Raw genomic sequence first — 111,266 nt, 5'->3', positions numbered from 1 at the left:
CAGTGTATAAACCTCAGTAAGATAAAGCAGTTGCAGACTTTATGTTGGATGGAAGGTTTTTTATTCTGGAAGGAATCTAACATTGTGCAAGTTGACTTTTGCTTGCACAATGGGGCTTCACCTTCCTCTCCCTCCCAAAAAATGCACCCCCAAAATCTGTTTAAAGGGGTCCCTCAAGCCTCTGGAGATTTTAAGGGCATGTGTGTGTAGGTGGGTGCCCTGTGTTTTATTAACTGAATTCCATTCTGTACATGCACAGAGTGCCTTGTTCCAAGTACGCTTATACAACTCTGTCCTTAGCAAGCTGCAGAAAAGGGATGTCTCTTCCCCAATGCTTCCTGTCAGGAGTTCTGTTAGGGACCATGAGCCCTTGGTCTTTTGTCCTGAGCCCCAGATCTCCTATTCCTTTACCTCTTTTTTATTATTTTAAAAAAATTCATGGGAGACCATTCCCTCCCGTATCACTTCACTAAGCCACAAAGGTTTAAAAATCTTTAGGCGTATGAACACACTTAAATAAGACCTTAAGACATTTAAGCCATAAACTGAAAAAACACTCATGGTTTGGCCTTTCAGTAAACTCCTTAATTGTGATTATGGGACTTTTGACAGCTAGAATGCTATTGCTCTGCTAGACCCATACTTGGATAGAAAATTTCATAACCCTTCACCACATACCAGTTTCCAGCTCTATGATGAACCCTTCTTCTGCAGAGGAACATTGGACATCTTCTTGTGTGTAAACAAAAATGTGATCAAAATGTGCACCCTTGCTCCCCAGATTAGAGCCCTTCATGCAAAGGGATGTGAAAATCTTTTGATTTTGGTTCCTCTCAGAATTGATTTACCATTAGCTGTAAACCACAGGACAGATCTTGGCTACAGCCCATGGCTATCCTGGAGAGAGCTAAACCACAAAACCAGGTATGAATGACAGGCTAAACCAAACTATGGCTTAGATTAGCTCAACAGCAGAACAACTAGGGAGGGGGGGAAGTGGCTGCAACTTCCTCTCCAGGAGCCTACATGTTGATGCTAAGCAATGGATTTGGCTTAGCGTGATGTGCAAACCAGGCCACAACTCTGAAAAGAATCCTTAATCTGATGTCCCAGTCCTTGATATGTTTCACAACAACCACAGAAGAACAGCTAAAACAGAAGACTGCTCTGGAATAAGCCTCTGCAGCACAGACAGAAGCACACGTGCTACTTCATTGTTGTGCTAGCAAGTTGTTTGGGAATTAACCACAAATTGAGAATAGCTGGGCTGCTAGAATATTCATAAGAACACTGAACAGCTTTTATGCAAGATGGGCCATATGGTAGGCTTCTGCACCTTCTACAGATATAAACACACACTTCCAACCTCATAAGCAAGCACGTGTTGTCGGTCGCTTTCCAGCAAAAGAACCTCAGAGAACTGCACAAATCTGTCCCTGCACTGTGTCATTTGGTAGCTTGTAGGTGGGAGTCAACTAAGGGTAGACCCACTCAGGGTAGACCCACTGAATTTAATGAGTATGACTAAGGTCCATTCATTTCATTGTGTCTGCTCTGAATGGAACTTAGTTGACTACCACCCTTGCCATTGTGCTATCTTCTAGATGTCGGAGGAGTCTCATACCCATTAGAGGATGTTGGAGATGTTCATCCAGCAACATCTGGGAGACACAATGGTGGTGACCCTTGATGGATGGTGTAAAAAGAAAAACCACACACCTCCAAGTAGTGTTTATTTTAGCCCTAAGTTGTCCACGGAGCTCAGAACTGGGAAGCAAAGATTTCTCCTTCCCTCATAGGGAGACTTTGTTTTTGTTTATTTGGCAAGGGTGAGGTGCTGGCCAAGTGCTTGCAAAGCCTTACATAACACAATAGTATGTGAGCTAATGCCACAAAGGTGAACTTTGCCACTTCAGGCATGTTTCCAGCGCACTGATTGTCACAGAGAGCCTTGAGCATCTGATGAGTGCAAGAAGCACATGCCCAATGGAACACAACAGCATGCAAATTTAATTTATTTTATCCACTGTATGCATATTATAATATTTATTTATTGCATCCATATACCACCTTTTTTCTCCAAGTTCAAGGTGGTGTACATGGTTCTCTCCCTCCTCAATTTATCTGCACAACAACCCTGTGTGGTAGGTTAGGCTGAGAGGCAGTGACTAGCCCGAGGTCACCCAGTGAACTTCATGACTGAAAAGGGATTTGAACCCTGGTCTCCCAAGTCCTAGTCCAACCACTATGCCACACTGCAGGGAGACTGCTTATAAGCAATAATTATATAATTCAATGGTATGAAGTGAGTCAGGGTAAGCAGAGAGGACAGGCTGATCCCATATTTGCAGTTTAGCCTAACATTGCTATCCTTTGTTCACTGGAGCATCCAGACTACTCCATTGCCAATGAATTGCATTCCACAGCTTCTCCTCCCATGATTCAACCAATAGATCTGTCATTATTTATTTCAAAGAACCTCAAGAGCTTTTTATTTGTGCTGGCATTTGGTAGTTGTGTTGATCCAAAATGCAGGGCATTAGCAGCTATGTCTAACTTCTCTCTATGCCTGCAGAGAAGATATATTTTGCTTGCTTCTTAATGCCCTGAGCCATTGACATCTAGAAACTTAAAAATAAATAAATACATACATTATACATTTTCTTGTCTGTTCAGATGTAACAAGGAAGTGGCATGTGGAACACCACCAAAATCCTGTGTCTAAAAAAAAAAAAAAGGACTGAGAAGCCAATAAGAAGCAACTTAATTACACTAGAAGTGATAAAGATTTTCCTAACTTACAACATTGTTTGAAACGTGCATTTAAAACAGGACCTATCTTCTCCTTTAGGGTATTTCAATGATTGCTCCTTTCAGATTTGCCACATTAACTTTTCAGCATCATATAAGCCTGATAGGGTACATCTTTGTTTCTTTATTTCTTTTCTATTAGTCGGAATCATTTATCACCCTGATAAAAACTTGTAACGGCTGTTTCTCTCCTGCTTTTCTTTGCGTTATAAAAGCCCTAGGGCTAATTAAGGCACTGATCCTGAAACAAAGCTCTTTAAACTTTATTGCCAGGAACAGTCAGATTGAATTGGCAGTATAGTGAAGTGTGCATATACCTATTTACAAGGTCAGGTTGCTACCAAAACTTTTTATTCTTTGTTATATAATAATGCATTAATCTGAAGGGGGAAAGTATACCCCCAAGAGATAGATACAAAAAAACCCCTGCTCTTATTGCCCACCTCCATCCATCCCACCTCTCGCTGGGACTACCAGCTGCCATAGCACTGATATCTTATGAATCTGATATCCTTTCGCCTTAAGGTGGAAGGCAAAGAATGGATTGTGATGGGCAGCTATCATCATTTCCATTGGGGACGGGCTGTGGCTCAGTGGTAGAGCATCTGTTTTGCATGCAGAAGGTGCCAGGTTCAATCCCTGGCATCTCCAGGTAGGCTTGGGAGAGAATCCTGCCTGAAACCCTATAGAGCCATTCAGTGTAGACAATACTAAGCTAGATAGGCCAATGGTCTCACTTGGTATAAGGCAGCTTCCTATGTTCCTGTGATTCACTGCCTTTGCTCCCCCCAGCCATGCAGGGCTCCCTTCTTACTCGGGAAGCAGCAGTGAGGAATGTGTGGGGCTGATTCCCAGACACCCAAGGGAAATGACAGCGGATATTCCCCCACAATGACACTATCTCAGGCAGCACAATCAACTCTCTGTCTTTAATTCTAAGTTAAAGGGCCAGGGGGTCTGAAGGCTGAAGATTAACCCAGAGAGCTGAGCCTACAACCTGTCATAGCCTCTCTCTCATGCACGAGCTGCCTCAGTACAGTGGTACCTTGGGTTACAAACACCTCAGGTTACAAACACTTCGGGTTACAGACTCTGCTAACCCGGAAGTAGTACCTCGGGTTAAGAACTTTACCTCAGGATGAGAACAGAAATCACGTGCTGGCGGAGCGGCAGCAGCGGGTGGCCCCATAAGCTAAAGTGGTACCTCAGGTTAAGAATAGTTTCAGGTTAAGAACGGACCTCCGGAACGAATTAAGTTTGTAAACAGAGGTGCCACTGTATTGTGTAGTTTCTTCTCAGGCTTTCATCTAGGAGCAATGGGGAAACCCCCAAGGGAGTGGAATGACCAGTGTCATGGAAGGCAAGGCACAGGAAAGTGCTGCTCTGGGATGCTTTTCAGTGGAGACGTGATGGTGTCAGCTGCTGAAACAGTGGGGTGATGATTGATCAGCCCTCCTTGATCTGGCAGATGAGGGAGGTGAAAATGAAGCTGAGAGCAGGAGTGGGGAATCTTTGGTCCTTCAGATGTTGCTAAACTACAATTCCCATCCATCCCAGCAAGCCTGGGCAATGGCCCAGGATAATGGGCATTGTAGTTTAGCAAAATCTGGAGGCCAAAGCTTCCACACCCTGAGCACAGAGGAAACTGGAGAATGAGTAAGAAAAGCAAGCAGAGGCTGCATATGTCTTTTCTTTTAAGGCGTTCCTACTTTACGCTGTTTAAACGATAACACTTGCATTTGTTTTGTTTGCATTTGGTTGTTTGCATTTCTAATTAAAAAACTGAACTTGCATTTCATCTGGCTGAATATTTTTTGTTAAATCTCAGTATGTTTTGCAAGTTGAACCTATGCAGTCAATTCAAAGGTGAATTTATTTTGCTTGCTTGCTTCCAAGAAACTATATGCATAACATTGCAGTCATGATGATCTTAATAAGTTGGGCATTATGCCACATGCTGCTGCTGTTGATGATATAATAATGGAGCAACACAGACGTCTGCATTTTTGGATTCTCTTTGGGGGTATGACTGTGGGAGCTGTCACGATGAGTCCTGCACTTCAACATTTACCGTTACACCACTGGGAGTGACAAATTGCAGGCTGAGCTAAAGCTACTTGGAGAAAAGCTTTGTGCATTTAAGTGAGTCCCAGTGCGGCTGCTGGTGTAGTTGCAGTGTCAGGCAAAAAAGTCATTAGATCTGCAACCCTATGCCTACTTACCAGGGGGGAAGTGATCCACATTGAACTAAACCAGGCTTACTTCTGATGCTTGCAATGTATAGACTTGCAATGCTGGAGAGCATAGTGATTCATTTGGTTTAAGAAAGCACATGTGGGAATTCAGTAACCATTTTAATTGTGCATATAGGATTAATTTTAGGGTACAGGATGGATGGATGGCTTCTTTGAATCCTGTATAGTTGCTTGCATTTTATTGGAAATGTATTTAAAAATTGGAATGTAATAAACTTGAAACAAATTCTGCCAAAGTGCATGTACTTTAGATAACTCATTATTTTTATTGAGGCAGAATTCCAAACAGTAGACAGTTGGCTTGTGAAACAGGGCAGTTTTGCATTCAGTGTTGGGGGCTCATTTTCTCCCTGGTGGTGCTCTCTGCCATGCACAGAAGTGCCTAAGGGAAAGAAAATATCCAGTTCTATTTTTAGCCACACACCTTGGAATACCTTGCCAACAAAAAGCAGCCCAGTAGCATTTTCAAATCGTAGCCTCAGTTAAGCTAGAAAATAACAGGTCTCTTTCATTTTGCCGCCTGGCTTTTCTTCTGAATTAGAGCCAAAAGAGGTTTAACACAGAAATCCTTAGCATGATTACTCAGAATTACTAAGCCCCTCCGAGTTGTATGGCTGCTGATCCAACTGTCCATCCAGCTTTATTAAAATGTTACTTATTAAAGGCTATTAATTACACATTATTTATATGATTCATTTTGCAGGTCTGGGAATCACTCTCACATCTGCCTACAGATTGTATCTGTGTACAACTCTCTCACACCCTTGTGAATTCACTTTTGAGAAAGGCTCATGGCAAGTTCTTAAATCCACATCTGCTGTTTGATGGCTGCAAGATCAAGTAGCAAATATGCAGTGTAACATGGCTGGCGTAGTCCCATGGTACTATACTGGAGACCGAGAAGAAAAATGTACTAGAAGAAAGGGAAATCCGCTAGTGGCAGAGGCACAATTTTTTGCGCATCAGTCTTCTGAACTCTGCTACTCTGAGCTGATGATTTTCTTATTTTCCAGCCTCACCTATCAATGATCAACAGGGACACCACCATGTTCCTCCTGTAGCCAGTTCTGAAACTCTGTAGTAATTACTCTGGGAGGATGCACCTTCTGCTTCCCATCATGGCAAGGGGATAGAGCAACATGGCCCCAAGCTACAGGCTATGGGAGGAACAACTGCTGTAATGCTTGCTTTCTTCTACTCTCCCTACTCGTTTTTAACATAGGTGCAACACCTCCGAAATGGTAGGTGCTTTGTGATGACAATACGAATAAATGCGTCAGGAGGTTTGTCCATAACTATGAGAAAGCTTGCTGGGGACAGAGTTTGAACTTTTTCTTTTCACAGCGAGTTAAACCATCTCCCAGTTGGGGAACAGGGCCTCTCCACCGCTTGAGGAATGACAGGCAGTGTCTTTTCCATTTAGATTGTTGTTGTTGTTTAGTCGTTTAGTCGTGTCCAACTCTTCGTGACCCCATGGACCAGAGCACACCAGGCACTCCCGTCTTCCACTGCCCCCCGCAGTTTGGTCAAACTCATGCTGGTAGCTTCGAGAACACTGTCCAACCACCTCGTCCTCTGTTGTCCTCTTCTCCTTGTGTCCTCCATCTTTCCCAACATCAGGGTCTTTTCCAGGGAGTCTTCTCTTCTCATGAGGTGGCCAAAGTATTGGAGCCTCAGCTTCAGGATCTGTCCTTCCAGTAAGCACTCAGGGCTCATTTCGTTCAGAATGGACAGGTTTGGTCTTCTTGCAGTCCATGGGACTCTCAAGGGTCTCCTCCAGCACCATAATTCAAAAGCAATTTAGGTAGACTGCAGTAATCCATATGTTCTCTTGAGGCACGGTGCAATCTAGATCTCCATTGACTTCACGTCACTCGGGGACGCAGCACTGCCCGGCTGGGATCGCCCCCGCTCTATTTAATCACCTAAGTGTACAGTATAAAGAGAATAATGCCTAAAAGCACGTGACCCTGGATTATCCCCAGGTCACCACGACGCCCCCGACGTCTCGCCCCACTGACCCACTAAATGCCGCCGCCGCTCTCGTCTGCCAGGCTGAGGACCTGGCAATCCCTTCGGTGTGCGTGTGTGTGCGTGTACCTGCCTCGCTCTCGTCAGACGAGCTCTCTTTGCCCACCGCCCTCCCACAGCAACAGCAGCACGTCTCTGGAAAGCACCGGGCATTGTGAACGTTGACCCGAGTGAAAGTTGAGGAGAGGGTCAGCGCTCCTCCTCCTCCGCGCACGTCTGAACGCGGCGACTCGCGTTATCGAAGGCGACACGGTGCAGCGTGAGGGGGCAGGTGAGTGGAGAGGGAGAGGAAAGCAGGCAGGACACCAGCGAGAAAGAGAGAGAGAGCAGGGGCCGGCTAAGCTGCGGGCCGGGGAATCACACAGAATCCTCTCGGGGGGGGGGGCAGAAAGGTGCCTGCAGCCTCGGCTGGAATGCCTCCTCCCTCGCCATTTGGCCGCCGCCAGCAGCGCCTGTGGTGTTGAGCCTCGCCGAGCTGGGCTCATGCGCATTGCCGGCGATGCTCGCGCGCTGCCCTCTCCGGCGCCACTTCTGCTCCTCCTCTCGCTGCTGCTGTTTCTCTCTCTCTCTCTCTCTCCTCCTCGCCTGTGTGAGGGACTCCCTGAACTAGAAGCTGCTCGCTCTGGGGCTGCCTCTTTCTCCCTCAGCCCTGCGCCTCCCTCGCCACCGGGAAGCCTTTTTTGTGTTTGTTCTTTGCGACGTATTGCTTCCCCCTCCCTCCCTCCCTTGCGCTTTCCCACGCGCACCACCTCCCTGTCTGCGCTCCCCATTCTTCTCTTCTCTTCTAAGCCAAGCTGAGGAGAAGGAAAGTGGGGCGCTGTGGGCTCGACGCTGCTGCCAGGACCGGCTCGTTTGGACTCGGCGCCTCAGCCGGCTGCCTTTCGGAGCGTGGGGTCCTCACTCAGCCTTAGAGCTGCAGTGCGCGAAGCCGCCGGCGGGGGCGCGGCACCTGGAAGGATCAGAAAAAGCTCCCCAGCTCCAAAGAGAGGGAAGACTCTGCCGCCACTGCCCGGGGGACCTGCCTCTCTGGTAAGTGGAGAAAAAAAGGGTCGCAGCCTTGACTGTGTGATGCGGGAGAAACTGCAACGCTGAACTCTTCGTGAAAAGCCGAAAGTGTAGGGGAGAGAGGAGGTGGTGCTGGTGCCTAGCGGCGGATAGCCAGCAGTGTGGACAATGCACTCTGCAGATGCTCAGAGGCACTGCTTTTTTCCCTTACGATGGTTTGGCAGACGTGACTCTGTCGGTGAATATAGGGACCCAGGAATGGATCTCTGCTGAAATTAAAGCCCTAAAACAGGTGGAAGGGGAGATAATGTCAACTTTCAAGGGTGGGCTGAGCTCCTAAATGGAGGGTGGGAGGGATAAAGAGCAGTACTCTGAGAGGCAGGAGGAGAGCACAAATAGCCTGGGAATAACAGACTGATAAAAGATCCACAGTGCACTTCATTCCTAAGGAATCTCACGGATTTGCCATTTCTGCTGCGTGATAATGTTTCTAAACCAGTGTTTAGGGGACCTGCAGCTTTTAGGCTGTGATTCAAAGAGCAGGTGCAGCCTTATCCTAGTTATACTTTTTGAGAAGCATCTCCCACGATATTAAGCGGCATTTGCGGTCCCAAGTCAGCCTGCCTCGGACTGCAGCAGCATTACTTGGACTGAAGAAAGTTCCATGGAAATAACTGCGACAGCTTGCAAGTTAGAAGTGTTTTAGGATTGTGGTGCTGGGTAATCAACATCAGCTAGCGTTTGTGGTAGCAGCAGGCTGTGTGTGACTATGTGTAGCGGTTTTATGTTCCATCTCAGCTCGGTTTTATGTTCCATCTCAGCTCGCTGGGTGGTCTAGGGCAAATCTCAGTTTAAATTAAAGTGAAGGAAGGGATAAATGAGATAAGAATTGTAAACATACTTGTGGCTGAGAGGCACTTTGGAATGTGGAATAATAATATTGCAGTGAGCAGGGCAGCTGTAGTCAAGGGGAGAGAAGCAGGCTGCAAAGCTATTTTCATTTACCAGGAATTCAACTCAGGGAGGCTTACTTTTGAGTAGGCATGGACAGGATTCCACTGGATGAGAGGCATGCATGGCACAATATCTACAGAAACTAGCTGACCAACCTCAGATCGCTTGGTCTCATAGTCTCTGTTTTTGTTTAGGTGCCAAAAATTAGCATCAAAATTCTAAAATCAGATTGCATCCTTTAAGCTTTCCAAGTTTGCATTCTTACTTGGAAGTAGCAACATGAGAGGTCTAGCAGTAGTGGTTATGCATTGGGGTGTCAGCTGTTTGATAGCAGTTTTTGTCTGTGATCTCATGCAATGCAATCAGCTTCAATGGAACTATCTCTGAGTAGTTTGTCAGTTGCGATACAAGCAGCTGGGGTCTGTAGTGACATTTAAACTGGGAAGTTGGGATGGGGCGGAGACTTCATTAGTAAGGACAAAAATCCATACTGAAGCAAGAAAAGGAGCATGTGATGAGAATAAGTGGGTGTACATAGCCAGCCTGTGCAATTTACTCTAGCACTGTGGGATTATTCACTTCCAGATTATCTGATCATAGATCATGTGGCACCTAATGGATTGCTGCCAAGTCTGAATAACCAGTTGCAAAGGAGCTCTCCTTGTTCTGGTGTTTTCTATACCAGTCTCTTCCATTTTACATTTTTGTTAACTAATCCCAAGTGTGCTCAGGATTTTGGGGTGGTGGAGAAATTTGATTCAGTTTGCATTCAAAGGCAAATTTGCCCAATTTCTAAAACAATATGCAAACTGAAACACAACAATCCTTCCAAATTTGTGTCATTTGTGTTGTGGGCTGGCTGAGTTCGAATGATGCGGAATGGGGTGCAGAGTTTGCTGAGGACCCAGGGGAAGGCTCCAGCAGGGACCAGAGATCTGCTGGAATTGGAGCAACTTGATAGTGAGGATTTTTTTTGGGGGGGGGGGAGAGTCCCTTCAACTTGGTCTCTCACCTTACCTGACTCCATGATGAGAGCCATGAACCCCACCTCCTTCTCCTTCTCCATCCCCATCTTCCTCTTCACAGCCTTCAGCATTTTGGTGCCTGTTGTGCCACCTGCCCTGGTGCTGTCAGATGCTCACCCATTTCTCAGGGGGCAGAGACACCAAGAGGTACCAGAGAAGGAGAGAACAGATGGTTCCACCTACTAGGCATAGTGAGAAATTGTAGTAAGACTTGCTGCACTAAGTTGAGCCTGCCCCATTTCTCTATATGGGATATCAAGGGTGTGTTTCAGTGCTGGATCAACATCTGAAACTCTGGGAGTTAGATATTTGTTGTTGAAATCAATTATGTGTGTTGCCTGAAGTGCCGTAAGCTAGTGATTTGCATATGTACTGCAGCAGTCTGAACATTACACAGAATCCTCCTTTGAGCCTTCATTCTTCAGCAAGGACAATTTGTACTTCTTTAAATTTTGCAGTGCATCTCTCCAGCCATATACACAAAAATGTGTATACTACAGTGTGCAAATAAATGCACAGCATTGTGAATTTGAGGGGTGGGGATAGGCTGTATGTCTGTCCAGTTTCTGGATCCAGCAGGGGTTCAAATTGCCAAGTAAGCTTATTGGTAATGGCCCAAGTATGGGTCATTAAGGTAACAAAGGAAGTGGCTCTGTGCCAAAGGACAAATGGGGGGACTCTAGTCCCTCAAACGTCTGTTAGTTAGAATGAAAGAACTGTGTTGTGTTTGTGAACTAGAAGCTGCAGGCTGGGCAGCTGAGAGACAGAGGCATGCCATGCCTGGTTTCTGCTTGAATCCAAGGTTGTGACTATGGGAGAAGTCTCTGCTGTCCCTCATTCTGAGGTAACCAAACCCTAGGTAAGTGCCTGGAACCTCTGGAATCTCACACCACTTGGAGATTGGGGCAGCATGCAACAATATATTAATGGGGGAAAAAATTAATGCATTATGTTAGGGAAAAATGTATATACAAATATATATAGTAAAAAAAAGTTGCAAAAATGCAGAGAAATTTTCATTAAAAGTTTTTTTTTTAAAAGCTAATGAGGAAATCTGGAGAACTGGACCTAAAGACTGGAAAAACGAGAATCTGAGAGAAACAGAAATTGACCTGTTTTGTCCCTCCCTAACTAGGATTTCCATTTCCTACTCAGTCCAAATTAGTGTGCACACTTGGAATTTGACACAGATTAAAACATCGCATCGTGGCTTGCACTTCTAACCATGGTTGTGTGTGTTGTATGCACTGAGCCAGTGAGTTGACGGAAAGATACATTTGCCATGTATTGACCATCATCTGTTTGTATCTAACCAGCACATACAGTTGCTGCTAGGAAGCATTTCCACTTTCCCTCTCAGCTGCATTCCCTCACATGTTTCTTTCCAAGGTTAAGTTCCATGAGGCGCAGGGGATTGCCACTGGAAGAATGTTGCTCCTCTCTGTGTGCACATGAGTAGAGCCACTTCCCCTTCTGATGTGGAGGCATATGTGTGCATGTGGAGGCCTCCATGGTAAATAATCCACTGTTATTTGAGGGGCAAACTCTTAGCAACTCATGCAACGGAAAAGCTTTTCAGCTGCACAGCACTAATAGACCTAATTATCTATACACACAGCCAGTGATTTATAAGTGGTTGAACTGTAATGCTTTGAATAGTAGAGCTCTTTGACCTTTCATTCTGATCTGTCACCCAGGGATCTGGCTATAAGCACAGTAATATATCATCAGTGATGCTGAATACTTGAACTGATTAAATATGTAACACCGAGCAACTGCACAACAAAAGCAGGAAAACACTTGTTTCTTGTTATATATATATTTAATTTAAAAAATACATTTTGTAGTTAATGCCATAGCATCATTTTGATCTGCTTGGGGTTTCTCTCTGTGTTTTTTTTTCATCTTGTGGAATATTATTTGCTATTTCCACTTGATAATGGTGAAAGTCTTATGAGTACACCTTAATAACCTTGTATCACATTGGGATTCTGCCAATGCAAAGTGTTGTCAGGATAACAGCCCTGGGACCAAGCAAACATAGTGGTGAAGTAGTGGTATAATACTATCACGAAACTGTACCTCTAAGGATGCACAACGGTTCCTTTCATGTGTACCTGCTGCAGCCTAGTCTTTTGCAGCGACTTATGTGGTCAAGCAATTCAAAACATCACGCTCAAAATACTGGTTTCATAGCATTGCAAGCAACTGTTCTTAGGATCAAGACAGTGTTCCCCTTTACTGTACAGTGGTACCTCTGGTTACGAACTTAATTCGTTCCAGAGGTCCGTTCTCAACTCGAAACTGTTCTTAACCTGAGGCGCGCTTTTGCTAATGGGGCCTCCCACTGTGCCTCTGGCACGCAATCCCAGGGCACAGTTCGCAACCAGGAGCATCTACTTCTGGGTTAGCAGAGCTCGTAAGCATTCGCAAGGAGGACAGTTCGTAACCAGAGGTATTACTGTACTCAGCCGTAGACATGCTGCATTTTTGTTGTTGCCATAGTGTTCTAGCAATAGCTTTTAAAGCTTCTCTTGCCTAGGCAAGGATATATTTTGGAGAATGTCCAATGTCTTTAACAACTCTCCATTTTATTTATTTAATTAGTGTTTGTCATTACGATTAATATGTGTATTAAAAGCGGTCCCAGAAGATTTTTATTCTAGCGGTCTATAACCATACATACTTAGTTCTAGTCAGTAATAAAATAGAACTAAAAATGGAGGAAAGAAAACATTTTCCATGTGAAGCCATTATTCCTATGGTTTACAAGTCCATGCAGTTCAGGAAAACACAATATTAAACTGATAAAAGTCTTGGTTACTTTCAGCTCTGTAAGCAGAATTGGCTACACCTGAAGTTCTAGAATATAAACACCTGAATCCTAAATGTTCCCTTCAGAGCATTGCTGTGCAACCAGCTGTCAATAGATCTTGCAAAGAATGTGAGCCAAAGTAAGTCACAAGAACTGCTTGCATGACTAAAAAGCTAGAAAGATCTTTTTAATCCAAAAAAATGCACATAAATGGTTTTCTCTAATTCCTTTTGTAAAAAAAAAATCATATAATGAAAAATTAATCTGCAGCCTAGTTCTTAATGCATCTCAAAACCCAGTGCTCTGCATAAATCTAATTGCAAGGCGTTTTAATGACAATGTGGGGGCAGGGACAGGGTTAGTTCCTGCATCAGTTTCCCAAGGACTCCATTAAGTAATCTAAGCTCCACATTTAACCAGCCATTAAAATGATTTTAATTTGGTAGACGGCACCATCTGGAGTCTGCCTTTTAAGGGGAAAACAATTCATAATGTAAGGAGAAAATATTAAGAGAGTTGTGATTTTGTTTTGCTCCAACAAGAGGCTTCCACTGAAATCTCTTTATTGGCTGTGGGTGCTGTTTGTTCCCAGGAAATCACACCATTCACACATCAGAATGTTAAGAAAACCTGGACACTAGAACAATTGGAAAATTGCAAGGGGAAATCGTATTCCTTGATTTTTTCTGTTAGAAGTGGCAGGCAACAGTTTCTTTAGGCCACATTTAAAAGAAGCCAGTGCATCATTTTGCTCATTTCAGGGGAAGTTGGTTCAAAATAGGTGAATTTAGGACCACAGCTGATGATCAGTAGTCATGTTTCCTTCAAGTCCGCATAGCTATCATTGCAGACATTTTTTCTGAGTGTCCTTTTTACTTGGCAATATGTTTATGATATTTGGTGTATGCTTTATTTTCATCAATAATAAAATAAAAGTTTGGAGAAAAGAGAGGAAAATATTTTCCATGTGAAGTCACAGAAATCCTTTTGTTTGTTTGTTTATAAGTCCATGCACTTCAGGACAACATGATAATAAACTGAGATAACTCTTGGTCACTTGTATCCCCGTAAGCTTACATTAACTGAAAGTCATTGCCACAAGTGTTTCTTTTTAAATACATTGTTTAGAATTGAAATTCCTTCACTGACATATAGGAGCGCAGCCTGTAGAAAATGTGTTTGGTCTGTTGAGTAGCTTTTGGATGATAAATTAGTAAAATAAGTGCACACAATGCAAATTCTCAGTCAAGTTTTGTTTCCTGAGGATCTGAAAAAAGGCACAAATAAAAAGAGACTGCTGGATCAGGCCAATGACCTATCTAGTCCAGAATCCTGTTCTCATAGCAGCCAACCAGATGCCTGTGGGAAACTTGCATTTTAAGCATAAGCAAATGTTACTGTCACGGTCCAGAGGTTTCTCAGTATGGCTTCCTATACTTATCACCCTCAGAAGTCTGTGAATATGCAACAGGGCTAGAGAATATTTTTCACTCAGCAACCCAGAGCTTCATCTCCCATCAACTCTGCAGGCCTGCTTTGATGGGTAGGCAGGGGTACACACTGGTCAATCATCTGATATTATGATCGACACCTGTCAAAGCTAGTTGTGGGTGCTTGGGAAGTATTGCGCAAGAGGCTTTGCTAGCCCTGTGCTTGGCACTTGGGAAGTGCTTTGAAGATAAAATCATTCATCTCTCTGCAGACCTTGATGTTTTGAGTGCAAATCCCACTTATAGGTGATGCAGACTGGTGGCAAGCTGGGCCAGAATGTTTCTGACCGTATGCCCTCTGGACCATAGCTGTCAACTGTTCCCTTTTTTAAAGGGAAATTCCCTTATTCCGAATAGGATTCCTCACAAGGAAAAGGAAAAGTTGACAGCTATGTTCTGGACCCTTGCCCTTCTGGGCTGATTAAAGCTATCAGAGGTGGGGTTGGTGATTGACCAGACTGGTGGCCACTTGAGTAACTTCAGGTGAAAATCCATGAAGGCTAGAGGTTCAGGGTAAATATGGGTGTAATTATTGCTTTATTGTAAGAGCTTCCCTCCCTCTCGCCAACCGTGCAGAAGATGCTGCTTTAAAAGTTGCCCGGGATTTATATTGTTGTAACAGAATGATGCAGGAAAGCACATTGTTTGCCTTTCAGGCTATGTGTATATACTGGAAGAAAATCTGTTTGTTTTATTTTAAGCTTTCTCCACTTCTTCATTCTGTGTATTGCAGGGCCTGTGTGTTCTTCAGGAGTCTCAAGTCTCAGACCTTACTTGTAGTCAGCTCCACTGATTAATTGGAATGCAAATTTTAATCTGTGATTAAAACTTCAGTCAATTAATTAAACTGACTGAAGTTTGGAGGCCTGGTGATCTGTACTACAAGGCAGTTCGTGCAAACTCCTTGTTCCAAGTATAGATATTTTACAAACCACTCTTTCTATTCTTAACTCTAGGAATTGGTGCCTCAGATCAGGAGTGAATGGGGGTTACAAACTGATACTTAATCCAGACAAGATGGAGGTCCATACAAGAATGCTGTCGATCTAGGTGAGGTAGTACATCTCCAAAAAAGCAGAAGAATACTCATTGATTCATCATGTTCCCCGAATGCTTAGATAGCTGTCATGGTTAGGAGTGCATTTTATCAACTTTAGCTGATATGCCAGCTGCAGCCTTTGGAGAAGGCAGACTTTGCTTGAGCAAAGCATCCATGCTTTAATTATATCAATGCTTGATTACTATAATGCACTCTATGTGGGTCTGCTTTCGAAGATGGCATGGAAGCTTCTGTTGGTCCCAAAGATAGCTGTTATACTTTTGTCTGGTGCTTGCAGGTCAGAGAATATAACTCCAATTTTATATCCAGTCATACATCAGCTCCACTATTTGCTTCCAGGCCCAGTTCAAAATGCTGATTTAAAGCCCTAAACAGTTTAGGAGGGCGTTACTTTTGAGACCTCTTTCTCCTATATAAATGTGAAGGACGAGCCCTTTATTTCTGGCAGCGGTGTGACACTGGAATGGTCTCCCAAATTAAATTTGCCAGGTTGCCTCTTTATGTGTCTTTCACCAGAAAGTAGCACACTTTTAATGAACTTTTACTCTTACTAGTTTTTTCTTACCCTTACTGCTGGAAGGGTGTGTGTGTGTGTGTGTGTGTGTGTGTGTGTTTTAGTTGTATTATGTTCTTTGTTTTTAGAAGCTGGCTGCTGTACTTGCATTTTTATTGATTTTGCTGTATGCCAATCTGGGCATCTTTTTGATAGATGGGTGAGATATAACAAATTAATTTTATTTACTTCTTAATTTATTTTAAAAAATTAGAAGAATTTCATGCATAAAGGTTTTGCAAAAAAAAACACCCCACACATCATAAAACTCTTTTACCATTACTGCAACAATTCTCGATGCCAAATTTGTTTTATTATAAAATAACTAGCAGCAGATGATTCTATCTTCTGATCAACTATCCTGAGTATTAACTAAGGAAGCTTCTTACGAAAGCTTGTTAAAAGTCTGTATGTGTCAGTAATTCCAATTATGCACACATTAGCCAGTTTAGAAATGGAGAAAGCACTTACAGCTCTATTCAGAATGTGAGCTTCTAAATTATGTATGGTCTATTATTTTTTCCCCCAAGGAAAAAGTCAGGTTGCCTTGGGTGCTTTGCCTTGCCAGATAAGGGCTAGAAAAGACTTGGATCCCGATAACTTTGTGATACAGATAAGAATTTTTAGTGTCGGTGGCATTGTCAAATCCTATATAGGCTTTCCTGACAGCCTGAGATTGTATATAAAATGACACTTGTGCATGGTGATCCTTCAGCCTTTCATGTTTCTCTTTTGTGTAGATAAGCTTTCAAATCTCCATCCTCAGTGTCAGTCAATGATAGCTTTAAATATAATCTGACTTCCTGGAATAAAGATACAAACATGATTTAAAAACCCATTTGTTTGTGACAAAGGGAATACAGATATTTGTAACAAAATGCATAGACTGCAGCCTGCCATCCATTTAGTTTAAGTGCTTACTTGTAAGCGCCTTGGGTACCATTAATTTCAGTGGGACTATTTGGGCATAAATGCTTGTAGATGATGATGATGGCACTATAATGGTAATGGGAACATGTCACACTTCACAGTCAGTCAAGGCTTATAGTTGGACCATCGTAGTATGGCAGTGGTTGCAGAACCTTCTTCCCTGACACCTATGATCCCCTAGCAAGTGGATTGTAGTGCATGTGTGTATGTCTGCAAAAGGCTGGAACTGGAGGGGAGGAGGAAACCATGTATGTGTAAAAAAGGGGGTGTGAGTTAATGAGTTTAACCCCAAATGCAGCAGCATTTGAAAAGAACTCTAAGCTGGTAACTGGAATTGCCTCTAAAGTAAAATGTGCATTTAATAGAAATCTTTGGGAACACAGAAGAAAATAGAGACGACACCATAGGCCGTTTTTATGAGATACCCTTTATTTGATCTTGTTACATTTATATGACACCAATTCCATTGGCTCCCAGTTTGTTTCTGGAACCAGTTCTGATTCTCACCTTTTAAAGCTCTAAAAGATTTGCAATTTGGATACCTCCAGAACCACCTCCCGTCACATGAACCTGTACCCTCTTGTTATGGTCCTTGGGGATGGTCTTGCTCCATGTGCCTCCACTGTGTGAAGTGAGGAGAATAGAGACACATTGCCAGGCCCTTTCATTGGTGGTCTGTCCCATGAGGTCTCACAGACTACTTCTCTAAACACATTTAAAGCATCAAAAAAGACATTGTTTAGAAAAGCTTTCTGAATTGAGTTATCTACAGGTTTAATGTCTGTTAACTTGGCTGCTTGTATTTATTACTATACTGCTGTCCTGCTGATTTGTTTTATGGTTTGCTGGTTTTTATTGCTTTAGAATCTTATTGATAGCTGCTGTAATCTAGCATCCCTATAGGATGTAAAGTATGGGGTATATAACCTTTTAAATAAAACTTTTTGCAAAACAACAAAGCATTCCCATTCTTTGATAAAAGAGAAATTTAGTACTTGGACAGATTCTCACATGCTTGCATCCAATATATATTCCACAGTTCATACATTTAGCAAGAAATGCTACTGTACTGAATGTGGATCTGCTTCTTTCTCTTCTGAGCCATATCTACTAGATGATCCATTTAGGGCACGCATAACCCCTGAGTTATAACAGCGGCATTGTTTGCTAGTTTGCTTCTGTGCCCAGTTCAAGGTGCTCATGTTAGTGTTTAAAGCTTTAGATAACCTAGGCCACAAATATCCGAAAGACTGTCTCCTTTATGGACCCTTTAGGAAAGAGGAGGCCTTCTTGATAGTTTCACTGCTCCTAGAAACTTGAGAGCTAACAGCTCAGGACAGAACATTCTTTGTGGCAGCCCCTAAACTATAAACATCTCTCCCCACAGAGAGAGAGAAGATGCATCTAGCATCTTCATCATGTAGTCTTCCTTGTATGCTGAAGGCACACTTCTTTACCTTGACCTTTGATATCAATGATACATAGTTATAATTTGGGACACACTTTATACTTTTGACCATAATCTGTTTTAACTGATTTTAATGCTGTAAAATAATTGTAAGCCACTTTGGCAAGGCATCTGTCTTATTCTTACCAACCTTCCTGAGAACTTCAGTTACAACATCAGCACAGAAGTGGGGGAAATAATTCAACTGAATTGGTGAAATCTTGTGAGGGATCCCAGAAGTGAATTTCCTTAAGAAACCCGCATCCCATACCATTTAGTGCTTTAAAGGCTAAAACCTGCCCAGAACTGAACCCAGAAAACCTATTGAAGCTTGCACAAAACTGGCATAATATGATCTGTCATATGTCATGGTTGCAGACAGCAGTCTGGTGGTTGCTGCAGTCTGACTTGAGTGATAGAGAGTGGTGGAAAAAATGGGAATTGCTCTTCTGGATATTTCATGATGGTATTTATAAAATATTCATGACTTTTGATTTGAGGCATGTTTCCTTCCTTCCCTATCTTGTGGAACTGAAGAGCGTGAGTTACCTTAAATTACCCATATGACTTGTCTCATGAGTCGCTGTGCAAATTCCTGTTTCTCTCCTTTGGTTTGGACCTTGCTGATAAATGTGATTGTTTGCAGAGACTTATTTTTGCAGACGCATATGTTCGAGCTGGGGAAAATAAATGTTATATCTTCTGGAAATGTTCCAGAGCAGGCATTCTGTCACGCTATTGATTATGGCACAGTTTTGTGGCATCTTCAAGAGTAGGACAGTTTTCTGCTTGCAATTGGTTCCAAATCTGGAAAGCCGTCTTATACAGTACCTACTTGGGATAATGAATAAATCCCCTATCATCTACATAAGCCTTCAAGACCAACAGATTTATTGTAACATAAACTTGTGTAGATCAGAGTTCAAGTGGACAAAAGCATGTGTAGAAATACCTATCTGTTGATCTTGGAGATGCTGCAATACTATGTTCTTTTTGTTTGTCTTTGTTTTCCTGTTGCAAGAGACTAATATAACTACCTCTCTGGAATGAACAGCTGTGGTATTTTCACCCTTTTAAACCCATTCTGTCCTTTAAAACTGCCACTAAAATGAACACTTCAGAAATCTTGACTTTAGGGTACACACTGTTCACCCACTATCTGTATTATAAATAATCATGTGAGAGCAAAGCAGCAGATGTTGATTAGAAAAGGCTATTTTCCACTAGCCCTCCTCTTCAAGATGACGATACCTAAGGAAAATTACTGTGATGAAATCCCATGTGTGTGCAGATTGGATTATTCCCTTTCTCTAAATGAAAATTTTAAAGAATGACAGAAATCTGTCCTAGGAATGAAATATCAGGCTGACAATCTAATCTAGGAACAAAATATCTTCATAGCTCCTAGAATAGTCGGAACTTTTGTATTTTCTCCCAAAGTGCTGGAAAGGTTACAGTGATTTTTCATTCTGTTATTTAAATAGGTATCACAGAAACTTTATCTTGCATCCAGCATAGTGTTTTCAAGTGCAGTTTTTGTAAGATTTACATAGTTCTGTAAGTACTCAAGTGAGGGCTGCTTCTCCTGCTCCTCCTCCTCCTCTTCCTCCTCCTCCTCTCTTCTCTCTCTCTCTCCTCATCTGTACTATACAGTGGTACCTCGGGTTACATACGCTTCAGGTTACAGATTCTGCTAACCCAGAAATAGTGCTTTAGGTTAAGAACTTTGCTTCAGGATGAGAACAGAAATCGGGCTCCGGCGGCGCAGCAGCAGCGGGAGGCCCCATTAGCTAAAGTGGTGCTTCAGGTTAAGAACAGTTTCAGGTTAAGTACGGACCTCCGGAACGAATTAAGTACTTAACCTGAGGTACCACTGTACATTTTTCTCTCTGTGTACACATATGTAACTTAAACACTTTCACATTTAAGCATAATTTCCTCCCTCTCTTTAACCCTACCTTTGTTAGGTGAAATCCTAATTATAATTGTCAATGCTAACTTTTTTGGCCTTTCATGGTGATAGTATATTTACAGCAAACATAAGAGCAACACAAGTTTGTGTGACAGAACAACATTCAGTGGCAAAATGGCTGCTCTCAGTGCATGCCCAAAAATTCCACTGTGTCCCGGAATCCTGGAATCCTTATGTGTTCTATGTGATGGTGACAGTGTTTTGATGAGACACATCTTATACTGGTGATAAAATGCAAACATTCCTGGATTCCCGCCCCCCCCCCAACGATTGCTAAGTCAGCTATTTTAATGACTACTTTCTAGGTCTCAGAAAGACAGAAATTATAGAGTAGCTTTGTCTCTGTAAGCGTCTGTTCTAGTGATGCAAGTCAGATAAGCTGCATTGAGAAACATTTATAAAGCTATCGCTGCTCCTTTGTAACAGATAATAATTCAAGCTAGCTTTACCTCAGCACAGCTGAGACAGCTATAGATAGCTTAGGAATGAAATGTTATCAATAATAGATGGTGTATTTTATGTTCCCTGACACATGGTAGTTGGGGTGCTCCATGTATCATTCCTGGATGAAATGTAAATATTCACTTACTGTCCAACTTCATTCCTTTTGCTGTTGCTGCATTCTTTTGCCATATTTGTCCATTTGCTTTTGCTAAGCTTTATGTAGCTGGGGATATAGTTCATTTTATTCTTGTGATGCCTTAAAGAAATTGCCTGTGAGCTAAGCAACTTGATTTTACTAAAGCAACTTTGTTTTGCTACTCTTTCTGGTTGATGATGCATTAATCTGTTACATTGTGGTGTTTTTCTTTCTTTCTTTCCTTTCTTAACATTCTAGCAACTGTTTTTATTATTTCTATACTATGAGAAACTAGAGCAATGGTATATTGCATCCATCCCTGCTGATTACATGGGGTAGCTTATCTGTTAAATCCAAAACTGGTCTAATGGGAATATTGTGTGTTGCCACATTTCATTTTCAGAGAATTTTAATGCGGATTCTGTTTCACAATGCCAAACAGCTTTCCCTCATCCATTAGTTTGAGAAGGTATGGGGGAGGAATGGGGACTCTGTCAGGAGGATTAAAAAATAGTAACAACTACCAGCCTGAGGGTTGCAATATCTCCTAAATGTTGTGTCTTCTTGAGTTCATTCAGTTGATAAATATGAGGGGCATCATTCTTCTATTGTGCTCATTTGTAGTGCAGGTGTCTAAGGATCAGAGTTACATGTAGCTGACCCCCTAGCATATTATTTTAGCAGAAAGTGGCTTTTGTAGCTGTGATTAATAGTGGAGGAAGGGCAAATAAGAACAAACTGGCTGGTGCTGATGGGAAAACATTTGGAAGGCCCTACTTTGGTGAAAGCTGATATATAATGAAGTAATGGCACTTTTAAGGGATGCGGGTGATGTGGTGGTTTAGATCACTGTGCCACTTGGACTTGCTGATCTGAAGGTTGCGGTTCGAGGCCCCGCGACAGGGTGAGCTCCCGTTGTTCGGTCCCAGCTCCTGCCAACCTAGCAGTTCGAAAGCATGCAGTGCAAGTAGATAAATAGGTACCGGTCTGGCGGGAAGGTAAACGGCGTTTCCTGTGCTGCTCTGGCTTCGCCAGAAGTGGCTTAGTCATGCTGGCCACATGACCCAGAAAAACTGTCTGCAGAATCACACAAATGCCTGCTCCCTTGGCCTGTAAAGTAAGATGAGTGCCGCAACCCCAGAGTCATTCACGACTGGACTTAACTGTCAGGGGCCCCTTTACCTAATGGCACTTCTACTGATGTGACAGTCAAAGTTCTAGGGTGTAGTTACCCTGTAGCTGCCCAATGGATGTGGGATACTGTGAAAATATTTAATGATGTATTGTTCTTAATTTTGTCTGTAATCTGGTGTATGGAAAGGAAAGGAAAGGAAGTTATTTCTGACTCCAAGCAAGTTTTCCAAAAGAGAGTGGTGTACTTTCTGAGTTCAAATCATTCATGTATGATTTTGCTTAAAGGGGAGGTTTAAGAAAATCCTGTCATTTTCATGGAGGAATTGTTTTTCTCAAGCCAAAATATTGTAGAGCAAGGACACGTGAGTCCTACTGAAACAACACAAGTGATTTTTCATGTATGTCAGAAACTGCTTGTTAAGTTAAAAATTTGCAGTTATTTTTTTTAGCTCTTTGAAATGTACTGGAATGACTTGTCTCCAATGCCTTGCCTTTTATATTTGCTGGAGGGAAAAGCACAAAATGGCAGTTTAATACGCATCTAAGATATGTGTTTGAACTACATCTAAGCAACAAACAGTAGAAGGGGAATGTTCATGGTGCTCCCATCTGGCTCAGGAGTTTTTATATTAGTTCTGTGTGATCTGTTTTGCAACAGATGGAGAGTCACACTAGGAGGAGTTATGAGACGCCTCTGAATGTAAAAGGCCTGAAATAATTACAGTGAGCTATTGCTCAAACACCTATTCCTTTCAGTATGGCAGGTGATGATGTTGATATGTGTGAAACAGCTGACTTCCCCAGCTCTAATCAAAACACACATGCCAGGTTTTCTTTGCTGTTTAGATGTGATCCACCTTCCCCTGCCCCCAATATGATGATACAAAGGGGCAAAAGCAATCTGTGCTTCCTTAATAAAATAGCATAGCATTTGTGTCACCCCCCCCAATATATGCACTTATGTGGTCTCACTCCATGTGAATAATTGTTACTAAGTATGCTTTTTCAGCTATAAATGGAGAACTGATCTGTATATACATGTTGCATGGTAAGGAAATATAAGGTAATCAGTTGTGGTGTTGACAGTATTGCTCTATTTTATAATGCAATTCCTAGACCATATAAACTAGATGTTGGAGTAAAAGATTGATGCATGTCCTGTTGAGATGCTATTGTTTAGAAGGATTTACTGCTTCTGTACTTAAGTTATTTAAAATAATGGGGGGTGGGGTAGAAGAGATCCTGAAGGAAATGTTGATAGGAAAAGCATCTCAGTGAGTGATTAAAAAACATGGTTCTTTAAACCAGTGGTAATCTCAGAATAAAAGAGAGAATTGTTAAAATACAATATACACATGTAAGATGAGTCTAGCTGAAGAGCTGCTGTGCTTTCAAAGCTCACCGAAAGAGCAGAACCTGTATTTCCAAAGCCTCATCTGTCTCCTAGGATGTGATCAGAATAGATGCCATTAAAGATCTAAACACACACACACAATCTCTTTCCCCCTGTTTATTCTGACACATTGCAGAATTGAAGCAGTACTTGAAAATTTTCCTATTACATAGATCAAGTTGGGGTTATTATTATTATTTATTAGACTTGCTAGTTGCTTGGTCATGCAGAGGTCTCCAAGCAACTTACAATATACTTAAAAACTGAAAAGGAAACACAGATACCTTGTAATATTAACATTGTAATACAGAAAATTCATAAAAGTATACACTGTAAATCAACCTGCCTCCAATGACAGCATTAGGGAGTTTTGGCACCATACTGTCTGCAAAAATAATTGTCTCAGTCCATCAAAAGCTTGACGAGGGAGAGGGGGAGAAATAGGCTTTTACCTGGTGCCAGAAAGATGTCAGTGTACTTCAGTGCAAAAACATTCCACAGATGAGGAGCCACAACTAAAGAGTCCCCCTCCAAGCTTCCCTCAAAGAAGGGACTTGGAGAAGGGCCTTAGACTCACCAAACTCTTTATGGCTCAGAACCCCAATATTTTCTGAACGCCACTCCCAGTATGAACCAACTTCACCCTTAGTTCTTATACTGGGAGTGGTGTTCAGAAGATATTGGGGTTCTGAGCCATAAAGAGTTTTGGTGAGTCAAAGCCAGCACTTAGAATTGGGCTTGAAAGCATACAGGATGCCTTGTTTAGATAGTGTCACCAGAACAGAGTTCTAATGCTGTATCTGAGGTGGGGGAGCCTGTACCCCATGGACTTAGAAGAAACCTGTGAGCTGTAATTGACCACTCTCATTCCTAACACTAAACCATCCTGTGATCCTCAGATGAAGGGCAGGTCCATTTGCCCTTCCCGGATGGGCAGCTTTGTGAGCAAGCCCATAGCTGCTCTTGCGTATTTTAGGCCAGATCTCTCCCAGCTGCCAAATTGACCAATGGTGGCAGGGCCTTATGGGCGTTCCCGTGGGTGCGGGTCAACTGCCCAATGAGCGGCAAGCTGCTGACGGCTCGATTGGTGGATAGGCATTGGGTAAGCTGAGATCTTGAGTGGATGGGAGGTTGTAGCCTTCGTATTCCCCTCCATGGGCAAGGGTATCCTGTTGAAAGGATCCGTGAGGAGTGGCTCCTGTCAGATGCCCAGATAGGGACCAGAGCCATTCCACCTCTCTGACAGGAACCACTTGGAGGATGCCCCAATTTGACATAGGTTGTAGGCCGTTCCCCATCAGTTGGCTTCACCCTTAGAGACACTGCCAGTAGACGGGCTAGAATGAAATATGGCCTATGGCCAAAGCCTACATATCTGTAACCAATAAAGTTGTGGCCTTATTTGATCCCATAAACCCAGCATACTGTGTACTGTCTAGTTATGTAATCCTCAAGGAACGGGATGGTCATGGGACCTTGACATGCAATATTGTATAACGAAAAATATGGGTGCTCTCTGGAAAAGCCCAGAATGCATTAATGTGACAGTATGGGGCTGTCCTGATTCCAATGAAATATTAGAACTTTACAATCAGCTTTAACCTGGGCCAGAGTTGAAAGCAGGACTGATCCCTCACCCCAGATGCTGAGCTAAGTACTAGAACCTCCAGGAGGGTAGTCTATTTGTAGCCCTTTTCACATGGAAGACTGTGCATGTTCCATCTACACTATTTGGAACCATTTCAAGAGGGTTTATTTAAAAATTTGATTTAATTTTGCAGAGTTGTTCATGTTTTATTGCAGTGCATAGCAAATGTCAGTGGAAGAGAAATGTAATTTTAATATGGGACTGAAGATAACACTCCAGTCTGTCTAGAGTACTATATTTCATCAATACAGAAGGTGCATTAATTGCAAATTTTATGAACTTATGCTAATGCAAGCTGGGGAGTTTTTGTTTTCTAAAAATATGGAGGGCACTATAAAATTACATTGATTTCTAAAGGAAGGCTACACTTGCCCTTAAATATTTTCTATTGAAATCACTAGGACTTTAAAGGTGCTTAGCTTTTGGATGATTATAAAAAAAAACCTTGTGGGGAAAAAAAACTTCACTGATGGAGTCTCAGGATGGAATGTGGGGTGATGCAACTTACATTTAAATGAGACTCCATTAAGTGCTGCAGCTCTTCTACATTCCATCTTGATCAGATGCAGACTCATTGGCTCCTGGAGAACTTGAACGCTTACCCACTATTGTGTTATATCTTGGTTGACCTAATAAAGGTATTGCCTTGATTTGGATTTTGGAAAAAAATGACTTGCTGTTTCTCCCCTTCTTCTTTCCCACTCCCACTCCCACTTTCCCCATTTCTACTAATTTACGTGCCAAGGTTTGTAAGAACCTCCCACTCTCTTGCCAGGAAGAAACATTTTTCAATATTATAGATCACTTTCAACATCAGAGCAACTTACAGAGGACTGCTCTGTGATTATTTATATAATTGCTTTTTTACTTTCTCTGGAGGTCAACCTGGGGGTCTGTTATATAGACATTTACAATTTATGGAGGCTCCTATTCTGAGCAATTAAATGCAGCAACAAAATTACATGTGGCTTTTATTGAACTTATCTTATGATTTAATATTCCTTCATGTGCTGTGTTAACTTACACTAAAAAAAGAAAGAAAGAAAACACTACTAAAGCTTAACATCAGCTTTTGAACACCACCACCAAGCCTTTTCACAAACACTTTAATCCTAAATATTTTGGCTGTAGTGCAGTGAAAATAATATATGTGCTTGCAAGCAATTGGACATAACACACACACCATAAATCGGGTCAAAAAGTCTGACCAGTTATAATCAAAAACAGTATGCAGTGCAGTATGGTACTGAGCAAAACGTTTTGGTGGAGTAGCTCTACTGCCATGCAAAGTTGTTCCATAGTTGTCTTGATCTTCACAAGTATTACATGGTGTCCCATTGGAAACAATAGAACACATTTCCACAAAAAAGCTTAAATTGAAAGAATCAAGCAAGTATTAACATGGGTGAGAGGGAATTTCAGACTATAATTTCTTGTACATTTGCTCTGACACTCCTCTCCTTCCAATGTTCTGGACGGTGTCAGGTTAGCCCCCCTTGGTATAAGAGTTAGAGGTGACCAGGGTAAGGATATGTGGATGAGGTCATTTCCTTACTACTCTGTATTCCTCAGTACTTTCACTATTTGTATCACATTTAAACAATTAACGTGTATAGCTAGCAAACATTGGTCCTAGGGGTATCAATATTCTGCATTTGCATTTTAATCATGTTACCCCCCTTCCTCTGGGGAGAAATATAGAAAGGTGTTGACCTCTACATTAGTACATCATTTACCCATGGAGGAGACCACGACCTACGCTTTTCTGTGGGTTTTGATCTGAGGCTCAAGTAAAGCTCTTGGTTTGCTAATTGAAAAAAAATGAAATTAGCGCATGGTTTTGTTATCAGAAACTAAAAAGCATTGTTGATGAAAGGAGCTTTTTTGTCTCCCACAAGGAGCTTAGCAGAAATCGCATTACAACCAAGAAGAAATGAATGCCTCTTATTTTCTGTTGAGATTTTGGGCAGGATTTCAGTGAAATGTGCTGAGTGTAAGAATGGCAAAGATCATTTCGTTTTGTGATATAGATATTGGGTTCTGACTTCAGAGCTGGTTGAGAACAGCCACCTTTATCAAAGTGACACATAGCTGTAGAGAAATTGCCTTGTACTTCACATCTTTCAATAAACGTGAAGGAGGAGTAAATAGCAAGGCCGGAAGGAAGTTGTTATGGGGCACAGCTGCAACAGCATCTGTCTGGAAGTGGTGAAAAGAAGAAATGACCAGATTCTGAAAAGGTGTGTGCATTTATTCAAAATATATGAAATGGCTGAAAATCATTGTTGTTGGTACTTGTGTCTCTTATATACAGTGAGCACAGCATGACAGCCTCCCCTCCACACACGAAAGGTCAATGTGCATTGATTTTATTTTTACAGGTTTTGCCTTTAAGGTGGTTGCTGGGACTTAATAAAGAGGTTCTGAAGTTGGTTGAGAGAAGACAACAGGGATTGTTCTGTGCCTGTCCCTAAGATGTCGGGATGCCACATAGGTGAGGAATGATAGGGCTTTGGAGGCAGGTTGGATTATGGACGTAGGCAGCTACTGTCTTCTCCACTCACATCTTGATTATACATGCCAGGTTAGCTTCCACAGCCTCAGTTAAATAATCAGTAAGAGATATGTTATTCTGCATTAACCTGGAATTCAAAAGCGGCACCCAGAGACTGGTAGGGCAGCCACCAAACCCGAGAGTGGGAGAAACTTTGAAACATGGCATATAGACATTAACCGTCTGAGCCAGGGTCCCTTTCCTGGACTACTTTCTATCAATACTCTATCAACATGAATAGGGGTTCATGACCACACTAATTCAGACCCACCAGCTTCCCCAATTTGATCCCATATACCAGGCCTCCGGCTCTCCAGATGTTTTGGACTACAATTCCCATCATCCCTGACCACTGGTCCTGTTAGCTAGGGATCATGGGAGTTGTAGGCAAAACATCTGGAGGGCTGCATGTTGGGGATGCCTGCCATATACTCAATCAGAGCAGGGCATAACCTACCAAAGCCTGTCTCCAGATATTCCATGCCCCCTTAATAAAACACAAATCCAGGCAAACCTCAAAACATCCAATCCCAGCAAAAATGTTGGAAGGGTGGCCTTTGAGTCAGCTTCCTGAAGTGGCTCCCCTTTGGTGCTGCCACTTTGGAGGCAGTACCTTCTGGACTGGGTCCAGCAGATCAGGATCCACCCCCTGGAAATAGGGTCCAGCCAGTCCCAGTTGTTAATCGGTCTGGGGGCAGGCTCTGGCTAATAACGTCAACATCTAAGTTCTGGACATGATGGAAAAGTTTGTCCCATTGTAATCATTCAGTTTTCTTTGTTTAGAAACAAGTCTCACGTGTTATCATATCAGTTGCCTGATCTTGCCAAGTAGATCTAAGCAATCATTGCCACATCAGCAGAACTGCTTCAGTAATGGAAAAAAATCTCCCCAATCTCTTACGGTCTGTTTGCTTGAGCTGCTGTAGCATGTCAGCTGCTGTTTTCTGCCTGCTTCTTGATAACACCTTTTTTCCAGGGTGTAAGGCTTTACGTTAGAGGCGCTTGTCAGGGAGCTCTATGGCAGTACATATATTTTGGGATGGGAGTACTGTGACATGTTCTAGTTGTAATCATAGGACCGTTTCTGTGCTTTGCGTTTTACCTGTTCTTTGGAAAGATTGCACTTACATTTCTTAGTGATCATGTTATATATCGCTCATTAGCCCCAGCCAGCATTGCTAACGGTCATGGATGATGGGAATTCTAGTCCAATATCTGGAGGGCCTCAGGTTCTCCACTCTTGCTCTAAAGAGTTGCTATGGTGTATGCATTAGGAGAAGGTCTGCCACGTGTTCTCGCAAGCGCATCTCTCCCCCTCCCCCTTACCCATTACCATTGCCATATTCATTTACAAACTTGCTCCAGCTTTAGTTGCACACATGTGTGCTACCTAGTTAAAGCCCATCTCTTTATCCCTCTCTGCTTGTGCTGTTAGAATAGCCGTCGAGATTGGCAACAAGAGATGCATCTGGAAGGCTGTGCCAGGTGCTGCATCATTAAAGCAACACCTGTATATGCACCATGTGGAAGGAAGGGAGAAAGATAATTGGGTAATTCATTTCCTAAGATGATGTTTGCAAGCATAATATAGTGGCATCCAGAGAGCCATCTTGCTGCTGGTGAATAATTTTAGAAACGCTGAAGTACATGTAAGTTTAAATATATATATTTTAAAAATATGAATCTGATACCCTTCACTTTCTGCCATCTCAGGTGGGCTTGTTTCACCTTATTGAAGGGACAGACCTTTCACTGAAAAATTACACCATTTTAGCATTAGCTGGCAGATTTAGTTTTCATCCGAGCCATATGCAGTGACAATCAGCTTATTACATTGATGTTCGCTGAAACAAATCCAAGAGTCAAGAGAATTTACTATCCATTTACTATCACTTACTTTGTGCTAAGTATTAGAAATCTATCCACCAGTTATTCACAGACTACTCTGCAATCAGTGTACCTATTCACTTTGAAAATAATAATTATTCTAGCAGATAGTGCAGCCCCAGCAGCAGGCTTTTAAAGCATCCCTTTTAAAGTGTTGGTTTTTTCCCCTTGTTTTGTCATTAAAATTGGTCTATAAATTTTAGACAGACTTCAGCTGAATGAAAGTCTATCACATGCCAGACACACATTGATTTCCCCCATTAGATCAATGCTTTCCAGGGCACCATATTATTTATTCATAAGACAGAAAAGATGCCTGAGAGGCTTTTACAGAGGTGTAAATCTGTAATCCAGATAACATTGTAGAAGGTTTATTCCAGAACCCCAAGAAATCTGTGCAGGCAAACCTCCCTACCTGCTTCACTCTAAACATACACTCCTTTCTGCAATCATTCATTCATTTGGAGAAAGAACCAGCTATTATTAAAGCTTGAATTGTAACATTTTTAGCTCGTTTTTCTTATTGGTATTCAGGTGAAGCAAGAGTTTTCCATCCTCCTCTCAGTTTCTGAGACAGCTCCTCTTTTATTTCTAATAGGATAATCGTGTTCATGACCCCCTTGAGGGGGGAAATTGTTTTCTGCAAATCAAATTTTTAAACTTTCTCCGTCATCGTTCAGTCAGCCTAAACACATTTTCAGTATGCATGCTTTGTACTTCCCTTGACCGTAAGAATATTTCATTTCACGCTAATGTCTGTGCATATATCCACACTATTAGCACAATGTCTACTGAGTGTACACCATGTAAGCAGAAGTGTTTTTGAGGACTTGGTCATTCTGCAGGATGCATCAATATATGCAGAATATATTGTTAACCATCTTGAGTAGTTTCTTCAGAGTGCTATCATGGTGCCTGTTTTTACAAAATACCCACATATAGGTTTGCATGATTGTTACCCATCCATGTGCAATTAGATATACTAGTATCTGTGCTCTGATTAGTACATGTCTGAGGTCTCCTTTGAATGTTTTTGCAGCGGCATGAGAGTTAGCAGAGTCCAGATACGCTGCTCCAGACATACCTTCACAGTCTCCCCTGATGCTGGTTGATCTGTATAACTAAGCCCTTGATAAAAGTCAGGACCTTAATTTTTCAGTCAACGAAACATGTTTCCGCTCACAAAATGTACTTTCAGCTTGTCATGTGTTATGTGGTAAAAGCAGCAGTTTGGTAGAAAATCTGTGGTAAAATAAAAAATTAGTAATAGCAAAAGGAATTTATTTAGAGATCATTTAATTTATAGCCAGTTACAGCATTAAGTGTATTTGCTTGCTGAGAATTAAGTATAATTCTTATTAACACGTGTATTTTCTGAACTGCTAAGCTGTACTTATCTGCGGCACTCATTTATTCGTTTAATACTCTGTGCTCTACTAATTGATGGAAACTCATGATTTCTGCATCCTTCCTCAAACGTATTCTCACTGATCACCCTGTGACTGCTATAAAGTATACAAATGCAGCTCTTTCAGCAGCAATTTTTCCTTACAAATAGAATCTTTCATGTGGAGAATGTGGAAATCTCTTTCCATTAGCACTTGAAAAATTGCCTTAATCCAAGTTTAGTTCAGACATTTGCCTACTTAAAACTTATATTCTAACCATTATCTCCTCTCTTCCTGATTACAGTAATTTTCTCTGCTCTATCCCCACTTAGAAATTTGAATACTGCTTTCTTGACTGTAGCAAGATAGTGACAGCCTTATTTCCTCTATAGTACTTGGTAACAAGAACACATTTTGCGCTGACATCTCCACTGCCCCCACTGATAGGTACATTTGCAATTGCAAAAGAAGGGGCTGCCTCTATCCTATGAATAAATCAGATTGTTTGGCAGCAGATCCACACATCATAGTTTACCTGTGTTGTCTCTACCCCAGACACACATTAGTTATGTTTATCTTATTATATTACTAATTACTGAGCTGAGCCTGGGTAAGCTGAGAGGATAATGTATAGGACTTGATTTTTGCAACTGGGAACCATTCCGCATCCCCCCTCCCCACAGTATGGTAGGAGGTGCTACTTAGACCCTCCTGCCTTTTCGTCTGCTTCCCAATATGCTTTCTCGGACATGGATGCAAAGATTAGGCATATCTTTTTGCCCTGGGGGTGGGAAATTAGCATTTGACCCTGTATCTCATCTCTACTTTCAAACAGGAATGCTAGAGGTGGGAGTTAGGAACAAGGTGTAAATAGCATTGTTCTCATCTTCCATTTTAACTTATTAGCTTCCCATGGCTACATCTCCCTGAACGCATGATCGCTGGAACTGGGGTGGCATCAACCATGTCCCTCCTTCCTCAAAACTCTTATAAAACGCAGTATGCAAACTGCAGTGGTACCTTGGTTGTCGAACTTAATCCATTCCGTTCAACTTCCGGCATGGTTCGAAAACCAAGCACGGCTTCCAATTATCTTCAGGAGCTTGCTGCACTCAATCGGAAGCTGCGGAAGCTGCTTTGGATGTTTGGCTTCCAAAAAACATTCGCAAACTGGAACACTCACTTCTGGGTTTGCGGCATTCGGGAGCCAAAACGTCTGAGTACCAAGGCGTTCAACAACCAAGGTACGACTGTACATTGAATGGTCACACATTTTATTTGTCTTGCATTGTCACGCAGAAATCTTATATATGGCTTTGGATATACATGGAAAAATGTTAGGCTTCAGGGCAGGATACAGAGAAGAAGAAACAAAACTCGTATTCTAGCATGGTTGATAACGACTTTATCTATATTAGTCTTTTCTATTTCAAGCTTAATTTATTGTAAATACATGCTTGAAGAGTTATTAAAGAATAATTAGTTCATGAAAATGAACCACCGAGATAACAGTGCCCTGGGATTTGAAATTAAACACAGAAAGATGCCTTCATGCATTTCATTAAATAGATCTCTTCCTTTGGACAATACAGAGAAGAGGAGGAGAAGAGGATCATTAAGATATCTTGTGGATGTAAATGTTTCATGTGTGCATGCATAAAATGAGTGAAAACTTGTGTTATGCAGTAGGATTTTAGCGCAGCGTGCTTGTTGCATAGTTACTCCTGACAGAATGCATGGGTGATGACATTAGCATCACATTATTCATTTGAATGAGCAGGGAGCCCCAGCTCTTCAAATTATCCAACATTTCGATAACAATATTAGACTTCAGACTTGAAGATGCCACATCTCCTTAAGTAAGTGGTAACCAGTAGAAAATAGAATTAATATTCTAAAAGATTGGTGCAGAATATTTTCATATATTTGAGGTAGTTGGGGCTTTACAATGCTGGATCAAACATTCCACAAGGGGAGTAATGCAATCCGTGTTGATCTATTTGTACATCCTAGCCCCCTACCGTACTAAATTTGCTCTTAAAACAGCTGAATTTGAGGATCACAAGGCAATTTACAGTATAAAAACACAAATATACATCCCATAACAACAAACAAAAGAACAACCCCCCTGCAACTAAGGATACGTAATGAAGGCATTAGGTGGGCCTCCCTGGGGAAAGCATTCCACAAATGGGGAGCCACAACAAAAAAGGCCTCTTGTCATGTTGCAACCCTCTGGAGCTCTTGTGGACGGGGGGACGGACAAAGAAGGGTATCAGATGATGTTTGCAGAGCTTGGAGTAGTTCATATGGAGAGAGGTGAGTTACCAATGGCAACAACTGCAGTGGATTGGATCCAGACATAGTCATGTTTAGAACAGACTAAGCATGATGAAGTCAGGATCCAAGCCAATGCTGTAAGCTGCCCGTTTGGTTCAAACAGCAGAATGGTGTGTGATACCTTGTTTGTAAATAGTATTAATTGATATAATCAGAGGGGTTCTAAAATTTTTAATCATAGCCTATCCATCACCCTGGATATTTTAAACACTATCTAAACTGTATTACTCTTGTTGACATTTGTTAAAAAATATTATTTAAAAAATGTAAACTGAAGCATAGTAACTCTTCAAGAATTTACTTATTTATGTTTGTCCAGTGTCATTGCACACTTTCACCCCTTATTTAAAACCATATAGGCATGATTACTTTCCACCACTGTTAGCTAGGCTGAAAACGTCTTCCTTATTTCTGTCTAATGGAATTTATCTGCACAGCTTTACATTTGATTGTTCGGAGAGCAGCCTTTGGAAAGTGCTATTCCAATGCTGTCACTACATGCATTTGTGAGTGTAAGTCTTTGATTATGGCTTAGAATTCCTGATGTGCCAACGATATCTGAAAGATATATAAATGACTACATATGTGGATACTACCTGTAGTAGAACAATTGATTGTTTATCTGTTGTAATGTAGTTATTTTCCAAGCGGGACGCGGGTGGCGCTGTGGTTTAAACCACTGTGCCACTTGGACTTGCAATCGGAAGGTCGGCGGTTCGAGGCCCCATGACGGGGTGATCTCCCTTTATTCGGTCCCAGCTCCTGCCAACCTAGCAGTTCGAAAGCACATCAGAGTGCAGGTAGATAAGTAGGTTCTGCTCTGGCGGGAAAGTAAACAGCGTTTCCGTGCACTGCTCTGGCTTCACCGGAAGCGGCTTAGTCGTGCTGGCCACATGACCCAGAAAAACTCTCTGTGGACAAACGCTGGCTCCCTTGGCCTGTAAAGTGAGATGAGCACTGCAACCCCAGAGTCGTTCATGACTGGACTTAACTGTCGGGGTCCCTTTACCTTTACTAGTTATTTCCCACTTCAGCATATGTGGGTAGTATGGTACAGTAACAGTTGTGACTTCATTTTAATTACATTGTTCATCTTATTACTATAAACTGTTCTTTGCAATGCAGTGGAAATGTCCACACATGTACTTTCTTTTCTTTTCTTCTTTTGAAAATGGGAAATTGCAAATACAGTCGTACCTTGGAAGTCGAATGGAATCTGTTCTGGAAGTCTGTTTGACTTCCAAAACATTAGGAAACCAAAGCGTGACTTCTGATTGGCTGCATGAAGCTCCTGCAGCCAATCGGAAGCCCCGTCGGATGTTTGGCTTCCAAAAATAGTTCGCAAACCGGAACACTCACTTCTGGGTTTGCAGCGTTCGGGAGCCAAAACGTTTGAGAACTAAGCTGTTCGAAAACCAAGCTATGACTGTACTGTACAAGTTTTGGCTCTCTTGGAATTCAGTACATTTACAGTCCCACTGAACTACATTCCAAAGGGACATCCTGTAGATTTCACACCTTAAAAAAGAGAGCTTGCTCAGTTTACCTTTTGATTGTAGGCGGGTGCTGGAATGATTCTTTTCCAGCTGACCCTGGCATCAGGAAAAGAAATCTCTGAAAATACAACACAAACCCATGCAAAATAAAGAGAAGGAAATGAAAGCATACCCCCTTCTGTTCCTCCAAATATAATTGGAAGTATATAAGCTAATTAAATTTCCACCTTAATCCTATACATCACCCATAATGTGATGATATATCCATTTCTTAAAGGCATTTTATTTAATTGTTCTATTTTTCATGGCCTATTTCTGTGTCTCTGTGGACTACTGTTAGTATGAATTCTAGTAGGACCTGGAGAATTAGTTACCTTTGTGGCAGCTGGCACAATAGGATTTTTGATCAAATAATGAAATGCAGTTGATGGGTGGTCTCCTGGTTTTAAAGCATTTGTGATTCAATGCAACTCTTCCTTATTTACCTAAGAAAATGCACATAAATCACACAAAGATGAAAATGCTTAATGGAAGTGCAATGAAAATGAAGTGTAAGCCTAGAAAATTGCCATAGAAATAAAGAAAAAGCACTTCAAAATTATTGCATTCATATTCCTAATTTGATACACTTTGCAGAAAATGACCTCTGATTTCTAGATATGTTAATGATTGATTGTTGCAGATGCTGTCTATATTTTTGTACATTGTAGCTGCTGGGTTTTTTTTTTTTTTAAATCATTATTAACTCTCTTCCGTTGTCACTAGCAACTGGAATTCCATTCCTGTTATATAATAATCTCTGTGCCCGCAACTGTACCTTGACAGTGGTGCTAAAACAAGATTAGATTAGAAATTAACTTGAAACACTCCTGCGGTCATAATTGTTTATAATTCTGAAGAATAACATTTCACTGTTTGAAATCCAATTGTGTAAGATGGTAATGATTTTCTGCATATGCAGCATCTTACTGACAGCTTCATTTTTGAAGCTTGGCTGCTTATTTTCTCAATATTTTCTAGTGTGGAAGTGGTGTGAGCAAGTAATTGTTGTGTACTTTGTAAATTCTTATTTTTATCTTTTAAGACACATTCTTATTCCTAACACCATTACAGAATAAGAAAGGAAGGTAGCAAGGATGTTGATTATATTTACCATAAAGCTATTAGATACTTCTGGTATTGACTATCTCTGGTTAGTATGTACCATTATGTCAAAGAGTCTTTCAGTGCCCATTAGTGAAAGCCAAGACAGCAATTCCCATTTTTTTGAAACAGCGGGAAGATTTCAGTGGCATATTCTTCTGACTGTTCCATTAGCTGAAGCATTCCTCTTGCTAAATGGAACAGTCCCACTCCCTTTGCTCCCCCCTGTGTACAGTTTCAAGGTTTCTCCTGACTCTCTGGAGCAGGTTTGGGGGAGGTATGTGGGGAGGAGACGGGAGAAAACCCTGTTGTGCTAATAGGATCCCTTGAGATGGCTTCTGCAAACACCAGGTTAGTTGAATCTGAGTCACTGGGTGGTATTCTACAAAGTTTTATTGAGAGCAGACCCATTGAAATTAATGAACATGATTACGTTAGATCCATTAATTTCAGTGGGTCTATTGTGAGTAAAACATTGTTGGCTACCACCCAATATACTGGATTCAGTTTCTCCTAAGCTTATCCAGGGTTTCTTCTTTAATAAGAAAATCAGTAATGACAGGAAAGGTCCCTTGCTTTATAATGCTCAGCCTCAAATGTGTGTTATTTAGAGATCCACAAATATCAGCTTAGCATACTAGCCACTCTCCTGTCCCATGTCTTCTAATGCGCAGTGACTCTGGGTAGTGGCAATAGTCCAGGGAAGTGGTTGGATGACAAGGGACCCAAAGGTGTGCTAAAGGAAGAAAAAGAGATTACAGAGAAGCTGGAGAAATTCCTTGCATCTGTCTTCACAGCAGATGATATAAGGCAGATCCTAGTGCCTGAACTAACTTTGTCAGGAAAGGAGTCTGGGGAACTGAGACAGATAATGGTGACAATATTTTCACTATTTCTTACCTCAAAAGTGCTGTGTAAGTGAGGGAGAACATGAATATTTCCCCTTGGCATGCTAAAAATTGAAATTGTAGGTGCCTGGTGATCGAATGCAGGGACAGAAAACTTGCGGCCCTCCAGATTTTGCTGGACTCCCAGTTCTCACCAGCTCCATCCAATGTAAATAATGGTCAGGGATGATGGGAGTTGTAGCCCAACAACATCTGGAGGGCCATAAGTTCTACATCCCTGAAGTAGTGTCTGTGCACATGAGGAGGGATTGTGTGGTCTAAAAGCAAAGATGCTGATGTAGAAAACATTCCCTGAAAGGTGGAGGGTTTTGAAAACCACGTTAATGTATTACCACATTGTGGCCTGATTTAAAAACCTTCTTGAGGCATCTAGTGAAGAGTAACAGCTAAGCTAGATGGGCAACGTTTTCTCATTCAGCAGCAACAACAAAAAGTCTGTCAAGGCCTGAGGGCCACCTTCCCATGAGACTGGCTCTCATCTCCCCAATTAAGATATGCTTCAGATGACCTGCTCCAAGTTACATCAGTCAGGGAGGTCAAGACAGCCTCAGAAAGGATCATGGCCTCTCTGGTAATCAGCCCAGAATTGTTAAATGGCTTTATGAAGGATGTTCACTTTTGCGGGTGTCCTTGAGCACTGCCTGAAAGACTTAATTCCATCAGTTCCCAAATGCCTTCTTGGATAAAGTCCTATTGATGCTGCTGGCTTGGGATGTTGTTGTTTTTTGTTATCGAAGTAAGTGTTAGCCTTGTTGCGGTTTTCATTATAGTTGTGAGCTGCTATGAGTGTAAGATGAAGCAGATATAAATGTTTTAAACAAGTAGTCAAGTAAGATAAGCTTGCTTTTTCTCTAATTTTGTAGATTCAAAGTCCACTCTCAACACCCATGTCCACAACATTATAAAGTCATTGTTTAGATAGAGATAGACAGAATGACAGATGATACAATAGATACAGAAACAATTTTATTTATAAGATTTCTTGCCTGCCCTTCCACCATAAGGTCTCAGGATGGGTTACAACAATATACAATTGTAAAAAAGATAAACCCATTACAAGTATCAAACAAGTAAATTGTTCCAAATGAAACAGAACAGTATAAAATTCAGTATTTACTTTTTTACATTTAGTACCCCCATTTGAGTTACCTGTTTTTTATTCCTTTTTATGAATAACTACATTTTTTGGAGACACAGTTGTTGTTCCTTATATAAAATGTGGGGAAGGAATCAGAACAGAGCAGAGCTTCTGCCAGCCTCATCAACATCTCAAAATTCCACCTAGGCAGCCTTCATGCATGCACCCCTTTGTGTGTCTAATGTCTTCTTGCTTCCTCCAATTTCATCTATCCTCCCAGCCTTGGTCTCAACTCCATGGAAGGGTGGTGGAAGTGGAGAAAATGAACCAGAGCCCAGGGCAGCTATGAGTGACATCCTTTGATCTACAAAGGAAACTAAATACACGGGGATACATTCAAACAGGCTGTGCAGAATGGGGTTCTTTTACTCCTTAGAAATAGCAGACTGGATTGTTTCAAAATAACTTAACCTTAAAAATGTAGCAATTTGCCAACAATTTGTGGTTTTAATATAGCTGGTTTAGAAAACAGATTTGTGTGTTTATCCTGAAATTCTCAGCTGTGCTGTACATTTAATGGGGAAGTTTTGCTGTTGTGAACTCTTGTGATCTTTGAGCAAGAATGAAAACAATCAGTTTGTGCCTTATGTGCTTTATCTGTGGGAGCTATGTAATTAAATGTGGTGAGAAGGTTGTAGTATAGGGTATGCACTGACATTCTGCTAACCCTTCAGGAGATACCCAACCACGAGAATGAGTTAATAAAGATATATCTTGGAACTACAAGTTTGTTTTCTGTCTTTGTGCTGTATCTATATACCCAGCATATATTAAGCAGGAAGATTTCAGGGACACTGAATAAATTGCACTATAGGGGAAGAATTTATTTGACAGGGTGATTGATTTAGGCTTGCAAAACTATTTTTAAATTATTAAAAGATATGTTGGCTGCTTCACAACTGGGAGGCCCTCTTGCAGATGTACAAACTTCCAAGCTTGAACATTTTTCTAAAGCTTTCTGTAAAATGTTTCCATTTAGATCAGCTTTTAGCTGCTCTTGTTAAAACCGATATGGTAATTTTACTTTTTGAATGCCCTTTATTTTCTCCCATTGGGGCTCTTGGTTGTTTGTTTTAAACATTGTTATTCATCAGCTATCCAGAAGTTCTCAAGATGAGAGAGGCTAAAAATCTTATCAATTACATCATGAGTGCCAGGAGAAACAGCTGCTGTTATAATTCATAATAATTTCAAAACACACAACTGTTTCTCCAGAGCTCTTCCAATTCCATCAATAAAATCATTTTTCATCATTTCTCTGTAGTACTATTTTATTAGTGTGCATCTTAAATTTCTATAGTCTGTTAAAGAAAGTATATTGATGGCTACAACTTTAAATACTGAAAAGCTTTGAGGTATATTTACTTAAATTCCAGGTTCCCCCCCCCAAAAAAGGTTCACAATGTTGACTCTATTGGTGATACAGTTGCCAGGTCAGAAACTTCTCAGACCTTGATTTCAGGGCTGAAATCTGATACCTAGGGGCAGGCTCCTGAGAGCAAAGCACATTAAGCATTAACCACAGTCACTGAGGGCATGCCATTCAAATAAAAAACAAGGACAACATATGAATGAATATGGTACTGGTTGTAAATTAAGGAGGACACCTTAGGTAAAGGGTTTGTTACTATGCTCATTGTGAACTGCTCTTGTGAACAGCCAGGGTTAATGCTGCAATCACCAGTTAGTACTATATACATTTAATTTCCTTCTGACCTCGTTATCTACACTCCCCTCTCCAACACGTATGCTATTATACAATGTGTTACTCTTTATGGTGCCACAAGGCATCCTTCCTTGTTCAGAACACCCCACATAGCCATCTCTAATAGTGCATAGGAACACATAACATACATCACCACCCATATAGGTCTACCTGTCTGGCATATAAGGCAATTTGGCAGAAGTGGGGAGCAATCTGGCACGAGTGGGGCCACTAGCACAAAACAGATTCACTTTCCCAGCCTTTGTTTTTAACACACACACACACACACACACACACACACACTTTATTCCCAAAGTTCTTTGTTTAAGACACAGGATGTGATGGGATTTCTAGTCCACCAAGGATCCTCTTTTCACACCAAGAACAGGCCTTTTCAAACTTCTGTATTACACTCAAACATAACACTTATGCCCCAAGCTCTGTGTTTAATTCATGGGGCAGGGAGAGCAGAAGCCAAAAAATACTACTGGGCTAGCAGAGGCCCCTGTTGTGAATCAACATAGCTCTTGTCTCCAATTCAGGTTTTAGTTTGGAGAGTTTACTCCATAGCCATCACTCCATAGCCATCACTCCATTCCTTTCCATATCCAGAGTGATTTCTTATGCCCGTTCCTAGGATTACCAGTTGGTTCCCCCACTTTTAGGGGAGAGCAGAGGGGGGACTGCTCTAGAAGTAGAAGGAAATAACACACCTGAAATGGGACTGGGAATGTCTCAATCTAGCATTTATTTTCTTCTGTCTCAGAAGCAGCCCTGCCACACTCCACCCACTTCCCCACTCCACTTCAAATGAAAATAATAAAACGCCTCCTTTAGACTCTCCAGTCTCCATTCCTGTCTCTCAGCACTCCAGTCTCCTTCAATCCATTTTCCTCCTTGTCTCCTCAAGAAGAACAAAAGGCCATCCAGGACTTGCTGCAGGCCATGAAGACAGCAGGACTTGGCTGCTCCTTCACATGTTCTGCTTGTTTCTGCAGCCCTACACCTTGTGCCAGGGGTGCATGCATACTCCTTGGGTTGCCATATTTCTAGAAGTAAAATTCAGGATACGGAAATTGTTGAGCTTTCTTTTTAGGCAATCAGCTTCAAATTCCAGGACATTTTGCCGACTTTCCAAACCCCGTCATAGTCCCATCCTCCTCCTTGAGCCCAGCCCAGTTCTTTTACTTACTCTGTGTTCCCTCCCACCACTCAGTCTTGGAGACAGAGGTTAATGGGGAGAGGAGAAGAGGGCAGATTATGTTGAAAGTCTATACAATAATTTGCAGTGATGGAGGTTAATTGGTAGATAGATGAAGGGAATAGAGAAGGGCAGGCCCTGCCTGAGTGTCTATGCAATAATTTACACCTGGCTCCTGCTGAGCTGAAGCTTGCAAGCTGCATACACAATATTCTTAATAAAAAATAGAAACACGTAAGGGTGCTTTCTCCTACCTGGAGACTCAAGCCCTCCACCTGCCACCTGGAGGGAATAGGCAAACTTGGGAACATGGTGGAAACATGAAAGCAAATTATATGAATAATTCGTATTCTGATTCGAATCCAGTTCCTTTTTGTGCCTATCCATGGGTGTTTAATATGAAAAAGTCAAGGCTCTTTAAAAACATTGCTTGGTTCAGATAAGTCTGCAGGCTTGCATTTTGTAATATTTGCTATCTGCATCTTCTCAGATTTTATAAGGTAATTTCTGTTTGCTTATAAGGGTAATTTGACTTTTATTTCTGTTCAAGTAAGTGTGGTAGATTACATATGCATTTATTCCACTTAATTGTTTTTCATTTGTTTGTTTTAAAGAGGTGCTTTCATTTGGTAGTAGTGACCACCAAGTCCATTAAGGCTAGTTTTATGGTTCCATTATCTAACTCTAGATTGATTGTATAGCATGACTGGTAGCCACAAAACTGCTAGGAATTAAAGGTTGTTGTGCTAGTGCAGATAAACTTCAATAATCAAAATGAGCTCATTAGTGAGCTTTCTTTTTTTCTTTTTTAAAGCAGCTAATAGCAATTCCAACAGAAGTTGTGCATTCTTCCAAATTATTAATCTTGTTAAACCACTCATGATGGCTATTTTTAGATCCTTTAAAGCTCTTGGGGAAAGTGCAATATGGTTTGACATGGAATGTAACATTGCAACAGAGCAATTAAGCAAGCTGAAAGGCAATTAGAAACTGTGGTTTGTGGAAAGTTATTGAAGCCTTAATGAAAAATAAGTATAAAATGCTAATGGTAGGAAAAAATACTCTAATCAGAAATCTGTTTGGACTTCAACTGAAAACGCTAAGATAAGAGATTTTATAGGTGAACTCCATTGATTTTAATGGGACTACTCTGAATAAAAAATGTAATAAGAATATTACTTGTTTGGATATTTGCCCTAAAACATTTTGGAGATTAATTAATAGTAGATGTGCAATGAACATGAATCTTGTCAAAACATGTATTGACAAATACATGGGAAGATTGTCACTGTCAATCCCGCAAATAGCTAGGATAGTAAAGAAATACTGATCTTAATTCTGCAGTTTATGGTTAATACTGTCCATAATCTAGCCCAGGGGTCGGCAAGGTTTACCGGCAATGGGCCGGATCACTCCCACGGAGATCGTCCGTCGGCCAGACTGGCGCAGCGTGATGCCGGAAATTGTATCTGTGCATGTCTGCGGCACCGGAAATCGCTTCTGTGCAAGCCCAGATGCTGAAAATAGCACCTGACTCCCCGCACCGCACTGTGCTGGTTTAGCGCAGCATGTGGGGGACTCACCAAGCAGGCAGCTCAGTTCATGGGCGGCTCATGGGCCCGCATCCAGCCCATGGGCCACACCTTGCCGACCCCTGATCTAGCCCCAGGAGAAGATGGGATCTAAATTATGCAAAAACAACATTCAATGACTGGTTCCTGCGAACTGGTTTATGTGAATTATTCTGGATGCATACCAGATAATGTTCTTAATTTCAAGAATGGTAAAAGAAACAATCCAGCAACCATAATCCATAAATGGCTGAAATGAGATCTTTGCTAAGGTTTATGCCAAGCATAGGAGCCATTTCCTAAGGGTCGAAGTCGCTTCTCCCCGCCCCCTAAAATATTTGAGGGGGCTGGGCCTGTACTGTGTACCCTTAAGTACCGGTAACCCCAGAAAAAAACACTGCTACAAATAGTTGAGGCTGAATTATATCTGTAGATCCTTTTGTGACGGTGAAATTTGGTGGTTTCTGACACCATATTTAGGAATTGCACTGATTGCCGCGTGCTTGAAGGTACAATGTAATTTCAGCAACCAAGTTTAGAGAAACTGTTTGCTCAAGATCTGCTCACATGGGGGCAATACCTGTAATTGCCACACATAAATCCGTACTTTAAAAATAGAACTGAAAAGTCTTGCCCAAGACCAATTTATTAGAATTTCATCACAGCTAAATATCAGTATAACTAGGGATCACTCCTATTTGCTCTTGCACACTTGGGAGGAAAATAAATTAAAGGTTCACAAACAGAAGTACAAAAACAACTTCCTAGAGTGGAAAAGGGTAGCAGAGTAATTGAGGAGAGTGGGTGAGGGGAAGGATAAAATGATGCAGCACAAATACTATATTCTGTTGAGAACTGCCCTCTGGCATAGATGGGAAGGTGAAGAATGCCCTATGAAAAATTAAGATGAAAAGGATTGTGTGGACAGTTGTGTTCATATGAGGCAGGGGAGGGGGGATAATAAACAGCATAAAGCCCCCATCCGGAAGCATCCTAAATTAGTTCACTATCTCCTTCATCAGAATAAGTCCAAATGCAGACCTCAAGGTTTGGAGATCCAGCCTATTTTCCCCCTCCACCCCATCCTGCTTTACAGAACATTTCACTTGATACAGAGGTCTTGATAACTTGAAACACTATTTTGTGACATTTTGGTTGGACCTGAATGTTTTTTGTTCTTAAAGTAATTCAAGAAAGAAGCAGTCTGTGAAAGTGGATTACCTCCATAGAGAACCAAAGGATAATTGTGAAGCTGAAGGCTTTACACATGTATAGCTCATTGAAAGTCCACTCCACAGTCACTGAAATGTAAACACAGGCACCAAAGAGTAATAGATACTTAATCCATAGCAATGTTTGTATTTCTAATGAGGTGTGACATATTTCTTGATACTGGAGGGTGGGAGGCAAATTGTATTTACATGAGGATGTCTTTAATGGACCCATGATGTCTCTTTTTTAGAAAAAGAAAAAAGAAAAGCAGTTTCTGAAGGGAAAGGGAATAACTCTTCTCCTGTAAAACATTGCCACAAGCAGCTTCTCCCCATGGAAGGTTCAAAATTTGCATTTTGAATCCTGTATGGTGGGGGACTGAGGGATATTTTGAGAAGAAAAACACCCAAAATAACCCCCCTCCTCATTGCTTTAAAAATAGTGTTGGGATGTGTTTCTGTGCTTCTGAATATAATACAGTGGTACCTCTAGTTATGAATTTAATTCGTTCTGGAGGTCCGTTCTTAACCTGAAACTGTTCTTAAATAGAGGCGTGCTTTCGCTAATGGGGCCTCTTGCTGACGCTGCACAGCTGTCACACGATTTCCGTTCTCATCCTGGGGCAAAGTTCTCAACTCGAAGTAACTCTTCCAGGTTAGCAGAGTTTGTAACCTGAAGCATTTGTAACTCGAGGTACCACTGTATGCAGTTAATTGTGCTGAATTCTACAGCAATTTGAGCATGTTTTCTGTCCCCTCGTTACTCCCCTACAAGATCAATGTTGCACTAGAAGAGTTAGGTCTAATTTGTTTGTGTTGTCTACAATGCAACATTATTGGGTGATAAGGAGAACTTGCAGAGCCATGAGGAATCAACTTGGTCAGAAATAATACTTTAGCCCAGTGGTTCCCAAGTGATGGTCCGTGGACCCCAGGGGGTCCACATAACCCATCCAGGGGGTCTGTGCCACCACTCACGTAACAAAAACTACCATATATCTATCAAAATTTTCAAAAGTAGGGAGTCCATGGCTTGGCTTTTGAAAAATGGGGGTTTTTGCAGTACTTAGCTAATTGGGAACCACTGCTTTAGCCTTCTGCAAAGGCAGAAGGTAGTTTCACAACCGAAAGATGTGTAACAGAACACATGTTTTAGATAAATGTGTGCATTAAAATGCATATGAAAATAGCATTCAACCGCATTTTGTTAGGAGAAATTGCTTCCTAAGATGTGCATATTAGGCAGGATTGCTTGCAAGCATGTGTGCGCACTATTTTTTTAAAAAATAAACAGATGGAGAAATGTGACGAACTGATTTTAAGACTGGAAGAATGAGAAACTGAGGGGAACCAAAACTGATTTGTCCATCCCTAGCTGTGAGGTAGGTTATGCCAGGAGATAGTGATTGGGTCCAGGGCCATCCAGTGAGTTTTATGGCAGCAAGACTTTGAATACAAGGCTGAAGAGTTATCTACAGAGCAGATTTTGGGGGCAAAGTGGAAGAAGAGAGAATGGGGAAGCTATATTGCACAGCTAAAAGTCATTGCTCTAATGTAACTATTTAGCTGCATACCACCCTAAAGTTTCCACTAGTTCCCACTTAACTATAGAGGGAACTAAGTGAACAGTTTGCCTAACCTTGCACCAATAAAAGTTAGTCCACTGAAATATATTCCTTTACCCATTTTGTAATTCAAAATGCAGCAGCAGCAGCTACACCTAAGCATTTGTTTTGAATTATGTAACTTGCTGTGAACTTCCTTTGCCAAAAATGAGAAGAAAGTCTTAAGAGCTTGCTTAGATATCACTTTTCACTAATTTAGCCACATTTATTCAGAACATCAAAAAGGAAATGTTTTTCAGACATACTAATGTCTGATGGAGAGTGATGCTTATCCTCTTAAATTGAACTCATACTCCTAAAGAAGCAGCTAAATAAAAAGCTCAGTTCTCATTTTTTGGCAACTTTTTAATGGATTGTTAAATAAATGCTTCTTTTTTATTGCAGAAAATAATGGAATTTTTGCCCTTTCACACCAGAAGTTGAAAGAAGCTCTTGGATGGTGACACAGAGGCCATTCTTTATGATTAGGGCATAAGATACTAATACATTTTCTTCTTTTTAATGAGTTTGCGTTTATAACAGTTGCTTCAGGCCACAGTAATTTCAAACTCTTAATGGTCTTCAAAGGAGACTTGAATACTTACTTTCATATCGCTAAAGGCCTGTGTAAGCTGTCCAATATATTGATTTCAAAATAATCTAAGAGAATAAGTTTTGTAAGATAAAAGTCTGTTCTTTCACAACTTCAAGCAACGTCTACATCAATGTTTTATACAGAGACTCTTTAGGAAAACAACACCATATAATCATAGCCAAGGCTGTTTTTTAGAGGTCAGTAGTTTGAGGGGGAAATATAATATGTAACCAGAAGCCATAAAACATATATCTTTTTATAAAAATATTTCAAAATTATTTAGTGTACTTAAACATATCCCACTTAGCCATTGTAGTGACTGTCCACTGATGGAAGGGAATTCTGATGGAATGAAATAGGGAGGGGGACAGTTTTCAGTTATCCTATTCTGTATCTGATCCAGAGGGTTAGGGGACGCCACCCCAAGAGCTGATTCAAATATGGGAGGTGTTGTGCAGAGGGTGCAGAAGAGAGTCATCAAAAGTTGCATTGCTCTGCGTTCTATTGATCTATTCTTTTCCATCAGCAGACAGTCACCACTGGATTATCACTCATTAATTTAGAATGCTGCATGTTCTGACCTCAGCAAACCACTTAGCGTTTTCCTAAGAAGAGAGTCCAGCCCATCGGTAGGCAAACTAGGGCCTGGGGGCTGGATCCGGCCCAATCGCCTTCTAAATCCAGCCCGCGGATAGTCCAGGAATCAGCGTGTTTTTATATAAGTAGAATGTGTGCTTTTATTTAAAATGCATCTCTGGGTTATTTGTGGGGCATAGGAATTCGTTAATTCCCCCCCCAAAAAAAATATATAGTCCGGCCCCCCACAAGGTCTGAGGGACAGTGGACCGGCCCCCTGCTGAAAAAGTTTGCTGACCCCAGCCACACATGATGTGTCCCCTAGAAGCTAGTAAACTAGAGTATATATAATGTGACACGACCTACCCTGCAATCATATAGCTCCTTTAGATTCACACTTTCTCAAGTCCACCATTCTGCCAAAGCAGCCAGGTCATGTAGCACTTGCCACTTCTGAGTTACAGGGACTGAATCTCTGAGACCTCCTTTTGAATTCTGCTGCCTTGACAGGAAAGGCCAGGGAGTCTGCTTTGTAAATAACACCTTGATTGCCTCATCTTTTTGCTCCCAAATGGTGTTAACAAATGCTCTCCTGCTTATGATTTGCCAGTTAACCTGTCAATCAAAGCAACCTGGCTGAAAAGACCATAAATGTCAAGTGTGATTCCTATAGCCCTTGATCCCCAGAACTGATAATCTAACACAGGCCCTCCAGATGTTTTGGCCTACAATTCCCATGCTCCCTAGCTAACAAGACCAGTGGTCAGGGATGATGGGAATTGTAGTCCAAAACATCTGGAGGGCTGAAGGTTGCCTATGCCTGATCTAACAGTTGATCTCCAACAGTCTTGCATTGGTTAGCTAACTCTTTAAAAAGTGCACACACATTAAAGTACCATTCTGCTTTTTTTATGTCTCTTGGTCCTGGAATACTTGGTTTTTCAGATTTAGTTTTAACTCGAAATACTAGGGAATACCTTCAGCAACAGGAAACGGCCTTTGCTGAAACTCTGGAGAGCTGCTGCCAGAGTTTGGGGCAGATAGACCAGTGGTCCAAACCATTATAAAGTGGCTTTTTATCTCTGTAATTAATTTATTTAGACCATATGTTCACTAGCCAATCAATAAAAGTCCTCTGGGCAGTTCACACAGTTCAAACAATTAAAACATTAAAATTCATAATTGGAACATTTACATTAATCAATCCATTTCCTGCCTAAGGACCAGAACAAGGAGCATTGAAACCACAGCATAAATAATGTATTTCAAGGGCAAACATTCTAAAAGGTCTAAGACTTTGCAAAGTCCTCACCAGGTGTGGAAAAGTTCTGGAATGTCTCGCTGGGGAGGGCATTCTACCCTTCTTGTTAATAACCACACACCTGGTGGCAATACCAAGGGGTGGGAATCAAGGAGGGCACAGAAAGAGCAAAATACAGTGGTAGCTCGGGTTACAGACACTTCAGGTTACAGTCGCTTCAGGTTACAGACTCTGCTAACCCAAAAATAGTATCTCAGGTTAAGAACTTTGCTTCAAGATGAGAACAGAAATTGTGCGGCGGTGGCATGGCAGCAGCGGGAGGCCCCATTAGCTAGTGGTACCTCAGGTTAAGAACAGTTTCAGGTTAAGAATGGACCTCCAGAACGAATTAAGTTCTTAACCCGAGGTACCACTGGCGTGCTCTGGTCCATGGGGTCACGAAGAGTCGGACACGACTAAACGACTAAACAACAACAACAACACCACTGTATATTTATAGGTTGGTGAGAAAGAAAAGTAGCCTATGTTAATGGCAAGAGTTCAGAAATAGGAGGGGGCAAGGGGGTGCTTCCCCCCAGCACCCACCTCACCTCTCTAGGCAGAAGAGCCTGGAGAAGGTCCTTCAGTCACGATCTCAAGGTTTGAGCAGGTATATAAAGCCAATAGATAATCTGTGTAAGGCAGCTAGATGATTTCACAGTTCAGAAGCAATTTGGTGGATTCAGCCCCTGAGGCAATAAGGGTTAAGAGAAGCATTGCTTACAGCTCTGTATCAAACTGCATTATGAGGGAGCATAATATTCAACTCGGATAGCTTTGGATATAATTCCTGTTCCTGAAGCCTTTCAGCTCTGTGTTCTTATGAGCTGGCACCAAGGAACGTGGGGGAGGGGGGGAAATCAAAGCATGATTAGGCTGTGTATTTTGCTTAGAAATAACTGGTTTTTTTCCTTTTGTGAATTTACTTCCAGGCCTGTGTGTGCCTATTGCTAAGATCTGAGTCCTAATAATGGCAATATGGCAACTTTTGTTTTAAATGGAGCGGGAAATGCCAGTGACAAGAGGCAAATCCTATAGGCATTGGGTTTTGTGTTTGTTTGTTTGCTCATCAATAACACTGTGTTAAAGAGCAAACTATGACAAATGAAAACAAATACCGGTACATTATTGATACTGTCGTGGAAATGCTTCTTGGGCAACGGCAGTTACCAAAGCAGTATTACGGAAAGCACTAAAATTAAAATCTAATGAAGTCTCAGCTCAAACTTTAAAACACCCTATGACATGCTCTGTTGGGGTGGTAGCCGACTAACTCGTAATCATTGAAATCAATGGGCTTTATGATTGTGTTCAACTGACTGTTACTTAGGTCTGTTAATTTCAGTGAGCGAACCCTCAGAACAGCACACAAAGGAAGGGGGATCATTTCATCTGGCATAGCACAACTTTGAATTCCACCCAAAGGGTCTACTTTGAGTAAAAGTTAGTTGACTTACTATATGTATATTTGTAAGTACTCTTGTGCTGATACTTAAATGCTTTTAGATTTATGCTAGTAAGAGATGGCCCTGTATGGTTATGACAACAGAGGTGTAGCTTTGCTAATGGTTTAGAGAAGCAGTATCAGCATTTTGGCCTTTCCCTAATGGAGGGCAAAACTGTGGCTCAGCTGAATCAGTTTAAAAGCCATTTTTCAAAAACCAGGGGTTTCTGCTAATGCATTCTCTCCCTTTTTTGATAGTTGGCAGAGGGGATTTATGCTGTTTTAATTCAGTGGTGCTTCGAACAGAGGAGATATGATCAGCTGATATGCATGGGTCATATTAACACTTCACTTACTGGGAACGTTGAATGAAAAAACGGGATCAGCTCTTGGAGAGGAAATGCTGGTGAGACGCAGCTGGAATATATATATAAATAAGAGGCTGAAGGGAAGAGGAAGTTGGATACAGAGCTGTAAATGGATGGGGGACCCAAGCAGTGAAGGGTGCTCATTCATGGGAGACGTTTATGAGGTCATAAATTACGTCTTGGGCTATTACTGAGTATGTTTGTTTGATGGTCCTAATATAGTGGTGGTGTTTGGAAGCTCTTGTATTGATTTAGTTTAGCCCATTAAAAAAAAAGGCCTTTTATTTCCTGGCTTCTTCTCCACAGCTTCAGAATTAGTATGGCTTGAAAAGCACACAAAATAACTAGGAAGAGGCATGCATGGGCTCTGGTGCTTCCCATCTGCCACTGCTTTCCCCCCTCTACCCCAATTCTTATTTTGCTCTGCCTGTCCCTTTTACTCTCTCTACATTTTCTCCTCCAACTTCTACCATTTGCCATTGTAAGAGGAGGAGGAGGAGGAAGAATGAGTGTCCTGTACATGAGAGGTCTATTCTTCTCCCCCACAGCCTTGCTTGTAACCAACAGCTTGCAAAGTCAGGTCTCTTGTAATAGTAAGGGTGCCAAAGAAAAACAAGTGGCCTTTTTTAGCTCCTTAGGTTGACCGAGTCTTGCTAAAAAGAAACTTGACAGAACCAGCATGTTGCAGAATTCTATATTTGGAGTTCTATATTTTTAATCACTTAGGTTCTAATCCAATTTACTACCCCTATTTGCATGGAAAATGGGTGGTGGTGGTTTTCTTCTTAAATGTGGTACCTGAAATTGTCCTAACAGTTTAAAGTTGAGGGGGTTGTTTACCATGGCAGCTAGTAGTATTTTTATTTTATTTTATTCAAATGCATGTATTAGTGAAATCAACATACACAAATGCATTATATAAAAAAATACATTAAAAAATTGTCCAGTAGCACCTCAGAGACCAACTAAGTTTGTTCTTGCTATAAGCATGCACACGAAAAGCTTATACCAAGAACAAACTTAGTTGGTCTCTAAGGTGCTACTGGACAATTTTTTAATATGTTTCGACTGTGTCAGACCAACATGGCTACCTACCTGAGTCTAGAACAAATGCATTATATTAGAGGAAATTGCTTTGCAAAAATGACTATATTAAGCAAAATTGCCTACTAAAAAATGTGTCTATTAGGAGAAATTCCCACCAAAATGCTGATGAATAAAATATATTTGCAATGAAGTAAGTAGACGCCAGAGCATTGCATATCATACTGCAAAGGTTCTGAAGATGTCTAGGTTTCTGTTGTTCCTGAAGACTGAAAATTCACTTTAGGTGTAAGTGCAGAATTGAATGCATTCCTTTTCATAGTGCTTGATGTCACAGCAAATCCTTCACCACAAATAATTATGAAACTTGATATATATTTAGGAACATTTCATAATATTCAGTATTTTATATTCATCTGCTTAATTGTTTGACTAGGAAGAAAGGATGAAGATGAAATGACTTTTACAAGGACCCATAGATTCTTTCGAGACTTTCCATTTCAAGAGCCAGAAATATTTTGCATAATTCATCTTATTTCCCTCCCCCCACATTGTTTCTAGTCAATTGCTTTCCCGATATTAATTTACACTCTTTGCATTGAATACATGTAATAGCAGTTTTGCTGCCTGAGTTCCCACAATACCAGCAAATGATCTTATTTCAGGGGTAGCTAAGTTCTTTTCACCATCATCATAGAACTATCATTGATTTATCAGAAGCAGAAGCAGCTGCATGCCCCTTGGGAAAGTTCACAGCTGTCTGCAGCTGCTGCGGTAAATTTCTCTCATAAGAATCCATTGCGAGAAAGGAAATAAACTTCAGGAAATAATGTTAACTCTGTGTTTTGTGCATGGCTGTAGTGATGAAAAGCATTACAGGCAACTGATTAAAATATTGGTCTCCTTCCCTCTCCCTCCCCCCGCCACTGCAATTTTCACTTTATTCATTACAGTAATATATTCCAACAAATGATCAAACTACACCATACATAGAAATGAATACCGTATTAGTATTTATCCCTGCATACGTGATATTTTTCTTCAGTCATAGTTTTAATTAAAGAGCAGAGGCAATTTGTGTTGAGCGTCCAAAATGATAAATAAAATCTCATTGTTTCAGTAAACAATCCAATTGTAAGATTAAGTGTTCCTCATTTGTCCATATTTCATAGCAGGTCCTGTCTCATTGTTCATACTGTTTACATATGTAACAAAGTCGTACCAAGCTGTTGTTTTTTCAAAACTTAGATACATTTGTTTTTATACCTACAGTGGTACCTTGAGTTAAGTACTTAATTCGTTCTGGAGGTCTGTTCTTATCCTGAAACTGTTCTTAACCTGAAGCACCACTTTAGCTAATGCGGCCTCCTGCTGCCGCTGCGCCGCCAAAGCACAATTTCTGTTCGCATCCTGAAGCAAAGTTTTTAACCCGAGGTAATATTTCTGGGTTAGCGGAGTCTGTAACCAGAAGCATATGTAACCTGAAGCGTATGTAACCCGAGGTACCACTCTATAGGTTGTGTGATCCAATGCCTAAGCCAATACCACTCACATGCTGTAATCAATAAAAGTTGTGGCCTTTTCAGCCCATTAACCTAAATACTTGTGTCCTTATTCACCACTACGCGGGTGCGGGTCCTCGACTTACAATAGAGGGAGTTGTGAGACAACAACATCTGGAGAGCCATAGGTTCCGCATCCCTAGTCTAATGCTGAATATTTCATTAATCAGTTCCGAAACAGATGTCAACACCTTTGAAGTTCAAGAGCTAAGGTTTTCTACAGCAAGCATATTTTGAAATTCAGCAGTTTCCAGACATTAATGGAACACAGGCCACTTTCAAAAGGTGGACAGAAAACAGTGTTGCTGTTTCACAAAAAGAACACCAGATTGGTGATTTTTTTTTTAAAAAAAGCTCTTTTTCCTAATTACTTTGCCTAGTGTTGTCACTGGAATGGCAACAAGATGTCAGTCTTTCCTCTTTGTATTTTTATAGGGGAAATCTTAAGATTAATTATCTGTTAATGTGCAGTCATATTGCATGGTTTCCCTTTCTGGTGGATGGGCATAATTTTAGTTTCATGAATATTTAATTTCCAAAGTCCTCCATTATGCTGACATCCAGTGACTTGGCGTATTATTTGACATGCTTTTTAATCAGATTTGGCATGTCAGAAAAGTGTTTTTATTACGATTCCCTTGTGTTTTGAGAGCTTAGCAATTTCATTTAGCTAAATGAAATATTCTGCATAATTCAAACTATATCTAGGGATTTCTTATTACTCGGTCATGACAACATGGTAAAATGATTGGTTTTTGTCATTTTCCTAGCCATATTACTTTAAATGCATGTGAAAGTCGCAAGTATGGGGGGGGGAGGCATGATTGGAAATCTAATTAAGAAATGAAAATAACAGCATGAAAGACCACTAAGCCTGTCAGTTATTTCATCTTCTTAAATGAGGCACAGAATAGTACTCATGAAATGGTATGACAGGCAGTTCAAGATGTCCAACAACTGAAATACTTACTAGAAAGATGCATATTTATTCTACTTTTGATTGCATTTCCCCCCATGTGTAGACATTAACAAGTGGTGTGGGGTGAATACAGCTAGAGGAGCAATAGTCAGTGGTACGTCTAAGGCTCTGTTGAATTGCCACCTTTGGCTTCTATGGGACGGAGGACATAAAATAAATTTAATAAATAATATGCAATTTATTTGTCCCTTTCATAAAAAAGGAAAACAAATGTTTAAAAGCCTATTTTCAATAAGTATGCACTTGGAATTTTTTATTCAGTGGCCTGCTAGGCTCCAGTTTTGAAGCCTTCCTTCAAATGCCTATTCAGAATATGCACAAGCAATAGGATTTCATGCATGCTTTGGGTGGGCAGTGGGTGCCATAGGTGGGACCCCTCAATTTATCTTGGATGAAGTTGTGAGGGGTAATACTGAAATGAGTGTGGAGGACACACAATATTGCTATTAGGTTAATCAGACCTTGCTATCAATGAAACATCAAGTGTATTATAAGATTTACAATATTTTGCTGGCTATCATCACTGTGAGTCAAAACTTAACAATGGCTATCATTCTGTTGAGACTTTCATCAGCTACAAATTGCTTCATGCAAATCACAAGAGGCATGCATATCAAAGCAAGGAATAAAATAAAGGCCTAGGATTGAGGATACAATACTCTAATTTGGTTTCTGGGTTGACACTTTTTCAGTTGAGCTCCATGTATTCTTGTGTCCACATCACAACACCTCTATAGTCAACCAAATTATCAAAGCTATTTCAGGGCACATAGTCGTTTGCATGATCAGGACATGTGTTCAAGAGTCTACAAGCTTAGCTGAGTGTATGTAAAACCATTGAGAGTTTTATTGCTTTCAAGTTTCAGCTCTGCTCAAGAGAAGACAATTGTAATTTGCATGAGACTTCCTCATGCAACCACCTCTGCAGCTGATGTTGCAGGGAAAGGAATCACTGGTATTGGCTTTAGAGCTACAGCAGGGTGGTTGTATGAATCTACTCTATCCACTGAGTTTGCTCTTGGCCTGTTACTATCAATATCTGAAAAAAAATATTTGGGTTGAAAAGACTGAGAGTCAACTTGGGCAAGACTTTTATTGCTACCGGGCCTCCATGAACATTCCAGTACAGTCATACCTCAGAAGTCGAATGCCTTGCGAGTTGAACGCTTTGGCTCCCGAATGCCGCAAACCCAGAAGTGAGTGTTCCGGTTTGCAAACATTCTTTGGAACCCGAATGTCCGACACGGGTTCTGCTTGGCTGCAGGAGCTTCCTGCAGTCAATCGGAAGCCACGCCTTGGTTTCTGAATGTTTTGGAAGTCGAACAGACTTCTGGAACGCATTCCGTTCTGTTTCTGAGGTACGACCGTAATTGTTCCTAAACAGCATACTTCTTTGAGAGGCAGGGTAGCCTCCTGCTAGATACAGGCAAAATCTCCAGTTCTCAGAACTGGGAGCTACTTGTCAGTAGTGTGTCTGTCTTAGGAGAATTCAGCTGCACTTTATTGTTCCTCATCTGGGCCACTTCTGTGTCCATATGGATATATTCAATAATGCTTAGTTGAATTAAAGGTTATTCTGGGTCTGGACTCATGGTAGTTCACTGTACCTACGTGAAGTAGGATTTCATTTTGATAGGTAATCTTTCATTTTTATGTTATTAACTGCAATAAGATGGATCCAAAACAGCTGGTGTTCTGCAGTCTCCAAGACCACGTCAGCTGCTCTGGCACATTAAACCTTGAGCTACATTTGAGAATAAAGTGCTGCACTACCTTGATGCAGTTTGACCTTAAAAAAAGAAAAACTAGCTCTGGTTTGCCTCAAGCAATAAATGTTTTTAAAAACCTCCATAAGATTTATGTATTATTTCCCTTTTGCCATTTATTGGATCGTACAAGTAGTGTTACATGTACTGAATGTACATACAGTGCTGGCCTTGTAGCATTACTTGGTTTTATTCATTTTTAGAATAAATATTGAAGCAGGCTTTTAAAGGAGTAAAAAGACCCACAATCTTCTATCAGTCAGGCAGCACAGGCCATTTCCTCTAGGCCACAGCTCTTCATTTTTATATAGTTAATACGTTGTTATAATGAGTAGGAACATGACAAAATTTCATCATGGACATTGTCAGCCTCAATCTGTTCAAAACTCATTTGGGGAAAATAAAAGGGCCTCCATTTAGCTTGTGAGTGAGTTGCCATTTAATTACATAATTACTGCATTGGGACGCGTCATCTGGGAATTGTATTGACTGTGTCGTTGTGTCAGACTTGTGCAGTTGTGGGGATCCTGCAAAATTAATGTGTATGGCACTCAACTCATCTGTTTCATATTAAGGGTGCATTCAGTTGTCTGAAGTTACACTTGGAAGAACTTTGGCTGATTTCCTGTGACCCTTGCTGGATACAGCCAATTGTCCACCTGATACAACATTCTGTCTATACAAGTGGCTAGCCAAATGCCCCTGGGAAACACTCAAGTAGGGCATGATGGCGAATAGCCATCGTCTATTTATCTGTAGCATCTGGTGACTCTCAATCAGCCTCTGGCAGTCTTTGAAGGAAAATGTAGGAGGATGGTCCAGATATGGTCAAGTAGCCGCCACTGCATGGGTTTAATCAAATACATGTGCTACCAGACAGCATAAAATCAGAATGGGCTATGTACAGAAAGGTTTGGTTCTTAAAAAAACATTCCTTTCATTGGAAGACACACTGGTATCTTTCCAGCAATGTCTGTAAGGATACTTAATTTAATAGTGTACTATATGGCTCTATAGTGAAATGTTATTGATAGCAGAGGAACAGCTTAGCCTATAAACCACAAGTTTATATCATTTTAATATTTTTATCATTTAGGTGCTCTAATGCACGAAAGATCATTGCACCAATATGATCACTGCACAGCAGGCATTCAGTATCCGCAGAATCATTTTGCATTTTCTTGAAATTAGTCTCCTTGCCTTGAAGGAGCAAAGTGAGCCCCCAGTCACCCAAAGATTTATTCATCCGCTATCATCACACAAATCCCACTTCAAACTCTTGCTCTATCGTTCATAATACAAGTTCTCAATTCCCGAAGCCCGGTCTCTGTTCAAAGACCAAATCTGTTTCGAAACAGAGAGTAGCCGGAAGATTTATCCACACTCAGCTGACAATCTGTGAGATTTTCTTCTTGCTCTTTTGTTTTGCTCTTGATGGCTTGAAGCAGACTTTCCATACCCAGAAAATGGATGTTCCAGATGTTTGCTTTCACATCCAGTCACTTAGAAAGTATAAAGCCAGTTGATGCATTCCATTGTTAAATCTATGCTATTGAATAATAATTAAAAAATCATATTCTTTTGCTGTCATTTTAATAATGATGACTGGCACTGAGGAAGGGGACACACTAAAATATACTAGCGATTTCCTGTCATCCGTTCTCACCCTAGTTAGATTGCTTTGAAAGGAGGAGGAGGGAAAAGTCCAGAGCTGTACATGAGAGGAGTGTCTTTGTGATACTATTCATTCTCTGTTCTGACAGAGAAGGCATTGTTTGCTCACTGTAATAGGCTTGGCAGCCAAATAAGGTAGGGATCTGTGCTGCGCATACAGATTCAGAAAGTAGCAGAGCGGGCAAGAATCTGAAAATTCCAAGAACCAGATCACTGGGAAGGACTTCATAGCATGCTGTGCATATAGCTTGTTTGGTATTGCCTTTGCATGACAATCTGTACAGTTCTGAATGAAGAAGCATGTAAGAATAAAGGTAATTTTTTTTAAATTGTTTTGCTTTTATAGTGATTAATTAAAACTGCTAATAAGCCATCACCTTAACACAGAAATTTAAACACTGAACATCTGCAGCCTTATTTTGACTCTGAGGATCATTTAAGTTCAGTGCTGGTGCCTCCCCACTGTGCTTATGTCGACTGGATTAACATTTAATGAGAGAACTTGTGTGAAGAAGAAAAGGCCATTTAGGCTGCTTTAGCTGTTGCATTCTAGCCAGCAGCTAATGTTTATATGCAGTGTGGTTTGGGGATCTTGCTAATAGGAATGCATTTCTGCAAAGCCACTAGATGAGGTTAAATAGCTTTGCACACTTATATAGTTCCTTGCCTCTTGGTCACTTCCTGTAGCAAAAGCTGCTGTGAACAATATTGTGACGCTAATATTATTTCCACATCATACAACAAAATGGAAACAAGCATGCATTATTAAATATTATTAAGCAATATTTATTAAAGCATTATGAGTAATGGATTGCAAACTGTGTCAAAGCTGACATTTAAGTAGTAATTCATGTGTTTGCCCTGGTCATCTCAGTGATTATTCCTTCATAACATCAATCTCCTCTATTTTGCCTCATTTCTTTTTTCTTTTCTTTTTTAAAAAGGAAAATCACGAATGTTTCACACATGCACAAACAGGCACACATTTGAGTGCTTATCAGTCTTCTGGCTGTTTTAATTGCTGCTGTGCTCTGAAAAAATATTCAGGGTTCAACAGCCATCATTAGTGAACTATAAACAAGAGGGTTTTTTTCTGAGAAGTAGTCTAAAAATATCTAATCTTTTGAGGAGGGAGCTGAGTGGCTTTGCTTGTTTAACTTCTCCCAAGTTGTGGTTTGGGGGGGCGGGGGCTGAAAATGGAACGTTTTAGAAACCATGCTCACAATTTACCTAAAGGGAAGCAGAAATTGGAGTGACACATAGCATCAAAGTAGCATCCAGGCTTTTATTCCAGAGAACCCTGCTCATTCTTCCTTTGGATCTGCTCACAAGTTCTGATCTTGTGGGGCTTTGCTACTTTGTACTCCTGAGGTGTCTTAATCCCCAGGGAGCAACTGCTCTAAGAAGCAAAACACACTGTGTTGTGTATGTGACTCTGGAAACATGCTGCATGACAACAGCAGCTCTTGCCTATCTCATTTAAAAACTGCTATCTGATTAAGAGCAGCAGCAAGCTGTCCAGCTGCATTTCAACTGTCATTGTTGGTGAACAAGTAAAAGATGTTTCCTGGCCTAAATCAATCGGTTCAAATCTGTGTTATGGGCTGCTTAGAGATTACTTTGTGCCAGAAGACACTTAAAGCCTATTTACATGGTACCTTTGTAGTATTACATGAGATGTGTGTTGTTGTTTTTTAAATTCACCTAAATGCAAAAGCCTCCTGTTCTCACAGTGGCCAACCAGATGCCATGGGGAAGCCTGCAAGCTGGAGATGAGTTGCAGCAGTATTTCCCCAGCAACTGGTGTTCAGAGGCATAACAGTGGAGGCAGAACGTAGCCATCGTGGCTAATAGCCATGGATAGCCTTGGCCTCCATGAATTTGTCCGATCCTCTAAAAACCAACCAAGTTAGCAGCCATCACTGCCTTCTGTGGGAGCAAGCTTCTTTTATCTGTCCCAAATCTGCCAACATTCAGTTTCAGTCGGATGTACACTAGTTCTAGTCTTACAAAAGAGGGAAGAAAATGTTTGCACCATTTTATTGTTTCACTTCTTAACTTGCCGTTTCTCTAAACTAAGAAGTCCCGAATTCTGTGATGTTTCCTCACAGGACAGTTGATCCGTTCCCTTTATTATTTTCATTGCCCTTTTCTGAGCGTTTTCCAACTTGTTTGAGGTGACCAGAACTATACACAATATTCCAAATGTGGTTGCACCATAGATTTGTATACAATGGTGTTCTGATACCGGCAGTTTTATTTTCAATTCCTTTCCTACTGATCTCTAGGAACATGCCTTTTTCACAGCTGGGTCTACATCTTCATTGAGCTATCCAGTACAACCCCAAGGTCTTTTTCCAGGTCAGTCACCACCAATTCACACCCCATGGATATATATGTGAAAGTAAAAAAAAATTGTTTCAGCATGCATCACTTTTTTAGAAGGCTAAGTTAGAGGCATTAAACCCACTGGCTTTATCCCATTCCCACCTGTGAATTCCAGAGCAGCAAATTCTAAATTGTATTAATTTCAGTCCCCTGTTAGCTCTCAAAACAGGGGAGGGGTATAATGGGGCATATACACAGTGGGACACATATGGCTTCTAAGCTATCTGAATTGTGTCTAATACAGCACCTTCATTTTGAATTAAAGCAAGAGCTTGTTGCCTTTTGAGAGCTGGTGAAGGTGAAATAGGAACCTCACCAAGACTTAATTGCCTTTGCATTCATATGGGGAGAAGTGATCAAAATATACTAATGTAAGTTGAGAGTAGCTGTGCACATGCCCTAGATATATGTTCAGCTAGTCAGCTTCTAGTAAACTCACTAAGCGCACATCTGATTATCTGAGATTACGAAACCACTTCCTTCTTGTATCTTTCTCTCTATGTTTACTTGAAATTTAATAAGAGTCTCACTGACTCAGTCAACTTCCCTGTGCTTAAGAAGATTTAAAAATGTGAGTTGTTAAGATGCTACGTGTGTTTCATGTAAGCTCTTGTACCCTAAGGGTGAGGTGTCCTGGAAATACCCCGAATGCCTGATTAAACATTCCCATAGATATGCTGCTTTATTTATTAAAACACATGGGCCGCAATTCGGCGTACAGCTGTTTCCGCAGAAGCTCCACTGAAACTAATGTACTTCTACAAGGGCAACTGTAGGAGGGATTGCAAGCCTTATGACCTACAGGATGTATTTTAGCTGTTAACAGTTGAACTACGCATGTTCTGATATCCAAAATCATTGGAAGAATTGGGCATGCAAATTGTGATGTAAAAGCAGAAATATATTATATGCAGCAGAAGTGGAATTCTAAAACCCTTCTTTGCTACTCAATACTAAAGTGGCGGGAGGAGCAATCAACTGTGGGGGGAGTCAGCAGGACATTTAGGGGATAAAAGACCATTGGGGGCAGTGATGTAATCACCCAGGATGGATGCCTAATTTGATCTTGCCCCTTAACCCATATAATTCTCCCACAACCACTCATTTTTATGTCTGCATTTGAACTCCGCCCCCTAACACTGAGTGGGATATGACCCAGAGCCCTCGTGGATTAAGAAAAGCTATCATTTAATAAATATTTTGACACCAGACAGTAACTTCAAACACTGGTGACAGCCATGAAGGGCCCACAATTTAGTTCTTAAACCATTTGGGCAAAAATATGTTTGTTGGGCTGTTGCTGCACTAGCTTCTTCAAATTCCAATGAACTCTCAAATGGCATTACTTTCCATTTTTAGTGGAGAAGGACTTGAATTAACTCATAGGGATCTGCTTCTGTTTCTACTTACAGCTGTAAGATTGACTATTGCCAAGTTTTGGGAAGCCCCAACTTCTAATATGTTTGGAAACTGGTGTCAAAAAATTGGTTCTTGGCACTAATGGGACAGTTGATTGCAGAAAATATATAATGCTCAAACAGACAATTTTAATGAGGTTTGGTATAGTTTTATTTTATAGAGAGCTACAAGGAACACAATTACCAATCTCCCTCCACACATGGATTTTTATGGCAGGGCACTGAGATACGATATTCTTCAGAACTGGTATTCTCATGTCAAATACAGAGTCTTGAAAAACAGACCTTTCCTCAGTTGCGTATTTCCCTTGTTGTTGCATTTGTTTTGTTACATATAAATATCAATAAAATACATATAATAAAAAGGCTATCAGGAACCTGGGTCAAGGTTAAGGTTGCTTCCTCCCACCTATGGTTCAGCTCTGCAAATGACTTCCAAATAGGTAAAGGTAAAGGACCCCTGACATTTAATCCAGTCGTGAACAACTCTGGGGTTGTGGCACTCATCTCGCTTTACTGGCCGAGGGAGCTGACATTTGTCCGCAGACAGTTTTTCCGGGTCATGTGGCCAGCATGACTAAGCCACTTCTGGCGAAACCAGAGCAGCACACAGAAACACTGTTTACCTTCCTGCCGGAGTGGTACCTATTAATCCAGTTGCACTTTTGACATGCTTTTGAACTGCTAGGTTGGCAGGAGCTGGGACCGAACAATGGGAGCTCACCCCGTCACGGGGATTCGAACTGCCGACCTTCCAATCGGCAAGCCCAAGGCTCAGTGGTTTATACCACAGCGCAACCCACATCCCATGACTTCCAAAAACCACACTACTACTTGCAAAGTAACATGTAGCTACAAAAAGTAACATGTAGCTTCTGCTTTGAAGTTACCAGGCTGCCTTTCTCATCACAAGGTCTGCTTAATTTTACCCTGCTTTCACATCTTCTTTGTATTTAAGGTACAACTGAGGTGGAAAGCGTGAAACCCTCTTGATCCTATTTCATTCATAAAATTGTTCCAATACATTGCTTCAATTTGGTCAATCAAATGCATATATACTTTTCTTTACTACTTTTTGGTAAACGGCATAGTTCAGTTTTAAAATGTGTTATGTTAAATCTAATTGCTAGATGCTGGATCTGCCACTTTCATATATGTTACATTAAATATAGAGTTTGATGAATTGTGCTTTCTGAGGTTATAAAATAGAGGGCATTTCCTTGTAAAATTAGTGGTTTACGCTGATATATCAGGTGCAAAATGCGTGTCTCTGGCATTCTTTATGCTAGGAAGCACATGTTATTTGCCCATCGTCCATGTTCCCTTTTTAAAAATGCATGCATCTTTCTGCTTCCTCACTGAAACTGCATGACATCAGCTAATGGGTAAAGAAGAAAGCCTCTTTCACTATTTAAGTTTGCAATTAAATTATGGTGTGCAAAACAGTAGCTCCTAATTCCACATCATAGAATCATAGAATTGGACGGGACCCTGAGGGTCATCTAGTACAACCCTCTGCAATGCAGGAATTCTGCTCCAACCACCAACTTTCTGGTTAACACCCAGCACAGGTATATAATATCTGTTCTGTTACTTTTCTTGAATGCTCACATGAAATGATGTTGTACTACAACTAGTATTGCCCATTAAATATTTCCTAATGAGTAATTAACTGATGCAGACTCTACACTCAAGATGCATCAATGACCACTCCTTTAGCTTTACAAAAGCGTAGATAAAGACTCAGCTAAATAAACGGAGTGGGATCTCTGGGTCAGCCTTGTAAATGTCTGTGAACAGTATTACCTGCAAATGTGTTTCTTAGCCTCCTGAGGGCTGGCAGTGGAGCACAGCTGGCCATACAATGAAGTAGAGTGAGGGGAGCTATAATGCAACAGGTCCTTCTCCCTTTAAGCCAGCGGTTCTCAACCTGTGGGTCCCCAGATGTTGTTGGACTACAACTCCCATCATCCCTGAGCTCTGGCCTTGCTAGCTAGGGGTGATGGGAGTTGTAATTCAACAACATCTGGGGACCCACAGGTTGAGAAAGGCTGCTCTAAACTAACCCTCGAGTGCAATGGAAATCTCTCTTCCATTACCTGTGTCAAGGTAAGATTCAGATGGCAGTCTGGACACTTTTGTTCATGGAGCTATCTTGTACTTCACCTCAGACAGCAAAATGTCTTGGGCCAACCATGCTGTAGAAAGACAAAGAGCTCTTTCCTCCCTGCAGCACCCTGCTGCATTTCTGTTCTGGATGTGGAAGAAGGTACTTATCTCCCCTGGGAACCAGCTTGTTTTCTGGTCAGGTATATCCATCTTTCTTCTGCAATCCCACTCATTCACTCATATGGAATTCCATGCACTCACCTGCATGCAGTCCCTTTTTGCCTATGGGTACCAGGCAAACGGTTACATCCAAAGCTGCTCTGTGTGCAAAAACAATGCAATTTTGATTTATAGAGAAGGACAAATCTGTCTGTTCCAGTTTCTCGATTTCCCATACACTTTCCACAGTTGCCACATCCTCTTGAAAATTCTTTTTGTACACATTTCTCATAATATACACATTTGGATGCAGTTTTGCATTTTGAAAGCAATTGACCTGTGCACCTGCCATTTGCATAGAATGTCACTTCTATGCATTTTCTCCCTAAACATTTCCATACAGTAGCATTGTCTATTGCTATTGTGACATCACTCTATTTTGGCAAGTAGCTATTAAAAAGAAAAGAAAAATAACTAAAGACCACAGGTGATGTTTTTGTGTTTCATCAACTGCTACATATGGCTGTGATCCAAAGGACTCCTTGCATAGGACTAACGTTCTTTTGTCCATTGATAGGCTCTGCTGATCTTTCCTTCTGACTGCAGTGTATCATCCTGTATCAGATGCTGCTTGGGAAGGTTCCCTAACCTTCAAAGAGTTCTATTTTGGAAATGTCCCAGTCGGTGTGTTTGGATCCCATCAGTTTCTCACTTGCTTCTCTTTCTTCCACTTTGATGGATCTTTAAATTCTCAGCAGTGTTAATTGATTCTCCAGTTTTTCTGTCCTTTCATTTCCAAATAGATTGCTCCATCTTATTATTACAGTCTTGAAAGCAGGAGAACCCAAAACAAATAGCTTCCTGAAAATACTCTTTTGCTGTTCCTTTGACCTTGTCCTCTAATGCTGGTATATTTCGGCGCTCGGCGAACTGCAAGGCAACAGCATTAAATAACTTTTTTAGCTGCACTCATCATTCTTTTCCCCACTGTCCTCCAGCCAGTTGGCATGCTAGAATCTCTTCATTTGCAGAAAGAAGCATGGTTCAGATAGTGTAGTTTTCCTCCAAGTCCCCTGTTACCTGATCACCCACTTTGGCAGATTGTAAAGAACACTAAATATACTGTGGAATGTCTGCATTTCCCTTTTCCAACTTTCCTACTTAACTCCATTCGGAGTCATGAGAGCTGCTAAGTCAATTCTTCTATACCGCTTTTAAAGCAATTAACTTACAAAATGTTAGGGCTAAAATACACTCCCTGAAGACTCCAGGGGTTGCAAAGCTTTCATTTCTTTATTTAAACCATGCTTGCTGTGCCTAATTTTCAGTGTCATATCAGTGTAGCTCGAAGTGTTCACAGAGGATAATAAAATGTAAGAGAACATTCATTGCACCAGAATCACCATCTTGATTCCTCAGTTTGCTGGGCTCACAAATGAATGCTTAGAACTGGCCGCACCCTGACAGCTGCATTAGGACTGTGTGACAAATAAATATGCACGGTCTGTGATGCCATTGATACAAGTGGATATGCTACTGCACATTTTTAGGATTAAATTATGTGACAACTTTTGAATTGTCAAAGCCAATGGGGATTTCTAAGTTGATTTTCTATTCACTATTACAATATGTACAAACATCTGAAACTTCTGCAGTAGTAGTTCTAGGCTGGGTGACTTCAAGTGCTCTAAATAAGAAAGCAAAGAAGGGGTTCAAAAACTTTGGGTTGTTTATTTCAGTGTCTAGTTAGTGAGAACACTCTTGGCTAAGACCCCCTGTCTCCCTACAAGGGCCTAAGATGACCCACACATCATGTTCATTATTATTAATCAATTTGTATAGACAACTATGCCATAACCGAAATAAATTTTTTAAAATGTCCAGTAGCACCTTAGAGACCAACTAAGTTTGTTCTGGGTATAAGCTTTCGTGTGCATGCACACTTCTTCAGAGCCGCATGAAATGGAAGTCCATCAACCTCACAATTTTTTAATTTATTTTGATTGTGTCAGACCAACACGGCTACCTACCTGAATCTATGCCATAACCATCACACTTACCCTGGGCTGAAAATCTAGGTAATCCAAAGGAATAACATATGACCCGAAACGTGTGTGTGTGTGTGTGTGTTTCATTGACTTGATTTGTATTCTGAAATTCATTGCCTTTGTATACTAGGTAGGCATTCTTTGTGTTTAGTTTTAGATGGCAGCTTAAAGCACTTCTGTTTACACAAGCTTACCCAAATTAATGTGGCTCTGATCTTTGCCTTTTATGTGCACTGCTTTGAGAATGTTTTTCTTGATTTAGTAGTATAGAAATTGAAGTACAAAACAAATATGTTCAGATTAGTATTGATAGAATTGCAAGACTTGTATCCCCTGCCCCCCCCCATTACTAACAATTAGATTAAATATTTCACTATTCTGGTAATGTGCAAGAGACAGTGTGGGATAGTTGACAGTGTTGGACTTGGATCAGGGAAATCCAAGTTCAGATCAGTGGCCAGCCATATAATTTGCTGAGTGATCTTACATCAATTCCATCATAGCTTCCCTCACATATTTGTTATAAAGATAAGATTGACGAGAGATAACAGACATGCCACTCTGAGCAACTTGGAAGATAAAAATTAAATAAATACATATTCCAAGATTATGTTAAGAACAAGAACTTTAAGGTGTTTGCTATTACTCTCCTTGTTCCGAAGAAATTAAATTTACAGAGAAAGCCTATAAATGTTTCCTTGAAAGTCCCACTGTGTTCAGTGAGGCATACTCTCTAGTAAATGTGCTTAGAGTTTTATTCATAGGGTGTTCTGGTTTTGCTATGTTTGTGATTCCATTATACTTTAATGGAATTGCACCTCAGTTGTTGAAACTTATCGAGAGGTTACTGGAATATTTCTATCATCTGGTTAGAATTTCATTACAAAAGAGCAGGAATGAACAAACCTGTCAATTTCCCACTCTTAAGTTCAATTGTCCACAGAGGTTTGTAATTAAAAAAAAATCATTATGAAATTTCTCCTAATTCTCTTGTATGTAGTTTTGCCTAATATGCCTATTTTTGCAAAGCCATTTTTACACTTTGCCCTAGAATATACATTTTTATACACAATGTTATACCCATTGCTTGGAAACAGAACTGTACTGCAAAAGTCAAAGAGATACAAATTTCAAAGGATGGGTGTGTTTTCATCCACCTATTGTTTTGGAAAATATTGAATAGGTAGGTCCATCTTTAAATGAAAACTTAATTGAAAATCTTCCCCATATATAAGTGGTAGTAAAGAAAATGGCATCGGGATATATCCCCCCCCCCCGTTAATATATAAATAGAGCAATTTCATTTCTGCCATGCTTCTCAAATTTATTGCCAAGTACATATAACTTGGCTGAAATAACTAAGGGAAATCAGAATGGAGATCTTGCTCTTATTACCCAAGAGAGACACTGCCGTCTGCCTGGGTTTTGATAGCTGTAGTTGTTTGTATTCACTTAATCAAAAACAAGAAATTCTCAGGGGAAAGAAATACCAGGTTTTGTCATTCTCCTTGTAGGAGAAGGGAAGAGTTAAAATTGGTGAACATGGGACAAAAGAAAGATTAGTCTTCTTTGATAAATGTCAGGTTTTTCATACTTACAGCCAGTTTTAAAATGATTGATTTTATTTATTATATTTCTATGCCTTTTTTCATTCACACAAATTGCAAAGTGGATTACAAACAATAAATAACAATAACATAATAGAACATCACAAACACAACATACCGTATTTTTTGCACCATAACACTCACTTTTTTCCTCCTAGAAAGTAAGGGGAAATGTCTGTGCGTGTTATGGAGGGAATGCCTACGGGTGGCATGCCTACAGATTTTCCTCCTCTAAAAACTACGTACGTGTTATGGTCGGGTGCGTGTTATAGAGCGAAAAATACGGTAAATTGTATAGAATAATTAACAAATTATCAGGAAACAATTAAAGTCTACAAAACACTATTAACAAAACAAATAAGCTAAACAGCACAATTACAATTCACAAAGTACTGCAGCAGTCATAATTTATAAAACAATACAGTGGTACCTGGGGTTAAGTACTTAATTCGTTCTGGAGGTCTGTACTTAACCTGAAACTGTTCTTAACCTGAAGCACCACTTTAGCTAATGGGGCCTCCTGCTGCCGCCGCACCGCCGGAGCACGATTTCTGTTCTTATCCTGAAGCAAAGTTCTTAACCCAAGGTACTATTTCTGGGTTAGCAGAGCCTGTAACCTGAAGCGTATGTAACCTGAAGCGTATGTAACCCAAGGTACCACTGTATTAACAACATTAACAAAATAACAACCAAAAAATAAACTAAGCACTGTTGAATTCATGCGCACATTCTCCCCATCCCCATGACTTATGATCTTCTTTTAAATGAACATGATTGCTATCGCGGGGGGCGGGGGGAGAGCTACATTGAAGTAAAAGGATTGCTTAATGTATGATAATTCTGTGCCCTGGCTTACTCCCAAGTCTTATATACCCCAGGGGATAGTAATGTAAAGCAAAGATGGGGAAAAGGGAAACTTTTGAAACAATCCTTCCTCTATTTTACACAATGGAAAGTTTTAAAGGAAGTTTCAGAGGGATCTGATTCTAAAATAACATAAAATTGCACAATTGATGACACAATCTGTAAATTTAGCAGCTTTGAAATTCTATTAGTACATCATATAGGAAATACTGGGATAGATGGAGCAAGGCAGCCTGTGTAGTCAAAATGGTGCCATGCATGCACAAGAGAGGTATTAGCAGGCATGCTAGAGGAGAGTCCCAAGGTTTTCAGGAGTAACAAGCAATTCTAGGGTAGGAAAGCCCTCAGGTGAGGGGCAATACCCAAACCAGCCCAATGTGTACTAAGCATGCTCAGTGGGTATGGAATGACTTTGTGGGGCAGGGGGCAGGGACAGAAAAACAGAGATATAGGAGGAATGAGTTGGAGTATTCTGGAAGAAGGTACGGCTGGCTGGCTGGAACTTGAACAGGAACACTTAGCAGTGAGCACTTCATTATGGGTCCCAGGGGTATTATATTAATCTTTAGAAAGGTTGCCAGGAAATATCACTGCAAAACAAATGTGATCCTTCCTTTCCTCTGAGAAACATGATTAGCTTCATGAAAACCCGTTTTGTCCAGTGTAATTCAGGTACAAATTTCAGCTGATAAATTTGACCAAATTGGAAAGACGGTAAATTTTGTGATGCAAATAAGTGATCCAGAGGATAAATTCAGGTACATGTTGGAGTATCCATGAACTCAGCTGAACTTGCACCATTTATTTGCTTATTGTTTTTTTTTACCCATGGAACAGCTGCTCCCTTATGTGCTGCATGAGCTGCTTTGGAATCTCTCTTGTGCTTCAAAGGTGACTTACAATCTAACATGACGCACTGCTGACTTGCAAGGGCCATAGCATCTGCTTTGCATGCAGAATGCCCCAAGTTCAATTCCTGGGCTGAAAAGGACTCTTTTCATGAACCCTGGCAAATCACTACCTGTGCTGGTCCCGTGGGCTAACCGAAAGGCGAGGTCCGAGTCCAGTCCGAGGCCGAAGGTGCAGTATGGAGGCAGTCTGTAAAAGTTGAAGCTGGATGCAGGGCAGGTAGTTGGGTGAGGTCAGGAGCTCCAGCAGGACAGGGTTCAGGCAGGAACTGTCAACCAACGAAGTTGCTCCCGTAACTTGGGACTGGGGCTGGCTGGCTTTTATCTGCCCCAAGGCACAGGGCACCCCCGATCCTCAGGTGACTCGCCTCTCCTGGCCTGGAGGCGAGCACTCCTCCTGCGGGAACTTAGTTCCCTCCGCCTCTCTGCCCTGAGCCTCTGCAGCTCAGGAGAGGTTACCCGACCCAGAGGCAACCTCAGCTTCCTCTGCCGGGGCTGAGAGTGGAGCACCTGCAGGCAATTGTTCCTCCACCCCTTCAGGAGCCCGAGCAGACTCAGCTGGTGCCTGCACCTGAGGATCCAGCACAGGTGACGACCCTTCAGGCTCATGCCCCAGCCCCGGCTCAGCTGGTTCTGGAGGCAGGGAATCCTGTGCAGGCTGGGATTCTTCAGGTTCAGCATCCAAATCCAAATCCCGGGCCATCACACTACTAGTTAGTGCACACAGTACACAGACTAATCTTCTGACTTGGCATAAGACAGGTTCTCGTGTTTCTATGATTTGATGAAAGGAAACACAGCAGTGTAGCTAGCCGCTCATGTGCCAGGTGCAGTGTGCATGTCCTGCAGCCGGGGTGGGGTGAGCTACCCATGGGCACAGGGCGCGCTGCGTGGAGCCTCCCCCTCAGCTGTAGGGCAGCTGAGGGAGAGGTGGAGGGCAGACACAAGTCCCAGACTGCCGTTTTAGGCAGCGCAGAGCCTGCAGGCGCCCAAACCACCACATCACTCTCAGGAGAGACGCGTGGTTCAGGCACGCTTCAGGTCACACGGTAAGTGCCGGCTTCTGCAGTGTGGTGCCCAGTGCCAGCCGCATTTTGTTACATTTGTTGACTGAACTAAAAGGTTTTGTGAGCCCATTTTTTAAAAAAACCTCATATTTTTGTCATTTTGTCAGCCCCCTCAGGGATGACACCTGGGGTAGACCGCACCCCCCGCTCCCCTTTCCTCCGCCACTGAGGAAACTTACCAATTAATTCACAGGGTCTTCTTTTCTTTTTGAAAGGCTTCTCACTTTGCAGTAAATAAATTACTTTACAATCTCCTGTTCAAGAAAGAGATGCTGCTCAGTAGTGATGCAGGAAAGCCCCCCCCCCAATCTTTTGACTACTCTTTCTTGTTTTGTTGCGGTCCAGAAACAATTGCACATGTTTAAACTCTTTTACGATCACTGTGACTTAAGTGTATTGGATGGACTGTACTGTGTGTTTAAGAAGATTAATAGAAGATACTCCGTTCAGAAATTATGATAGAGGGTTTGGGGTTTTTTAAAAAAATGCAACTGAAAGCAGGAAGGGTGGAGGAGGGTAGAAGTAGTAGCAAAATAACCACAAACAGATGTGAAGCCATCATCCTGCATATTTTGCACACAGTTAAATGATGTGTGTTACATGAGTCACATTGTAAGCTACTTGACAATAAGCAGACAGTCTTTATTATTATTATTATTATTTGTGTGTGCAGATATAGTTAATTACAAAGTCAGGGAATAGAACAGTTGGGGAGCTTTAAAAATAAACAAATAAATAAATAAATAAAGCCACAAACTGAGACTCTAAAAGGATAATCCTCTTATTCCTGTGAGTTGCTTTTATTATACGTTACAGTGGAATAATAAAAATGGGATGGCAATCTCTCTAGATATTTGCTCTTGGAAGACTTAAAAACACTGTTGGTATTTTTATAGAGGCCTTTGACAGTGTTGTTCGGATTACTAACCACACATAAGTATTTTGTGCATTTTATATTTAAGTATCAAGTGTGCATTTTATATTTATTTTGTCCACCATTAGGAGTACTACTAGACTTCATTTAAATTCATAATCCATTTTATGCATGTCTGAGGCTCAAGACATGGTAATGGGAGGTCTAGACAGGGATTTAACAATATTTTGAATAACTGGCAGCATAGTTATAAGTGAAGAGATCTCTCTTTCTAAAATATCCATACTTCAAAGGCATTCTTCAATACACAGATCACAATAATGGTGAGATTTACAACAATAGAAGTATGGTTGTTATCTGTGAGGTTATTTAGGGATACGCAGAAACCTCTAGCTAAAGCAGCTGCCAGTGCCTCAGGCTTTGAAGTTAGTGCTTTGGGTTTGCTCATCCTGAAAAAGCAGCATTCGGAAGGCTGCTAGCTATCTCGTGCAAGTATACAGGGCTGAGGTTTCTTAGGGTGAATGTTATCCGACAGAAACTTTACTGCAGGTCTCCTAGGAGTGCCTTAGTTCTAAGCCCCTAATCCTGAAGTAAGGCACTCTGAATGAAGGCCTTTGACTAACCATATGTTTTTGCTTATGGAAGTGGATCAGTGGAGAGTGTTTGTTTCAGAGCTCCAATGATGGAATTCAAACCCCGTAACAGCTATGACTGCAAGGCAGGTTCACTTCCCCTTTTCAGCCACTCCACAAATTGATTTATTCATATGACTGTGGATAGTAAAGCACTTTGCATGCAGGAGTTCTATTACAGTTCTATTAAAGTCAGACCATTGGGCCATCTAGCTCAGAATTGTCTATACTGACTGGAAGTGGCTCTCCAGGGTTTTTCGGGTAAGCGTCTTTCCCAGCCCTTCCTTGAGATCACTTCCTTGTCACACTTGGGATCTTGCAAGGCAAATACTCTACCGTTGAACTGTGACCCTTTCCAATATAATGGATCCATGTTTGTAAGCTTGGGTGTTCACTTTCGCCTTCAGAGTGGTTTTACTGCTCTTGGTGGGAAAGGTACTCTCAAAGGTCAATTGGTGGAGAGTCCAATAGCCTGATTTGGTCCATCTACAAGTTTTTCAGCAAAGAAGCCCCACCAAGTGCTTCTTCCCCATGGGAACTCCTGAGGAGAAAAGCACAGCAAATTGCATGATGACTTAAGTGTTCACGAGCCATTAAGCCAGTCCTTGTACCTGATTACAACTTCCCCAGTTGACAAGCTGCTGCTGTGTATTACGTTCTGCTAAACAAAAAGGTTGCTTGGCAACCAGGTTGCTCTAATCTTAGTGCAAGTTACTTGCGTGTGCTGCAGTCTTTGGCCAGTTTTGCAGCACTTGTAAAACCACAAGCATTGGGGTGAAACATATATAGTAGGGTATATAACCAGTCCGAGTTGATGGGGCTGTCAGTGGCCTGTTGTGTCTCATCACTGCACGATGAGACCAGAACCTGAGCAGAATCGCCAATTCTAACCACTAGAAAACCCCTTGGAGCTTTCAGAAATCCATCGGATTCCATTTGTTTCCAGGACCACCTGAATTCCCCACCACCATCTGCAGAGGTGAGTTGTTGTTGTGAGTCCAAAGCTCACCAGAAACTGGTATGTCATAGAACTGAATCAAAGAACTGTACAGTTGAAGGCATCCCAAGGCTCATCTAGTCCAACACACTGCAATATGGGAATCTCAGCTAAAGAATCCCTGACAGAGGACCATCTGACCTCTGTTTAAAAACCTCCAAGGAAGCAAACTGGAATGTACAACTCTTCCATCCCCGCCCCAATCAGAACACCCATCTCTGCTATTGGAACAAAGATGAAAGCCTGGCTATGGCTTGCTGAATGTGGTGGACCAATAACCACTCGAGTTAGCCCCATGGAAACCATGATGTCCCAAGCCAGCCCTTCAGAGAGGCTCAGTATGAACATGGAAATCACCCAAAGCTACTTCCCTGGGTGACCTTCCTGGGGTGCAAGCCTGGGCAGTACGTATGGAAGTCCTAGGCTGCCTGCCCCAGACAACAGGACCTCCTCTCAGCCTTGCTGAAGTGGTCCAAAGGAAAACAGAGCAATACATTTGACACCAGCTGTCTTAGGGACTCCACTCTGGATTTGTGTAAGGTTTCCTCCTTAGCCTTTCCTTCTGCAGAAGATATCTCACAAAGCAGCAGAGGTTTAGGATCAGAAACTTAGCAGGAAACTAAGAACACTGGATGTTTCCTGACACTGAATCAAGCCATTGGTTCACCTAGCTTAGCACTGTCTACATTGACTGGTAATGGCACTCCAGGGTTTCAGATGGGATTCTTTCCCAGCCCTACCTAGAGATGCCTGGGACTGAACCTGGGACCTTCTGCATGCAAAGCAGCTGTTCTACCGCTGAGCTGCATCCCTTCCCCTTAGGAAAGCCTGCCTTAGCATTATTCCTGGCAGAGTCTTCCTGACTGGGTTTCCCCACATTCTGTAGCACCTACAAATAATAGCAATCATTTATTATTTATATCTGGGTTGCCCCAGCCACTCTGGGCGGCTTCCAGCATAATATAAAAACACAACGAGACATCAAACATTTAAAACTTCCCTATACAGGGTGCCTTCAGATGTCTTCTAAGTGTCTTATAGTAGTTTATCTGTTTTACATCTGACTGGAGGGTGTTCCACAGTGCAGGCTCCACTACCGAGAAGACCCTCACTGCCTGGTTCCCTGTAACTTCACTTCTCGCAGGAAACCTCCAGAAGGCCCTCAGAGGTGGACCTCAGTGTCCAGGCTCAACAATGGGGTTGAATACGCTTCTTCAGGTATACAGGGTCGATGCCGTTTAGGGCTTTAAAGGACAGCACTGACACTTTGAATTGTGCTCAGAAATGTACTGGGAGCCAGTGTAGATCCTTTAGGACTGGTGTCATATGATTCCAGCGGTCACTCACAGCCAGCAGTCTAGCAACCGCATTCTAGATTAGTTGTAGTTTCTGAGTCACCTTAAAAGGTATCCCTATGAAGAACACATTACAGTAGTCCAAAGATGGGTGCAGCGATGTAGCAAGAGCTAGATGAGCATCTGAGGCAGATTTGACTCTGACAAGAAGTCAGCATGATTCTTCCTGAGTAATAGACGTTTGGCAAAGGGTTTCTCAGAAAGCAGATTTCTTGTCACTCAGTATTTGGAACAGGAACATTGTGCGGCTGCCAAGTTCTTCCCAGCTTTCTTCAGCAGACTGAAATGGACTAGGAGTGACAAATTCAGGGTTGACCTCACCACGATGTAATGTGAAGCAGTCTACCTCAGGTGGCAAATTCTAAGCAATATGTGTGTGTTTTTTTCTTTATATGGGATGTATGTGGGTGTAATTTGTAAAAAGAATTCCAGTCTAGAGCAGAGGAGTGTAATTTATATATATTTTTTGCTTGAGGTGTTAAAAAATAGAAAAGAAAACCCTTCAGGACCCACCTCTGATCCCAGTTTCATGTGTGCAACTAGTGTTGTCTCTGTTTCAACCTTCTCATTCAGATCCAAAAAAAGATGCAGTCTTTTATTCTCCCAGCAAAATCATGGTGAACCTTAATTAGTCAGTATTTATACAGCACCATGTAAATATAAAATGCTTTTGACATCTCAATTATTATAATTACCATGTGAAATTTGTTTGAAGCTCAGATTTGGAAAAGAGCAAAGCTTTCAAACTGCATTTTCCTTGAAATGTGTTCAGAGCTTATCTCTTTTCTCCCTTGAAAATAGAAAATGTTAAGTTTCTGCCCCCCTGCCCCGGAAAGGTCAAATCCAACTGTTTGGAGGAGTTCCTCCCCCCTCCCAAAAAAATCTTGAGTTCTGTGGGTGTGTTTAGTCACAGTGGGTAAATCTGCAAGCGAAGCAGGACACACAGACTCTGAGATCGATTCTGCCTGTTCAGCAGATGGCTTGACACAATATGCTGCACTGCACGCCTGCTGAGTCCTAAAGGCAAATGTGCCATAAGTAACCTTGCCATAAGCCTGTTAATGCAAAGGCAATTTTCTATTTTAAACTCTGTAAAGCTCCCCCTTTGTTTGCCGCCTGTCTGTTTACAGAAGCTGCTGTACAAGAGCATAGCAGATTGTTTGCTCTAACAATACAACTAAGCCCTAAGGTCAAACTGCACTTCCATTTATCCCACACAAAATAGTGATACTTGTTGCTTATCACATGACGAGTGTGCTGAGTTGTACTGAAAATGTCTGAAAGCAGCACATAAGCGCTCAGGCAAATGGGGGGGGGCTGCCTTTTATTACAGGATGGGTTTGTGTGCCACTTAATGGCGCAAGAGGCTTCTAAGTTGGTTAACAAAATTAAAAAGTCAGTTACACAAAGATTAAAACAGAAACATCCATAATTAAAACACTGCGAACAAGTCATGTCTCCAGGCACCTGCAGAAGCAACTAGTGATTCAGTCCTGAGCATCTTTGACATACAGTTCAGGTTGCTGGACTGCTTTAGATAGCTAAAGTCACTACAGTGGAGCCAGCTTGCCATCCAATTAAAATACTTCAAGAGAAGCAAATGTACCATAAAGGTACTACCTTGCAAGTACCATAAAGTAAAATGGCCTTGAAACTAATCACAGCAGACAGAAGGATATTTTAACTGTCAAGATGATGTTTGAAGTGTCGCTTGCAAAATGACAAGTAGTGTTCTAGCTATATAGTGTCAGTGTAGATTCCAAGCCTTGCATGCACATTATTTAATAAAGATGAGCCAAATTTCTGTAAGTTTCCTGTTGCATCTCAGACTTTGGGCAGGATGTTCTGCTAGCAGGTTATGTGAGTTGCGATACACTTGAGAGAGTGTCCTCTAACTTTTGTCAAAATATTGGGTACTAGGCAGTCGAAAAAGATCTGTATAATGCAAGCTGTGCACTCCCTGAGCTAGTCTAAAAGGACCAAGCTTGGTAGAGCTTCTCAACCATACTGAGAAAAGGTTAACATAAGAAGGTAAGACCATAATAAGAACAGCCTGCTGAATAAGGCCAATGGCTCATCTCATCCAGCATTCTGTTTTCACAGTAGCCAATCAGACACACTTGGGAAGTCCGCAAGCAGGACATGAGCTAAGCAGCACTCTGCTCACCTATGATTCAACAACTGGTATAGTGGAGGTAGAACACAGCCACTGTGCCTAGTAATTCAAGTAGTTCTTTATACATTCTGTGTAAACCAGCATCTTCCTTTTTCCTCCCTCAAGTTTTGCGGGGATCTCTCTTAAATGTTTGATTGCAAAATTCCAGACCCTTCTCATCTTGGGCCATGTGAGTCTGACTGTGAGCTAGCATATGATATGTTACTTGGTGATGTGCATACTTATCAGGAGACCTTATCCAAACAGAAATCTTAAGTGCAGTTCCATGTAAGATTCGATCAGCTTCTAAGAAAGTATGACAGGATATGTGTGTGGCTGCTATTTTGGGTTTATCAGATTTGGAAACTCACTTGCCATGCAAAATGTTATGAAAAGTCTCTCCATGTCCCCTCTTCATAATTATTAAGAAAAGTTACCCAGTTATGTTTGGAAGGAGTGATGCTTTAGCTGTGAAGATTTCCAATATTATATTAGTAGCAGATTATTAGCAGTAGATTATTAGTAGCAGATTATAATTATATTTATCCTGCCAGATTAAAGGGAAAGGAAACCTACTAATTTAAAATGGTTCTCCGAGGGCCATGGGATAGCTCTCATTGCTTCAATGCCTTGGGCAGAATGTGTGATTTTATATTTCTGCTTGTGCAGGAGGAAGGAACATAGTGCAAATTTAAACAGTTTAACACAAATTCAGTTTGTGTTTTATTTATTATAAATGGGTGTTCCAGAAGAAAAACAAGTCATAATGTACCTGTGACATGCATATGCTAGCGGAAAGCAATGTGTTTCAAAATGCATCTGGAAGAATACCTGAAGTGATTGTAAACTGCTGCTTTCAGTTGTGCTGAGTTCATAAGAATTGAAATCTTCAGTTGTTTGTTTTTCTAAGTATTGGAATACTTAAACCCAGCCATTCTGGCCAACTATCAGGGATGAATGAAGCTGTAGTCCAGCAACATATGGAGGGATTAAATGCAATTTCTTAGTCTTTTGTTTCTTTAAATTCCATCTGTTTGTAATTCAGATGTTGTTGTTCAACATCTTTATAAACGGCTTTGATGAAGGAATTGAGGGGATGCTCATCACATTTGCAGAAGACACCAAAGTAGGAGGGATAGCTAATGCCACTAAAGACAGAATCGGGATTCAAGAGGACCTTAACAGATTGGAGAATTCTGCCCAAACTAACAAAATGAGTTTGAATAGGGACAAATATAAGGTTCTACACTTAGGCAGGAAGAACTAGATGCACAAATATAAGATGGAGGACACCTGATATACTAGTAGTACATGTGAAAACGATCTAGGGGTCTTAGTGGACCATAAGCTTAACATGAGTCAACAGTGTGATGCAGCAGCAAAAAAAGCTAATGCTATTCTAGGCTGCATCAACAGAAGTATAGTCTCCAGATCAGTACAGTGGTACCTTGGGTTAAGAACTTAATTTGTTCCGGAGGTCCGTTCTTAACCTGAAATTGTTCTTAACCTATAGCACCACTTTAGCTAATGGGGCCTTCCCGCTGCCGCCGCGCCCCTGCTGCGCGATTTCTGTTCTCATCCTGAAGCAAAGTTCTTAACCCAAGGTACCATTTCTGGGTTAGCGGAGTCTGTAACCTGAAGCGTCTGTAACCCGAGGTACCACTGTAATAGTAATAGTACCACTCTGTTCTGCTTTGGCCAGACCACACCTGGAATACTATGTCCAATTCTGGGCACCATAACTTAAGAAGCATGTTGACAAGATGGAATATGTGCAGAGGAGGGCAACTAAGGTGATAAAGGGTCTGGAAACCAAACCTTATGAAGAGCAGTTGAAGGAGCAGGGTATGTTTAGCCTAGAAAAGAGGAGTCTGAGAGGAGATATGATATCCATCTTCAAATATCTCAAGGGCTGTCACATGAAAGAGTGAACAAGCTGGAGGGGAGGACTTGAACCAATGGCTTCAAGTTACAAGAAAGGAGATTCTGACTAAACATCAGGAAGAACTTTCCGACAGTAAGAACTGTTCAGACTCCTTCTAGAGGTTGTGGACTCTCCTTCCTTGGAGGTTTTTAAGCAGTGGTTGCATGGCCATCTGTCATAGGTGCTTTAGCTGCGATCCCTGCATTGGGGCTGGACTAAATGATCCTCAGGGTCCCTTCCAACTCTACAATTCTATTATTATTCTAAGACGCCTGGTGTGGTGAGTGTTTCAGTTGTTCTGCTCATATACAGACACTTTCCGCAAAAGTATTCTACAGCTTAAGGAAGCTACAGGTATTACTCAGTTTCCTCTAGGAAACTGCCCAAGACTATGCTGTGTCTACTGGCATGAGATGTCCCAAGGGGGAAATGGGGAAATTGGTCAGAGAAACAGATGCAATCTTGAGAATGGATGGCATCTGTAGTCAAGATGAAGTGAAAAATATTGTCAAGGACAGCAAGGGCTGGAGCACTGACACATTAAAAGCCTTTTCAACTGCTTTAATTAGCAAGGTAAAATTATGTACAGTCAAAGTGCTTCTGCAAACAACGTTTTTAAAATTGAATTAGCTCTGCCTCTCTTGGAACTGTCAGCTGTCACAAATTTATGGTGTCACAACTGAAAAACGCATTTCATGAAGAGAGCTTTAATTTCTGGGCTTTTTATTGCTTCTCCACACATACATCAAGCTAAAAAGCTATCAGCGTGCATTTTCCCTGCCTAAGTGGCACTGGCCTTACACCGTGTGTCAAAAAATAAGTAAATGTGAGGGTGAAAAAAATGCTTCCAAATTCATTCTGCTTTTATGACTGGTTTGATTGCCGGACTCCAGAATACAGTTTACCTTCTTGCTAGGAAATCAATCCTCAGCTGTTTCTTTTCTTTTTCTTGTTTGAAACCATTTTAATTGAAATTTCGCCATATACCGCTTGCAGATACATTTTGGAATTGCATCACTCCAATAAAAACAAACTAAAAAACCAAATATAGTATGTCAAAAGTCATTGCACGCAAATTCACAAAGTACATGACATATGCAATGTTAAAATTATTGTTATATGTTAAAAATTATATGGTGTTTTTTTTCTCTCTCTCTCTTTGACAGGCAGATGCCAAAGCTCACATATTCTAAGCTCGGATCACCCTTTTCTAATCCTGGTGGAGGTCTAAACAATTGAATTCTTTAAGTGTAAGTGATCATGGCTGTATATTATATCCAGGAAACCATTGAGAATTTGGAACTAGGGGAGGCAGGGATTGCATCAGTAAGCTCTTAATGCATAAGCACTGTAATTACATTCCTGAAACTCGTGTGTGTGTGTGTGTGTGTGTGAGAGAGAGAGAGAGAGAGAGAGAGAGAATGATATACCATAATTAGGCAATAATGTATGCTGTGGTCATTTATTAGGTAAGGCTGCATTCCCTAAGTACCACACTATAGACATTAATTAAGTAGTTAGTGAAGCCCATAGGAAACAACGCATCACCTTATTACTATTCATGAACACTTCCGTGATGCCTCTGCTATCAATTTTTAGGTTCCCTTGGCATGCAAGATAGGTGCTGTGCAATTTGAACTACTGTTCCATTTAATTTCCATCTGAAGCGTGGCTAACTCAGGCTGCAATCCAAGCTCGCCTTATGCCAGACTGTGGGGGGTTTCAATTGTGTGGGCACATCCCTCCGCTCGCTTTGCAGCCTCCTCTTGGCTGCTATCAGAGTAACACTCGCATCCCTCTGCTGGGATGTAGACCCCCCCCCCTTCCACCCACCAAATGGGACATACCTGCCAGCAGAGCCTGATGAAAGTTCCCAAATTAGGTTGCTCCAAGGGTGGGGCTGAGCTGGCCAATGGTCTTCTGTATCCTGAGGTGCTCTCGCAGCCATCATCAGGCCTGAGTGGGGCTCAATTATTTATTTCCTTATTTAAACTGCAGGTGTCCCAGGGATTGGGCCCAGTCTGTCTACCTCCAACTTTTTGCAACCACCTTTGTGGGTGGGTGGGCTGCAAATGGGGTGGTAGCTCTGCTGCTTCAGAGAGCCTCAGCGGGGGCAGCAAGCAGTTTGGATTTTTCTGTCTACAGCTTTGCAGGTCAATAATTTTGAAGTCATGATGAGCTCAGAATGAAACATAAGGCCTAGTTTTCAGAGCACAGGAGACCTTGCGTGGACCCACGGGCTTTCTTTTCTGTGTTGAAATATGGTCAAATAGGTTTCTTTTTATTTGGCAAAAAGCCGTAGACACCTTCATCAGAAAACTCTCTTTAAGCAATGTATGTAATAAAATGCAGGTTACAATCTGCACAACTTTATATATACAGTGGTATCTCAAGTTAAGTACTTAATTTGTTCTGGAGGTCTGTTCTTAACCTGAAACTGTTCTTAACCTGAAGCACCACTTTAGCTAATGGGGCCTCCTGCTGCCACCACAGCACGATTTCTGTTCTCATCCTGAAGCAAAGTTCTTAACCCAAGGTACTATTTCTGGGTTAGCGGAGTCTGTAACCTAAAGTGTATGTAACCTGAAGCGTATGTAACCCGAGGCACCACTGTATTCTGTCTGGGTAGGGTGGCTGAAATCTCTCCCAGAACATCTCAACTACTTAGGGACCCTGCATTTCCTAGGGTCTTTCCTCAGAGTGGGGGACTGTCGGTTTGGAGACCCAGGACTTGAGACACTTCTGTATGGGGGGGGGATCAAATGAGGGGGAGGCCAGTACACAGAGGCAGCATTTGGAGAAAAAGCAGTGGCAATTCTGTTTCAGGTGGCAATAAATCTTGCACCATCCCTGGTGGGTCTGTCAGTCAATGCAACAGTCGAAGGATATTTGAGGGGCAAAGGTTGGGATTTTCAGTTGAGCTATAAGGAGATGGTGGTAAAATGGGTGGCATTTGAAGTGCTCTCTCAGGACTAATGGAATCTGATGAGGACATTTTGTACTTCCAGTGCAGAAGTGTATGCCTGGCAGTCATGAGACTGGATTTCCAGTGTAGACAAGAAAGCGGCTGCCCTGAAGGAGAAGCAGCGGGATATGGAGGGGAAGTCCTAAAAAGAGAGATCTTGGGGTGCAACAAGGACCAGGAGTCCTGCCAAATGGCACCCAGAGAAGCAAGAGGAAAGGGAGGAGAATGGGGAAGAAATCAAACAATTCTCCAAAAGCAAAATGTCTCAGAGCATGAGAAGGGACTGATTGACACTGTCAAAGGTGGAACAAAGTTCATCCGTGACAAATGGACACAGGAAAGAGCTCTGAGCTTAGCTGCCAGAAATCTTCAAGAGGGGAGGGCAAATCCAATGGAATGATAAGAATATGTACCAGGTTGCAGAGGTCAAAGGGATAATTTAGGAATTTGAGGCAACAAGAGGAAATTCCTTGTCTGAAACAGATTGTTGGATGATAAAATAACTAAAGAGGCTAAATAAGAAAAGGGCACCATTTGTTCTTATTTAAATGACTATTAATGATCAGCTTTATTTTTCCTGGAGACCCAAATACATATTCAAAAAGAAATAAAAAGCAAATCTCTGATTGTGTGTTCCTTGAAAAAGATAAAAATGAAAGGATGGTAACCTACCAGCATGTTTGCATTTGAAAAGTATATGTCTGTGTGCATATGTGTTCACATACCCATATTCAATGTAATTGGCTATGCATACGCGCCTCATTTACCTTGGTATCAAGCAAGGGGGTGTTGAAAAAGATGGAATTTATAGCATCTTTGTAGCTACAGTTCACACATGTTCACTGAACATTGTAAATTGGATTAGAAATAACGGCAACACCCTAATAAACAGAAAAGGTGTTAAAACTGAGCTTTGACAGCTTGAGTGCATCTGCATCTCTGATTATCTCATGCATGCTTTTTGCAATAATCTTTTGGACTGACTGATCCTGTTTTAGCACATCTCCTGTGCTTATATGTGGCTTTATGGTGGAGTCCTTCCTTTGTATGGATTTTCCTGACACGTATTAAAAAAACATTATCCTTTTGCAGTACAGTTTTTTCATATTTTGACAGGGCAGAAACAGTGGTGAGAGCAAGCTTCTCTCAAGATCAGATAATCACAATGACACTAGCTTTGAAAGATGTAAGTGTGGAATGCTTATGACTTCGCAGCTTCCACTGGAGTCAAGTATTATTGTTAAGTTAGTCCAAAATAATAAGAAGCAAAACAGCCAGCAAAATTCCATTCCTTAAGATAAATGTGGACCTTTTGACAAGCTCTAAACACTCCTTCTGGGGGAAAAACATTCTCTTTCCCTTGTAGGGTATCAGGAATGGATTAAAATCAGATACCCAAGACTCACACAGCCACCATCTAGATCTCTCTGTAAGCTTGTATATTTATTTATTTACTTGCATGTGAAAAGTGCAAGCTAAATAGTGTTCGATGTATTAAATGCCTTTTTGTTATATTTAGGATTTTTATCATAGCTCTAATACTTTGCTGTGGCAATTAATATGCAAGCAATCTCTCTCTATATTTTTATGTGTTTGAGGAGGGGGTGCCGGCCTTCTTCATTCCCTGCATCCAGGAAGTGTTAAAAGCTAATCAAGCTTTCTAATTCCAAGAAATAGCCTTGGTGAGGTGATGGGGATTAAAGAACTCAGTGCCAGACGGAGCCCCTCTTCCTCAACAGATAAAGCCAGAGTAGAGAGTGGGGAATTGATGCAACTTAGAAGTACAGTCGTACCTCGGAAGTCGAACAGAATCCATTTTGTAAGTCCGTTTGACTTCTAAAATGTTCGACTTCCAAAGCGCAGCTTCTGACTGGATTCAGGAAGCTCCTGCAGCCAATCGGAAGCCGTGGAAGCCCTGTCAGATGTTCGGCTTCCAAAAGAAGGTTCAGAAACCGGAACACTCACTTCCGGTTTTTGATTGTTCAGGAGCAGGAACTTTTGACTCCTAAGGCATTTGGGAGCCGATGTATGACTGTAAAACACTAGAGAGCAATGTTCGATTTCTGTTTGAATCCAAGGCTGCAGCTATGAGAGAAACAAGACCCTTTTGATGGGCTAATGCTGTGAGGGCCTCCATTGTAGGCTCAGGATATATATGTGTGTAAATAAGCCATATATCATGAAGATACCACAATCTCTGTTATGCCTCATTCCAAAAGGAATCCTGGGTAAGTGCCGGGCACCCCTGGAATCTTGCACGGCTCGTAGACTGGGGTGGCATGCAACAATATGCATTTGTGAGCAGACTGGATAGCATTAAAAGTTGTCAATACATTCCTGTAGGGTAGTTACTGGTAGTGAAATGAAATTTTAGAGAAGTAAGCATCAGTGTTAAAAACTGCAGATCCAGAATATGCAAATTAACCATCTTATCATAATCCGTCCACTCATATGGCAAAAGCCGGGGGGGGGGGATAAAGCATCAGATATGGACAATAATCCACTAAAATGTAGATAATATTGGTTTTATAAGACACTACCAAACTCCCCTTCCTGTGTAGAAGTGCTGGACTGGGACTCCACTGTAAGTCAACTAGGTTAAGCTAAGCTCTGGCATTTTCACACATAGATTTTCTCGCATTAACAGCATTTACGTGTGCACAAGTTACATTCGAGACACAAATATGTGCTTGTTAATATCACATGCAGAACTCTGCGCAAAAAACCACAATTAAATTGTACTAAAATTTCTGTGAAATGTTAATCAGAGGTGCAAAAAGTGGCTTGTGTTACAATGCATTGGGAGTCTACAAAAATGTGATTGCTTTGGAGCACTCAAAGGGAACAGTGGTTTAATGCTGCCACCTGGTGCCCAAGAGTTGAACAAGCACATCTACAGGCAATAACTTCTCCAACGTCACAACAGAATTGTTCTTTAACAGAATTGCTCAAACTTCTAGTTTTAAAATTTAACAAGCTTGTGAACTATTAAAAACTTTTGTTACCTTGAGAGTAGAGCTTGAGCTCAGAATAATTACTTAGGAGTGAAGCTCACTCTAAATCAAACATCCCTGTCTCTTCATGAATTTCAGATCAGTTAATTTCAAATAGGCAGAGCTTGGTGCAAATTAATATTTATGCCACAAGGCTTTTTTTTTCCAATAGCAAAGATGGAGAATTTTCAGTTCCCTTGGTTATTTAGAACTTCTGAGCCATCTTTTTGCCCCCCCCCCCCGAATGGACATCTGCAAGACGAGAGCCTGCTTCCAAAGGAGCAGACCTGCTCGTTGAGGTGTAGGGTCGTAAGGTTACTCTCTGCCATATGAAGAATGTAAAGGTAAAGGGACCCCTAACCGTTAGGTCCAGTCGTGGCCAACTCTGGGGTTGCAGCTCTCATCTTGCTTTATTGGCCGAGGGAGCCGGCGTACAGCTTCCGGGTCATGTGGCCAGCATGACTAAGCCGCTTCTGGTGAACCAGAGCCGTGCACAGTAACGCCGTTTACCTTCCCACCAGAGTGGTACCTATTTATCTACTTGCACTTCGTGCTTTCGAACTGCTAGGTTCGCAGGAGATGAAGAATGTAAGAGCCTGCAAAAGGCCCATCCAGTTCAGCAACATGTTCTTAGAGTAGCCAACCAAATGCCTCTATAAGAGGCCTGAAAGCAGGACATGAGCATTATAGCACTTTCCCCACTTGTGATTCCCAGCACCTGGAATTCAGAGACATACTGTTTCTGACAGTGAAGGTACAGTGTAACCATTGCAGCTGGTAGCCGCTGATAGCTTTTATTCTCCATGAATTTGTCTCTTTGGAAGTCATCCATGTTATTGCTTAGTGCACGAGTGATGGGGTTCAGTTAACCACAAGACCTTGGGATGCAGACAGCAGCACATTCCTTCTGCTACTTTAACTGCATAGAATCCCTTCACGCATGTGGCAAATGAAGGCAAATCCAGGCCTTTTGGACAAACGAATCACTTTTGTAGTATTGTAAACTTGTGTAGTAGTCTCAGTTACTTTTGTCATATTCCTAAAAGCTTTGAGTGAGATCATATTGTGCCAGCATTCTTGAACTTTAACTGACCTGAAACAGGTATTGTATTTTTAAAAAGCAGAACAGAACAGAACATTTGTTTCACTACTGTTGTATGAAAATGCTGCCAAGCTTTTCAGGATCACCACAGATGCCCCTGGCTAACATGAAGCTATTTCAAATGGGTATATCTCATTTTTCCATGGTGTGGTTCAGCACCCAACCTGAATATTTTCTTTTAAAGCTCCTTTGCTGGATAAATACAATACTACAGCACAATTTGGCTTTTTAAAATGAGTATTTCTGAGTTTGACTATCAAACTGGGACATCTGCACCTTTAAAAATTGGCTGTTGCATAGACAATAAATACAAATTAGTAGACAAATAGGTGTGTCAATTCATCTTCATCCATGTTATACTTACAACTTTTCCCTTTCTTGCTTTTATCCAGAGTTGTTAAAATATATTTATTTCCAGTTCTAGGGTTTAGCCAACTGAATGCACTGAAATTAATGGGTCTAAGTTGGTCATACCCATTAATTTCAATGGGCCTCCTATAAGTAGAACTACTGTTTGATTCAAGCCCCATAATCCTATTGGTTTCCCTCTTTTTGATTAAAGTCAGACTATGGGGGGGGGGGGATCCAGACTGTAGTTGCAGTCCTCTACAACATATCTAGAATTAAGTCCCACTGAAATTATGGGGGCTTGCTTTTGAGTAGATATGCATAGGATTGCACTGTTAAGTTAGCTGCAAAGCGTGTTCTCCTTCATGGAGAGCACGTGTTGCAGTGGGGTCTGCTGAGCCACCCCTCTGTTACCAGGCAGGGTCTCTAAAGATGGCCTGGGGCAGTGATTGGTTCACTGGGTTGCTGGGGTAAAAGTTATGTTGCAATTTTGGTGGGAGGGGTAAAATGTTTAAATACTCTGCACGCAGCCCGGAGCTTTCTCTTTGCTGCGTGCTACGGATCACCCGCCCACCCGCCCTTGAGTAACGGGTTGTTGCATTGACCTTGCTATGCCTGTCATGGGGTCGTCTGCCGTTGGGGCAGGGGCCTGGTAGGAATTTTGTCCATCTGGCTGATTGGCTGGGCCATTTGGTTTTTGCCTACTGCGTAGCAAATCGTCACAACTTGTAAGGTTGTGGTTAGGCATTGGTTATAAATTGGTGGAGGAGGGGTTAGGATAGGCTGGGCCTGCCCCTCCATGGTTGCTGCGGAAAGGGAATTCCGTTAAAGGAATCCTGGGGCTTGCCATCTTTTCGTCCAATCCCTGGAATGGGACTAGGGCCGGCAAGCCTTCGGGGAGCAGGCGGATGAGAATTGAGGGTCTGTGACTCAGCTCCATTTCTCCCCGACTTGCTTTCCCCCGCACTGTCTTTCGGTGGTGCCCGGAAGTCTGTTCTGTCCCCAGGCGTGGGGACAGATAGTCTTAACCAATGCCTAAACAACCACTCACGGTTTTGTATTTAAATAAAGTTGTGGCCAAAATTATACCAAAAACCTTAAACAAAAATTAAGTGTGCGTTGTGAGTTATTTGGGGGGTGGCTTGGGGACCTCGACACGCAATAGGGTCCCACTGAAATCCACATGAAAAACTTGGTGTGGTGACTTGGTTCCTACTGGGGCTTAAGTGTAGTCTCGATTCATTGCTATGAAATACCATCATTTTCCTCTCTAAACTTGTTCACATGCAGACATTCTCCCTTGCTAGGGGTAGTATAGTAGGCTAAAAGATGTAGCTACTAATCAGGAAGTGACTAGTTTTGCTTATTGACTCTGCCATGAACTCATCAGGTGCTATGTTGTGATACGTCATTCCAGGCACATTGGTGAGGAGAAATAGTGGCCAAGATAGCTGCCAGTTCAATCCGACAGCAACGCACCTGTGCAACCTCAAACAAACTCTCCCATTTTTCCATTAGATTCATAATGGTGCCTCCCATTACCTCATGACGGTTAACGTAGCTGAAATGTTAGTAGTTCTGAAAATGTAAAAAAGCAGGATTAAAATTGTAACTTCCGTCACGCCATATATTTAAAATACATGATTTTCCCCCTAGGAAATGTAACTTGATAAGGATGCTGGGAACTGTAGCTCTGTGAGGGATAAACAACAGTTTACATGGTTCTTTGGGGAATGTAATGTGCTATAAATGTGCAGTTTGAACACACACAGCCTTTAAACCGGACTTCTTTGTAATGTCTCTCCCCCCTTTCTTGCTCCACAGAAAGAAGAACTCTTATCAGCGCAAATGCCAACGTCTTGTGAGGACTAGCTGCCCTCCATCCAAAAGCCCCCCCCCCCTTCTGTATCATGGGGCCTGGTGATAGCTTCTTAAGTACAGGGCTGCTTCACATCATCATATGGGGAAGCCTGGCAGCCATGGCAATGCTCCTGGTCTTCAGTTTTCTGCTCTTCCTATGCTCTAGCTGTGATAGGTAAGGTCTTGCTCAGGATACAATGTTAGGGTGCAGTAAAGGCACGAACAGGAACAGTGTTGTTGGACCCCTTAGACAGTGACAGCATCAGTGTGTGTGTGTGTGTGTGTGTGTGTGTGTGTGTGTGTGTGTAAAATCAATAGTGTGTGACCTCCACAAAATCAGGACCAGCAGAACATAGCTAACTTCCCATGGTAAGTATAAGATTGTCAGGGGTGGCTGTCTAATGTTGTGTTATGCCACAAACCCCATTGCAGCCATTTTGTGTTCTGCCATCCTCCTTCTGCCCCCAATAGCAGCTGTTTTGTGATTGGCTGTTTCAGCACACACTCAGAATTCAAAATGTGCCACTCCCCCAAAGGATTGAAACCCTCAGCTTGGGCATCAGGCAGCAACCACACCAAATAAAGATTGTGGTTATACTTTCATAAGACACAAGTGTTTGTGTTTAATATTGGATGCTGGGGGTCTAAAATGAGTGTCTTAAAATCAAGGAATGATTATGTTTTCGTGAACAAATCCAAGAGACAAAGTTCAGTTTTGCTGTACGTTTGAATTGGAACCAGAATTAATATCAATCAATTTTGCCTGTTAATGAGACCAGCATATAGTTCATCATGCATATTAATTATGGCTGCCCACTTTGCATTGCTGATTATTCAAACAACATGCTATGTTCAACTAGAAATATCCATTAAAATAAATAGCTTTGCCCTTTCCCTTGTTGTTTACATAAAATAGCAAGGGGGGGGAAGACTCTGAAGCTGCTGTTGAATTGGAACTGACTAAAATAACCCCGAAGAATGCTTACCAAAGTTTGTGACTGATAACTCCTGCCCTCATTTGCATGCTCTATCCCTGAAGTCTCTAAGACACTTTCAAGAGGATGAAAACTAAAGACATTCTTGTAAGAATCGGTCTGTTGGGTATTTCTAACAAGCTATGCAAATTCTAATGCCAGACATTATCTGGCAATCATACTTTAATAATTTAGCATGTTGTTAGGCTGGATTTGGTGCCAGGATATTTGTGGAGCAGGTACTTGCTGAGAAGTGCAATTAAACTAAATCCCTTCCTTCCTAGAAAAGTTACACTGATGCTATTGATATAATAATGGGTGACATTAAAAGCAGATGCTTTGTCAGAAAAGCTTCGGGGAGCAAATTAGTTACTGCGTACATGAATCATATTGTGCATTGCACGGGCAGCATCGTGGATTTTAAATGGCATAATTAGTCTGCTTTCAGCGAAATAAATTTTTAGAAGTGCAGCTACAGTTGAGGTGGGATTTGCCGCTGAGTTCAGAAGGGTGGTGAAATGTAAATATCTTGCTTCTGAAACTCTCATGGAAGGGAACTTTGTGCCCTGTATGTTTGCAGCAACTTCCTTTGGTATTTATATACATGTCCAGTTGGTTTCAGGAAGGTGTTAGTTGGATTGGGACCAGCAAGTAGTCATCACCAATACTATTGTTTGAACTGCTATTTTATTTTAACAATGCACCTAAATCTCTGTTTACATTAAAGGGAGAAGAGACCCAAACACCAGAATGGGGACCATGAGAATCTGATGAATGTGGTAAAAATGAATCCGTCACTTATTATTGAAAGGGCTTTTTCTGTAGTTCATAACTTATAAGAGGAAGACTGGCATAGTCTATACTATTAGCTATAATAACAGTGAACCTTAAGACTAATAATCTATTCATTTTCTGATCATTGTTTGAACAAACAATAGTTTAGTGTTACTGCATATGTGAACCTTATTTGCCGTATTGTTTTTTTTTTTATAATATTTTTATTTTTTCCATATAAACACAACACAACAAACAAACATACAAAGACAAAAACAGAACAAAAAACATGTATCATTTCATATCCTAATTTCATATCCTATCTTCCCCGACTTCCTCATGCCTCCCCTTTCTGTATTCCAAATTCTTATCGATTGTTCAGCAAATCTTCCCTTATTTTAATTTAAATTTAGACTATTCTTCCTTATTCTCCTTGTCTTAACCATTGCTAATAGCAACCATTTACTTTCCAGTCCAACATCATTCTAACTTTCATTAACTTTGTAATATTTCTTTAAATAGTCCTTGAATTTTTTCCATTCTTCTTGCGCTGCTTCTCTTCCCTGGTTTCGGATTCTGCTCGTCATTTCTGCTAAGCCCACTTATTTGCCGTATTGGCCTGAATATAAGCCACACTTTTTTCTAAATTCGGGCTGTGAAAAGTTAAAGTGCGGCAAAGCGGTGTGGCTCCCCCCCCCTCCGGAAGCATGCTGGGAGCGCAGGGCAGCAGTGTGCTGCCCGCCCGCCGCTCCCAGCCACCAGAAAGAAGGAGAAAGGGGAGGAGGCCGCTGGCAAAGTGGTGTGGCTCCCCTCCTCAGGAAGCAGCCCAGGTGTGTGGGGCAATGGCTCACAGCCTGCCCTCCGCTCCCAAGCCTCCCCTGACGCCAGCCTGGGGAGGTAGTGCCGGGAATGCCATAGTGCCGGGAGGCAGGCCGCATCCACAAATAAGCCTTGATTTTTAAAGGTGCAGCTTATTTGCAGTGTGGCTTATATTCGGGCCAATACGGTACTTACCTCAGAAGATTTCTAAACCTCTTGATCAAAGAAATATCCAAGCTGTGTATAAATAAAATTGTAAATAAAACACTGCTAAAATCCACAAACCAATTAAAAACAAATATACCTAAAACCACAACCATCACAAAGAAATGTAGGCAACTAAATTAGATGTCAGGATAGCCTTGCTGAAAGCAAGGCATTTTTCACAGGTGTCTAAAACAATATAGAAGGCATGAAAATTAGAACTTATTCCATAACAGTCTTCTTCTTCGGCAATCCTTCGTAGCCAAGTAAGATCGTCTTCCATAAACACAGTTTTAACAGTGAGCCATAACAGTAATTGCTGAACAATAACTCTTCCCATAGCTGGTTCAAATGATATGCTAATCCATTCATTTTGCTTTGCAGCCTTCAGATAAGGAGGCATTTAGCCACTCCGTCACAAGTCTGGCTACAGATCCACTTGCCAGCAGTGAACAAAATGGAGGACTCAGTAATGGTGATGGTAAGAACTGATTTATCATTTATTTGATTTCACAGCACTCACAACAGCAAACGGGCACCATGCTTAGTGCGAGATAATGTGGAGGTAACATAAAAGTTCTATCTGTGTTGTTCAGTCTGTTATTTAGGTTATCACTTGGTGCTTCCATTATCAAGCAAGGAACATGAATATGCGAATTAGCCAAGAGAAATTAACAGATAGTTGAAATAAATAAATGAACCAACTATGCTTTAAAAGATAGGGATTTTGTTGGTAATTGTGCTGTGATTGGGTATGGGAAAACAATATTCAGGGAGACATCTATTTGTTTGCATAACCTGTATACATTTCATTGGCAATTGTAGTAATTTATCATATGCTTTTTAAATTAGTACCTCTAGGTCATATGTTTTAAGATAAGAAATGCCAGCGTACACAAGTGTAAGCATTTCAGTCTCTGAAACATACTACTAAATTATAATTGCAGTGCTATCCTGAGGTAAAATTAACACATTTATATTCTTGGTAAACTAGATAGCTATAAAAATCCTTAATGATTCAGTTCAGTCATTGTGAAGGTAATTGAAAAGTGAGTGAGTCTTCCTGCTTGGCTAAACATTTGAAATGAGTGTAACTTAAAAAAAATAAAATGCTGAAAGCTTTTATAAACTAGAAACACAAAATAAATACATTCATATTCTGTGTCTTCCACAGCCTGGTATATTGGACCGACCTACCTCTAACTGTTAAATTTAAAAGATACATGATAGCTTGAAAGAAAGGAGGAACAGGTGTCAGACAGTGAAATCAGTGGCATGCACAAGGCCTGCCAAGAGTTTGCTTTTTGAGAAAGAGAACTGCACACTGGTAACTCTTTTTAGTTACTTGGTGTCTTCTCAGGTTCCACAACCATTGCTGGAAACTCAACACTTCCATGCCATTGAAGATCTCTCGTAGAAGGATATTCTCCCTCTGCACCAGTAATTAATCACATGAATGAGCTCCACAAATTGAAAGGGGCAGTGGAGCTGAGCAACTTGCCCCACCACTGAGCTCACACAGCACTCGACCCCTTATGTCTACAAGCTGAAATGGATGTGTACGTAGGCTTCCATGGGAGCTGTACAATCAAGAGTTTGGAAGCCTACATTTGTGGGTATCCCCAGCTTAGATAACTATTCTTGGTGCATATTCTCAGGATATTGGGGTAGGGAGCCAGGGAGCCTCATTGCTACTTTCAACATGTGACTCAACAAGTGATGTGATTGTGTGATTATTTCTTCACATTGATTTGTATTCATTTCAAGGGCTGGTTCCTCAGCTCTCAAACACACGTGCTTCCCGCCAATGCAGTTCACAAAATAATACAAGGCAACTAAAATAATAATAATACATTAACAACAAAGTTCAGGCCAAACAGCAAATAAAAACAGAAGTAGCAATTAAAACATTAAATATATGCCTAAGAGAATAAAATTACCTTGAGAAAACAAAGTCACCCCTGATTTGAGGTTACATTTGCACTATACATTTAAAGTAGTATCATACCACTTTAAACAATCATGGCTTCCCTCAAATAATCTCGGGAACTGTAGTTTGTTAAGCGTGCTGAAAGTTGTTAGGAGATCCCTATTCCCCTCACAGAGCTACAATTCCCAAACGTACAAGTGGTACACTTGTTAATTGCAGTAGCATGGCCAACTAGGTGATGGTAGTTGCATAGAAGTCACAATAACTTTGAATTCTATAATATCTGAACACAAAAGGTTCCCTTATTTAGGTAATAAACCATTGTCTTCTGACAATTTTATGCACATTTCTTGCCAAGTGATGCTGTATCTAAATTGCAAAGTCTAAAGACGATTAAGATGTCTAGGAATGGGTGTTTCTTCAGCCTCGCCTCCTCTCTTTCCTGAGGGTTCTTTTTGACGAGAAAATCACCACCTTTAGTTAATCAAGACATTATCTAATACATGCTTCAAAGAGATCAAACTTTCTGTGCATAATCCCTATTAAAGGGGCTTACTTTGTTGTAGGTAGGAGTAAGAGAGGATCCTATATGGTTGTTGCTTTCATCTTTGCTTGACTTAAATACTAGACTTAATGATATCACAGGTTAAGCACCCGTGGAGGCAGGCCCATTAGGGCAAATGGGGCACTAGCCCGCCAACTCCTCAGCAGGGAGGAAGATGGAGGGCAGCTGGTGCAGAATTTGGCAGCCAGCTTGCACAAGACAGTTTGAGTATATTATACCAATCCTGGCCTGACTTGCACTGGCTGCCAATTAGTTTCCGGGCCCAATTCAAAGTGCTGGTTTTGTCCTATAAAGCCTTAAATGGCTCAGGACCGCAGTACCTCAAGGACCACCTCTCCCCAAATGAACCAACCCAGACCCTACTATCACCATCTGAGGCCCTTCTTCGTGTGCCTCCTCTACGAGAGGTTTAGAGGGTGGCAACATCATAACGGGCCTTTTCTGCAGTGGCTCCCTGTTTGTAGAATGCTCTCCCCGGGGAGTTTCGTCTAGTGCCTTCATTATACACTTTTTGGAGCCAGGCGAAAATGTTCCTCTTCAACCAGCCCTTGGGCTAATTAATATTCTACAGCCTTTTAAATGTGTTTGTGGGGGGTATTGTTTTGTTCTTTCTGTTGTAACTATTTATTTGTGCTTTTATCTTGTATTTTTATCTTGTGAACTGCCCTGAGATCTTTACATGAAAGGCAGTATATAAATCTAACAAACAACAACAGCTAGGATCAGTTGATTCCAGGTCCTTTTAGTCTCCTTCCCTTCCACCCTAGCAGCCCCAGTGAGCACCAGTCACTGCTGGTTAGCAGACATAATCCAGTGTATCTGAGGACCTTGGTGGATATTTTTTTTTCCTGGAACAGGATATTCTTTTTTCAGGTGTGACCCTTCTGGTTTCTACAATGGATGTTATATTCTGCACTTACATTAAAGGCTCATGTTGCTCATATTATGTATATTCCCCCCTCCTTAGTTCTCTCAGAAGATAGCACAAATGCTTGCATCCAGCCTTATGAAGAAGTGCAAACCTCTGCTACTGACCTCCTGGATCAACAGGACAGTCAGGGAAGATCCTTAAAATGTCATCAAAGCAGGGAGCTACCCAGAATTCCTCCCAACAATGCCATAGAAACTATTCTGTCTACAAGAAATACAGAAAATGATCAGGGTGTAGGTATGGAGGGCCCCTACGAAGTGCTGAAAGACAGCTCCTCCCAAGAAAATATAGTTGAGGACTGTTTGTATGAGACTGTGAAGGAGATAAAGGAGCTGGCAGCAACAGCTAGCACAGAGAAAAGCTGCGACAGCAAGCCCAAAGCTGCTGTGATGGTTAACGGGAACCTCGATCATGTTGCCGAGCGCAAAGTCGAATCAGCTGAGTATGCCTCCGTGGACAGGAATAAAAAAAGCCGCCAGAGTGTTAATTCGGAGAGTCCTCTTAGCAACACTCCAGACCTGGAAGATGAAGCTCCGCCTCCAGTGCCTGCGAAACTCCTTGATGAGAATGAGAATGAGCAGGAGAAAGGAGCCAAGGAAGAGGAAGAGGTGGCAGAAGGCCCTAGTGAACCTGACAAGGTATACCTTACGTTGCTTAATCATTTGCAGAAGAGCATGCCACTGTATTGAGACCTGCTCCTGATGTCTATGTGTTTGTCATAGGACATGCTGCCCTATATTAATAAATAATGGAAATAAGGGTGAAATATGTTCATTAGTCATAGGAGTCATAGGAGTTTTCAGGTGTTTCCTGCTGACCTTCTAATCAGTTCCCAGCAAACAGGAACATTCAATAAACTTCTGGCATTTACTGTAACTTTTGATTCAATATTGTGTTTGTGCACATGCATGGATGTTCATACATGTACACAAGAGTGAAATAGTGCTGTAATGTGGGTGACTGTATGCATTTTGTGGTTATTTTGCTAGTATGAAAACAACCATTTGTAAATGTGTTTGCAGAAATGTAAATGGTTGTTTTTCATCAGCGTCTGCTATATCCAATGCATTATTCTACACAAAAAGTAGAATAAAAACAACAACAATCCTGGCCTCCAAATCCCTGATCCAAGAAAGCCCTGGCTTCATTCTGATTTTGTTTTTTTTTTTTTTATAATATATTTATTAAAGTTTTCAAATAAAGCATATATTAGATAAGCACTTATCATTGTCCATTTAACATCTCTCAATTGTTACATGGGACTCCCCCACACCTCCCGCATACACTTACATCATTATTACATTAATTTCAAACAAATTATCATTTAATTCATCTTAATTAATAATCTTAATTTGGTTTGACATATAATTCAACCTTAAATCTAATTTAATGGTAGACAATTGTCTGCACTGGCATCCAATTCAGCACTCAGCCAAATTACAATATTTTTGTAAATAAATCTTAAATTTCCTCCAGTCTTCTTCCATCCTTTCTTCTCCCTGGTCTCGAATTCTGCCGGTCATCTCGGCTAATTGCATATAGTCAATCAGTTGCATCTGCCACTCTTCCACAGTGGGTAGCTCCTGAGTTTTCCAATTCTTGGCAATTAATATTCTTGCTGCTGTTGTTGCGTACAAAAAGAATGTTCTGTCCTCTTTTAACACACTCTGGCCGACAATACCCAGGAGAAAGGCCTCTGATTTCTTAGTGAAGGTGTATTTAAACACCTTTTTTAATTCATTATATATCTTCTCCCAAAAGGCCTTCACTCTAGGGCAGGTCCACCAGAGGTGAAAAAATGTTCCTTCATTTTCCTTACATTTCCAACATTTGCTATCAGACGAATGGTATATTTTAGCCAGTTTAACAGGGGTCATGTACCATCTATACATCATTTTCATCACATTTTCCTTCAACGCATTACATGCAGTGAAGTTCAGCCCAGAGGTCCACAACCTTTCCCAATCTTCAAACATAATATTATACCCAATATCCTGCGCCCATTTTATCATTGTTGATTTTACCATTTCGTCATGTGTGTTCCATTTCAGCAGCAAGTTATACATTCTTGAAAGTACCTTAGTCTTAGGTTCTAACAGTTCAGTTTCTAACTTTGACTTTTCCACTTGGAATCCTAGCTTTTTGTCATTTTTAAACACTTCTTTAATCTGAGCATAGTGTAACCAGTCTCGCACTTTGTCTCTCATCTTTTCTAAACTCTGCAATTTCCAGTTGTCACCATCCTTTTCTATTATCTCCCAATATTTTGGCCAGTTGGCCTCCATATTGGCTCTTTTCCGAGCCTTAGCCTCCAGGGGTGACAGCCACCTCGGAGTTTTATTCTCCAGTAAGTCTTTATATTTTGTCCAGACATTAAAGACTGATTTTCTGACAATATGGTTCTTGAAGGCCTTATTTATCTTAGCTTTATCATACCATAAATATGCATGCCATCCAAACGCATTATTAAAACCTTCCAAATCCAAGACATCCGTATCTTCAAGAAGTAACCAATCTTTTAACCAGCAGAAAGCTGCAGCTTCATAATACAACTTTAAATCTGGCAGGGCAAAGCCCCCTCTTTCTTTCGCATCTGTTAATATTTTAAATTTGATTCTGGGCTTTTTGCCCTGCCAGACAAATTTAGAAATATCTTTCTGCCACTTCCGGAAGCACTCTGTCTTGTCTACAATCTGCAATGTCTGAAACAAAAATAACATTTTTGGCAATACATTCATCTTGATGGCAGCTATTCGGCCTAACAAAGAAAGTTTTAGTCTTGACCAACTATCCAAGTCTCTCTTAATCTCTGACCAACATTTTTCATAATTATCTTTAAATAAACTCAGATTTTTTGCTGTTATGTTTACCCCTAGGTATTTAACTTTTTTAACCACATTTAGTTCTGTCTCTTTCTGAAGCTGTTCCAACTCAGTATCTGTCACGTTTTTCCCCAAAACTTTAGTTTTTTGCTTATTTAACTTAAATCCTGCCACTCGACCAAAGTTTTGAATCAGTTGTAGTACTCTTTTCAAACTAGACTCCGGCTCCTGTAATGTCAGAACTAGGTCATCTGCAAACGCTTTAAGCTTATATTGTTTCGCTCCGACCTGAATCCCTTCCACCAACCGGTCCCCCCTAATCATATTCAGGAGCACTTCCAGAACCGAAATAAACAGTAATGGGGAAATCGGGCAGCCTTGTCGTGTACCTTTTTCAATTTTAAACTCTTCTGTAACCACATTGTTAACTATCAGTTTAGCCTTTTGTTCTGAATATATTGCCTCAATCCCGTTCTCAAACCCCCGTCCCACTCCCATTTCTTTTAAATTCCCCTTCATAAATTTCCAAGAAATGTTGTCAAAGGCTTTCTCCGCGTCTATAAAAATTAAAACTGCTTTAGTGTTTATGTTTGTTTGTAAAAGTTCCAAAATGTCTATGATGTTCCTTGTGTTAGTAAACATATGTCTGCCCGGGAGAAAGCCTGCCTGGTCTTTATGGATTATCTCACTTAAAACTTTCTTAAATCTTCGTGCCAAAACATCTGCAAATATTTTGTAATCCACATTTAAAAGGGAGATGGGACGGTAATTCTTGAGTTGTGTCTTTTCAGTTTCTGACTTTGGAATCAATGTGATAAATGCTTCTTTCCACGATTCAGGCGCCTTCTTCCCCTCCATTATTTCATTACTGACCTCCAACAAAGGTTGTATCAAATAATCCTTCAATGTCTTGTAGTAGTTAGAGGTCAGTCCATCTGGCCCTGGTGATTTGCCCTGTTTCAGACTCAGGATGGCCTGTTCAATCTCTTGTCGTGTTATTTTGCCATTTAAAATTGTTCTATTTTCTTCTGACAGCTTTGCTAATCCATTTCTCTCCAAAAATTGTGTAATCTCTATTTCATCTTGTGGCCCTTGAGTATATAACTTTTTAAAATACCTCTGGAAGCACTTTCTAATCTCTCCCGGGTTCTGAATGTTCCTTCCTTCAACCTCTAAGTTTGTTACTGTATTTAATCTTTGTCTCCTTTTCAACTGCCAAGCTAGCAGTTTCCCACATTTATTTGCCGATTCAAAAGTTTTTTGTTTCATTGTTTTAATCTTCCATTCTATTTCCTGATTTATCAGCTTGGAATATTGCGCCTGATAAAGTTTAATTTCTCTCAGAATCGGTTGGGACTTCGGGTTAGATCTTAACTTCTTCTCCAACTCTTTGATACTTTCCAGAATTTTATCTTTCTTTTCATTTTGCAGTCTTTTCTTTAAGGAATTCTGTTGAATCAAGAACCCTCTCATCACAGCTTTACTTGCATCCCAGATAGTTCTTTTTTCCACCGTAGTGTTCAAATTAATCTCAAAATAGTCCTTTAAGGTTTTTTGGGCCTTCTTTACAATTCTTTGATCTCTAAACAGGCCATCATTCATCTTCCATCTAAAGGAGCCGATTGGGATCAATGTCATATCCATTCTCAAGGCGTTATGGTCGGAGCATGTTTTGGGGCAGATTTCCACCTTCCTCACCTTAGGTGCCAGACTTCTAGTTATCCATATTTGGTCGATTCGTGTCCAAGTCAGTTGAGCTTCAGAAAAGAATGTTCCTTCTCTTCCCAGGGGGTTTCTAACTCTCCAGATGTCAACCCAGTCCATATTGTCAGTCATTTCAAAAAAGGTCTTAGGTAGTCTTCCCTCTTTAGTAATGTTCTGGTTCTGTGACTTATCCATATTTGTTGATACGACCCCGTTCATGTCCCCCATCATGATGACGTTGTTGTAATCCAGATAATCCAGCATGATCTCGTGCAACTTCTTATAAAAATCCGATTTTCCTTCATTTGGAGCATAAATTCCTAATATCAAAATTTTTTCTCCTTGATATTGTACTTCTATTGCGAGGATTCTTCCACTTTCATCTTTAAAGAGAAATTTTGGTGAAAGGCTCTCTTTTGCATAGATCACTACACCTCTCTTTTTAACTGTATCCGATGATATAAATTCTTGACCAAGCCTTTTATTTATTAACACCTTTCTATGGAGCCTAATCACATGTGTTTCTTGTAAGCATATAATGTCCAATTGTTCCTTTTTTAGAATATGAAAAATTTTAGACCTTTTTTCGGGACTGTTACAGCCATTTATGTTCCAACTCAAAAGCTGCAGAGACATCCTGGATAGATCTGGTTATTCTTTCTGGGGTGGTACCTTGTTCTCCGGTCCTTGAGGATCCGAGGGGGCGGGCTCCCCTGGAAGTTCTGGCGCTGGCAATCCAAGTCCTTTGTGGAGGTCTTCTCCGTGTGCTCCCAAAAACTTGTCTCTATCTTCCACTGTTTTGATTTTGATCTTTCTCCCTCTGTAGGTAAAGGATAATCCTTGTGGAAACTCCCACCTGAAGATAATTGCGTTGCTTCTCAACAGTCTTGCCAATTCCGTGTAGTTAGATCTAAGGTCCAGCAACTGCTTAGGAATGTCCTTGTAGATTTCAATTCTCTTGCCCAAAATGTCTAGTGACTTTTCGTAGTGCAGGCCCAAAATCTTGTCCCTTTCCTCCTTTGATCTCAGTGTTATCAAACAATCTCTGGGCTTCTCTGTCCTTCTAACTCTACCAAGCCTAAAAGCAGATACAATTTTAAAGTCTTTTTCCTCTAACTTCCAAAACTTGGCAAATTCCTTAGTTAGAAATTCAATAAAATTATCTTCTTCCACCTCTGGTATTGACCGTATCCTCAAGTTGGTCTCCCTGTTTCGCAGTTCTGTCATCAAAAAGTAAATCTGATGTTCTCCAACTTGTTTGCTGAGTGGTCTTACTTCTTTCTCAAGTTCTTCCAATCTTTGACTAGTATCTTCAGCCAGTTTACGATTTTCACCTACAGCCTCCTTTAATTCTCCAATAGACTGGGCATTCTGTGCAACTTGTCCAGTCAGCTTATTCAAACTTTCTGTGTTCTGTTCAATTTTAGCTGTATGCAAATCAGCCTTCTTGTCCAGAGTCTCCAGTTTCTCCAAAATTTTCTCCAAGACAGAGCTACTTGTCCCTGAAGCCATATCTCCCAGGTGCAGCTCCTCTGTCTCACCCTCCCCTGCCTGTATTAGGGAGGCCGCCTCTATGTCTGGAGGCAAAGTGGAAGGCAAGGCCGGCACAGAAGATCTACGCTGTGAGGCTGCAGATAAAGTTAGAGTTGTTTGTTTAGTCCTTCCTCTTCTCCTTGCGCCACTCATTCCAAAGTTATCTGTAATCCAAGGTCAATCCAAGTTGTTCCCATGAGAAAGCAGAGTCCCAGATGCAATAGTCAAACAGAGGCCGGGAAAGGGAAAGTAAAACAAAGTCACTGCTGTAAGTCCAAAATCCTCTAGAGGGAGCTTAATACGTCTTCAGGGAAAAGATCAAATCCAAGTTAAACTTATAAATTTAAATCCATGTCTATCGCCTCCACAATGTATTATTTTTAGCAGAGTAAAACTTAAAGCAAAACAGTGTTTCTTACAGTGCCTTGACTGCAACAGTTTCAAAGTATCCAGTTCCAACTCAGAATGTTTCAAAATCTGAATTCAATGTATCCAAAGTTGCAAACTGGTGCTCATCCAGGCAGCTCCAGCACCAGAGATTCTTATTTATTTTATAATCCACTGGTGCCACAGAAGAAGGATATCAGTGCACCCCGAATATAACCAGCAAAAGTCAATAGCTCAAAGTCTTTCACTCAGAAAACTGCTTTAACAGGGTGCCAGCATTTAGTTAACGCATAACTTTTTGTCTCCACTCCTCCTGCTCTTTGCTTAAAGTTCAGTATAGCGGGAGATGGGCTTCCTGCTTATCCTCACTCCGTTTTCAGCCAGATTTCAACTTTTTTAAAAAAGTTTTAAAAGTTTCATAAAGTTCTCAAAAAGTTTCAGAAAGTTGACAAAAGTTTCAGAAAGTTTTCAATGTCCAAATTTACTCACGGGTTGTAGTTTCCAAAGTTCAGAAAAGTTGCAGGAAGAAAGGACAGCGCTGACCGGCAACAGCAATGCGGCTTCACTTCGCTGTTTGCGCAACGACCCACAGCGCCGCTACCCCCTCCGCGATCCGGAGCCCCTTACGGGGTCCCTTCAACGTTTTGGGGGCTGCTTCTGGCGCCCGCCGGGTCCCGAGACCACAGGCTTCTGCCACCTGTGGTTTTCCTGAATGGGTCTCCGCTTCGCCGTAGCGGACGACCCGTTTACAGCGGAGCTCCCTTCTCCTTACTCGGAGAAGGCAGCCATTACCGGTCGCGCCGCCTCCGGAAGTCTCGGCTTCATTCTGATTTTGAGACAAACCAAAGGTTTTTCCCCACTTCCACCCAGAAAAGCCCAGCTGCATTTTATGACATCATTTCAAATTAAATAGATTTTTTTTATTTTCCCACCTTCCAAATCTTCTCTCATGCCTATCAGCCTGTGTTCCTTTCAGATGTTGTTCATAAAACCACTTCCTTGAAACTGACTTCAGTGGGGCTTCCTGTAACCTCTGAATGGCAGTTACACAGCACTTTTGAAGCTGCACTCTCTGGGTGCCTGTCAGCTGACTGGCAGTGAAGGTGTGCATTCAAATGAGGTTACTTTCTTTGAACTTTGACAGCTATCAACCATCTGCTGTCAGGTGATTCCCAGATGAGTGCTCACACCCATCAGTCAAAGTTTGCCCACAGGGTTGGGGGAATTAATTTGGGCTCTGACCTACCAGCTCTTCCCCATCCCTGGAATATATATCCCATGAGGCTAAGATGTGGTAGGTAATCACTCTCTTTATGTAAAAATGCCCTTGGTTGTTGTTGTTGTTTTTCCAAATTTGCCAGTTTTGAGTATTGTATGTTGCCTGACATACAGTACTGAAATTTAAATTATGTTGACCCATCCTCAAAGTTTTAACTGAACATTTATAATAGCTTTTAAGTGGCAACATATTTTTTAGGCCTATTTTGAACGGCTGGTTTTATTTTTATGCTGCACAAGGTAGAAATCCTAAAGAAAATTGTGGCAAATTATGGTGAGATAAATTAGTTGTTGCAGTAAACAACTAATTGTTTCTTCAGAGTATTTTATGTGTTGCCTTGTAGGCCTCAGTAACTGAACCAAACCAATTACAGATAGGTAGCCGTGTTGGTCTGCCATAGTCAAAACAAAAAAAATTTTTTCCTTCTAGTAGCACCTTAAAGACCAACTAAGTTAGTTCTTGGTATGAGCTTTCGTGTGCATGCACACTTCTTCAGATACACTTCTTCAGATACACTTCTTCAGATACTTCAGATACTGTGTATCTGAAGAAGTGTGCATGCACACGAAAGCTCATACCAAGAACTAACTTAGTTGGTCTTTAAGGTGCTACTAGAAGGAAAAAAATTTTTTTGTTTTGAACCAAACCAACTGATCTTTCTAAAACAAACAAAGACTATTAATTATCCAGTTATGGAATGTAGGTGTTGTATTGGTATGATGCATTGAAAAATCCAAAGGAAAATCTTCTGATTGGCCAATCAGCTTCATTCTAATTGTGTACATACATGGACTTCTGCTGACATAGTCATATTTCAGTAAAAGTTTTTAAAAAATCTAGTAGAACTGGACTGATAATGTTGCTGATCTTTCACCCCTCCTTATGCCACTCAAGCTCATAACAAACGTTTTCCCGCATCTAAAACCTCTACTTACCTTAAGGCTGTTTATCTCTGAAACTGCAGTGTGGGTTTTAGCTAATGTTGAAATGCATGAGTATGAAAATGACCATTTATTATGTACTAATTCCTAGAGGCAGGGTGCCTATCACTGCTATCTGTTAATAAAGCTTATTTTCCTGTCTCTTTCAGAGGCTTAGTTCACTGTCCTACAAATCTCGAGAAGAAGACCCATCTCTTACAGAAGACGAGGTGAGTTTCTTTTTGCATGAAATTTAATAATTCTGCATAAGTGCTGCATAATTAAGAAGGTCTGAGAATGGTGGGCAAATCTATGCAGTAAAAGATGCCCCCCTCCAATGCAAAGGATTATTTTTGTTGGGCACATATGGAAATCTGAAAGCTGTAGCATTTTCCGTGTTTTATAGTGAAGCAAGGCATTGTCTGTAAGAGGGACTCGCCTCTGGCAATTTAAGAAGCGTCAGCCTGGTACAGAATCATAGAATTGGAAAGTTGGAAAGGACCCCAAGGGACATCTAATCCATCCCCCACCCCTGCAATGCAGGAATCACAACTACAGCATCCCTGACAGATGGCCATGCACCCCCTGTTTACAAACCTCCAATGAAAGAGTCTACCACTTTACCAGGAAACTGTGGTTTAATCTCTTGACTTCAAACCATGATATCAAAACTTGGAGGAAGCCCACAAACATGGTACTCATCCTTAATCCAACAAACCATGGTTTATTGGGCCATAAATGTTTATGACTGATTCAGCCTATATGTCACAGCATATTTCTCAGTGAATAATGAAGCCATAGTATGAACAATCGATTTGCTATTTTCATGTATTTAATTCTCCCCCTTTCCCACCCTCCTCTAGATTTCAGCAATGTACTCTTCTGTAAATAAACCGGGCCAGGCCACCAGAGCGCTGGAGTCTACATACACCTGCATTCCTGAAATTGTACCTCAGAAGTCACCATCTATTTGCAGTGGTCTTTATGCCAGTGTGAAGGACTTGGAAAATACCCCAAACCTTACCGCCATGCCTCAGTCAACAGACAGACTAAATGGGGAATTAGAGCCAGACTATGAAGCGATTCAGACTATAAACCGTGAGGAAGACAGAAATGTTTTGGTACTGAACAACAGCCAATCAATCCTCCCACAAGAGAATGACTATGAGAGTATTGGGGATTTGCAACAGACCAAGGACATCACTAGGCTTTAACTGTGTAAGATGCAAGACTCTGGGAACTGGTGATTGACTGTATTTCAGAAGACCCAAGGTGGATTCACAGTCAACATTTTATCACTTACAAGCTTGACTGACAGCTTAGCATACAAAATTATCTCCACTGAAAACAAAAAAGTATTTCATGTCAAGTGAAATGAAAGCTCTGCCTGAAATGTTTGATAAGCTATTGTCTGCTTTACACATGGAAATCACCTTCTAGATGTAACCTCACTATGGGGGAAAAGCAAGGGATATTGCTCCTTCTGAAGAACAGAGAAAGGCAAAGGGGAAGAAAAGAGTTTTTTTAAAAAAACAACAACTAAAAACACAACCCTTAGAATGTTTTGCCAAGATATGTGATGCCACTTGACTGCTCTTGTAGGTACTGGTTACCGCCATAAAGTATAGATATAGTCAAAGCTGACAGTACTGGAAAGGCTTCCATGGAGAAAGCTAGCATTTGGTAAAAAGAGTTTAATGTTTGCCACTTGCCATATGTGTGTGTGTGTGTCCATGCCTGTGTTATATGCACACGCGCGAGCACACAAACACACACAAGGTTTTAATTTTCTTTAAAAGGGTATTTTGTCATCTATGGGGGGGAGTGGACAAGTTGTAAATTCTCTTAGGATATTTTCACACATGCACCATTTGTAGTGCTTGGCATGCATCGTATTGTTTCACTGCGTTTACATGCCAGCTTCCAAACAGCTAATTTGCGGCAACATGCTTAATGCAACCATGGAGACTTTTGTCATTGTAAGTCAACAAGGAAGCCTGACCTTAATCTTATGCTTCAGCTTTTGTCTTGCTCTGCAGAGGTGGGGAAATGCTAGGAGAGGGCAGGGAGATGGTATTTTGGGAAATCTGCACATCACGTTTTGAGGAACTATAGTTAAATATTGTTGAAGGTGGTTTGCACTTTTGTTTGCTGTACTGCAGACAGCATGTGGCCCTTTAGTTGGTGATGGACTGGAAAATCCCATCATCCCTAATCATTTTCCATGCTGGCTGGAGTCCAACAACATTGGGAAGTGGGGAGTGTCCCTGGACTATAGTATGGTACTGTCATTCACAAGTGATCTATTCCCACAATGATTGAATAAAACTTGTAGAATCCATTTCTTATCCCCTGTAAAAGTGCACTATGATTTATTTGCATTTAGAACCTCCATTTTCTTAATAGAGATACAACTATAATGCTTTAAAGTTTAGGATTTAATACACGTACACATCCTACCTTTCACTCACAATCACTTTGCTTTTGAAACGTACTGCATTTCATTGTTTCCCCAAATAGGTGGCAACATTTGCATCAAGTGTGCATCCCACATAGAAAGGTACTAGATGCAATCTTAAGAAATATCATTTTTTAACAAATGAAAGGGGGTAAGTAAAACATTAGACATGGAGTTAATTAGTGAGCAGGTTCAGAGATGACTTCAGAGTATTCAGTATACTAAAGTTTAAAGCAAACTGTAAACACTAAGTTGTTTAATTAAGATGAATGTTAATGCACACAAGGAAAAATAATCCTTACAGATTCAAGATTACTCTCACTAATTATTCTCAGAATTACTCTGGACAACATTCACACTCGCTAAACCAATTTAAAGCAGAAGCCAACTTCTTTATATTCAGGCAAGACTGGAAAGTTTTGAAGTAGCAACCAGAGCACACGGCAAGAAGTATTTTTTTTAAAAAACAGGCTGCTGAGAGTCATTTGTTTTTCACATGTGTTGCTGCTTATGTTTTTTTTCCCCTAGACCCATATAGGAAAAATACAATGTGTGAAGTGTCTGTCCATGAGAAAACATGCTTTGTATAAACAAACAGAGGTCAACTTCCAAAATGTTGCATGTCTTGCTTGCTGATCCTCTTTCTACCACCCCCTCTCTATTACCTTACCACTACGCTTAACTTTTGTATACATACAGCATCCTCCCTAATGCTTTGTTCACTTGATTCATTCAGTTTGCAAAAGGAGTAGCTGCAAATGTATTGTTGCATTTATAATAATATTTGTGGTGCTATGCTGTAAAACGTGAAGGAGAGTCACACATCTCCAAACATTCAGACGCGTGTGGTGGACTTGGTTTAGACAGCTGCAACTGGGTGAAATAGCCCTAAGTAATTAGTGTTTCCAGGCACTTGGAAAGATTTGCTTTTTTTAAATGCATATCCATTATTTAGATTGTTTTGGACATCTGGTTCAAATTTCTAGAAGATGCCTTGTAGCTGACTTGCAGCCTTAGCCTTAGCACCCATTCAAGTTTTTGTGTAAGCACTAATGATAACATCAATTGCCATGTGATAGCCTAGCTGCATTAACCTGCTATCACAAGTTGTTGCCATATGAATTGGGTACCCATTCAAGTAGAGGCCATTTCAAATGCTTTATGCAGCAGCAGTAATTGTCCCCATGGAGTAAAGAGTTTTCATACTGCTATCATATTTCTGGTATCAGCTACAGTGGCATGCCATTAAGTGGACTTTCTCTGCTTTGGTGGTGATCTATGTGCTAAGCCAACACTACATGTCATCACTATTGACTAGATTACCTCTTATGTGGAGGCTGTTTCATGTGGCAGTCATAATATTTATACCAGCCTTTAAACAAAACTTGAAGTACAAGCACACAAGCCCTTAGGATGGTATTCAGTGAAGTTTTACTCAGAGGAGGCCCACACTGAAATTAAGGAACATGACTTATCCACACTTACTTTTTTCCCTATCCTTTCCAGGCACACTTTAAAGCTCTGCTTTTCATATAAGAATAGACCTGTAGAGTTGGAAGGGACCCTGAGGATCATCTAGTCCAACCCCCTGCAATGCAGGAATATGCAGCTGTCCCATACGGGGATCAAACCTGCAACCTTGGCGTTATCAGCACTGTGCTCTAACCAACTGCACTATCCAGGCTTGTTAACCAATTGAGCTATCCAGACTGAGCACTCGTTCCAGAGCTTTCCCTGTGGAAACCTGCTCTTTTAAGCTGCAGTGCCACAAACAGCAATTTGGGTTTTCTGTGGACTGCTGTTTGCTCTGATTCAGCATTAGAGAGCAGGTTTTCATAGGGAAAGCCCTGGGGGTGGGAGGAAACAGAGCACTCATGTGGAGCTTTAAAGCATGGACTGTGCCTGGAAATTGCAGAGGAAAGGTAAGTGTGGGTAAGCCCTAAATTAGGTCCCCTAATTTCTATGGGTTTACCCTGAGTAAAATTTATTTGAATACCAATGCCTGGTATTAGCATCACTCAACCAATTACTGTGGCATTCCAGATAGATATGCCTGTTTATCTATTTGGAATTTAGGAATCTTTGTTTGTGAATGATTAGAACAATATTTTCCTGGAAGCCCTAGTAAGGTATGTGCAAAAAAGCTGACAGTGAAGAAGATCCCTGCTGTGGGGATTGTAATACCAGGTTCCAGGATTCAAACTTCTCTTTTGTTAAGGCTAGCTCTTCTCTGGTGGCAAGTAGGTGTGTTTCAGCCACCGTGTTGCTCAGGACATAAAACACTGTGCCTTTAGAAATCCACCTTCTATGAAGTCTTCTGGTTTCCTGGACAGTTTCTCTTCATCAAAAGTATACGAGGTGCTTTCTCTTTAATTTTTCTAAGGTGCTTAATTAAATATCCTGAAAAGCTACTTCCTTGTATATGTTGCTGGAAGCTAATGTTTCTAGAAGGAACACTTTGTTTCTTCTAGAAATTTCTACTTTGCTTAAGCTTGGAATCCCATATGCTCAAGATGGACTCAACAGGCTGGAATGATTGACTTGAACCAATTGAGGCAGATTTTTTTGTGTTGAAAACTGACTACTGTATCTCTCTCCACCTGATGTTGAGTTGTATATTGCCAATGTGTCATTCTGTGTTTGTATTAATTGTGTGGAGTAATGTTTTGGTGTAAGAGAAAGATAGAACAAGCCACCTAACTAACCTTTGAATAGGCAGGCACACACACACACACACACACACACTTACACTAGCTATATCTGTGCGAAAGTTTTTTCAAGGATTTAGATCTACTCAATTCCATTTGAAGCTCTGAATTGAGACCATGTTAGTTTTGCCAGCTGCATGCCAAAAGCCAGCTTTAGCAGTATATGTAGTACTTGCTGCATTTTCCATAATATATCAGGAATTTGCTCCTCTACAGAAACATTTCTGAAAGAGCTCTTTTTACTCACAATGTTAAAGTTGTATCTTCTAGCATGAATGGGCAAGACTTGACACCTGGGAGAACCACTGCAAGTGCCAGGCTAGATGAATGAACAGTTTGACTCTCATACCCGCCAACATTTCTTTGATGAAAATAGAGACATCCTATTCCATAATAATAATTTTATTATGTATACCCCACCCATCTGACTGGGTTGTCCCAGCTGCTCTGGGAAACTTCCAACATAGATGAAAACATAATAAAACTATACAGGGTTGCTTTCAGATGTCTTCTAAAGGTTGTATAGTTACTTACTTCTTGACTTGAGGGTTGCATAACTCGATACTATCCAACATTTCTTTGCTGAAATTAGGGACATCCTACCATACCCTCTAATATTTATCTGATAAAAATAGGGGTGTCCTATGGAAAATTGAGATTTTCCAGGGTCAAATCAGAAGCTGGGACAGCTTCTGTAAACTTGAGACTATCCCTGGAAAACAGGGACACTTGGAGGGTATAATTAACATATATATGTATAATTAACATATATAGTCTCATAAGAAGTACCACATTTATCTTAGCAAAAATATAGAAGGGTTAACTTGTTGCTACATACAAAGTTAATGTTAAGTTAATCACTCAAGGACCTCATCATGTTAGCAGTCATCAAGAAGTCGTCTGTGTGTGTACACATTTCCTCCCCAGTATTCTATGAGTTTTTAATAATATCTTACAGAGAGATAGAATAGAAATAATTGTCTGTTCTTTGCTTTTGAAAGGTGCTATGCCACATAAGGTACAGTTTTTAAAAATTGTGTATGTATGTATTTTAAATTGTGTAATGCATCTACAGCCACAGGTGATGCTTTAGAGTTCGGTAACCAGTTTTATTGAGAATACCGTATTTTTTGCTCTATAAGACGCACCAGACCACAAGATGCACCTAGTTTTTGGAGGAGGAAAACAATAAAAAGAATATTCTGAATCTCAGAAGCTAGAACACCAAGAGGGATCGCTGCGTTCTGGCTTCTGGGATAGCTGCGCAGCCTGCATTCACTCCATAAGACGCACACACATTTCCCCTTACTTTTTAGGAGGGAAAAAGTGAGCCTTATAGAGCAAAAAATATGGTAATTTTCCAGCAATCTCCTGAACTGGTCAGCGAACTGTCTTGTCTACAGTTCTTTGTGCATGTTGATACACACAAGGAGCTGCTGAATGAGCAGTCTACCCTTCGTTATGATGGATGGGCTAGAAATGCATGTCCAAAGGAATGCATGCACTATCAGCTTACTCCATTCAAATGAATGGTGGACAATGGTTTACAACCCAAGAAGTGGTTTTACAGCTGAGCTTTCGGGATTGCAAACAATTGCCCACTTGCATCACTGACTGTAATGGGGTCTAAGTGCTAAATCGCAGCTGCTGTGAATAGAAATCACTAATCATTTTTACTACTGTAGCAATTTCTTATACAATAGGTAAGGCTTTTTTCACAGCCTGTCTGATTATGGTTTTATAATCTATAGAGTTTTATACACTGAGCAAGCAGGCAGTAAAGTAGTTTCATTTTCAGAAATTATACACCACAAATTGCAGCTTGGAATAATTCTAGGTCTTGTTCTACTTTTAAAATAATTCATCATCATGACTAAGGTATGGTTATATCAGTGGATAAATGCAATGAAGTTCCCTTAAATATTTCTTGTAATTGTATGTACAGTCTGATGTAATTTAGCGATTCTGTTTTCCTAATATTGTTCATTTAGTATTCCTAGCCAATTTAACATTTGGCTGCTGAAAGCACAGTAGGCAATTATGTTTATTGACTGTAAATATGGACAAACTTCTGTATAACTGCATTGGAACATACAAGAAAGTGTGGCTTAAGAAATACAGTTCAGTGCTAGATATATATATATATAAAACTTTATTTATGTATTGCAGTACCCTCACCCTGTCGTATCAATGGATAAATCCCTTCATTTTCTTACTTTGTAAAAGGTCTTTGTGTGTTCCCATTTCAAAAGGCAGATCATAAGGCATATGGAGTGCTATTTTTCCAGAAAAAGAGGCGCCGGAACTCACCATGAATGTCTTGTTCTCTTATAACTGCAATAGCGCCTACCTGAGAGGTGCCAGAACTGAGTTCCAGTGAGTTCCAGCTGGAAAAAAGCCCTAGGCATATGACTTGTGGATTGTTAGAGATCTATGTAAATAGTGTTTAAAGGGATAAAGGTTTTGTACAGAGATGAAACACATATCCAAAACCCCACTATGGAAACTATATTTAAAACCCACTTAATAGTGTGGAATAAAGTACAATAAAAATTGCTTAAGGGAATGCATGGATCTTTTTCTTGGTGTGCTAGGAGTTTTCACAATTCTTTTGACTCCTTTTTATATAACATGAATATGAGGATTCATAAATACATTTTCATGAGTGTGTTTATTTAAAAGTTTAATATTTCATCTACACTAATAAAAGCAAGAAGTGTTATGCTCTTAATCGAGAACGAAAGGTAAGCAGCGAAGTAACAAAGTTTGCTGATGCTGCTGAATTGTTCAGGGTAGTTATAGCAAAAAAAAGGGAAGTAAGGAGCTCCAAAAAGATCTCTCCGAACTGGGTGAATGGGGAGTAAAATGGAAAATGCAATTCAGTGTAGTATTAGAACTCTGGGTCATCCAATGAAACTGAATGTTGAAAAATTCAGGATAGCCAAAAAAAGAAAGTACCTCTTCGCATAGTGCACAGTTAAACTTTGGAATTCACTCCCGTAAGCCATAGTGACAGCCCCAAATTCATGGAGAATAACTATCAGTGACTGCTAATCACAATGTTTATGTTGTCCCTCCATTGTGCCTCTGAACACTAGTTTCTGGGATTCATTATTGCACTCAGGTCCTGCTTGCTTCCTACAGGCATCCTGTGACAACAGGATGCTGGACTAATTGGCTTTTGCCCTAATTCAGCAGGGCTCTTATGTTCCTAAGCTCAGTTGATGGATGCAAGTATATCTGGGCTGCACTGCACTGTAATGCCTTGGGCATAAGTATTTTAGGAGGACATAAAGCTTGGACAATGCATCCCATTGGGACTTTTCCCCACCCACCCCCACTCCAGTACCTACATGGCAGAGAGAAGATTGTGTGATCTTCTTTTGTAGGGAAGAACTTTCAGCCTACTTCTTATAATAAGGGGAAAGATAGGAGCTACCTGGGATGGTTGCTCAAGTTTATCATTTCATAGGCGTGGGGTGCCAGTTACCAGGAAGCACATACTGTATTACATGCACTGCAATCCTATGCACTTTTCAACAACTTTGGCAAAAAAAACCAAAAAATAAAAAAGCTCCACAACTTTTGTGTCACTTTTTGAAATAGGGCAACCCTAGCGTAGGATTACAGACCTAATGGGACAAAGCTATTTCCCCCCTCTTAAATGGCACCCAAGATACCCAGAGGAAAATCATTTCAGAACGGAAAGTAACAAAAAGTGAACTAAAACAAAGATGGTGCTTGATCATTAAAAATCAGCCTAGTAATCTGCCTAGCAAAATCAAACTTCACAGGCTGTAAAACCAGCTTCTTGGTCTTCTGCTGGCTAAAATCCAAATATGTCTGATGGTGGGCATCAGTAATAATAATAACAACAACAACAACAACAACAACAACAACAACAACAACAACTTCTTCTTCTTCTTCTTCTTCTTCTTCTTCTTATTATTATTATTATTATTATTTGTACCTCACCCATCTGGCTGGGTTTCCCCAGCCACTCTGGGCGGCTTCCAGCAGAATATTAAAATACAATGATTCATCAAATGTTAAAAGCTTCCCTAAACAGCCTTCAGATGTCATGGCACATAAACAGATACATTTTAAAATGTGTTGGGAGTGACTTCCCATTTTGTTAATTTTGTGTGGGATTTTAGACATGACTCCGTTTCTTATTACATTGGTACAAACTGAAGTCAGCGTAGCCCTTTCCCTATAACGTAGATTTTAAATGATTTCCAACACCAATCAACAATATTTGCTCTCAAAAGTCAATGCACATTATGGAAGTTTCAATGTCTATTTTACCAAAGTCTACCCAATCCTAAAATCAAGTGTTGTCTATCAATTATGTCTATAATACATGCCTGACTTGCTTACATATAATCACAACTGCGCCCATAAACAGCAAGTATATTGTGATTATAGGCACTGTTTCTCAGATGCATTCTTGTACAATCATGATTGAAATATTCATCGTTAAACATGGACACAACATTCCACAGTACTGTGTCTTTATATATATACCTACTCCCATCATATCTGACCATTGACCATGCTTGTTGGGGCTGTAGGAAGTTGGTTATGCATCTCCATGATCTCCTTTATTCCAGCAGTTTCCCTTTCTATATAAAGTCCAATTCCACAGAAGAGACCGGGGGCTTACACAGTCACTGCCCATACCTGGTCTTCTGCTGGGTAACTGTTCTAAAGCTGAGACTTACTCCACTCCCATGTAGATCGCAACCAATAGAGCTGTCTGGGAACCAAAGAGGTGTTCCGTCTGGGTCTTTCGGCTTTGGCCTCCTGAAGCCCAAGGGGGAGGATGGGGAGAATTGGGGATCAAGAAAGGACTTGGGGTGGGGTCATTGCAGTGCTTAGGCAAAAATCCCCAATATGGGGCTCTTCAAGCTGCCTCCAATTTCATG

The 111,266-nt window shown here is 41.0% G+C and overlaps 1 protein-coding gene across 8 annotated transcripts; it reads left to right on the top strand.

Annotated features, from left to right (window-relative positions):
* The first annotated feature begins 6,915 nt into the window (after positions 1-6,915).
* PAG1 (phosphoprotein membrane anchor with glycosphingolipid microdomains 1) lies at positions 6,916-103,513 on the top strand. Of its 8 annotated transcripts, none has more exons than XM_083623378.1 (9): positions 6,917-8,126; positions 58,846-58,918; positions 78,233-78,312; positions 86,295-86,505; positions 88,032-88,083; positions 89,486-89,582; positions 92,564-93,165; positions 101,343-101,402; positions 102,036-103,513. In XM_083623378.1, the coding sequence occupies exons 4-9, from the start codon at positions 86,381-86,383 to the stop codon at positions 102,384-102,386; spliced, it is 1,287 nt and encodes a 428-aa protein (XP_083479504.1). In that variant the 5' UTR covers positions 6,917-8,126; positions 58,846-58,918; positions 78,233-78,312; positions 86,295-86,380; the 3' UTR covers positions 102,387-103,513. The 8 variants fall into 8 exon arrangements, with proteins under 8 accessions (XP_083479506.1, XP_083479504.1, XP_083479502.1 ...); XM_083623376.1 differs by having other exon boundaries at positions 78,229-78,312; XM_083623382.1 differs by lacking the exon at positions 6,917-8,126 and adding an exon at positions 56,631-56,871 and having other exon boundaries at positions 78,229-78,312.
* The last annotated feature ends 7,753 nt before the right edge of the window (positions 103,514-111,266 follow it).

The sequence above is a fragment of the Podarcis filfolensis genome (genome assembly GCF_964270895.1).
Source record: "Podarcis filfolensis genome assembly, chromosome: 7".
Taxonomy (NCBI): Eukaryota; Metazoa; Chordata; class Lepidosauria; order Squamata; family Lacertidae; genus Podarcis; species Podarcis filfolensis.
The sequence above is the reverse complement of the archived record's forward strand: the minus strand, read 5'-3'. Positions and strand labels throughout refer to the sequence as shown.

Coding starts and splice junctions, on each gene's coding strand:
- PAG1 (XM_083623380.1), top strand. CDS start 86,381: ATGGGGCCTGGTGATAGCTTCTTAAGTACAGGGCTGCTTCACATCATC. Junction 86,506..88,031: donor CTATGCTCTAGCTGTGATAG/GTAAGGTCTTGC, acceptor TTTACATTAAAG/GGAGAAGAGACCCAAACACC. Junction 88,084..89,485: donor ATGAGAATCTGATGAATGTG/GTAAAAATGAAT, acceptor TTTGCTTTGCAG/CCTTCAGATAAGGAGGCATT.